The following is a 121,139-nucleotide window of genomic DNA, read 5'->3' on the forward strand; positions in this document are numbered from 1 at the left end:
CTGACTCCCAGGACGGTGCTCCATCTACTACGCCATGCGGCTCCTCTGCCCCAGGAATTCGGAACTGCCTATGCAAGATATGTGTATTCATTCATTCATTCATTCGATTGTATTTATCGAGCGCTTACCGTGTTCACAATGTGTTGCACCTTGGCCCACTCACTCAGTTGTCACGCTCCGGGCCCAGCAGGGAGAAAGAGTGCCAGTGGCCTGGTGCAAACCATTAACACTGGCGTCCTTCCTTCATAATAATAATGCCAGCTGTCGGGACTACAGCTCATCTGCTGAGGTCGACGAGAGACTCCGTGCAGCGTTCCGACTTCAAGGGCCTTCACGGGCTTGACCCGTGGGCGCATTTTCATTTCTCCTTTTCTCAATCAATGAACCTAAAAAGGGGAACCATAGCCTCAACTGCCTCAGCAGGCTGCTGGCTGTGCCGCCTCAGTTGGGTCCCCTCGTCCCACTCGGCGCAGCTGTGCTTGTGCCTCAGGTGGCTCGAGCCATGAACGGCCTCGTGGTCATCCTTCTCTGGGCAGCGGCGGCGGAGGCCGACAGGGCGGATGGAGCCTTAGAGCAGAAACCTGCTAGAGCTGGGCTGCAGGACTGCAAGAAAGCACTGAACCTCCCGGTCCTAGAAGTGTTGCCCGGGGGCGGCTGGGACAACCTAAGAAACGTGGACATGGGGAGGGTCCTGGACCTGGGCTACAGCACTTGCAGGACCACCGAGGACGGACGCTATATCATCCCAGACCAAGTCTTCACCATCCCCCTAAAGCGGAGCAACATGGAGATGAACTCGGAAATCATCGACTCCTGGAAGGATTACCAGAGCACCACCGCCTTCTCCATCAACACGGAGCTCTCCCTCTTCTCCGCCGCCAACGGCAAGTTCTCGGCCGAGTTCCAGCACGTGAAGACGTGCCAGGTGAAGGACCGTTCCGTGACCACCAGGGTCCAGGTGAGGAACGTGGTCTACACGGCCAAGATCAACCCCTCCTCGGTGTTGGACCGAGAATTTGCCAAACAGCTGATGGACATCTCCGACCGCCTAGAGAACAATCAGACCCGGATGGCCAACTTCCTGGCCGAGCTGCTGGTCCTCAACTACGGCACCCACGTGGTCACCGGCGTGGACGCCGGGGCCAGCCTCGTGCAGGAGGACCACCTCAAGTCCACGTTTGTCCAGAACAACTGGGCCCTCCGGAGCTCCATCACTACTTCGGCCGCGGTCTCCTTCCACAGCTTGATCGACGCCAAGTTTGGTGAGGCGCTTCACCTGGAGGGTGGCTTTAACCAGAATTATATCTCCAACAGAACCAGCTCCAGGGTTCAAAGCATCGGCGGGCTGGCCTTCTACCCCGGCATCACCCTGAAGGCCTGGCAGGAGGGCATAACCAACCACTTGGTGGCTATCGACCATTCCGGTCTGCCCTTGTATTTCTTCATCAACCCCGAGACGCTGCCCGAACTGCCCATCCCCCTGGTCAAGAAGCTGGCCAAGACGGTGGAAGTCGCGGTCCGCCGGTACTTCGGCCTCAACATCTATCCCGGCTGCACCGACACGGAGTCGCCCAACTTCAACTTTCACGCCAACGCGGACGACGGCTCTTGCGAGGGGAGGATGACGAACTTCACCTTCGGGGGAGTCTACCAGGAGTGTCAGCAACTGTCCAGCCAGGGAGAGTTCTTACTCTGCCAGAGCTTAGAGCAGAAGAATCCGCTCACGGGGGGGTTTTCCTGCCCGGAAGGTTTCTCTCCAGTCCTGCTGGGCTCCCAGACCACGGAGGAAGGGTACAGCCGCCTGGAATGCCACAGATCGTGCACCCTGTTCGTCTTCTGCAAGAAAATATGCGAGGATGTGTTCCGGGTGGCGAGGGCCGAGTTCCGAGCTTCCTGGTGTGTGGCCACCGGGCAGGTCTCCAGCCACTCGGGCTTCCTTTTTGGGGGGCTTTTCAGCGGCAAGAGCACCAACCCCGTGACTAACGCCCAGTCCTGTCCCTCGAGCTACTTCCCCCTGAGGCTCTTCGACAGCCTCCGGGTGTGCGTCAGCCAGGACTACGAGCTGGGCTACAAGTTCTCCGTGCCCTTCGGCGGGTTTTTCAGCTGCTCCACGGGGAACCCCCTGGCGAGCTCTGGTCAGCCCGGGGGGCATCCGGATGCCCCTTTCCTGAAAAGATGCCCCGGGGGCTTCAGTCAGCACCAAGCGCTCATCAGCGATGGCTGCCAGGTGTCATACTGTGTCAAAGCCGGGCTCTTCACCAGCCAGTCCCTGCCTCCAGTCAGACTCCCTCCGTTCTCCCGACCCCCTCTCATGAGTCAGGCCTCGACCAACACGGTCCTGGTGACCAACAGTGAGACGGAGAAGTCCTGGGTCCGGGACTCCTCCACCCACCTGTGGAAGCTGGGAGAGCCTTCTGAAGTGCGCCGGACCATAAAGCTCGTCCAAGGGAGCGAGAGGGGCTTGTCGGGGGGAGAGGCCGCTGGCCTCACGACAGGAATCACCACCCTCCTGGCAGCCCTGATTGCCCTGGTCATCTATGGCTCCAGAAGGTACAAGAAGAGGGACTATATACAGATGGAAGGGGAGAAGGAGGAGGAGGAGGAGGAACAGAGGTTGATTTCGGGCTCCGCTAACTACACCGCCGGCCCAACGCATCCGAACGAAACTTTTGACCCGGGGGAAGAGAACCCGGCCGTCTAAACTTCTCCCGTGGAATTTTGCTTCACTTCCTTCTCGGCTCACGACGTAAGCTTGCCTTTAACTCTCCTCGAATTTTTTTCTTGCCCTAACCGGAGAAGAGGCCGACGGCAAGTGTGTGGTTCTGATGCTTCTTCGAATCTCCATCTCCATCGTCTGGCCGACCGACGGAGCCGTTTGGAACTGTGCTCGGAATGTGAGTCGGGGGAGGTCGGCGGGGTGGAGGTTGGGAGGAGAGTTAGGGAGCCTCCCAGCCTACACTGGGAGGGGGTAACTGGGACAAATGAAAAAAGAATAAGCCAGCTGACCTGGAGAGCGATATACTGCTTTCCCAAGTCCCGATCCAGAGGAAAGAGCCTGGGCCTGGGAACAAGGAGACATGGGTTCTGATTCCAGCTGTGCCACTTGCCTGCTGTGCGACCCTGGGCAAGGCACTGAGCTTCTCTGTGCCTCAACTTTCTAATCAGTAAAAATGGGGTTGATACCCATTCTCCCTCCCCCTTAGACTTTGAGCCTCGTATGGGACAGACTATGTCCAATTTGCCTATACTGTATCTATGCCAGGGTTTGCGACAGTGTTTGACGCACAGTAAGCACTTGTTTCCGACTTGATTCACCCCAGAACTTAGTACAGTGATTGACCCATTGTAAGGACTTAACGAATACGACGATTATTATGATTTGGTTTACATATCACTATTATTATTATTCCAGTGGCTCCATTTTCCAAGTCCCAGGGGCCTGCAGAGGCAACCGTCTTCCTCTTACTGCTCCAGTTTCGGGAAACGTGGTCAAATATTCTTTTTCCGTGCTTATTCCTGATCCAAAAGGAGGCTGAAAGCTTAGGGGGCCCTTCCAAAAGAATTTTGGGCAAAGGGTACTCAGAATTGGGTTCAGAAAAGCAAGAGTTCAATCTCTCAGTCCTTGGTTTGGGGTGCTTCGGGTGGATCTTATTAACTCACCAACACCTATCGGGGGGGGGGGGGGGGTCTCCCATCTGGGCAGTGAGAAAAAATTAAAAACCACTTACTGAAATAACCCCCCAGCCCACCCAAAGACTATTCAGCCTCGGCCAGCTGGTTGATGAGAACTTCAGGGTGTTTCACCAGAGGAGCACGTGGCATTTCTGCTCTGGTGATATCAAGAAGGGTTCGGAGGGAGACAGTCACTTACACGTCATTGTCCCAAGGGAAACGTGAATTCAGTTTTCCCACAGCTGGGTCCTGTCTCTGGGCTAATTAGGAACAGAAAAACCCAAAACGGTCTTTTGTTTCAACGTGCTGCCCTTTCCAGGTCCGTGTTCTGCTTCCCGCCCTCCTCCCCGGCCACCCACTCTCTCAGGCACCCCCCAAACCCACACACCCACACACCCACACAGGAAATCTGCCCACTAGTGAATCACGGGACGGGAGGTAGGTGACACCAATGGGATGACAGAAGGCTTGGCGAGCGGCTGTTCCCCACCACGGGAGACCACCCTGGTAGGGATGGACTACAGCCGAGTGGAACGTCAATTCTATTTCCTGGTGGGGACGGAGAAACTATGTAAATCAGCTAAAGTCCCTAAAAATAATAGGGGAGGGGTGTGAAGACCATCATTATTACAACAAAATGCCTTGGATTTCTTCTGAGGAGCTCAAAACGTTTTATGTTTCCTACCTCTTTGTTCCTGTGACAAGGCTCACTGTTTATTGTTATACAGTACTGTCCCAAGCACTTAGTATAGTGTTTTGCTCCCAGGAGAAGCTTAATAAATACGAGTGAATGAACATAAGGCTAGGGGAGGTGGAAGAAGGTAACTACACAACTTGCCCAAGGTCTCGCAGCCAGAGGGTGGAAATGAAAGCCCAGTCACCTCCCAGGATATGGCCATTTGAGTGTTGGAACGGCTACCCCCTCGCTCAATTAATCGATCGATCCATCAGTCGTATTTATTGAACGCTTACCGCGTGCAGAGCACCGTACTAAGCATCTGGAAGAGAACGACGCGACAATATAAAAGTAACGTTCCCGGTCCACGATGAATTTACAGCCTTTCCCCTAACTTAATTTGTTGTCTAAATAATTTCTGGTCAACTGGATCTCTTGAGAACTCAAGGGAAAACCCAAGAGTCTTATTCTCTTGCTCCCAGGTGCCTCGTGGGCCCCTTTTCGGTTACGCTAAATTCTCCCGCTAAGACCGGCCCTTGCTTCAGTGTCTCGAGAGGGTACCGAGTCACCCAGAGGAGAATCCAACTCCATCTGACTTACTCCGGTGCCACTGCCGCTCTGCGAAATGTAAAGATTTTTATTCACTCTCAGGTTTTTATGTCTGCTAACAAAATGGCACACGAAACGTATTAAATGTATTAAAATTAAAATGTATTAAAATAGGAATGCATCAGCCTAGTTTGTTACCGGCAGGAACGTGAGTAAAGAGAAGATCCCACAAGACACGTTTCACCCACTGTTGCACAGTCATGAACCTTGAGGTAAACGTCCTTCATTCGTTCATTCAGCACAGGGTAAAGTCTTCTCCTGATTCAGTGCAGTGCGGTCTAGTGGATAGAGTATGAGCCTGGGAGTGAATCACAGGCCCTGGGTTCAAATCCCTGCTCTGCCACTTAACTGCTATGTGACCTTGGGTATGTAAACTTACTTCTCTGAGAAGCAGCGTGGCTCAGTGGAAAGCGCCCAGGCTTGGGAGTCAGAGATCATGGGTTCTAATCCCGACTCCGCCGCTTGACCTGGGGCAAGCCACTTCACTTCTCTGGGCCTCAGTTACCTCATCTGTAAAATGGGGATTAAGACTGTGAGCCCCACGCGGGACAACCTGATGACCCTGTATCTACCCCAGCGCTCAGAACAGTGCTCGGCACATAGTAAGCGCTTAACAGATACCAACGTTACTATTATTATTCTCTGTGCCTCAGTTCCCTGTCAAATGGGGGAATCATTCATTCGTTCAGTTGTATTTATTGAGCTTTTACTGTGTGCAGGGCACTGTACTAAGAGAGTACCATATAAAAATAAACAGATTCCCTGCACAGTCTAGAGGGAGAGACCGACACCAACATAAATAAATGACAGATATGTACGCAAGTACTGAAGGGCTGGATGAATAATGGGAGCAAGTCAGGGTGACGCGGAAGTGGGAGAAGAGGAAAGGGGGGCTTAATCAGGGGAGGCCTCACACGGGTTAAGACTGTTAAGGGGTCAAGGTTCACAGGGGTTAAGACCGTGAAGCCCTTGTGGGACATGGACTTTGTCCAACCTGATTAGTACAGTTCCTGGCGCATTGAAGCGCTTAACAAATACCATGAAAAAAAAGACGCCTTTCATCTCTTCTCAGCCCAGTCCTGAGGCTGTGGGAATATCAACCCGGGGACTCGCAGGCTACACATTCAAACGGAGGTCTGCTTGGGAGTCGGGCGGTTGGAGTGAGGAAGACAGGGCAGGCTCCTTTCGAGTGTGAATAGAGGCATGGAATGCTTTCACGGATGACAGTAGGCCGCCATTCCCTGAGAGCCGTTTGAAGTGAATTCCGCTAGAGAACAGTTCCTTTTTATTTTTTTTCTAAAGACTTGGCTAACATCCACTTGCTCTCCTGACCGTTGTTGCACAGTAGAAAGAGTATTTATTAAGTGCTTACTGTGTGCAGAGCCCCGTACTAAGCTCTGGGAGAGAAGAGTTTGGAATGCGATCCACATTTGTTTCCGGCCTCTGCTGGCGAGAGGGGAATTATTGGGAAAGTTTCCACAAGAGCCCCTTCAGGGTAGGAGAGGAAGAGGGTAGCCGGGAGAAGGGTTTTGGGATCGAAAGCTCCTCGATGACAGGGATCTTGTCTGCTAACTCCCAAACGTTCACTACAGTGCTCGCCCCCGCCCCCCAGTAAACATGCAGTAAATGCCATTGACGGATTGTGAGTAGCCCGGCTATTTCACATTTGGACACCGTCCTGAGGTCACCCTTCTTGTGGCCGAGTGGATGAGAGCACCCGCCTAGGAGTCAGAAGGAGCTGGGTTCTAATCCCGGCTCTGCCACGTCTGCCGTGTGTGGCCTTGGGCAAGTCACCTCACTTCTCTGGGCCTCAGTTAGCTCAACCGTAAAATGGGAATGAGTGTGAACCCCATGTGGGACAGGGACTGTGTCCGACCTGACTGCCTTGTATCTACCCCAGCTCTTAGAACAGTGCTTGGCACATAGTAAGCACTTAAGAAGTAATAATAATAATAATGATGATGTTGGTATTTGTTAAGCGCTTACTATGTGCCGAGCACTGTTCTAAGCGCTGGGGTAGATACGGGGTAATCAGGTTGTCCCACGTGAGGCTCACAGTTAATTCCCATTTTACAGATGAGGTAACTGAGGCACAGAGAAGTTAAGTGACTTGCCCACAGTCACACAGCTGACAAGTGGCAGAGCCGGGATTCAAACTCATGAGCTCTGACTCCCAAGCCCGGGCTCTTTCCACTGAGCCACGCTGTACCATTATTATAGGAAGCGCTCAATAAATACGATTGAGTGAATGATTATTATTATTACATTATCCTCCTTTCTGCCCTCCCCCTGAGTTCCTCCACCGCAGGGGACGAGTGTAAGCTCATTGTGGGCAGGGAATACGTTTATGTTAATAATAACAATGTTGGTATTTGTTAAGCGCTTACTATGTGCAGAGCACTGTTCTAAGCACTGGGGTAGACACGGGGTCATCAGGTTGTCCCACGTGAGGCTTACAGTTAATCCCCATTTTACAGATGAGGTCGCTGAGGCACAGAGAAGTGAAGTGACTTGCCCACAGTCACACAGCTGACAAGTGACAGAGCCGGGAGTCGAACTCATGACCTCTGACTCCCAAACCCGGACTCTTTCCACTGAGCCACGCTGTACCATTATTATAGTAAGCGCTCAATAAATACGATTGAGTGAATGATTATTATTATTACATTATCCTCCTTTCTGCCCTCCCCGTGAGTTCCTCCACCACAGGGGACGAGTGTAAGCTCACTGTGGGCAGGGAATGCGTCTGTTTATGTCCTGTGGTACTCTCCCACGCGCCGAGTGCTTTGCATACAGTAAGCGCTCATTAAATGTAACGGAATGCATGAAAGAATGAATGAACGAGTGATATGGGGCATTTGTCTGAGGTGGGAAAGGAGAGCGGAGTTCAGGGACTCCCCCGCCCCAAAGGGCTCGGGCGGCCCACCGACGGGCCTCCGAACGGATACACAGACACCTCCGAGGGACAGACGGAGAGGCACCGACGGACGCACAGACGACCCGCAGGCCCCCGGACTCGGAGGATATTTGTTCTCCATTTATTGTTCTGCACGTCCAAGCCCTCAGCACCAGATGGCATAGTCCTCTCCCAGATCAACACACCAGAGACTGCAAAATGCACCGTTTTACGAACAAAACAATATATACAACAGGACGTCGCCAATCCCCTTCCCCACCCCAAATCCAATGCAACCAAAACAGGGAAGATGTGGGGGGAAAGTACCCTCTCCTCTCCAGCCCCTCTCCAACGCCACGCTTCACAGACTCCCAAATCGCCTCACGCTCAGGTCGGTGTGATCTCAGGACAGCGTTCTTTATCGCCAAGTATCAAACCACAGACAACTCCAAATTATAGAAAAGGAGAAAAAAAAAAGGCCACCACACAGACAACCGTGCATATGTCCGCACGCACACTCACACCCTCACTCGCACACCAAATCAACCCCCTTAGGAGACGAACTTCAGATGAGGCGTGTAGGCAACCTCATTTTCTATCCTGGAGGCCGAGCCCTCACGTGGGCCCGGTGCCCGGGGGCTGAGGGGAAAGAGAGCAGGGGGCCTTGAGGTGGAGGAAGTGAGGATGCAGTTGGGTGGACGCGCGGTCGGCTCTCTAAGGCAGAACAGTTACTACGGTAACACAAGCAAGTCTCCGACGGGACGGGTCCCCCAACTTGGATCCTGTATCATCTCTAGCAGAACCTGAAAGAAATTGCTCCTCAGAGGGTGGTGGGGAGAGGGGCGGGTTTCGGTGTTCTGTGGGGAACAGCCAATAAGTCCTAAGTCCTGCCACCAAGAGACTGGTAAAGAAACAGAAGGATAGACAGACGAGACACACGCGGGAGAGTGGCTGGGCTCAAAAGCTAATTCCCGAAGTGGTACGGATCCTAGCGTATCGATCGACCCCGTGAATTCTCTGGGCTTCTCTCTTCGCTCCCTTTTTCCGACGCCCCAGCTTCCCCTCCACACAGACCACCCTCTCGGCCTCAGTCGAACGAAGGCCTCGCTCACACTCTTTCGCACCCCCCACCCCTCACTGCTCAATCCTCCCCAGGTTTCCCCTCTCATCTCCCGTCTACACCCCTCCTCCCAGCCACCTAGCCACCACGGCTGTTCTCCAACCTCGGCCAAGGAGAAGCCCAGAAGCTTCACGAGGAGACCGCGGGCGAGCCTGGCATTAGCCTGTGCCCTCCTCCTAGAGGAAAAGGCTCAAAAGCCCAAGGTCTAGGAATTTCCCACCTCAACTACTGCAGACGCTGCACGGGGAGAGGAATATAATAGCAACACCACAGTGACATGGCCTTGTCTGGACAATCGGGGGTCCTGACTTTCCTTTAGCATTAATTAGGGAAAAAGGATGAGGAAAAAAGGGGTTGGAGCAGGGGGAGTGTGGAGTCAGCGGGCTCCACATTAGTATTTACTGAGCGCTTAACTGTGGGCAGTGTCACCGCTGATGGGGGAGGATTTTCCTAGAGCCGAAATTGGCACGAGGCCTCCCCAGCAACACCTCTGGCAGAAGGGCCACGCTACTACTTCCGCTAGGCTGCCATTTTGAAATTCTTTGAAATTTTGAAATTCGGGTGTTTGCTAGAGCCGCCGCCGAGGGCAATGTCAAAGTGGCTGCCTCGTCCCCAGTAAATCGCCCTCGGGGCTGGGGCCGGGTAATCTCTCGACCTCCGCTCCTAAACCTAAGTACCGTTTTTGTGGTCGTGAATTTTTCTAGCCTTGAAAACCTTCCAAACAATATGAAATATATGTACATATATACGTCAAACCCCCAAAACATGAGGTATATAAATTCAAATCCAAATTTAGGGGAACTTCCCCCATACACATAGTTCAAAGAACCCACCATCAAGGAGGAACAGGGTTTCTTTCCCTTTTACTTTCCTCTAGACCCTAACTCCTCTCCCAGAAGGGGCAGATGGCAGGAGAGGAGGCTTGGCGGAGGCAATTCCCCAGGACATCATTCGGACGCAAACCGGACCAGACCGGACTCATTTAGGAATAGGTTTTAGTGAGACCAGGAGGGTCGGGCTTGGTCCTAAACCCACCCCAAGTGGATCAAGGAATTAGGGATTTCCCCCAGAACAATTTTGCTGTAGAACGGGACAAATTAAAGCCCAAGTTTGGACTGGGCAAACCTGGGTCTTGGTTCTTCCGGCCTAAAACATCCTTCCGGGGGGCCAGCAGACACCGAACACTTTCCGCTTTCAACAAGGACAGTGAAAGGGCTCGGGAGTGGGGCAGGGCACGGTACTCGCTTCTTTCTGATCCCACTTGGGCGAGGCTAAACAGGCAGTGGAATCTGGATTTGATTCTGAGGGTCAGATCCAAATGGAGCTGAAGTCCAAAGGATACCGTGCCCTTGCCCTTTGGTGAAGGTCATTTTCAGACACAAGAACCCCAGGGGCTGGTGGGACTCAACTCATACTGAATACACAGACTACGGCGAACTGCGACTGGTCTCTCCCTGGGGTGGAATGAATGAGAAAGCGGGTTGTTGGCCCCATTCTCTGGGCACAGACCCACCGATTCAGAAAAGGGTGGGGGGCTGCGGGCCAGGGACCGAGCAGACCCGGGGACAGCACCTTTCGGATGGAAATCTAGTTCCCGAGGCTTTTCCCGAAGCCAGTAAATGGAACCGGGAGTCAAATATCAAGGCGGAACCGATCACCCCGCTGGGTGGGCGGAGGGCGAGGGGATGAACGTTACAGGACAGAAAGCCGGACCCCTCAGTGCACCCACAAGAGGAGGGCTTCCACTCCGCCAGGGCCCTAGGGCCTGCAGTTTATATTTCACAGTAGTTTAGCGGTTGACCCTCCCCGACCCCACACAGTGAGAGCCCGTACCCCTCCCGTTCGAGAGAAGCGCAACTGAAACTCTGCACTTAAAGCAGAATGAACTCTAAGAGGAGGCGCTGAGGCGAAGGAGGCCTCAGGCCTCCCGAGGCCATCGCCCGGCCTGACGACGCTCTTCCCTCACCTCAGGTGCGTCGCCAGATGCCCAACCCAGCCCCGCCGGCCACCCGGGGCCAAGACACAGCGGCACCTTTTGACACTCCCCTCGTCTGAGGACATTTAAGAACGTCGTGGCCGCCGCTTGCAGCAGGAGAGGGGCTGGAGAGGACACGGTGGGGGGAGTCAAAGGACCCAGCTGGCCCCGGAGGCGGGGGGAGGTCCTTACCCCTCTTTCTCCTTCCTCCCACCTCTAAACTCCTCCTCCAGCCTCAGTCTTTCTCCTGAGCAACGCTGTCCTCAGCGATGCCCTGGGCCGCCAGCTCAGCCAGCACATTGTCCAGGTAATTGGTGTCCGGGTAGCCGTGGCCGGTGAGGTTGGAGCCGAACTCCGTCTTATGGTGGACCTCGTTCCAGATAACTGTGTCGGACTCGCCCGTGGTGCTGGAGGTGCCCACTGCGAAGATCAGACGGCGGTCCCAGGCCACCAGCAGCAGCTTCAACACCTGGGCGGAAGACAGAGAGCCGGACGCTGAGACCCGGGAGGGGCTTCCGTCGATTTCGGCCGAGAACCCCTCCGGGCAGCCAAACGTCATCGCCATCATAATAATAAGCGTGGTATTCGTTAAGCGCTAAGCACTATAACGATGACGGTATTCGTTAAGTGCTTACGACGTGCCAGGCGCTGTATCCATTCATTCAATAATATTTATTGAGAGCGTTCTGTGTGCCGAGCACTGTACTAGGCGATTGAAAAGAACAATTCAGCAACGAAGCCTGGGGTGGATACAAGCAAACTGAGTTGGACACAGTCCAACGTGGGGCTCACGGTCTCAAACCCCATTTTACAGATGAGGGAAGTGAGGCCCAGAGAAGTGAAGTGACTTGCCCAAGGTCACACGGCAGACGAGCGGTGGAGCCGGCGTTAGAACCCATGACCTTCTGACTCCCAGGCCTGTGCTCTATCCACCAGGCCACTATCCTAGGTATGGGGGTGGATTTCTTGTCAATTTCTGCCGGGAGCCCTTCTGGGCAGCAAATCATCATCATCATCATAATTGTGGTATTTGTTAAGCGCTTACTATGTGCTAAGCACTTTACTAAGTGCTGGAGTAGATATCAATTTTGGTCAAGAATCCCTCTGAGCAGCCAATCATCATTATAATAATAATAATAATAATAATAATGGTGGTGTTTAGCGTTTACTATGTGCTAAGTACTGTACTAGACACTGGGTTAGATACAAGATCATTAGAGAAGCAGCGTGGTGTAGTGGAAAGAGCCCGGGCTTGGGAGTCAGAGGTCGTGGGTTCTAATCCCGGATCTGCCACTTGTCAGCTGTGTGACTTTGGGCATGTCACTTCACTTCTCTGGGCCTCAGTGACCTCATCTGTAAAATGGGGATTAAGAGTGTGAGTCCCTCATGGGACAACCTGATTACCTTGTATCTACAGTGCTTGGCACAGAGTAAGCGCTTAACAAATGCCATTATTATTATTATCATTATGTCCCACGTGGGGATCACAGCCTAAGTAGGAGGGAGAACAGGGGCTGAATCCCCATTTTGCAGATGAGGAAACTGAGGCCCAGAGAAGCAAAGTGACTTACCCAAGGTCAAACAGCAGACAAGCGGCAGAGCTGGGATTAAAATCCAAGCCTTCTGACTCCGAGGTCCGGGCTCTTTCTACTAGACCACACTGCTTCTCTATCATCTGTCCCAGACCTCGATGTTGATCCCTTCCAGCCCTCCTTCAAATTTTAAAGCCAGCATTTCTTTATTTGCACCAAGCATTCCAAGTTGCTACTCCTTTCCCCTTTACCCCTCAAAACCCTCTGAAGGCTATCTCGTTGATTCTTCACCGAACCAGTGGACTGTAAATCCCTGGATGATAAGGATGGTGCCTCTCCCTTAAAACTGTAGCATTTGTTAAGCGCTTACTATTTGCCAACCGCTGGGGTAGAGTCAAGATGATCAGGTCCCACAGTCTAAGCAGGAGGGAGAATAGGGATTGAATCCTCATTTTGCAGATAAGGGATCTGAGACCCAAAGGAGATAACTGGCTTCTCCAAGGTCACAGAACAGATGAGTGGCAGAGCCAGAATTAGAACCCGGGTCCTCTGACTCCCAGGCCCACGCTCTATCCACCAGACCTCGCTTCTCCTCACACTTATTTCTCCTATTATACTTCCCCAAGTCCCAAGGGCAGCGCTCTGCACATAATAGACAGTATAAATGCTGTTCATGATGAGGATAATCGTGTCCTCTCCCACCCCAGATAAATCTTATCCTCAAGGCAGAGACCACGGAGAATTTGATCACTAAGGGAAATCCTGTCGCACAGCTCAGCCAATTCCATTTCTTGCTACCCCAAGGGGCAGAAGGGCTCGCCTAAGTGGTACATCCCAATCTGTGTCAGGAGCTTTCTACTGTTTTCGCTGAGGTTTGCGTCTTCTAGTTCTCTTCATCAATTCTGAATAAAAAGGACCCAAAATGGGAGTGGGGTGTTCTCAATTATTTATTTTGACCTCTCCAGTCGTAATTATTTTGAGATTTATCTCCTCCACTGGGGTGTAAAGTCCTTCTGGGCAGGGACCGGATCCCTTCGTTATTCTGCACTTCCTAAATACCTAGTACAGTGCACGGCACCAAGTGGGCACTCAATAAATGCTGCTATAGCAACCACTACTCTTAGATTATTTATTTTAACGCTCATCTCCCCCTCAAGACTGTAAACTCCTTGCGGGCAGGGACTGCATCTACCAACTGTGTTGTACGGTACTCTTCCAAGTGAAGGAGAAACAGTGTGTTTTAGTGAAAAGAACCTGGGCCTGGGAGTCAGAAGACCTGGGTTCTAATCCCAGCTCTGCCACTGTCTGCTGTGTGACCTTGGGGAAGTCACTTCACTTCTCTGGGCCTCAGCTACCTGGGATTAAGACCGGGGGCCTTATGTGGGACAAGGACTGTGTCTAATCTGTTTACTGTGGATCTACCCCAGCGCTTAATAATAATAATAATGTTGGTATTTGTTAAGCGCTTACTATGTGCAGAGCACTGTTCTAAGCACTGGGGTAGGTACAGGGTTATCAGATTGTCCCTCGTGAGGCTCGCAGTCTTAATCCCCATTTAACAGATGAGGTAACTGAGGCACAGAGAAGTAAAGTGACTTGCACACAGTCACCCAGCTGACAAGTGGCGGAGTCAGGATTTGAACCCATGACCTCTGACTCCCAAACCCATACTCCTTCAGTGTCTGGCACATAGTAAGCACTTAACGAGTACCACTGAAAAAGATGCTTAGTACAAAGCTCTTCACATAGTAAGCATTCAGTAAATAACACTGATGGATTGATTGATTACCTCTACTGTGGGATTTCCAGGTAAAGTTTCGAGTGCAGGGAACTCCACGGCCAACAACCCTTATCTGGGAGGTGTTGGGAGAGAAAACTCCACCCGCCCCAAAATGCAGCTTGTCCCACTCCCTTTCTCCCCGCATCCAGGCAAATGGCTCAGCCCTGACTCCCACCCAGTCTCCAAGAGATGCTATTAGATAGACTGCAATCTTGGTAAGAAGCTTTGCCCACGGACCCAAGTCAGCTATGAATTCCCTCGATCCTGACGGGCGCATCTCTCACCTTCCTCCCCTTCTCACTGTCCGGGAGGTAACAGTGGCGTGGAAATCCTCGAGCTGTAAAGCTTTTCCCAGGGTTTGGATGTTCTGGTCCCTGAGGACAAAAAAGAAAGGAAAAGAAAGAGAGAGAGATTTTCCCGTTAATGTTGATGACGCTGAGAAGGCACTCGGACTTCAGTTTTAGTCATGTCAAGATAAGATTCCGGGGACCATGACGAGACTGTAGGACCCTCGTGTCAAAGACATCAAACTGTGGCACTTGCATCATTTCTAGATCAGTCAAGACTGTAAACCCATTACTGGGCAGGGATTGTCTCTATCTGTCGCCGAATTGTACATTCCAAGCGCTCAGTTCAGTGCTCTGCACATAAACACTATTGAATGAATGAATCATTTCTAGATTTTGTATCCTCTAGACTGCTTCCTCGGGGAAGCAGCGTGGCTCAGTGGAAAGAGCCTGGGCTTCGGAGTCAGAGGTCATGGGTTCGACTCCCGGCTCTGCCCCTTGTCAGCTGTGTGACTGTGGGCAAGTCACTTCACTTCTCTGGGCCTCAGTTACCTCATCTGTAAAATGGGGATTAACTGTGAGCCTCACGTGGGACAACCTGATTCCCCTGTATCTACCCCAGCGCTTAGAACAGTACTCTGCACATAGTAAGCGCTTAACAAATACCAACATTATTAGACTGTAAGTTCACTGTGGGCAGGGAACGTATATTGTACTCTCCCAAGCACTTAGTACCAAGCTCTGTTTTAGACTGTTGGGTTGTTATGGGCGGGGAATACGTTTACCAACTTGGTTGTATTGTATTCTCCCAAGCACTTCGTAGAGGGCTCTGCACATGGTAAGTGCTCAAAAAATACCACTGTCTGACTGATTTCACCTGACCTCAAGGGTCAACTCAACTACATTAATTATCTAGACTGTAAGCTCGTTGTGAGCAAGGAATGTGTCTGGTATACTGTTGTGTTGCACTTTCCCAAGCGCTTGGTACAGTGCTCCGCACACAGTAAGCACTCAATAAATACCACTGATTGATTGATAAAAGTCCACGGGCCCTACGAGATAGGTGGAAGATCAGAATAGCCCCTTTTTACAGGTGGGGAAACTGAAGTCCAGAAAGGTTTAGTTCCCTGCACAAGGTCACACAGCTGATCGGAATTAAAATAATGGCTTCCTGACTCCTGGTCCAGTGTTTTCTCTCTCTGATGATACAGGGTCTCTTGAGAATGTCGGATGAGCCTCGGCCTTGACACATCAGGACCGGTAACCTGATTATCTGGGGGCTCATCAAGGACCCACTTAACTCTTCTCTCTCACTGCTGACTTCTGTCCCCAAAGGTGTCTGGATTTCCTCTTGAAGAACTCACTCAGAGGGTGTCGGGCAAAGCCATCTTGAAATAACCCTGTGAAACAGCAGCTTCTCTTCAGCAAAGCAGACGGGTGCAAGTCTCCCGCAACCCAGACTCTGAGATAAGACCATCGTAGTAGTTTTATATTTAGCGGTAGATGATCTGATCTCCCTTCTATTTACCTCCATCACAATCCCCAACATTGATTCCACAGGATGGGATTGGTGGAGGCCATTTCGAGGACATTAGTTTGAATTTCCCCCACTTCTAAAAGGAAGTCAACTAGTCTGGCCTGGATTGATAATAATAATAATAATGTCTTGATATTTGCTGTTTTCTCTTGCCAAGGGACAAGGAGTTCAGTGGGACAGGGGAGCCCTCTCACCTGGATTCCCGGGGGGATGTTGTAGATGATCCGTATGGTTTTACAGTCAGGATGCCCAGGCAAGGAGTGGGGGATGAGGTGGTACTCCATCTTCCCGGGAGGCTGGGTCCCCGTCTTCACCCCGTAAATGGTTTTACAGGTCGGACACTGCAGGCTCCCATCCTGAAAACGAGGCCCGGAAAAAAAAAGGTCACATTAGAAGGTGGCGATGAAAAATTCAAGGACAATGGAAGGAAGTCCTGCCAGAACAGACCGTTTCGACCTATCAAACATCGGAGTATGTACTGAGCGCTTCGTCGCTCAATCCACTCTCAAATACTCCAGCAGGAAAAGACCAAAGAGTATGTGAAGGGGAGTAACTGAGGTGAGCCCCTCTCAGGGTCGCACCTGGGGAGTGTCCAGTACTCTACCAGTCTTGGCTATGGGTGGGAGAGTCAAGCAGTGGCCTACCCATTCCATTCCTAGCTTGGGCAGTGGCTAGCGAGTGAAAGGCCATCTGCTACAAGTCAAAACTCACCTGTGTTGGGCGGCAGTGGCATAGAAAAGAGGGCGGACACTCGAGGTTACCGTGCGGTAGGAGGCAATGGTAAACCACTTCCATATCTGTACCAAGAAAACTATGGATCCACTACCAGAACGATCGCATATGGAGAGGGGGGCGTTCTGGGAGAGATGTGTCCGTGGTGTCGCCATGGGTCGCAAACGACTCGACGGCATAAGACAACTGAGGAGAGCAGGCAAGTCCAAGAGAGGACATTTTACAAATTGGACAAGGAGAGAAGACTGAACAGTTGCCCAACAGCTGCAACCAAGCAACCTGGTGCCATTTCCATTCAAGCTGTTTGTCGTGTTAAAAAACTACATTAAGTCAAAGGAGCAGATGTTTCTTCTAAACGATGAAGGGTCCGGCCTATGGGCTAGTTGGCTTTTTCTATGTGCAAGGGATTTAACAAAATGTGAAATAATGTGACTTTTTTGGCTGCATCGTCATTTCAATCGGTCAACTGTGTGCAGAGCACTGTACTAAGCGCTTGGGAGAGTACAATGAAACAGAGTTGATCGACACATCCCGGCCCACGGGGAGCATATGGTCTAGATTCACCATATTAAGTGACTCCACGGTGCATGGCCTAGTGGATAGAGCACGGGCCTGGGGGTCAGAAGGCCAAGGGTTCTAATCCTCTGATCCTTGGGCGAGTCACTTCATTTCTCTGTGCCTCGGTTACCTCATCTATAAAATGGGAATTGAGACTAATTATTGTGTCCAACTCAATTTGCTTGTATCCTCCCCAGTGCTTAGAACAGTGCCTGGCACATAGCAAGCACTTAAACACCACCATCGTCGTTATCATCATCCCTAGGATAAGACTACTAGAGAAGGGGTAATGGTATCGACAGAGCTTCCATTGGATGTCATGCACTGTGCTAAGCACGTGAGAAAGTATAACAGAAACATGAGGAACTGATTCTCTAACAGGAGGAAAAGTGACCTGCAAAACTTGTAGAATTCCAAAATCTTGGGGAGCTCATCAAACCATGTCCCAGGTGGTAAATACATCAGCGTGACATTAAAAACAAGTTTATCCTTCACTACTCACCCCTCTAGTGAGTCCATACCAATCTGTCACTTATTCATTCATTCATTCATTCAATAGTATTTATTGAGTGCTTACTATGTGCAGAGCACTGTACTGAGCGCTTGGAACGTACAAATCGGCAACAGATAGAGACAGTCCCTGCCCACTGACGGACTTATTTAAATGTCTATGTCTTCTCCTCTAGTCCGTACACTCTTAATGGACAGAGATCGTGTCCACCAACTTAATTCTTTTGTACTCACCCAAACAATCCATCCATCCATCCATCCATCGTATTTATTGAGCATTTACTGTTTGCAGAGCACTGGATTAAATATTTGGGAGAGTACAATATAATAGAGTTGGTAGATACGCTCCCTGCCCACAATGAGCTTACAGTCTAGAGGGGGAGACAGACATCGATACAAATAGATCGATTACGGATACGTACCTAAGTGCCGTGGGGCTGAGGGAGGGGTGAATAAAAAGTGCAAATCCAAGTGAAAAGGCAACACAGAAGGAAGTGGGAGAAGAAGAAATGAGGGCATAGTCGGGGAAGGTCTCTCGAAGGAGATGTGCTTTTAATAAGGCTAAGCACGAAGGCTGAGGACCCAAACGGTTGGCACGGTGCTCTGCCCAAGGTAAATGCTCAATAACCACTGAGTGACTGATATAAGATCGTTATGGACAAGGAATGTTCAATAACCACTGACAGATTGACCGATTGATATAAGATCGTTATGGGCAAGGAACATGTCTACCAACTCTGTTGTAGATCACTGGTTGACTGATTTATAAGGATCTTTTGAAGGCCTCTGAGATCTCAGACTGGAAGGGAAAAGGCTGGAAAAGACAGTCTCTAGGCCGTTTCCTGGACTGCGGATCACCTGAGGCTTCAAAGATCTGGGCAGGGAACGTGTCTACCACCTCTGTTGTACTGCACTCTCCCAAGCTGCTTAAAGAAGCAACGTGGCCTAGTGGAAAGAGCACGGGCCCGGGAGTCAGAGGACCTGGGTTCTCATCCCAGCTCTGCCATGTGTCTGCTGTGTGACCCCGGGCAAGTCACTTCCCTTCTCTGTGACTTGGTTTTCTCATCTGCACAACGGGGATTCAATCCTACTCCCTCCTACTTGGACTGGGAGCCCCATGTGCGACAGGGATTGGGTCCAGCCTGATTAAACATTTAGAATGGTGTTTGGCACATAGTCAGTGCTTAACTGACTTAGAGAAGCAACGTGGCTCAGTGGAAAGAGCACGGGCTTTGGAGTCAGAGGTCATGAGTTCCAATCCCAGCTCTGCCACTTGTCTGCTGTGTCACCTTGGGCAAGTCACTTCACTTCTCTGTGCCTCAGTGACCTCATCTGTAAAATGGGGATGAAGACGGTGAGCCCCACGTGGGACAACCTGATTCCCCTGTGTCTACCCCAGCGCTTAGAACGGTGCTCGGTACATAGTAAGTGCTTAACAAATACCAACATTATTATTATTAACAAGTACCATGATAATACCACTGAAACTATAACTACTACTAATAATAATAACGATAGTAATGCAGTACTTTGTTGACATAAGCACTCAATTCCCATAGGTCTACCTACCCCTAACCACTGTGACCGTGGAACTCAATCCTTCAAAGGCCTCTTAAGAAGTCACCTCCTCCTCCAGGAAGCGCTGCCTGACTTCCGTGGCCTAGCGGAAAGAGCACGGGCCTGGGAGTCAGAGGACCCGATTTCTAAACCCAGCTCGGTCATTTGAGACGCAGCGTGGCTTAGTGGAAAGAGCCTGGGCTTGGGAGTCAGAGGTTGTGGGTTCTAATCCCGGCTCCCCCACTTATCAGCTGTGTGACTTTGGGCAAGTCACTTCACTTCTCTGGGCCTCAGTTCCCTCCTCTGTAAAATGGGGATTAAGACTGTGAGCCTCATGTGGGACAACCTGATTACCCTGTATCAACCCCGGTGCTTTGTACATAGTAAGGGCTTAACAAATACCATAACAATAATAATAATAATAATTTGTCTGCTGGGTGAATTTGGGCAAATCACTTCATTTCTCTGCGCTCCAATTTCCTCATCTGTAAAATGGGGATCAAATACCTGTCCTCCCTCCTATTCAGAATGTCAGCCCCAAAAGGGACAGGGACAGTGACCCATCTGATTCCTTATATCTACCTTAGATTTGGCCTGTAGTTAAGTGCTTAAATACCACAATTATACTTATAATAATAACGTTGCTATTTGTTAAGCGCTTACTATGTGCAGAGCACTGTTCTAAGTGCTGGGGTAAATACAGGGTAATCAGATTGTCCCATGTGAGGCTCACAGTCTTCATTCCCATTTTACAGATGAGGGAACTGAGGCACAGAGAAGTGAAGTGACTTGCCCACAGTCACACAGCTGCCAAGTGGCAGAGGGGGGATTCGAACCCATGACTTCTGACTCCCAAGCCCGGGCTCTTTCCACTGAACCACGCTGCTTCCCGTACTTGCTTCCCGTGAATACTTATGATGTCATTCCACTGGCCACCCTTATGATTCATGCAGCCATGGACAGATTTACTGATTTAATGGTCTGCCTTTGTTCTGGCCCAATATATTATTTGATCCTACTCTTGTCCCTAATGTAACAGTAATCACTATAACCACAATACTAACTGTGGCATTGTTAAGCATTTAGCGCAGTACCTGACACATATAGTAAGGGCTGAGGTACATACAAGAGAATCAGAGCAGACACTGCCCCTGTTCCGGTCTCGCAGTTTTAGAGGGAGGGAGAACAGGCATTCAATCCCCATTTTACAGATGAGGAAACTAAAGCACAGAAACTAAGGCTCAGCCACTTGTCAGCTGTGTGACTTTGGGCAAGTCACTTCACTTCTCTGTGCCTCAGTTCCCTCATCTGTAAAATGGGGATGAAGACTGTGAGCCCCACGTGGGACAACCTGATTCCCCTGTGTCTACCCCAGCGCTTAGAACAGTGCTCGGCACATAGTAAGCGCTTAACAAATACCAACATTATTAACATTATTATTAAGTGACTTAACCAAGGTCACGCAGCAGGTATGTAGGGGGAGCTGAGACTGGAACCCACTTCACTTCTCTGTGCCTCAATTACCTCATCTATAAAATGGGGATTACGGCTGTGAGCCCCATTTGGGACACAGATTTTGTCCAACCTGATTATCTTGTATCTACACCAGCGCTTAGAACAGTGTCTGGTACGTAGTAAGCGCTTAACAAAAATTATTAAAAAAAAAGAAAGAGCAGCCCTGGTTTGCCCTGGCTACTTCCAAGTAAAGCACACCTCCTCTGAAATTAGAAATATCCCACCTTCCTTGCCCCAGATAAGCCACATTCTTCACCCACCCCAGGCCCTGCCAATCTCCCAACTACTGATAGGAGAGAACCAGCGTGGCCCAGTGGATAGAGCCTGGGAGTCAGAGGGTCCTGGGTTCTAATCCGGGCTCCGCCACATGTCTGCTGTGTGACCCTAGGCAAGTCACTTCACTTCTCTGTGCCTCACTTCCCTCATCTGTCAAATGGGAATTAAAACTGTGGGATACGGACCGTGTCCGACCTCGAATCCACCCCAGCGCTCAGTACGGTGCCCGGCACGTAGCGGTAAGCACTTAACAAATACCACAGATACTAGATACGATTGATGGATTGATTCCTGCAGGGGAGGCAATTCGGAAGAGGAGGCGGAGAGGTGGGCCCGGCTGGCCGGGACGGACCTTGTTGCCGTTGTTGTACATGGCGACCAGGCAGTGGAGGTGGTAGATGTGGCCACATCTGGACAGCTTCCCCACCAGGTCGGGCTTCACGTTAGGCTGGGGTCCCTTGTAGCCCGAGGGAGCTGCCAAACGCTCCATACAGATGGTACAGTCCTGAAGGGGACCAGAGGAACAGAACTCGTCAACCAGGTCACACTTATAACAAGAACAGCATCTTTTATTCACATGGAACTTTTCCTAAGAACTTCTTCCTCCCTCCCTCCCTCTTCCTTCCCTCCCTACTTCCCTCCCTCCTCCCCTCTTCCTCCTCCCTCACTCTCCCTTCCTCTCTCTTCTTCCCTCCCTCCTCCCCTCTTCCTCCTCCCTCCCTCTCCCTTCCTCTCTCTTCTTCCCTCCCTCCTCCCCCTTCCTCCTCCCTCTCTCTCCTCTCTCTTCTCCTCTAGACTGTAAGCTCCTTGTGGGCAGAGAACGTGTCTGTTTCTTGTTATACTGTATTCTCCACAGCCCTTAGTGACTCTTCCCTCCCTCTTCCTCCTCCCTCCTCCTACCACACCTTTTCGTCCCTCCCCTCTCCCATTCCATCCTCCCGTTTCCTCCCTCCCCTCTCTCCCATTCCACCTTCCCTTTTCCTCGCTCCTCCATTCTACCCTCCCTTTTCCTCCTTCCCTCCTCCATTCTACCCTCTCTTTCCCTCCCTCCCTCCTCCAGTCTATCCTCCCTTTCCCTCCCTCTTCCTCCCTCCTTTCCTTTTCCTCTCTTCCTCCCTCCCTCAAGGTAGTGAGGAAGCAGGGAGGCAGTCCACCAATACCTAAAGTTCGGGTAGGGTAAGTTGCCCAAGATCTCCCAGTCCTAATGACAAAAACTAGGAAGAATAATAGTTACGGTATCCGTTAGGCACTTACTATGAGCCAAGCACTGTATTTAGTGCTGGGGTATATACAACATAATGAGGTCCCGCATGGGGCTCACAGTCTAAGTAGGAGGAAGAACAGGATTAAATCCCCATTCTGCAGATGAGGGAACTGAGTCACCGAGAAGATAAGTGACTGCCCGGCATCACACGGCACCTAAGTGCCATAGCTGGGATTAGAACCTACGTCTTCTGACTCCTGCATCTATACTTTTTCAACTAGACCACTCTAGAGAAGCAGCGTGGCTCAGTGGAAAGAGCCTGGGCTTGGGAGTCAGAGGCCGTGGGTTCTAATCCCGGCTCCGCCACTTGTCAGCTGTGTGACCTTGGGCAAGTCACTTAACTTCTCTGTACCTCAGTGACCTCGTCTGTAAAATGGGGATTAACCGTGAGCCTCACGTGGGACAACCTGATTACCTTGTATCTACCCCAGCACTTAAACAGTGCTCTGCACATAGTAAACGCTTCACAAATACCAACATTATTATTATTACTTCCACTTCCTCTCTTGAGGTAGTAAGGGAGCAGGAAGGCAAACTACAAATGCTCTGAGATCCAAGCAGGTTAAGTAGATTGTCTACCACCTCCCTGCTTTAAAGCCCAAACTAGGAATGGAGTACAGTGCTTCGCACACAGTAAGTGCTCAATGAATACGATTGAATGAATGAGTTCAAGTCTCACGATTCCTAATCCTCAACCTCTGAAGATGCAATCTCTAATTTCTCCCTAGGCCCACTTAAAAAAAAAAAAAGTGAGGATGAACCAGGTTAAGTATGTCCTTGGGAAATACTGTATTTATCAATCTATGGCTGCACTGTCCCATAAAACACACCCAGATTAGGAAAGGAATAATTTTAGCTGCACTCTTTTTCTTCCATTTTTAAAAGCTTCTTATACACAGGCAGGTACAGCGACTCCTTTGGCAGAGCTCAAAAGTAAGGAAGTTTAATGTTTCAACTGCCTTTTTTTTCACGATATTTGTTAAACTCTTACTAAGTGCCAGGCACTGTACTAAATGCTGGGGTAGATACAAGCTGATCAGGTTGGATACCATCCATGTTCCACACTGGACTCCCAGTCTTAATCCCCATTTTACAGATGAAGTAACTGAGGCCCAGAGAAGTGATGTGACTTGCCCAAAGTCACACAGCAGACAAGTGATGGAGCTGCTTCCTTTTCTTTTGCATGATATTTGTTAAGCCCGAAGTGCCAGACACTGTATTAAACGCTGGGGTAGATACAAGCCAATCAGGTTGCCCACCGTCCATATAATAATAATAATAATAATGATGATGGTATTTGTTAAGCGCTTACTATGTGCAAAGCACTGTTCTAAGTGCTGGGGAGGATACAAAGTGATCAGGTTGTCCCACATGGGGCTCACAGTCTTAATCCCTATTTTACAGATGAGGTAACTGCGGCACAGAGAAGTTAGGTGACTTGCCCAAAGTCACCCAGCTGACAAGCGGCAGAAGTGGGATTAGAACCCATGACCTTTGACTCCCAAGTCCGTTCTCTTTCCACTGAGCCATGCTGCTTCTCCATCCCAACACTGGATTCCCAGTCTTAATCTCCATTTTACGCTGAGGTAAGTGAGGCCCGGAGAAGTGATATGGCTTGCCCAAGACCACGTAGCAGACAAGTGACAGAGCTGGGATTGGAACCCAGGTCCTCCTGACTCCCAGCCCCGGGTTCTACCCACTAGGCCACGCTGCTTCCCCTTCCAGAGTCTAGAAACCAGGACGACAGCTACGCCTCTTGTCCCCGGGCTTCTTTCAGCACGTGGTGCGGACCGGTGCTTAAGAAATACTTCCAGTGATGATGTGTGACCCCAAACCTCTCCCCATTTGCAACATCCCCGCCCGGCACTGCCTTCTCACCTCATCTGGGGGATGCCGCACTTTCTGCAGGTATTTCTTCATCACCTCCTCCGGCGTTTTACCTACAATTAGAGAGGCCAGGCTAGAGATCACCACCCCAGAGCCTCAGAGCCAGGCAAGCCAGGGCAAGGGAGGTAAAGAGGGGAAAAGGACGGGCCTGAGTCAGCGGGGACCGGGGCGAGTGCTGACAATGGCCGAGAAGCAGGTAGGAGGTGATGGTGGGGGTGGGGCTGAAGAGAGAGGAAGGGAGAAGGTTCCGGATGGTGATCGTGGCACGGCGGGGGACTGCAGTCCGAAAATACGCACAATGGTGCAATTTGTCAGGTGTTTAGTTTGTGCTAAGCACTGAGGTCGATAAAATGCAATTAGATTGGACACAGTCCATGTCCCAGATGGGGCTCCCAGTCTAAGAGGGAGGGACAACGGGAATTGGATCTCCATTTTTCAGATGAGGAAACTGAGGCACACAGTAGTTAGTTGGCTTGCCCACAGTCACACAGCAGACAAGTTGGAGTCAGTCCAACTGAGTCCAGGCCACACTCCCTTCCTTCCCTCATCCTCCCCTTGAACCTGAAGCCAAGTAATCAACGCTTTTTATAATAATAATAATTGTGCTTTTTATTAAGCGCTTACTATGTGCTTAGAACTGTACTAAGGTCTGGGGGAGATACAAGATCATCAGGTCCCATAAGGGGCTCACAGTCAAAGTGGGAGGGGGAACGGGTACTGAAATCCCATTTTGCAAATGAGGGAACTGAGGCATAGAGAAATTAAGTGACTTGCCCACGGTCACACAGCAGGTATATGGCGGAACCGGGATCAGAGCCCAGGTCCTCTGACTCCCAAGCCCGTGCTTTTATTGCTAAGCCGTGCTGCTTCCCATTAAGCCCTTACTGTCCGCTAAGGGCTTGAGACGGTGAAGTAAACAGAGTTGGTGGACACAATCCCTGCCCTCAAGGAGTTTATTGTCTAGCGGATTGTGAGCTATACTCTTCTATACTGGAAGCTCACATTAGGCAGGGGATGTATCTGTTTATCGTTACATCGTACTCTCCCAAGTGCTTAGTACAGCGCTCTGCATGTGGTAAGTGCTCAATAAATACGACTGACTGAGCCGGAAATGTTCTTGTTCTGGAGGAGGCAGGAGAGGGGGGCTTGGCGGGCTGCCCGTCCCCCAGACGAGGAGACCTCGCCAACGGTGGCCATGAACCACCGGGACCGGGAAAGTAACCCGAATCAGCAGCACGAGTGAGTCAGCCACTGGGTCAGCACGTGCCGTGCCACGCCTGGCGGTCCCGGAGCCAAACCGGCCTCTAAACGGGCCTCAGGGCCACCCGGGGTGGCGCAAGTCTGAACATCATGGGGGTGCTCGCGCCAGTTGACTGGCTCCCATTTGAAAAGCGGAGCATAAGATTATTTCTGGGTTTGACCACACCTCCCGGCAAGCATAGAGAAAACGCCCGGGCTGGTAGAGGAAGAGCCAAGGAGGCTTCGGGGAGGGGGCAAGAGCTGGAGACAACTGTTAATAATCTTCATTTTGGAGCACAGAGAGATCAAGGATAAAAATAGTCTTCCCGTACTATAGGGAGCAGATGGAAACAAGCTAAATGGGATTGGGGTCAGGGGTCAAGAGGAGAGATTCATGTGAGTCACTAGGATTAACTCTCTGACAGACAGTTCTGAGACACTCAAAGAAACATCTACAGAGAAAAGAAGGCAGACCAGCTGTATAGGTCTCTAAGCCCCTTCGTAATAATGGTATTTATCGAGTGCCTAGGCAGTGTAGTGTCCTCTATTAAGCTCCCGGGAGATGTAACAGAAGCACTCCCTGAGCATGAGGAGCTTACACTCTAATGGGGTTGAAATCGTGTGTTGGGAAAGCTTTTTATAACTCATTAGGCCTGGGCTTCTTCCTTCTATCCTTCCCAAGCGTCTAGTATAATGTGCTGCGCTGAGTAGGCGTTCAATAAATGCTACTCCTACTGCTCTTCGGGGTCCTCACTGTCCACCAATTCAGCATCGGCGTGTCCCTGCTTTTTTAATTCGTTATCATTATAAATGTTATTATAATTATCCCCAATCCTACACTGCCAGCAGTATGTCCCTCGCAGAGCTGCCCTCCATCTCCGCTCCCAAGCTTTGGAGAAATAAAAGCTCTCAACACATTCAAGGATTTACTAATAATACAAATCGATTCAGCTCTTTTATCCTGGCATTTTCATGCTCCTTGCTACCCCTTCTATTCTGGTTCTTCCCCTGTAGTCTGTAAACTCGAAGTGGGCAGGGATTATGCCTACCAACTCTGTTGCATTGTCAGTCAGTCGTATTTATTGAGTGCTTACTGTGAGCAGAGCACTGCGGTAAGCGCTTGGAAGGGTACGACACAATAACAGACACATTCGCTGCCTCTCCCAAGCGCTTAGGACAGTGCTCTGCACACAGCAGCAGTCAATAAATACCATTGAGTGATTCTTCTTCGGGTTCTCACTCTTTGTAAATGACTTTTGTCTGTCTGGCTCCCCTGTTGAATTGTTAGCTCTTTGAGGATAAGAAATATATATTTTTGCTTCTTTTCTACTCTCCCAAGGACTCTGTATTCAATGGGTGCTCAGATAACATTGATCGAGCAATTGAGTGAATAAACAAAATGGCGCCTGAAATTCTCAGAGTGCACTCCTAGAGTTCCAAAGTCACCCAAGAATGCGTGACACCCATGGGGAACCCTTATGCTAGATGATCTTTAGGATGCCTCCTGCCTTATAGTTCCATGAAGTTTAGATAGAGTGAGAATGGACGGCAGCGGTGGTGGTTTACGGGGGACTTCGAGAAAAGAGACGGTGTCCATCTTGGTTCTCTGACAGGGGAAGGGAAAGGTTGGGGTGGTTGGGCGAACTGGGTCAGGGGTGTTTGGGAATGTGAATAGACCAGAAGTGAAGAAAGAGGGATGGGGAAAGAGATATAAGGAAGTAGAATCCAGTAGAATCCAAAGGCCGGGAAGGGCAGTGGGAAGGGGGCAAGATGTCCCCTGGAGAGGTCAGAGGATGAATGAGGGAGCAAGTCACCTTTCTTGGCCTGCTTCTTGGTGGTCTTGCGGCTTGTATTGGAGACCCCAGGAATGGATTTTATCTCACTCTTGCTGACGGGAGGAGGGTGCAAGACCAGCTTTGGAGGACGGGTGAGACACACTGGTAGCCCCGCTGCGCTCATGAGGATTCCTGTAATTCCTGGAGAGGAGGAGGGAGAAGGGGAACAGGAAAAAAGAGAAATGAGCCTGATTGTTCCGACCCCCTCCTTTACAAAAGAGCGCCCAAATCCCAATCGATCTTCTCGCCGGGCCTGCTCTGTAAACTCATTGTGGGCAGGGAATGTGACTGTTTATTGCTGTACTGTACGCACCCAAGCATTGAGTACAATGTTCTGCACACAGTAGCGTTCAATAAATACAACTGACTGAATAGCCAGATGGTCAGCTCTTCGAGGTCTACGACCTCTTCTCTTGTGTCAATCTGTCGTATTTATTGAGCACTTTCTGTGTGCAGAGCACTGTACTAAACGCTTGGGAAAGTACAAAGTAACAGAGTTGGTAGACACATTCTCAGCCAATGACGAGCTTACAGTCTATAGGGGGATAAACTTTAAAATAAATAAATTACAGATGCGTACATATGGCTGTGGGGGAAGCGAAATGGAAAGACCCTCCACGTTCTTTCATCCTAATAATTCTTGAAATTGCCTCTGTGTTCCCCTCTTTTCCATAGGCATTTCCGAACATGCCTACCAACTCTGTACTCTCCCAAGCCCTCGGGATGGTGCTCTGCACCCAGTAAGTGCTCAATAAATATGACTGACTGAATACCGTGATTTAATGGTTGATGGTCTGAACAGATCTCTGCCCTTCCTTTCCTCCACCCCCCTTCTGGAGTCATTCATTCATTCATTCAATAGTATTTATTGAGCGCTTACTATGTGCAGAGCACTGTACTAAGCGCTTGGAATGAACAAGTCGGCAACAGATAGAGACAGTCCCTGCCGTTTGACGGGCTTAAGGTCTAATCGGGGGAGACGGACAGACAAGAACAATAGAGTCACACCTTGTTAAAACAGCTACTCGAACGCCAACCTTCTTATTGTACCCCGAACTCTTCTATCTCACTGCCAACTCTCCCACATCCTGCCTCTGGTCAGAGATGCCCTCCCTCTTCATATCCAACAGACAATTACTCTAACCCCCTTCAAAGCCTTACTGAAGGCACATCTCATGAGTTCGAATCCCGGCTCTGCCACTTGTCAGCTGTGTGACTGTGGGCAAGTCACTTAACTTCTCTGTGCCTCAGTTACCTCATCTGTAAAATGGGGATTAAGACTGTGAGCCCCACGTGGGACATCCTGATTCCCCTGTGTCTACCCCAGCGCTTAGAACAGTGCTCTGCACATAGTAAGCGCTTAACAGATACCAACATCTCCTCCAAGAAGCAGCGTAGCTCAGTGGAAAAAGCACGGGCTTGGGAGTCAGAGGTCACGGGCTCTAATCCCGGCTCCGCCGCTAGTCAGCTGTGTGACCTTGGGCACATCACTTAACTTCTCTGTGCCTCAGTTATCTCATCTGTCAAATGGGGATTAAAAAACTGTGAGCCCCACGTGGGACAACCTGATCACCTTGTATCCCCCAGCGCTTTGAACAGTGCTTTGCACATAGTAAGCGCTTAACAAATACCACAATTTATTTTATTTATTTAAGAAGCTTTCCCTAAGCCCTCCAATCCTCTTCTCTGTGTCGCCTGACTTGCTCCCTTTATCCTCCTCCGTCCCAGCCCCATAGCACTTATGTACATGTCTAATTTTATTTATTTATATTAATGTCGGTCTCCCCCTCTACACTGTGAATTCATTGTGGGCAGGGGATGTGTGTTATAGTGTATTTTCTCAAGCACTTAGTACAGTAAGAGCTCAGTAAATACAAATGACTAAATGAATATCTTCACGCTTCAGTTCCTCTAAGAGAAAAGCGTATTCTCCAGACCTTCTCTTACCTGCTAATGCGGGATTAACAGGACTGGACCCATTGAGATTCTTCACTGGGACTGTTGGGACCCTGGAAGTGAAACAAAGAACGCATGTCTTTGGAATCGTAAGACACTGAGCTGGAAGGATTCCAGATAGAATTCTCGTTTCCCTTCCCATCTTCTGCCCGCTGATATCACTATACTATGAAACAGTAGCACCAAAGGTCTTATGAAGCTATAGCCACCCTGATTTAGAGGACTTCTAAAAAAGTCCTCTTTCGTGACAGAGGATGATGATGATGGTATTTCTCAAGTGCTTACTATGTGCCAGGCACTGTATTAAGCGCTGGATGAACCAAATAGGCAAGAGAAAACGAACAGGAAAAGCAGAGTTGGAGCGTGTCTCTATCTTTCATTTGCTCCCTTGGCTCCGAAGGGGTCAAAAGCTTAAGACTGGTGCCTCCAGGGTCTGCAGACACCAAGGCCCCGTGATTGCTGGTGGTGGCCCCATCAGCCTGCCATACCAGTATCCATTTTTGTTCTTAGAAGCCAAACCGGAGAAGTTGGTGGGAAGACCTCTGAAGTCACTGAGAAATCTGTAGACTCAGCCAGAAAAAAATGTCCTCGGGGTGAATCGCGTAGGGGAAAAGAAAATCGACGCGGGACCGGCAAATATGTGCAACTTCAGGCCAAAGGGAGTGGATAGTTCGACTGCGTGCCTGAGGACTGAGACAGGGATGGAATCTGGTGTTGAAGATCATCTTGGGTTACTGAGACGCAAAGGGAAAGAGGTAGGGAGAGGCAGAGAGCCAGAACTAAAGGGAAATAATGGCTCAGTCGAAAGGGGCTGCTCTCCCATGGGCAGAGGGACAAAATAGGAAAACCAGGTACAATATCTTGGTTGCTTAAATGACCTCCACGATCAGTTCTTTGGCGACCCACCAGAGGTCAGGGTGTCCTAAGGAGAGTTGCATCTGTCACCTCCTCAGGACCGAGCCCTGTCCCCTGTCCTCCCCTCCGCCCCGGCTGATGACAAAAACCACCTTTGTTCCTACAAACTGGACCGGCAGGTTTCCACACCCTCCTGGCTGGCCAGAAAACACGGGGTCGGGTCAGGCAGATCACCCAGCAGGGCTGGCCAGATAGGTGGGAGGAGCGGGAGAGAGGGTGCGAACTAGTAAAAGCTCTCTTGGGCGTGGGAAGGGGGGTGCACGCGTGACTGGGAACACGGCGAAGTGCTCTAGGCCGGCGGGGACACGAGGCCGACGGGTGGCCGGCTGCTGGCTCCAATAGGACTGGAGAGAGAACTGCCATTTTCACTTCGCTTTGAAACCCTGTATGGAAGAATTTTTTTCCAAGTGGTTTTGGATGTTAACCCTACCCACTCCTACACACACTCTAAACCCTCAAAAGAGGGGCACCAAAAAAGAAAAAAATCACTAGATCAGCTCCTTTTCTTCTCATATGGGGAACCCAACTCTTACCTCACCAGGTTAAGGAACCATAAGTAGGAAGCCACCTCGAGGAGGACTCTGAACTCTAGATGGGGCCTTCAGTGGAAATCCCAACCTTCAGCCTCCCTTTTTTTTTTATGGTATCTGATAAGTACTAACCGTGTTCCAGGTACTGTACTAAGCACTGGGGTAGATACAGGATAAACAGGTTGGACACAGCCCCTGTGGGGCTTCCAGTCTTAATCCCCATGTTACGGATGAGGCAAGTAAGGCCCAGAGAAGTTCGGTGACTTGCCCAAGGTCACACAGCAGACAAGTAGCAGAGCAAGGATTAGAATCCAGGTCCTCTGATCCCCAGGCCCGTGCTCTTTCCACTAGGCCGTGCTGTTTCATTGACTGTACCAGGGGAATGGCCTAGTGGAAGAAGCACGGGCCTGGGAGTCAGAGGTTGTGGGTTCTAATCCCGGCTCTGCCACGTGTGTGCTCTGTGACCTTGGTCAAGTCACTTCACTTCCTCTGTGCCTCAGTTACCTCATCTATAAAATGGTGGATCAAGATTATGAGCTCCATGAGGGACAAAGACTGATTACCAACCTGATTACCTTATATGTACCCCAGAGCTTAGTACAGTACCTGGAACATAGTAAGCATTTAACAGATACCATAAAAAAAAAAAAGAGGTTGAAGGTTGGGATTGCCACCTAAGGCCCCAACTAGAGTTCAGAGTCCACCCAGATCTTAGAAAGTGCTTGATGCATGGTAAGCACTTAACAGATACTATTATTATTGTTACTATTAGGGGCCTCTGCAGGGATTACTGTGGTGTGGCAGCAAAATAGCCAATGATGTGCCATTTCTCACCAGGCCACACTTCCAGGCCCATCACCTTGTAGGCCAAGCAGAAAGCCCCATTTCCCATTTGGCCATTCCCCAATCCAGGGGGAGAGTGAAGTTTGATCTCACTCTAGCAGATCCAAAGCTAGATTCACAGGGAGGAGGAAAGGAGAGGGGCGGGAGGAGACAACCCCTCAGTAGAAATCACAGCAAGAGGTTGGAGGGGAAGAAGGGGAGCATTTCACGGAGACACCCACACCAACTCAGGAATCCTCAGAGCCGGACAATGGTCCGTCACTAGGGTAACCGAGGCCCGACTGGAGACAGAGATGCCGGCGCTCCATAGGGGAGAGACATGAGGGTGGATTCCTGTACCCCCTAACAGTCCCTCCCACTTCAGAAGCTCCCCCCATCCCGCTTATGTGTCTGAATTATTCACAGGGTCTTTTGTTCCCCCCCAAACCTTCCCTTCATCCCACTCCTCCCTCCCACCCTAGTTCCCTGGTTTCCATGGGAAAGTTGCCTGGAGAGGTCATGGGCGGTGGGGGGGAGAGGAGGGCCTCAACAGCGACAGAAGGCCGATGGCAAATCCAGACAAAGGGGGATAAACACGCTAATTAAATGGCCAAGAAAGAGCTGGGGAGAAGATCGTGAGGGTGGGGGGAAAGGGGTGAAAAGGGAAAGGGCTAGGAGATAGAGAGGAATAGGGAGGGGCCTCGCCTGTCAGGGCCACAGTGTGAAGGAAAAAAAAAAATCCACCTTCAATAGCCCTTTTGATTTACCCTGTCCCCAGTTCTATTGGTGTCTAAAGAGGAGGGGCAGAGATAAAGACTCATTGAAATTCAAAGGGGCTTGCACAGGGCCCTTCCCCCAGTTTAGGGTAAGAGTCCTCTGGCATTTGCTGGAGGGGGGTGGGGGAGGTAGAGGAGAAGTGGGGAACTTGGGAGCTGCAGCATGAATTGGCTTTGGACTTTATCAGAAGTTTGCACTGAGAGTGGTGTGGCGGAAATGGGTGGTGAGCAGAGGACTGACTAGCTCACTGTCCAGGCTCGGGGCCTACGGCCCTCGGGACAGTGCTTGGCACATAGTAGGCGCTTAGCAAATACCATAATTATTAACTATTATGACCGGTGTTTCTGCCTCAGCTCACACCAAATGAGAAGCAGCGTGGCTTAGTGGAAAGAGCTTGGGCTTGGGAGTCAGAGGTCACGGGTTCTAAACCAGGCTCCACCACTTGTCAGCTGTGTGACTTTGGGCGAGTCACTTCACTTCTCTGGGCCTCATCTGTAAAAGGGGGATTACGACTGTAAGCCCCATGAGGGATAACCTGACGACCCTTTTATCTACTCCAGTGCTTAGAACAGTGCTTGGCACACAGTAAGCGCTTAACAAATACCAACATTATTACCAAATCTCCAATTACTCTGGAAGCTCAGCTGTCCCCAGGGAAAGTGGCATTTGAAGGGGTGCCCGATCTTACCCTAAAACTATCCTGAATCGTGGGGCACCCCTGTCCCTCGGAAACAGCATGGCTCATTGGAAGGAGAAAGGGCTTGGGAGTCAGAGGTTGCGGGTTTTAATCCCAGCTCCACCACTTATCAGCTGTGGGATTTTAGGTAAGTCACTTCTTTGTGCCTCAGTTACCTCATCCGTAAAATGGGGATTAAGGCTGTGAGCCCCACGTGGGATAACCTGAATACCTTATATCTACCCCAGGGTTTAGTGAGCGCTTAACAAATACCATCATTATTATCAAATTCACAATCACGATTTCTGCGAGCAGGGCACGGGTATACGTGGAGAGAGGCATCTGTAACTGAGGGGATGGACATGGGTGTCAAGAGGCCCGAGTTCTAGTCCCAGCTTGGTCACCAGACCGCTCTGTGCCTGTGGGCAAATCACGATCTCTCTGGGCCTCAACTTCCTCTCCCGTAAAATGGGTACAATACCCATTTCTCCTCACTTCGGAGGGATGCTGGGAGAATTAAACATGATAGGTAACGTTAAGACATTTGGGAAAAATCAAAGCCCTTGGCAAATCTATTATTAAAGGACCTAGAGAAAGGAGGCCAAGGTGGATCTGGAAAAACATCGTCTAACGTGGCTCTCAAAGGAGAGGATCCAAACTCCAGTTACTCTTCCGGCTCATTGGGTGTGGCTGGGCTACTGACTACACGGATGGGGGTTAACTGCAAGGCCGGAACTCCCCCTTCTTCCCACCCCTTGGTGCCAGGGGCCACCATACTTCTTTCCTCCGCTCATCCTCAGTGGGGAGGTGCCCACCAATGACGGGGTGGATTGGGGAGGGTGCTTCTCCCTTAGTGACGCCCCCTCCCCGCAACCCGAAAGTCTCAGCTGGCCACACCGAAGAGAGGGCCCCGCCTGCCACGGCCGGGACCCCACGGCACCTACCCAGAAGCAATGAGGACTCTGGACTGGGCAATGGCGAGGCGCTGCAGGTTGGCACGGTTTAGCGTGCCCAGGGCCACCCTCCCGGTCTTGCCGTTGGCCCCCGAGGGGCTGGCCGGAGAGGCCGAGGACGTCAGGGCCGGCGTGCTGGCCGCTTGCCTCCGGCTCACCTGCGACGTCAACGACTTGGCGGGCGCCCGCACGTTGCCCGCCCCGTCGGACACCTTGGCCCCGCCGCCGGGCAGAGGGGGTGGCTTGGTACCGCCGGAGGGGGGAGCGGTCTTCCGGGCCGGCGGCGGCAGGCCCGGCCCGCCGGTGGGCCCGGCCGCCGTTGCGGCCTTGACGCTCATGACCAGCACGCACTGCGGGCAGGAGCAGGGGGGCGGGGGAGGGGGGCTGGCCAACCCGGGACTGGCTGGCCAGGACTGGGACTTGGGCAAGGTGCCGGCGACCAGCGGGTAGACGAGGTCGAGACGGCGGCGGATCCGGCGTTTGCGCTGGGTCTGCCGGTTGATCTGGCCCATGGTGCCGAAATCGATGACGTAGCAGAAGCCGATGGAGGTGAGGTCGATCCAGGGGTGCTGCTTCTCGTAGGCGTGCTGGATGGTGATGCCCACCTCCATGTCGTAGGGGGTCCACGAGCCGCTGTCGTTCTCCCACTCCCACACAACCCCCTTCCCTGGGGCCGAAGCCGGATCGTAGTAGCTGCGACGGACCGGGCGGAGGGTGCCTGTGGGGGCAAAAGGGAAGAACGTCGGGGGTTACCCCGGGACCGAAACATCCGGACCTCCTCCTGTCCACGCATCTGCCCGAGAAGCAGCATGGCGCAGTGGATAGAGCACAGGCCTGCGGGGCTGAAGGTCAAAGGTTCTAATCGCGGCTCCGCCACGTGTCTGTCACTTCACTGGGCCTCGGTTCCCTCCTCTGTAAAATGGGGACTGAGACAGGGACTCGTCCAACTCGATTTGTTTGAATCCACCCCAGCGTTTAGTACAGTGCCTGGCACAGGGTAAGCGTTTAACAAATACCATTACTATTATTCTTATCATCATCTGGACAGAGAACAGAGGTTCGGAGGAATCAGGGCAGAGACCCGGGTTTGGAGAATCCTCCAGAGACGCTCCTATTATACCACACCCCTTCATATAAACCACTCGCCGTGTCATTACTAACCACGATAACCATAATTTAGATTTACCTTGGTGTCTTTATACCGAGGAGCTCAAAGCCCATCGTGGATCCAATCTCCTTCATGTTCCCAGCCCCCGCTGGGAGGGAGGAGGGAGGGGCAGATTATTATCATTATTTTTCAAAGAGGTAAACTCAGGGGTAAAGTAGGTGAGTGATTCACTCCAGGACCTGCACAAAGGCAAGTGGCATGGCCCACTGGGCATAATGTACTAAGGGCTGGACAAGTCAGTCCATCGTATTTACTGAGCACTTACTGTGTGCAGAGCACTGTACTAAACACTCGGGAGAGTAGAGAAGCAACGTGGCTTAGCGGAAAGAGCACAGGCTTGGAAGTCAGAGATCGTGAGTTCTAATCCCGGCTCCACCACTTATCAGCTGGACAAGTCACTTAACTTCTCTGTGCCTCAGTTATCTTATCTGTAAAATGGGGATTAAGACTGTAAGCCCCACGTGGGACAACCTGATCACCTTGTTTCTACTCCCGTACGTAAAACAGTGCTTGGCACATAGTAAACGCTTTACAAATACCATCATTATTTATTATTATTACAATAGAGCAATAAACAGGCGCATTCCCTGCCCACAGCGAGCTCACACTCTAGAGGGAGAGACAGATATTAATATAAAGAGGTAAGTTCAAACAAGCAGGTGACACATTCCCTGACCACAAGGAGCTGACCCTCTAATGGACTCTGACCTCCACTTTCCCCTCAACCCAAACCCACTCTCTTCCAGTCTGAGATCATTCAATCGGGTGGGGAGGGATGGGGGGCCGGATAAGGGGGTGGTTCAGAATCAAGGCGACGGCTCTATGATCTCTGGATGCTGGGCCTCAAGGCTGCTGGAATTTCAGCATCTGTCCACCCTGGCTCTATCCATCAATCTGGAAAAGAAGGCCTCCCCTCCCCCCCCCCGACCTCCACTCTCCTCCCACTGCCCCTTCTCCCCACTTCTCCCAGAGAGGAGACACCAAAACAGGCCTCCTCACCCCACCCCCTGCCTCCTATTGAAGAGAGGAAGAAAAGAAACAATGGCTATTCAGGATCCTGCCAGGGTCATAACCCCCTCCATCTCAGAGTCCCTTAATGACCCAAAACAACAACATTCGGAGCCACTGGGCAAAAAGCCTAACAATCCCCCATTCATCAGTGGGTTCCTCGCAGGGGGGATGGAAGAAAGAGGAAGAAGAAGTGGGCCAGGAACTATTCCTTGCCACCTTCCTTCAAAAAAGAGTCCAGAGTAAGCCAGTCCCTGGCAGGGAAGACCAGAGGGTTCCCCCCCTTCCTCCACTTGGGGTCCATTGTGTCTGGCCAGGGCTGGGAAACGATGTTTTCTGGGGACACAGATGCACCCGTATCTATGTGTGTATGTAATATGAGTGTGTAAATGCATAAACACACACATATCCATACAGGAAGAAGGATTGGAGTTGGACGTTAGAACTTCCAGACCAGAAAGGCTGTACAGTGTTCCCTGGGAAAGATGAAGACCCTCCTTTATGGGTGTCATCTGGATGACCTCCAGCCCCACGATTCAGTGAACGGACTTCAGAAATCCTAGGAACTGGGCCCCATTAGGCCAAGAGCCACAAACCGAAGAATGGGAGGGGAAAGACAAACTTGCTTGAGGTGGTCAGAGAATATGTCCGTTTATTGTTATACTATACTCTCCCAAGCGCTTACTACAGTGCTCTACACACATTAAGCACTCAATAAATACGACTGAACAAATGAAACAGGCTGAGTGTCCTCGAGCCGGGGCAACTCGGCCTGGATCCCCATAGGCATTCACACACCCTGACGATTCCATGGCCACTCTCCTCCAGTCTCGGCCAAACTGGTAGCCCGGGTAAGGGGACCAGATCTCCTCCTGCTGATGCTGGCTCAACCCTTCTCCCCACGGGGCCTCTGGTCTCCTACATGGGGCAGCTGAACAGGCCGAGGCCGTTACAGGTTCTGAGCACGTGGTGCTCAACCGACCCGTCTGAAGGCCATTGGATAGCAGGCCCTCAGCCAGATTCAAGCAGGGGGCAGATGGTCTCTTGGGGCCTTCATTTTGAGTCTCCGGGGATCGGGGTGGAGGTGGGAAGTGCGGGAGTCACACGTGGCAGTTTGGGCACCACGACGTATGTGCGAATACACTGAGCACGTGCAGCACCCCGTTTCTCCCTCACCCTTGAGCCCTGAGAACTTTCCCAGAGTCTCTGGGACAAAGGAATCAAAACTAGGATGACCCTAGTTAAAAAGCCACAACCTCCACATCAGTCTGTAAAATAGAGACTTCTCAGGTCTCTGTGCCTCCCTTCAACAGGGGCCCCAAGCACGAATTGGGCAAGGGTGGGAGTAGAATTAACTAGTGCCCCCCTCACTGGCTAAATGGACATAGGTGTGTAAACTAGGATCTGTAAGTGGAGGCTTGGAAATTAAAGTGGACTTGGTAGAGGGAGATTGGAGATGGGTAAGGGGGAAGGAGGCCTAAGAAAAATGTAGTCCTGCCTCAAACTCAGGAATAGCTAAACAGGAACAGAAATTACACTGCTCCTGCCTCTTTTCTATCCACTGGGTTTCCTATGGTTAGACTAATGATAATAATAAAAAATAATAATTGTGGTACTTGTTAAGAGCTTACTACTCATTCAATCATATTTACTGAGTGCTTACTGTGTGCAGAGCACTGTACTAAGTGCTTGGAAAGTACCACACAGCAGTAGAGACAGTCCTTGCCCACAATGAACTCACAGTCTGGGGGGTGGAGAAAGACCAGGCACTTTTCTAAGCGCTGGGGTGGGTACATGTAAATTGCGTTACACAGAGTCCCTGTCCCACATGGGGTTTACAGTCTTAATCCCAATTTTACTCACGCGGTAACTGAGGCACAGAAGTTATGTGACTTACCCCCCTGTCACACAGCAGACAAGTGGCAGGGGCAGGATTAGAACCTGTGTCCTGACTCCCAGGCCTGTGGTCTGTCCACTACACACGCTGCTTCTCAGACTAGCCTTCCGAACATCACTATTCCCCTCTGGAGCAGGATTCCAAACTCTTCCTCGTCAGGGGAAATCCCTTTGGGTTTGCAGACAGCAATCTGGGGATTTCTTCTGCATCACCCTTGCACCCTTTATTCACCCCTCCTTTAGCCCCACAGCACTTATGTACATATCTGTCATTTATTTATATTAACGTCTATCTCCCCCTCTAGGCTGGAATCTCCTTGTGGGCAGGGGACGTATCTACCAACTCTGTTATACTGTACTATCTCAAGTGCTTAGTAATAATAACAATAATGCTGGTATTTGTTAAGCACTTACTATGTGCAGAGCACTGTTCTAAGCGCTGGGGGATACAAGGTGATCAGGTTGTCCCACGTGGGGCTCACAGTCTTCATCCCCATTTTACAGATGAGGGAACTGAGGCACAGAGAAGTGAAGTGACTTGCCCAAAGTCACACAGCTGACAAGTGGCGGAGCCGGGATTCAAACCCATGACCTCTGACTCCCAAGCCCGGGATCATTCCATTGAGCCAAGCTGCTTCTCTAATGCTCTGCACACAGTAAGAGCTCAATAAATATGATTCATTGAATAAGATGACCCCTACCTTTCCTCTGGACACCTGTACACTCCCCTATTTCTCAACCTCAGCCATAGGTGAAAGATCATTTGATGGCAAAGATGGTGAAAAAGGAGCTGGCAGAGGATGTTGGAAAAGATTAAAAAAACTAAAAATCAAAGGCCAGCCATCATCCTCCCTCTTTAACGTTCCCTTGCCTTCTTTCTAATTCTCTTGCCCAAAATGCCAAAGAAGGACAAGTTTAGAATCTGAAATGAGCTCAGACCCGAGGCGGTCTCACAAGAGGGGCAAACAGAGAGGCAGACAGTGTCTGCGACATCACAGCCATCACCGTGGTGATGGTGTGCAATGGGAAGGCCGGGGCAGGATGCCGGGGTGGGGTGGGGGTGGGGGGGAAATCTTCTAAGCAGACGAAGCTCCCCCCTGCAGGAAAACGTCCCCGTATTGATGAAGAACAAAAGGGTGCGAGAGAAAAGGGAGAGGGGAGAGCAAACTACTTCCACATCTCCAAGAGTTTTTGTTTTGGGTCTCAAGTCCCTGCTTGGGTCAGGATAGTGGGGAGAGGAAAGTGGGAAATGAAATGATAAAACCGGGCCACGATTTGGCCTTCGACTTCCAGAGTCCAGGTTGGGGTGGTTGAGCTAAGTGCTAAAGGGGGTACCTCCCCTTTAATGAGTGACCCCTAATGCGGAGAAGGGAGACTCTTCTCCAATTCCAGTTTTCTTCTGTGAGGTTCCTTGTTTTTTGAAGCCAAATCCCATCTTTGGAAAATGAAACCAGACCAGGCATTCTTTACCTCAAATCAGGGTGAGGGGAGGAGAGGGGAGGGGGCAGGGGGACCTTTTCACGTCATGTGTCTGCTTAGGAGACTGATCATTTATTTTGATATATAAATCCTCCTCGTTATTTGGAGCAAGACTGGAATTCCCTGTCAGACGGTTTCCATGTCTGCAGGTCTCCTTGGCGTCAGCTCCTCCTTTTGGATTCTTTCCCCAAATTTGTGCGTGCAAGCACACACAGAAATACACACAAACACACACACACTCTCTCTCTCTCTCAGTCTTTCATCTTCCTATTCCAGCGGCTCTCCAAATTGCAAAATTCCTTCCTTTCTCTCCCTCTCAGCCAGATTTCACCCTTTCCCCTCAGCCTCCACATTCCTTCTAGAGATCCCCTCCCTCTTCCAGTCCCTCTCCCTCCTTCCCCTATTGTCTGTCCCCTCCTGAGAGTTGTCTGAATCCTTAGGATTCTTGGATCCTGGACCCAGAAACTCCAGTCAACAACAGTGAAACAGTGTTTCCATGTCTGCAAGGCACTTGGGGTAACATGGGGCTGTTGGACTAAATCCCCCTTTCCAGACACTTCTAATTAGCAAAAAGGATCTGGGGGCTTTCAGTGTGAGCGGCTTTTATGCTGTCAGCCAACAGCTGTTTTTCCTCTCTCATCCGGACTCTTGCCTCCTCCCCCTCCCTTCCCCCAGCCCCCACCACAGCTGGTCTGCCCACTTCTACTCGGGCCAAAGCCTCAGCCCAAATTCCCCCACAGAAAAGATCGCTCGGGAGTCCTGGGACGGCTCCCTCCGCCCAGAGATCCAGTTCGAACCTCTGAGTGTCCGGCTTTTGAAAGACACTGACCAGCACTGGAACCCCGAGATCAAGCTGACAGCCACCCACAGCCCCAGCAATGGACCCCCTCTTTTCTTCCGCCCCTTCAAGATTACCAGCTGCCCTCTCCGAAGCCCTTCCCCTTGCGCAGTTCCGTGCCCATCCTCTTCCCTCTAAACCTGTAGCCCGTTCCGAATCAATCAATCCGTGTTACTTATTGAGCGCTTCCTGTGGGCAGACCACTGTACTGAGTGCTTGGCAGCAGAATCGGAAGACACCTTCCCTGCTCTCCAAGAGGTTACGGACAGGAGGGGAAGGACTAAAGAGGGCTAGAAATAAGCGGCAGCTTATTCTGCAGCTTATGCTCGGCTGCAAATCCCATTTTCACGCTAAAATGGGAATATTGCTCTCTCGAGGTCAAAGGACATAAGGCTCTCCCCTTGGGGGCTTGTGTAGGAAAGGGGGGCGGGGGGGGGACGTTGGGGAAGAAGGCTGCTTTGTGATGTTTTCCTCCTGGGGGATCTGCCGCCTCTTGGGTCCTGTCATGCCAGGGCTACGGGCAGCCTGAAGGTGATTCCCTGGTCTGCCATTCCTCAGCATTTCCCCCCATCCCACTCACCCCTCCCTCCCTCCCTTTCTCTCTCCTTCCATCTGGTGCGGCCTGTTGCTTCAGCACTCTCTCTCCCTGGCTCTGCCCAGGCAGGGAATCCCACGGCAGACATAGTATTTCATCTGCCCGTCATCCTGTCTAATTTAGCAAACTCCCCCGCACCCTCCGGATGGTGCCCGGTCCTCCCGTACGGCAGGAGACGGCTGTGGGGAAGCCCTCCTTCTCCTCTCCTGGCTTTCGCCCCCCTGCCCCACCCCCGGCTCCCGCAACCTGCCCGGCCTGTAGTGTCTCAATAGTAACAATAGCTGGACTACTGGCTGGGCGCTGATTAGTACCAAGCAGTGCGCTGAGCGCTGGAGTAGATACGAGATGAGTCGGTGGGGCCCAACCCCCGTCTCACGTGGGGTGAGAAGCCAATGGGGGAAGGGGCAGGCAATTTTTCCAAGTGCTCAGTATAGTGCTCCGCACACAGTAAGCGCACAATACGAATGAATGAAAGGCAGGTATTCATAACCATTTTACAAATGAGGAAAATGAGGAAAAGGGGTGGGAAGGCAGCTTTCCCAAGCACTGAGTACAGTGCTCTGAACACGGTAAGCGCTTGATAAATATGACTGAATGAAGGCAGGTATTCATACCCATTTTACAGATGAGGAAAATGAGAAAAGGTGGGGGGGGGGTCGGGACAAGGTCACCAGGGTGGGGGAGGAAAGGAGAGAGTCCAGGGTGGAAAGTGGGGCAGGGCACGGGGTTTAGGGTGCCCGGAGGGTAAGGGGAGGGTTGAAATCTGAGCCTGGTGGAGCCAGGGACAGGGCTGTGTATATATGGATTGATCTAGAATTGTATTGATGGCTGTTTACTTGTTTCGATGCCTGTCTTGCCGGTTACGAGCCGGGATTGTCTGTGTTATTGCTGCATTATACTTTCCAAGTGCTTAGCACAGTGCTCCGCCCACAACATTCATTCATTCAATCGTATTTATTAAGCGCTAACTATGTGCGGAGCCCTATACTAAGCACTTGGAAGTGCAATTCGGCAACAGAGACAATCCCTACCCAACAACGGGCTCACCGGCTAGAAGGGGGAGACAAACAACAAAACAAGTAGACAAACATCAGTAACATCAAAATAGATAAACAGAATTAGAGATATGTACACATCATTAATAAAATAAATAGAATTATAGATGTGTACATAGATACACCAGGGCCGTGCGGTGGGGAAGGGGGTAGAGGAGAGGGAGGGAGTGGGGGCGATGGGGAGGGGAGGAGGAGCAGAGGAAAAGGAGGATTTAGTCTGGGAAGGCCTCCTGGAGGAGGTGAGCTTTCAGTAGGGCTGGTGGGAGAGGGTGTGATTGTCTGGCGGCTGTGAGGAGGGCAGCAGGGGCGGAACGTGGGTCAGAGGTCGACGGCGGGCCAGGCGAGAGGGAGGCCCGGTTGGATTACGTGAATGAGCCAATGAGCCTGGATTATCTTTCTACAGAAATGCTTTGGGCATGTCACTCCCCTCCTCAAAAATCGCCAGTGGTTGCCTGTCAACCTTCACATGAAACAAAAACTCCTCACTCCGGGCTTCAAAGCTGTCCATCACCCGGCCCCCTCCCACCTCACCTCCCTTCTCTCTTCTCCAGCCCAGCCCGCACACTCCGCTCCTCTCCTCACTGGGCCTCGCCCTCACCTGTCCCACGGTCGACCCCTGGCCCACGTCCTCCCTCTGGCCCGGAACGCCCTCCCTCCTCACCTCCGCCCAACTCTCTTCCCCCTCTTCAGAGCCCTCCTGAGAGCTCCTCTCCTCCTGGAGGCCTTCCCAGACTGAGCCCTCCCTTTCCCTCTGCCCCTCCTCCCCATTCCCCCTCCTCGCTCCCCACTGCACCTGTGCCTATCTGTATATATTTACTACTCTATTAATGACGTGTCTATATCTACGATTCTCTTTATCTCGACGGCATCGATGCCCGCCTACATATCAGACCGCGAGCCCGTCGTTGGGCGGGGGTTGCCTCTCTCTGCGGCCCAACTGTCCATTCCAAGCGCTGGGTCCAGCGCTCCGCACAGTAAGCGCTCGCTAAATACGACCGACGAGGGTATCTGTTGAGCGCTTACGATGGGCCGAGCACCGTTCTAAGCCCAGGGACGGACAGGAGCATCGAAGCCATGCGTGGCCGGTCCTGGCTCACCCGTGTCCTGGCGAAACTGGTGCATGGAGTGGAGGTCGACGATGTAGGGGGCGAGGCGGCTGTCCACGTGTCCGAGGACGACGCTGCCCCCGGCCCGGGGTCCGGCTCGGAGGACGGCCTCGATGCGGTGGCTGACGGCGGGGCTGTAAGGCCTCCAGCGGCCGTGCTCGTTGAGCCACTCCCACACCACGACGGCCGAGGCCAGCAGCATGGCGCCGCCGGACCCCGGCCTCCTCCTCCTCCTCCCGACCCCTCCGGAGCCCACCCGAGGGCCGCTAGCCGGACCCGTCCACCGGGCCCACCGCTACACCAGTTGCTCCTCCTCTTCGGCCGCTGCGAGGGGCGTCTTCCCCAACAGTCCCCCCTGGAATGGCATGCTCCGATTCAGTGGCCGTCGCCGCTCCAAATGCAGGGACGGTGGAGGGGGCAGGACCTGCAGCAGACCCAGGACCTGCAGCAGCGGGATCGGCCGGACCAGGTGGCCCCGCAGCAGCAACAGGACCGGCTGCGCTCGTCCCAGGACCTGCAGCGGCCGCGGCGGAGGGAGGGTCGGCCGGACCGGCCGGACCTGCAGCAGCAGCAGCAGCAGCGGCCACAGGACCTGCAGCGGCAGCAGGACCGGCCGCAGCCCCGGGACCTGCAGCGGCGGCAGCAGCAGGATGGGCCGGACCGGCTGCAGTCCCGGGACCTGCAGCGGCGGGAGGATCGGCCGGACCGGCAGGACCTGCAGCAGCAGCGGCGGCGGCAGGACCGGCTGCAGTCCCAGGACCTGCAGCAGCAGGACCGGCTGCAGCCCCAGGACCTGCGGCGTCAGCAGCAGCGGCCCGGCGAGTTTTGGACTCCCGTTGCAGGTCGGGGGTCCGAGCCCCCGGGAGGGAAGCGAGCCCCCATGGCCCACCCGGGTGCAACTTTGCAGGCTCCTCCGGCGCCGGCACACGGCCTTTTTAGCTTCCTGCAGCGGGTCGGGGCGGGCCGGGACGCGGCGGCCGCGCACACATGCAGGCACACATGCACACACACATGCACACGCGTCCACACACACACACACACACACACGCCCCCTCCCCTCCCCTCCCTCCGGCTCGTATGACCTCATGCTCCGCCCCTCCCCCCGAGCGCCCCCTGCCGGCCCCAACGACCACGCCTCAGGCCCCAACCGCATTAATAGTAAGAAGGAGCAGGCTCATGATGGGACTTCTGCAGCGCTTACGCTCCGCCAAGCACTGTGCTAAGCGCTGGGGGAGATGCTAGGTCATCGGGTTGGCCCACGTAACAATAAGAAAGGTATCTGTTAAAGCGCTTACTCTCTGCCGAGCACTGTTCCAGGCGCTGGGGGAGATACAAGGCAATCAGGTTGGCCCACTTAATAATAGTATTTGCTAAGTGCTTACGCTCTGCCAAGCACTGTGCTAAGCGCCGGGGGAGATGCTAAGTCATCAGGTTGGCCCACATAACAATAATAATGGTATCTGTTAAGCGCTTACTCTCTGCCGAGCATTGTCCCAAGCGCTGGGAGTGATACAGTGCTCTGCACGTAGTAAGCGCTTAACAAATACCAACGTTATTATTATTACCAGGCAATCAGATTGGCCCACATAATATTGTTATCTGTTAAGCGCTTACTCTCCGCCAAGCACTGTGCTAAGTGCCGGAGGAGATACAAGATCATCAGGTTGGCCCACATAACAATAATAATGGTATCTGCTGAGCGCCTACTCTCTGCCGAGCACTGTCCCAAGCGGTGGAGATGATACCGGGCAATCAGATTGTCCCACATGATAATGTTATTTGTTAAGCGCTTACTCTCTGCCATGCACTGTGCTAAGCGCCGGGGGAGATACTAGGTCATCAGGTTGGCCCACATAACAATAATAAAGGTATCTGTTAAGCGCTTACTCTCTGCCGAGCACTGTTCCAGGCGCTGGGGGAGATACAGGGCAATCAGGTTGGCCCACATAATAATAGTATTTGCTAAGCGCTTACTCTCTGCCAAGCACTGTGCTAAGCGCTGGGGGAGATACTAGGTCATCAGGTTGACCCACATAATAATAATAATAATGGTATTTGTTAAGCGCTTACTCTCTGCCAATCACTGTTGTAAGCGCTGGGGGAGATAGAAGGTCATCAGGTTGTCTCACATGGGGCTCACAGTCTTAATCCCCCTTTTAATGATAATAATAATAATAATAACAATGATGATGGTATTTGTTAAGCACCTACTCTCTGCCGAGCACTGTCCCAAGCACTGGGGATGATACCGGGCAATCAGATTGTCCCACATGATATTGTAAGGTCATCAGGTTGTCTCACATGGGGCTCACAGTCTTAATCCCCCTTTTAATAATAATAATAATAATAACAATGATGATGGTATTTGTTAAGCACTTACTATGTTCCAAGCACTGTTCTAAGTGCTGGGGATGATTCAGGGTAATCACAATGTCCCACGTGGGGCTCAGAGTCTTCATCTCTTCCCCCTTTTAATAACAATAATAATAATGATGATGGTATTTGTTAAGCGCTTACTATGTGCCAAGCATTGTTCTAAGCGCTGGGGGAGATATAAGGTAATCCGGTTGTCCCACGTGGGGCTCACAGTCTTCATCCCCCTTTATTAATAATAATAATAATAATGATGGTATTTGCCCAAGTGACTTGCCCAAGGTCATCCAGCAGACAAGAGGTAGAGCCAGGATTAGAACCCAAGTCCCCAGACTCCCAGTTCTGTGTTCTTTCCAGAAGGTGGTGAGAGACAGCTTCCAAACTCTCCCTCTTCTTGATTTGGCTACTTCCCTCTCTGGCCCTCGGTTTAGAAGGAGGAGAAAAGTGGAGATGGAGAAGGGAAGAAGGAAGGGAAGGAAAAAGGAGGAAAAAATGAAGAGAGAAAGAGAGGGAGAAAGAGAAGACTAAGAAGGGGAGGGAGGTATCAATCAAGCAAGCAATCAATCAATCAACCAGCCATATTTATCGAGCAAATGGAAGAGAAACACCAGAAAAGAGAATAAGGGAGAGGCAGAAGAAGAGAAGGATGATGGGGGAGAGGGAGGGAGAAGAAAAATAAGAGAAAGAGGAAAGGGAAGAGCAGGAGTAAGAAAAGGAATGAGTTGGGATCTGATGGGAAAGGAGAAGCAAAGAGCAAGGCAAAACCCAGGCTAAAAGGGGAGAAAGGAGAGAAGACTCTGGTCCTTCCAACATATCCAAACCCAAATCTACAGCCCTTCCTACCTCAATAAGTGAAACATGCTTGGGTTTGAAATGTGCTACGGCTCCAGAACGGCTTATGTGCAGTGTCTGGCACATAGTAAGCATTAAACAAATACCACAGTTATTATTATTCATGTACAGACAAGTCCCTGGATGGTCAGGTGAGAGGGAACTTTGGCTGAGTTTAGGGTTATGGTGGGATGGGGCCGGGCTTGGGAGTGGAGGGAGAAGCAGAGCAAGAGGATGGGGAGAAAAGGAGATGATGCCAAAACAAACTATGAATAGATATAGATCAGCTAGTAAGGATGACCTAAATTGGGGCAGAGTTGGAAAAAAGGGTGCACGGAGGAGGGGTTTCATGGGCGGATAGGCAGAGGAATTTAGGATTTAAAAGCTCTGAGGAAATGGTCTCAGTTACTATATGCAGAGCTCTGTACTAAACCCTTGGCGCACGTTCCCTGCCCCTAACGAGTTTACATAGAAAGCATTCCCGATACCACTGATGGACACTGCGCCCAAGGAGTCGGTCGTCTCTGAGCCCAAGAAGGCTAACCACGGAATTACAAGCTGGGCTTCCAGCCTGGCGTCAGCCATTAGAGTAAGTTTCTCTCTACTTAAAAAATATGGGTATACCTGCCCGCGAAATTCTGGTGGAACTGGAAATTAGGGGCGGGGCAAGGATAACAACTGGGCCCCAAGCCTAGATCCAGTCAGGGCTTCGCCAGAACCTCTGGGGGAACTGCAAGTTTGGTGTGGGTGAGGCCAGCTTTAGGTATTTGGCTGCCCTGAGGCAGGGAGAAAAACACCAGCCTCTCCCTTTCCATACAGTGTCATTATGTTTCATGGTGTTCAGGCAGTATTCTGGGTGTGTGTGTGTGTGTGTTTTTAATAGTATTTGTTAAATGCTTACTTTACCAGGCTCTGTACTATGTGCTGGGGTGGATAATCGGGTTGGACTCAGTCCATGACCCCACATGAGGCTCACAGTCTTAATTCCCCTTTTACAAATGAGGTAACTGAGGCACAGAGGAGTGACTTGCCAAAGGTCACACAGCAGACACGGGGTGGAGCTGGGATTAGAGCCCAGGTCCTTCTGACTCCTAGGCCCGCGCTCTATCCTCTAGGTCATGCTGCTTCTATACGACATCTAGCTGGAACCCCTGAACCCACAGTGACCCACCTGCTGAATCCAGGGCAAGTCACTGAATTTTTTTGTGCCTCAGTTTCTTCATCTGTAAAATGGGGGTGAAACACATGCTTTTCCTCCCCTTTAAATGGTAAGCCCCATGTGGCACAGGGACTGTCTTATAATAATGGTATTTGTTAAGCGCTTACTAGGTGCCAAGCACTGTTCTAAGCACTGGGGTAGATGCACGGTAATCAGGTTGTGGCTCACAGTCTTAATCCGCATTTTACGGATGAGGTAACTGAGGCACAGAGAATAATAATAATGATATTTGTTAAGCACTTACTATGTGCCAAGCACTGTTCTAAGCACTAGGGGAGATACAAGATAATCAGGTTGTCCCATGTGGGGCTGACAGTCTTAATCCCCATTTTCCAGATGAGGTAACCGAGGCCCAGAGAAGTTAAGTGGCTTGCCCAAGGTCACACAGCAGACAAGTGGCGGAGCCGGGATTAGAACCCACATCCACTGACTCCCAAGCTCGTGCTCTTTCCACTTTAGCCATGCTGCTTTCTAGATCTCTCTCTACTTAATGGTCCCCCGGCTTCAACTACCACCCCTGAATCCCAAACCTACCTCTCCAGCCCTGACCTCTGTCCTCTGCAGGACATCTCTTCTTGGGCGTCCCCTCTAACTTAAAATGTCTTTAACAGAACTGCTCATCTTCCCACCAAAACCTTGTCTTCTCCCTGATTTTCTTATCACTGTAGAAAATCAATCACTCGATGGTATTTACCGAGCACCTACTATGTGCAGAACACCGTACTAGGTGCTTGGGAGAGGACAAGAGAGCTTACAGTCTAGAGGACCGTACTAAGTGTTCGGTATAAAAGGATACACAAAAGGATCGGTAGACATAATCCCTGCTTGCAAAGAGCTTACAGTCTAAAGAGGGCAGACAGACATTAAAATGAGTTACAGAGAATGGGAAATGGCAGAGATAAAGAATAGGAAAGTAAGTGCTAGGGCATATTCAACTACTTAAGGGGTGCTGATCCAAGTGTGATGCAGAAGGGAGGGCTAGTCAGAAAAGGCCTCTTGAAGGAGATGTGATTTTGAGAGAGCTTTGAAGATGGGGAGACCGGTGGACTGTCAGACATGCAGGGGTAGAAATGAAGGTGAGTAGTCTGGCAGTAGAGGAGAGAAACGTGTGGGCTGGGACAAAGGAGGAGAGTAGCAAAGTAAAGTTGGAGGGACAGAGCTGATCGAGCACCTTAAAGCCAATGGTAAGTTTTGGTTTGATGTGGAAATGGTTGGGTGACAATTGGAGGTTTCCGAGGAGTAGCGAGATGTGGCCTAAATATCTATATTTTTTTTAGAAAAATGATCCAGGAAACTGGAGAAGGGAGAGACAGGAGGCAAGGAGGTCAGTGAGGAGGCTGATACAGTAGTTGAGGCAGGATAAGGTAAGCGGTTTGGAAGGAGAAGAAAGGCCAGACTCTAGAGATGTTGTGAAGGTATGGGTACAGATTGAATTGGTGGGTTGGAGGAGAGAGATGAATCGAAGACAATGCCAAAGTTATAGGCTTATGAGACAGGGAGGATGGTGGTGTGGCCTCCGGTACCCGCTCTGGCTTAACCACGGTCTCCTTGACCTGGCACGTTCATATTGAAAAGATGAGTCAGACGAGTTATAGTTCGATAGTTTGATAAGTCTTCCTAAGACCGAAGTCAAACCAAAGATGCTTTCACAGCAGAGCGAGAGGCTCTTAGCTAAAACTTTCCAAAGTCTTCCAGGATCATTCATTCAATCGTATTTATTTAATCGTATTTATTAAGCGGTTATTGTGTGCAGAGCACTGTACTAAGCGCTTGGGAAAGTACGATACAACAATAAACGGTGACATTCCCTGCCCACAATGAGCTCACAGTCTAAAGGGGATCACCTTCTAAATCCCTGAGTTGATCTTCAAGGGGTACGCTACAGCGGGGGTTTCGAGACACAACCAGTGGGCACGAGACGTGGGGAGTCTAAGTTATAAAAATGAAAGAAAAAGCCACAAACATTCGATCAAATACTTGGCACCCTATTCATCGACTGCTGACTCCTAATTACTACTAGTATGTGAAGCAAGGAGAGTGGAGAATCATTGAAATCCAAGAAGCCAGGGACTTAGATAATCCACCAAACTCATCAGCCGGCCCACAAAGAAGCGGGAGTTGGCTACAGTCCAAAGTGCTGGCTGGTTGTGGCTAATTCCTGAAGTTTCTGTGGGGAAAGCAAAAACCTGAATACATCTAAGGCAGTGTGGTGTAGTGGGCAGAGCAGAGAACTGGGAGTTAGAAGACCTGTTTCTCCTCTCAGCTCTGCCACTGACCTGCTGGCTGACTTTGGGCAAAAGTCACTTAATCTCTTTGGGCCTCAGTTTCCTCATCTGAAAAATGGGGAGAGAGATTGTAAGAGCCCTGTAGATCAGGGACTGTGTCCAATTTGATAACTCTGTAACCTGCCCAAGAGCTTGCCACACTTTAAGCGCTAAATAAATGCCAATATTATCATTATCGAAGATCCAAACGGTATTTGAAGAGCGTGAAAAAAGTGCAGAAATGACTTCTGATCCTCAGCACCAGGCACAAAAATATTTTAAGGTTTGAATCGTGATGGCATAAAAGGTCCAAATGCTTACAAAATGATTTTTTCTCTTTTGCCCAAGTTTCTAAAAAATCTAACACTTGGATTACCATTTCAAAAGGTATCAGAGTCCCTGAGGCACCAGGATGGAAAAAAAAATAAAAATGGAGCAGACAACCTCTGCAACAAATCTGAAGCGCTTAAAGGGCTCAGGAGGCTCGGGAAATCAATCCACCAAGGGTATTTATTGAGCGCCTACTATGTGCAAAGCACTGTACCAAGGACTTGGCAGTAGACAATTCATGATAGGTACGTTCCCTGCCCACGTGAAGCATCCAGTCCAGAGGACTGATAGGAAAGCGAGGGCCTACCTGCTTTCTCGTTGCTCGGTCTTGTCATCAACAGAATTTACAGGGCGCTGCCTCTGCCCGTAGCATCCCTCATTTTGGGAACAGCTGGAAATAAAGGCTGCGATCCATGCCCCACAGGATCTTACAATCTAATATTTCTAAAAGTGCTTAATAAAACGAATCCTTACTGGTCAGCCAACTGAAAAGTTCACCCCCCACATCGGCCATGCCGCCAGCTTACACTGGCTTTGAAAGCCTGCTCGCCTGGGCCGAAGCTGGAGCGATAATCCTGGCCTCGAGTCCCCCTGGATGGCTCGTGCGGGAGGCTCAGAGACCTCCCGGATAGTTCGTGCGGGAGGCTCAGACTTCAACAGGCAATCGGGCATCTCGGCTTCAAAGCTTCCTCCACCGACGGGAATAGCAGAAGCTTGCAGAGAGGCAGGGCTACGTGACTTGTTGGCCAGGCTACGTAGTCTCATGTCTCAGCCCTCCTGCCCTCTCTTTCCCCTTCTCAGAGGGGTTGGTGGGAAATGGGAAGAGAGACGCTGGCCACCAGGCTCCCCTATCCTCCCCAGACCCCGAGAGCCACAGACTGGGGTGTAGAAGTTCACCGAGCCTTGGGGTTCTTAATTGTCATTTCCTGGACTTGGGAAAGGATTTCCAGTCGATCCAATTGATCCATCAATCCAATTGATGGATTGAGTTGGTATTTGTTCAGCGTTTACTGTGTGCCAGGCACTGAACTGAAGAGCTAAACCCTCTTCTCCCCCCTTTCCCTCTTCTCCTCCCCGTCTCCCATCCCATCCCCTCAGCACTGTACTCGTCCGCTCAACTGTATATATCTTCATTTCCCTATTTATTTTGTCAATGAGATGTACATCACCCTGATTCTATTTATCTGCTGTTGTTTTAATGAGATGCTCTTCCCCTCGATTCTATTTATTGCCATTGTTCTTGTCTGTCCGTCTCCCCCGATTAGATGTAAGCCCGTCAGAGGGCAGGGACTGTCTCTATCTGTTACCGATTTGTCCATTCCAAGCGCTCAGTCCAGTGCTCTGCCCATAGTAAGCGCTCAATAAATACTATTGAATGAATGAATGAACCTTCTAATTCCAGCTCCACCACTCGTCTGCTGTGTGACCTTGGGCAAGTCGCTTCACTCCTCCTCACTGGTTACCTTCTGTAAAATGGGGATTAAGACTGAGCCCCATATGGGACATGGACTCTGTCCAACCTGATCATCTTGAATCTACCCCAGTGCTTAGTTCAGTGCCTGGCACATAGTAAACACTGAACAAATACCATTTTTTAAAAAAAAATTGGCATCTGGGGAAGGGACCTGAATAAATGTAAACTGGAATTGCCTGTGGGCATTTCTGTAAGGGGGCACCCGGGGGAGAGGTGGAGGGAGAAAAGGGAAAAGGGGAGCAGTCCCCCTAGAACAAGTGACTGGCAATTGGTCGGATAGAAAGTACCAGGACTGAGAGCCAGGAGAGCTGGGTGGCAAATCCCAGCTTTGCCCCTCACCTGCTGGGTGACCTTGGGCCAAAGTAACTTAACCTTGCTGGGCCTCAGTTTCCCCATCTGTAAAATGGGGATAGAACACCTGCTCTCCCCTCGTCTTAGACTGTAAGCTCAGCAGGGGCTTGGGACTGTGTCCCATCTGGTCATCTTATCGCTATTCCAATGCTTAGCCCGGTGCTTTAACCAGGATCAAAAGAAAACGAGAGAGAGAGAGAGAGAGAGAAAGAGAGAGAGAGTCCTCTCTATACATAACACAGGATCCATAGTTAACAGCATCCGGAGAGAATCGGATCCACCGAGCCTCTGAACGTGGGCTGGGGGGAGGTATGATGCTCGGATGATTCTCCAAGTTGGCAGTGAAGAGGCACAATTCAAAGCTTCACAAATCTCTAAGAGATCTGCCAGGCGCCGGTCTCTTTTCAATTCCGATTCATTGTAGCTCAGCGTTTCTACATCCTGAGATCTTAAAACCTCAGAGTGCCACCCGCTGGGGTGCTTCTTCTTGATATCCGAGATGATGGAGTCCATAGAATAACCAATCTCGATGATGCTGCGGACCCGCCTGCGGTAGGTGTGCAGGTAGCCGGCCGTGTGCACGGCAACCAGCCGCCCTTGGGCATCGAACACCGGTGAGCCCGAAGACGGTCGTATCATAGGTGCACACGTCAGGATTGTCGTGGCTCAGTGGAAAGAGCCCGGGCTTGGGAGTCAGAGGTCATGGGTTCGAATCCCGGATCTGCCACTTGTCAGCTGTGTGACTGTAGACGAGTCACCTCACTTCTCTGTGCTTCAGTTACCTCATCTGTAAAATGGAGATTAACCGTGAGCCTCACGTGGGACGACCTGATTACCCCGTATCTACCCCAGCGCTTAGAACAGTGCTCTGCACATAGTAAGCGCTTAACAAATATCAACATTATTATTATTATTATTATTATTAATTGTGAACCACTTCCTCGGAAAAACCTCTCCAGCTGAAGGTGTGGAGGCAATTGGCTTGGTCAGAGTCACCAGAGCAGTTCTGGAAACTGGGGTCTTCGCTGGTGCAGACCCGTTGGTGTATCTCCCTCTCCCGGTGATTTTTAGGGACGTTGGTACATCCGTCGGTTGACTTGGTCATCCCCTTTGGGTGACCGATGATATTTACTGCTATTGTTTTTGTCTGTCTGTCTCCCTCGATTAGACTGTAAGCCCATCGGTGGACAGGGACTGTCTCTACCTGTGGCCGATTTCTACATTCCAAGCACTTAGTACAGTGCTCTGCGCATAGTAAGCGCTCAATAAATACTATTGAATGAATGAATAAGTCAAACCATTAAGTGGTTGGGGAGATGATGGAGTCCACAGAATAACCAATCTCGATGATGCTGCAGACCCGCCTGCGGTAGGTGTACAGGTAGCCGGCCGTGTGCACGGTCAAGCAGGCCGGGAGGAAAGGTCCTCTCGTTGTCCTTCAGTTTCAGGACGGCATAATCAAGGTCTACGCTGGAGACCTCAAACCAAGGTTCAACCCAGAGCAGATCCTCTTTCTTCATGCGGGACTCTTCGTAAGTGAAGGTCACCACAGTGCAAGCGCTGATTACCTCTGCCCACTGATCCTGCTCCACCCCGGGGCCCGCGATACCATCGACCACATGCCGACAGGTGAGGATGTACCCGTCCCTTAAGACGAAGCAGGTGGCAAAGCCCTCGTTTCCACTGTTACTCCAGGACACGTACCCCACGGAAGAACTACGCTTAGCAAGAAGCTTATGAACTCTACCTTCGGTGGAGTTCTGGATCGCTTTGTCCAAGTTCTTCTTATGCAAATTAAATTTCTCTTCGGCCTTCCTTCCTTCTCCCTTCAGCTCCTGCTCAAGGTACTTACTGATTCCCTGACTTTCGTTCTGCACCTTGGGATACAGTTCCAAGATGGCCTTTTTCAGGTGGACCGGCCTTCTTCCCTTGCTGGTTTGTGGAGGATCTGGTGCCTTGCAAACTCTGGCCCTTTCCAACCCAAGCTCAAAATGCCGGTCCCTTAATTGGTCGACCAGAAGCGTGTTTTCCACAATTAACTTGCTATTCTCTACTAACTTCCATTTTCTCTCCTTCGGATGTGAACGAAGTCGGCCGTCTTTGCACAGGGCATCTCTGATGATCTCTCCTTTCAAGGCGTAAACGCACAACTGGCCCCCTTCTTGGTCAAGTTCTTGTCGGTAAACAATCCTCCGCTGCTTACGCCCAGTGGCGTGAATGTGAAATAGGATACATTCGGTGGTTGGGGTATCATATGGGCGGTAGCTCTGGCCGTCCATTTCCTGACTCTCCTTAGGTTGGAGAAATGTCACTTCCAAGAGATTTTTAGGCAGGCATTTGAGGGGCATGCCCAAATTAACAGAGCCTTCGATCCCGGTCACCCCACGCACCAGGATAACCATGTCCGGCCGCTTCTCTACCTCCTCCTTGACTGCCTGGAGGCCCGTCAGGGCAGAATAGATGGTCTCCTCAGCATCACTTTCCACCTCATGCTTCCTCAGGCTCAACTTCCGAGAACCGACTTTCAAACTAATGGTAAATCTTTGCTTCTTGGGGATTTTTTTCAGATGAACTGCCTTCCTGGGTCCGGGTGTTGCCCAGATCCTGAACAGTTCGATCGCTGGAACCGCTTAGCACCTGGGCAGATCGAAAAATCCGGCTGGGACTCTCTGAAGTGCCCTCGTTCTTGGCAACCAGCTACAGATTTTAATCGCATGAAAAACAAGAACACTATTAATGGAACATCACCTTTCTGTCTCGCGTGAAGGTAGAGAAGCCCGCTTAGAGAAGGAGTGTGGCCTAGTGGAAAGAGCGTGGGTCCGGGACCTATTTGTTGCTGAACTGTACTTTCCCAGAGCTTAGTACAGTGCTCTGCACACAGTAAGTGCTCAATAAATATGATTGAATGAATGACTGACCTTGAGCAATTCACTTCACTCGGTCTCAGTTTCCTGACCCGTAAAATGGGGATGAAATACCTCCCTTTTCCCCTTAAACTGTGAGCCCCTTGTGGAGCATGGACTGTGTCTGCCCTCATATCTACCCCAGCACTTAGTATATCATCTGGCACGTAGAAAGCGCTCAACAAATACCACGATTCTTCTTGTTATCATTATCACTATTACTAACAATAATGACAAATTTGCATTAAACCTCATAGCATGATGAATATGATCGGATCTGAGTTCACCTCCACCACACCAGAGAAACTGTGGATAATGTTCCATTTGTGAATGAATTTCAAAGGAATCGAGGGCTAACTTAATGATATAATTCCTGGTTTCACCATAATATCAGGGCCTCTTCTTTTGGAATCATTTTGTATTAAAAATGAGTGCACTACAGAGCAAATAAGTCTTCCACTGCTTGGTCAACACAAAATTTCACCGTTTTGTGAAAGACACCATTGTCACTTGAAGAACGTTATGGGTTTCTCTCTAGCGATGCCTTTCACAGTAATTCTTCGATCTAAAATTAACAACTTAGTTCTTAGACTATATTTCAGTACCAGGGGTCCTTGTGACGCACTGAGTCACGATGGCCAACCCATAGGTTTCAAATTTGTCCCCATTTCAGCTTGACCAAATTTGAATTTCAACTTTCTGACATCAATCGTATTTATTGAGTGCTTACTGTATGCAGAGCACTGTACTAAGCGCTTGGGAGAGTTCAACACAACAATATAAGACATCTTCCCCACCCCCAACGAGCTTACAGTCTAGCGACATTAACATAAATAAATACATTGCGGATATGCGTAAGTCCCAGTGAGGCTGGGTGGAGGTGTGAATAGAGGGAGCAAATGAGGGCGACACAGAAGGGAGTGGGAGAAAAGGAAGCGACGGCTTCGTCAGGGAAGGCCTCTTGGAGGAGATGGCGTTTGCTCCGTTTATCGTCTACAGTTCACGACTTCTTTGGAGGTAAGATCGCTGTGTCTACCCTCTCGGGTGACTCGCCTTGAAGGCCAGCACTTCGTACACGGTGCTCGACCCAGAAAGCACTCAATAAATATCACTCAGAAGGAGTGTGTGGCGTGACAGAACACAGCACTGTGATTAAGAAGACCTGAGTTTCTAATCCCGGGTCCCCCACTCGTCTGCTGTGTGACCTCGGGCTCATCACTTAACTTCTCTGGGCCTCGGTTACCTCGTCCGTAAAACGAGGATTAAGACTGTGATCCCCAAGTGGGACGGGGGCTGCGTCCAATCTGATCACCTTGTATCTACTCCAGCACTCAGTACAGAGCCTAGCACGTGGTAAGCGTTTTACAATTACCCTTACAATTACTGCTTCCCTTTAACGTTTCCCTCCTCCTTCCTCTCAATTTGTTTCTCCAGGGTTCCCACGGGCGCCCCTCGCCCACTCCAAGTGTTGCCAAATCTGTCCCTACCCGCCACCGCCCCGGGTTCTCTATTCTGTTCTCCGGTGCTACTTTTTGAATTTTGAAAGAAATAGCCCAGCAAACACTTGTTGGACAGCTGTTAGCTCCCCGGCCGTCGTCTCCTCTCTCTGCCTGCACTGGGCCAGGCCTGACTAACCAGGACAGAGGTCGCCACTGCCCTCCTCGCCTTCCTCCCCTGCAGCCCTGGGATTGCCGCATTTCAGAGATCGAGCCCTGCGAACGGAAGATCAAGTCGCCAGGGAGGGTCGCCCTGTCTGTTTTATTTCTGAATAAATAAAAGGAGTCAGCTATCCCATTGAATCAGACAGCTGACTCGGTGTAGCTCATCTGTAATTAGTTACGTGACCCCCTGAACCTCTGGCCCGCATCCTGCCTCTGGCCTGGAATGCCCTCCCTCTTCATTTCCAAAAGACAATTACTCCCCCCACCCGTAATGCCTTATTGAAGGCACATCTCTGCCAAGAGGCCTTCCCTGACTAAGCCCTCATTTCTTTTACTCCCACTCCCTTCTGCGTCACGCTGGTTTGCTCCCTTCCGGCGTGGTTTAGAAGGAAGCAGCGCGGCTTAGTGGAAGGAGCACGGGTTTGGGAGTCAGAGGTCGGGGGTTCCAATCCCGGCCCCGCTACTTATCAGCTGTGTGACTTTGGGCGTGTGACTTCACTCCTCTGGGCCTCTGTCACCTCATCTGTAAAATGGGGACCAAGACTGTGAGCCCCACGTGGGACAACCTGATTGCCTTGGTATCTATCCGGTGTTTAGAACACCGCTTGGCACATAGTAAGCACTTAAGAAATACTATCATCATCATCATCATCATTATTATTATTATTATTATTATCATTTATTCACCTCCAAACCCCTCAGTCCCCACAGCACCTATGTACCTATCCCTAATTTATTTATATTAATGTCTGTCTCCCCCTTTAGACTCGTTATGGGCAGGGAACGTGTCCGTTATGTTGTTACACTGAATCTCCCTAAGTGCTTAGTAGTGTGCTCCGCACACTTGCTATTAAGCATGATTGATTAATAATTTAGTAAACAAATCTGAGAAAAAGGGGATACCGAGCTTGGTAGAGGAAACAATCCTACGCCTATCACACTGTCCCACTGAGAAAATTTGTTCTGATTTATAACTTCTAACGTTTTGGCTTAAGACATGGTGTTCAAATGTATTGGGATTTCAAGGACTGTCTGTAAGGACAAGAGGCCAGGATGGTGCACGATCAAGCGCTTGCAAATTCTCCAAGAGCTTTAAAAACTTTTATTAGAGAACACGCAGCTGGTAACGCAAGCACAGCTCCTCAATTTATGGATAAAGAACTGAGAAACGAATCACACAAACCAAATGGAAGAAACCGAAAAGGAATCCGAAGGATTAGAGTCCCAAACTCATGATTTAATTCGGACATATTTTCTGGTTAAGCATCTCATAACTGACATGCGCTAGCTTCACTGGGAGGACGAGACCAGCGCTGAAGAAAAACATCAATGGGATGAGAAAATTTAGGGTGAAATCCCAATACAATGAAATTCACAAGGTTGGTGAAATTATTTTGTCATAATGGAGCCCATTCCTCCCCATCTGAGAGACCTCTGGGGCACAGAAACGCGTAGAGTAAAATGCATCTCATAGTCTCCAGGAATGCTTAAGGTGGCAGAGGTTTTTTTTGGCTCAGCCGAAGCTTGAAAAATGAGTTCAGATTGGGTCTCCCTCCCCAGTTCCATCTTGTAGTGTCGGCAGGGATGAGTAGTAGGTTGGGGGTCTCTCTAGTTCCTGGGGGTGCCTTTGAGTTGCTTTGGAGGAAGACCTGGCAAATAGCATTTCAGAGCCCCTATTTGAACATACTAGTAAGAGGCATTTTTACTCTGGAAAAAACTGATCTTGTGTATTAACAAATACCTCTTGGTAACATCCTAATGACAAAAAAGTGCTTAATAAATACCATAATAATAATAATAATAATAATAATCTTTTTTTGTTAGTACTGCCAGGGTCATGGCTTAGTACTACTGGCCTCATTCCTCTTCTGCAAAATGGGAATTCAAATGCCTGTTCTCCCTCCTACTGGGACTGTGAGCCTCATGGGGGACAGGGACCGTATCTAACCTAATTAACTTGTATCTACCTAAGTGCTTAGAACAGTGCTTGCTATATAGGAAGTGCTTAACAGATAAAATGGTGATAATAACAATAATAATAATAATAATAATAGATCAGAGTAGGCCAGCACTATACCCATCTCACAACAGAGCTTATGGTGGGATTCCAGTTGGCATGTCCTTTTGGCCAGACCAGAGGGACTTCTGAGGTTGGATGCTCAATAAACAAAAAGCCAGTGACAATAAAGACAGGTAGGTGCCAGGGGTGTTGTAGGAGAAGGCTTGGCAATTAGGAATGTTAGTGGAGACTCTTGACTTTTCAATTACTCGTTACTACTGTGGGTGAAGCACTGTATTAAGTGCTTGGAATTGCTCAACCGAGTTAGAAAGCACAATCCTTAACCTCAAGGAGCTTACAAACCACAGATTTAGATGGAAAAAGTCAGTAAAGGGCTTCTAAGTACTAAACTGCAAGGAACTGTAATTTGGAATTCCGCCCCAGATATTGGCGATATCGGCGATATGGTCTCGTCTTTCATCTGATAACCGAATGTAACTCTAAGGCAAGGCGTGAGTACCCATCTGAACGTAATGCAAAAAAGGATTCAAACAAGTCAACCTCCACTACAGAACCTCAGAAGACACCAGAATTCACGTACCGGAGAGAATTCTTCCGTTTTTAGGTTCATAGTTTCTTGGCGAGATATTTTCTTGGATTCCATCATCATCGTCGTCGTCGTCGTCGTCCTCATTTCTCCTGGGGCTCGTGATGGTTTCGGGGTGTGCTGGGTGGATTGTCATCTTGATGAAAGACTGATTTCAAAGAGCTTATTGCTAAGAACACCTTCCTTTGCACAGGCAAAGGGACTCTGGGGAGCGCCTGTTGCCTTCAACTTTAGTCCAGAAGCAAGATTACCTAAAAGACAAAAAAGCCAAGAGAATTTTACCTCTAGAAGAAACCACAGTCCACTCACACCTGAATATTACGAGCAGTCTGGGTTACTTGCCTTTTAGAAAGGACTCAATCTCTAAGAAAATGGAAAAGTTTCACCCCCTTCATCAGCCACCCCTCATTTCCAGTTCCCCTACTCCTTCCTCCTGCCATCCAGAGAAATTGCCCCACAAACAATGCCAGCATTAAAATGGCCCCCAGACAATGCTACAGACTATTATAGTGCTGATGTCTAAAGAAAACAGAGGTAACGTATCAGCCTACCTCAGGGGAACCCGACACATAAGCAAATACTGGCCACCCGAAGCTAATCACGGTCACGGAATTTTGTTACCTCGGCAGCACACTCCCCAGTGATGCGGCGACGGTCGAAGAAGTATAAAATCCAATCAAGAGGGCCGGCATATCCTCTGGGAGACTGCCAGAGTACGGCGGCAATGTGGTATCCGTTTTCAGTCCAAACTGAAGGTTTAAAGAGCCGTGCTGTTGCCCGGGTTTTTCTACGGCTGTGAGAACCGGGCTCTTTACAGACACCACCACTAACCCCTCAAACGGTTCTGTCGGCATCAACGGTGGGCCGCACTCAACGTGGAACGGCCGGAAGGGATCGCAAGCAGTGGAGTGCTAGAACCAATTCAATTTCCCGACCTGAAAGCTGTGCTCCATTCAAGATGGCTGCCCCGGGTGGGGTCCATACGGAAAAGGGACAACAGCGGGATCCCCACAAGCACGGCCCAGTGGCGACAGCACGGGCTCGTGAGTCAAAGAGCATGGGTTCTTAGTAGTTCGATCCTTAGGGGCCGGGGGCAGCGGTGGTGACCGGGCCCCGCCGGAGGGAGTCGAAGGTCTGGAAAAGTGGGTGGAGGTCTCGTGGAGATCTCCCAACCCCTTTCAGAATCCACCCCCTCCATCTGCACCCCTGATCCCATCCCTTCGCACCTTATCGAAACACTTGCCCCGTCCTTTCTTCCCTCTCTGACTACCATCTGCAGCTGTTCACTCCCCAGTGACTTCTTCCCCACTGCCTTCAAACATGCTCATGTCTCCCCCAGCCTAGAAAAATCCTCCCTTGACCCTAAGACTCCCTCCCATCATCACCATTATCACATTTACTGAAAACTTATTCTCTCTCCTACCTCTCCCCCCTCCTCTCTATCTCCCCCTCCCCTCTCCCCTCTCATCTCCCCTCTCCTCTCCCCCTCTCTCCCCTCTCTCCCCCTCTCCTCTATCTCCCCCCTCCTCCCCTCCTCCTCCATCTCCCCCTCCTCTTCCCCCTCGCCTCCATCTCCCCCTCCTCTTCCCCCTCTCCTCTCCCCCATCTCCCCCTTCTCCTCTTTCCATCTCCCCCCTCCTCTCCTCTCTATCTCCCCCTCCTCTCTATCTCCCCCTCCTCTCTATCTCCCCCTCCTCTCCCCTATCTCCCCCCTCCTCTCCCCCATCCCCCCCTCCTTCTCCCCCTCCCCTCTCCATCTCCCCCCATCTCCCCTCCCCCTCTCCCCCTCCTCTTCCCCCGTCTCCTATCTCCCCCTCCTCTTCCCCCCTCCTCTCCCCCATCTCCTCCCTCCTCTCTCCATCTCCCCCCTCCTTTCCCCCATCTCCCCCCTCCTCTTCCCCCATCTCCCCCTCCTCTCTCCATCTCCCCCCTCCTTTCCCCCATCTCCCCCCTCGTCTTCCCCCATCTCCCCCTCCTCTTCCCCCCTCCTCTCCCCATCTCCCTCTTCCCCCTCCTCTCCCCATCTCCCCCTCCCCTCTCCCCCATCTCCCCTCCTCTCCCCATCCCCATCTCCCCCCCACCCCTCTGCCCTCTCCTCTCCCCCACCTCCCCCTGCCCTTGCAGGGCGGTGCCGGGGTTCATTCATTCATTCAGCGGGATAGATTGAGCGCTTACTATGTGCCGAGCACCGTCCTAAGCGCTTGGAGCGGAGAACTGGGCAAAGGAGAGAGGGAGAGAGGGAGGAGGGCGTGGGAACGGCGCGTTGGGGGGGGGGGAGGGGGGCGCCTTGGGCTGGGCGCCCCGCCGGCCTTGTGGAGTTCCTCAGTTGGCCGTGGGAGGGCGCTCGCGTCCCGCCGGGGGGATGACGTCACGGCCGCCCACCTCTCCCCCGCCCGGAGCCCTGCGCGCCCCGCTGTCAATCAATCGGTCATTCATTCATTCGATCGTATTGATTGAGCGCTTACTCTGTGCAGAGCGCTGGACTGAGCGCCTGGAATGGACGATTCGGCCCCAGAGAGAGAGACCCACCCTGCCCCATGACGGGCTCACGGTCTAAAAGGGGGAGACGGACAGCAGAGCGGAACAGAACAAAACAAAAGACAACAGCATCACGATATGTAAAATCAAGGGGATGGACACCTCATTCAGAAAATAAGTAGGGCAATAAATCATCTATACAAATGAGCACAGTGCTGAGGGGAGGGGAAGGGGGAAGAGCAGAGGGTGGGAGGGAGCGGAGGGAAAGGAGGGGCTCAGTGTGGGAAGGCCTCCTGGAGGAGGTGAGCGCTCAGGAGGGCATGGAAGAGGGGAAGAGAGTTAGTTTGGCGGAGGTGAGGAGGGAGGGCGTTCCGGGACAGCGGGAGGACGGGGGCCGGGGGTCGACGGCGGGACAGGTGTGAACGGGGGACGGTGAGGAGGTGAGCGGCAGAGGAGCGGAGCGTAGGGGGTGGGCAGTACTTATGGAGCGCCGACGGTGCGATGGGCACCGTACTGAGCGCTGGGGAGGGTCCGATAGAACGGACACGTTCCCTGCCCCCAACGAGCTTACGGTCTAGAAGGGGAGGCGGGCATTAATACGAGGAAGTAAATTACAGATTTGTACATAGGTGTGCATGCGAACGTAAGGGAGGGCCCCTCTCTCCACAGCTCCCCCACCCCCAACATCCCGGGAGAAAAAGAGGCACGTTTTAGACCCCTCCTACGCTCAGCGCACGGTGCTCGGCACCTCTAGACACCTCTTGGCACCTCTGGCGGGTTGCAGGCAGGGAATGTGGCCGCTAATTCCGTTGTACTGTACTCTTCCGGTCGCTTAGTACAGCGCTGTGCACAAAGTAGGACTCGATAAGTACCATCAGTGAAAGTAAGCACTTAGGAAATGCTATCCTCATTCTCACCGCCATCATTATCGTTGATGTGGGCGTTTCGCTGGCCGGAGGAGGATCAGGCTTCATTTCCTACTACAGCCTAGCCCCCACGCTCAGCTCCTCTAAGGGCCAAACTACCCTCTGTACCTCCATCTCATTTAGCTCGCCGCCGACCCTGCAGCCTTGTCCTGCTTCTGGCCCGGAACTCCTTCCCTCTTCATAGCCAGCAGACCACCACGCTGCCCACCTTCGAAGCTTTAATGAAGGCACATCTCCTCCAAGGGACCTTTCCCTGACTAAGCCTTCATTTCCTCGTTCTCCCACTCCCTCCCGCATCCCTTCCGCATTTGGATTTTTACCCTTATTCAGCCTTCCTCCCGCCCCACGGCATTTATGTTATCTGTAATTTGTTTATATGAATATATGTCTGCCCTTCAAAACTGTAAGCTCATGGGCAGGGAAAGTATCCCCCAACTCCTGCTGTAGTGTGTTCTCCCGAACGCTCGGTGCAGTGTTCTGCACACTAAGTGCTCGATAAAAACATTTGATTGACCGATATTGATTGAGGAGGAGAAAGTGATGGAAAGGAAAGGGGCCTTCTCAACCCTGGTGACCCTCTAGCCTGCAAGATTGTTATGGGCAGGGACTGCATCTGCTAATATTGTTGGATTGTACTCGCCCAAGTGCTTAGAACGGTGCTATGCGCGTAAGTACTCAATAAATGCCATCGATTGATTGACTGCTCCGCACGCAATCTCAGTACTCAATAAATATGACTGATAGATGGACTCCTTTTTCACTTCTTTCTTTTTCCATGCCACTTTGATCTTCGGAGACTTCAACATCCACATGGATGTACCCGGTGACTCTTCTGCCGCCCACCTTCTATCACTCCTTGAGTCCGCCAACCTCCTGCTCCACCTCACTTCGTCCACTCACCAACCTGGTCACACCCTCCATCTTGTCATCTCTTACCGTCCCACTGTCTCCACCCTCACCAACCCTGAAATCCCTCTCTCTGACCATAACCTTCTCATCTGCCTCCTTCCCTGTACATCTGTATTACTCCCCAACAGAGACCCCCGCTCTCTCGACCCCGTCCATCTCTCTCCGCTCATCTCACCCCACCTTGCCTCCCTACCCACTGTTGATGACCAAATCGTTGCTCTCAACTCCACCCTCTCTACTTAACTCAACTCACTCACTCCTCTAGCCCTTTGTCGCTCTCGCGCCACTAACCCACAGCCCTGGATCACCTCCACCGTCCTCCTCCTTGGCTCTTGTGCTCGAGCTGCTGAACGCTGCTGGCGGAACAACATCAGGCCACCCTTGTTCACTTGAAATTTATCCTTTCTTGCCTTAACTCGGCCCTCTCCTCGGCCAGGCAAAACCATTTCTCTTCCTTTATTGACACCCATGCCCGTCACCCCCATCAGCTGTTCCGGACATTTAGCTCACTCCTCAGGCCCCCTGTTCCTCTCCCTCCCCCATCCCTCACCCCCAAAGATCTGGCCGCCTACTTCAACAGGAAAACGAACACCATCAGGTCTGAGCTCCCCAAAGCCACCCCTCCACTTTCTCCATCCCCCCTGCTCTCCACCCCCTCCTCTACTTTCCCATCCTTCCCAGCTCTATCTTCGGAGGAGATCTCCTCCCTCCTCTCAAGTGCCACCCCCACCACCTGTGCCTCCCACCCCATTCCCGCTCACCTTCTAAAAACCATCACCCCTGCCCTCCTCCCCTCCTTAACTGCTACCTTTGACCACTCACTCTCCGGTGGCTTCCTCCCCTCCGCCTTCAAACATGCCCAAGTCTCCCCCATCCTAAAAAAACCCTCTCTTGGCCCCACTGCCCCCTCCAGTTATCACCCCATCTCCCTCCTACCCTTCCTTTCCAAACTCCTGGAGCGAGTCATCTACACTCCCTGCCTCGAATTCCTCACCTCCAGCTCTCTCCTGGACCCCCTCCGATCTCCCATCCCTCCACTCCACCCAAATCACCCATCTCCAAGGTCACGAGTCACCTACCTCTTGCCAAATCCAATGGCTCCTCCTCTAGCCCAATCCTCCTCGACCTCTCAGCTGCCTTTGATATTGTCGACCATCTCCTTCTCCTCAACACGTTATCCAACCTTGGCTTCAAGGACTCTGTCCTCTCGTGGTTCTCCTCCTATCTCTCTGGCAGTTCATTCTCTGTCTCCTTCGTGGGCTTCTCCTCCCCATCCCATCCCCTAACTGTAGGGGTTCCTCAAGGGTCAGTTCTTGGTCCCCTTCTGTTCTCCATCTATACTCACTCCCTCGGTGAACTCATTCGCTCCCACGGCTTCAACTCTCATTTCTACGCAGATGACGCCCAAATCTACGTCTCCTCCCCTATGCTCTCTCTCTCCCTCCAGGCTCGCATCTCCTCCTGCCTTCAGGACATCTCCACCTGGATGTCCTCCTGCCACCTAAAACTCAACATGTACAAGACTGAGCTCCTTATCTTCCCTTCCAAACTCTGTCCTCTCCCTGACTCTCCCATCACTGTGGACGGCACTGCCACCCTTCCCGTCTCACGGGCCCACGACCTTGGTGTCATCCTTGACTCTGCTCTCTCATTCACCCCACATATCCAATCCGTCACCAAAGCCTGCCAGGCTCACCTTCACAACATCGCCAAGATCTGCCCTTTCCTCCCCATCCGAACCGCTACTTTGTTAGTACGGTCACTTGTCCTATCTCGACGGGATTACCGCATCAACCTCCTTTCTGATCTCCCAACCTCCTGTCTCTCCCCACTTCACTCCCGATGTGTCTATCTCCAGTCCCCTCTCCGCGACTTCACTCCTTAGGTTGTCAGCCCCTCGAAGGCCAAGGGCCGTGGTTAATTACCAAACAGTATTCTTTCCTAGTGCTTAGTACAGAGCTGTGCTCCTAGTAAGCGCTCACTGATTACCGCTCTGATGATAACTCTTACTTCTTAGGGCCCGGTGGGCACTGCCTGGTCGGCCCTGCTGGGCTGGGGGATGCCCAACCCGCCGTCGACCCCCGGCCCACATCCTCCCGCTGTCCCGGAACGCCCTCCCTCCTCACCTCCCCCAAACTATCTCTCTTCCCCTCTTCAAAGCTTTACTGAGAGCTCACCTCCTCCAAGAGGCCTTCCCAGACTGAGCTTCCCCATTTCCCTCTGCTCCCTCTCTGCCCCCCCCTTCACCGCCCCTCAGCTAAGCCCCCCTTCCCCCCCTTTCCCTCTGCTCCTCCCCCTCTCCCTTCCCCTCCCCTCAGCACCGTACTCATCTGTGTATATTTTTATTACCTATTCATTTTATCAGTGAGGTGTACATCCCCTTGATTCTACTTATCGTGATTACGTTGTCTTGTTTTTGTCCACCTGTCTTCCCCAGTTAGACTGCAAGCCTGTCAGTGGGCAGGGATTGTCTCTATCTGTTGCTGAATTGTCCATTCCAAGCGCTCAGTACAGTGCTCTGCACATAGTAAGCGCTCGATACTATTGAATGAATGACCGAATAATAATAATGATGATGATCGATATATTTGTTAGGCACTTATTACGTGTCAGACGCTGGGGAAGGTATAAGAAAATCGGGTCCCACATGCGACTCACAGTCTAAGTAGGAGGGAGTGGAGGTACTGAATCCCCATTTTGCAGATGAGGGAACTGAGGCATGGAGAAGTGAAGAGACTTGCCCAAAGCCACGCAGCAGGCATGGGCTAGCTGGAATTAGAACCCAAGTAATAATAATAATAATGCTGGTATTTGTTAAGCGCTTACTATATGCAGAGCACTGTTCTAAGCGCTGGGGTAGGCACAGGGGAATCAGGCGGTCCCACGTGGGGCTCACAGTCTTAATCCCCATTTTCCAGATGAGGTAACCGAGGCACAGAGAAGTTAAGTGACTCGCCCACAGTCACCCAGCTTACAAGTGGCCGAGCTGGGATTCGAACTCATGACCTCTGACTCCAAAGCCCGTGTTCTTTCCACTGAGCCATGCTGCTCTTCACTGTGACCTTCTGCTTTGACTCATTCAGGCATAGCTCTCTTCCTCAGACTTCCTAGCCAAGTCGCGTGCAAGCCCCAGTGGATTGCAGAATAGCCTCTGGGAGGAGATGGCTAGGAAACCATATGTCCAGCTGTCCTTCCTCCTCGAAGATGATGCTACTGATGGGGAGAGTCTAGCCAAGCTAGTGCGTCAAGCTGACGAGCCCTCTGTGGGAGCCACAAGCCCTTCTGCGTTGTTTACGTGGAAGGATGAAAGGATCGGCGCTTGCTGGGCTCTTGACTTTGCCCCTGTATTTCTTGGCGTAATTCTTGGAGAAGCAGCGTGGCTTAGTAGATAGACTAGGGACCTGGGAGTCAGAAGTCTTAACTCCCGAGCTCCTCCACAAGTCTGTTGTGTGACCTTGTGGGCGAGTCGATTCACTTCTCGGTGTCCCCGTTACCTCGTCTGTAAAAAATGGGGATTAAGAGCGTGAGCCCAATGTAGGACAGGGACTGTGTCCAACCTGATTAACTGGTATCTACCCCGGCATTTAGAACGGTGCTTGGCACACAATAAGTGCTTAACAAGTACTACCATTATCATTATCATCTTGCCCTGTGCAAAGATTCTGTTTGAAGGGCGACCTATCACCCCAACTCCTGCCAGTTAGACTGGTCCATCAGCTGTTAAGGGGTGCACTGGCTACAGATATGGAAGGTAGGGAGGCTAAAGGTGGCTTTTCGCCTTGAGGGACAAAGCAAGATAATAATAATAATAATGAAAAATACTAATGATCCTATTTGTTAAGTGTTTACTAAGGGCCTAGCACTGTACTAAGTGCAAGGTAAGATCCAGGATAAAAAGACAGACACACTCTCTGCCCCTCAAGGGGCTCTCAGTGTAAGGAGGAGGGAGACCAAGGATCTGATCCCTATCCTACAGATGAGGAAACCGAGGCACAGGAAAATCAAGTGCCTTGCCCAAGATCGGGCAAGCGGCAGAGCGGGAATCAGAACTCAGGTCTCCATCCTGTACTCTGTACTAGACTGGGCTGCTTTTCTGGGTCATGGTTCATAGTTCAGCCCTCTGCCTCCTTTTGAAATGATCCACTTTGGCAGCTAGTTAAGAGTTCTTACACAACGAACCATCTCCTCCTCCTCCTCCTCCTCCTCAGATTCCAGGCAGTCAGTCAACCAGGGTGGGCAGAGAGTCCTGTACTGAGGACTCTCCCGGGGGGTTTGCAGCCGCCGGGCCGTGGTCTCGCCTCCGGGGTGCCGAGCCCCTTGCATCCATCATTATTACGCTGGCAGCCGGGGGAGGGGGATAGTTAGGAAAGATAATAATAAAAAGTGTTGACGTTAGTAGTCCCGTAGTCCTGGCTCCGCTACCTGTCAGCTGTGTGATTCTGGGCAAATCACTTAGGTTCCCTGTGCCTCAGTTACCTCATCTGGAAAATGGAGATTAAGACCGTGAGCCCCACGTGGGACAACCTGCTTACCTTGTATCTACCCCAGAGCTTAGAACAGCGCTTGTCACATAGTAAGCGCTTAACAATCACTATTATTACATTTTTTTGCAAGCACCGCCCACTCCCGGGGAGGTGATGTAAGCCACTTTTTCACACAGGAATGGCGTATTTCTAATGGTCCGTTTGTGGTGACTCTGATTCTCCTGGGTTATTTCTGATGCATTGAGTCTTCCTCTCTTTGTGGTGGTGTTACATACCAGTAGAGTAAATTAGGAACAAGGAGGTTCGTGACTCAGTTTTACCGATGGAATAAACCACGAGATTCAGTATCGAGGTAAGAAAACATTAGCCTGCAGAAAAACATGAATATTAAAAGATCCAGCTTCTGTTAGGCCCTTAACCCGGGGACGATGAGATTTCTGATACTATTTGAGCCCTTAACCCAGGGGCGATGAGATTTCTGACACTATTCAAGCCCTCAACCCAGGGGCGGGGCATCGAGAATTTCCTACCTTGGGAAGATGAGGCCCATTTGGTGTTCGGGTCCTTAATGTGTCCCCCGGTCAAGACGCTTTCTGCCCAGGCTGTCTCAGTTGTCCTTTCCCATAACAGCGAGCGGCCGAGATCTCTTCCCTTGACCCGACTTCTAAGCTTGTTGACCGTTCCATCTAGCTTCTTCCCTGTATGGCCCTAATCTACCAATTACAGTCCCACTGACTTCTGCTCTTCAAAGACATCCCACCTGGCCCCCTTTGGGTGTGTCATTATTCAGGTTTTCGCTGGGAGCCAATCAGTCTGGCTCACTTGCCATCGCAGGAAGTGATATGCTAAAGGGCATTAAATTTAACCCGGTGTTTAGAGAAGTGCAAACTTCATGCTGCGGGTGTCTTGATGAGAATTCTTTTTAATCGGGATGGGTAACAGTGTTTGAAGTCTGAAGTGTCTGAAGTGTTTCTTTCGGTGCGAATCAAATCTGTATGTTGACCGACTTAGATTTGGCGGATTGATCGGGGTAGAGAGGGGCGTCCTGAAGATTGGACTTGGAGGAAAAGACCAAAAGAGATTAAACAGAGGTAAGAAGAGATGAAAGGAGACAAAGAGTGAGTAGAGTGTAATCAATCGATGAATCAATCATATTTACTGAACGCTTACTGTGGGCAGAACGCTGTGCTAAGTGCTGGGAAGAGTAGGATATAACCGAGTTGGTAGGTACATCCCCTGCCTACAGTGAGCTTACAGTCTAGAAGGGGAGACATTAGAGGAGCAAAGTATGGGGGCTTCAGACACAACTCACTAACAATAATGATAATAATCATGTGGGTATTCGTTAAGCACTTACTATGTGCCGAGCATAATAATGTTAATAATAATGTTGGTATTTGTTAAGCGCTTACTATGTGCCGAGCACCGTTGTAAGCGCTGGGGTAGACATAGGGGAATCAGGTTGTCCCACATGGGGCTCACAGTCTTAATCCCCATTTTACAGATGAGGGAACGGAGGCACAGAGAAGTGAAGTGACTCGCCCACAGTCACACAGCCGACAAGTGGCAGAGCTGGGATTCGAACTCATGAGCCCTGACTCCAAAGCCCGTGCTCTTTCCACTGAGCCACGCTGCTTCTCCACCGTTCTAAGCGCTGGGGTAGACGCAAGGGAATCAGGTAGTCCCACGTGGGTCTCACAGTTTTAATCCCCATTTTACAGACGAGGTAACCGAGGCACCGAGAAGTTAAGTGACTTGCCCAAAGTCACACAGCTGACGGTTGGCAGAGCCGGGATTAGAACCCATGACCTCTGACTCCTAAGTCCGTGCCCTCTCCACTGAGCCGTGCTAACAGCCCCTGAACCTCCTCGTCATGATGATGATGTTGGAGACTAAAAATAATGGTATTTATTCATGCAGACCTTCAGCCATGGCCCAAGGTCACCAAGATCTCTCCACCAAGGGGCCACAAACCGGCGTAGACCATCACCCCGGATGAAGACCTGTCCGAGGACACTGAGATCTCTCCGCCGAGGGGCCCCAAACCAGCACGGGCCATCAGTCGGTCAGTTTGTCCTCTCTGCTGAGCGCTTACTGTGTGCAGAGCACTGTACTAAGTGCTTGGGAAAGTTCAATACAACAATAAACGGGTATATTCCCTTAATGGTATCTGTTATGTGCTTACTACGTCCGTCCCATAACTTTCCCGTCACTGTAAATGGCACCCCCCTCCCTTTCGGTCGCACAAGCCCGTAACCTGGGCATTACCCTTGAATCCTCTCTCTCATTCAACCCACGTAGTCATTCCGTCTCTAAATCCTGTCGCTTCCACCTTTCCCACCTCTCCTCTCCAAGCTCCTGGAGCGAGTTGTCTACATCCGCTGTCTCAAATTCCTCCTTCGACAGTCTGAGGAGAGGCCTTTGAAAACTTGGATTCATTGTGGAAAAGTACTTATCGTACTTTATCGATCAATTAATGGTATTTTAGGGGTTGCAGAGGTTGAAAAGCGGCATGGCCTAGTGGCTAGAGCACGGGCCTGGGCGTCAGAAAGACCTGGGTTCTCATCCCAGGTCTGCCACTTGTCTGCTGTGTGACCTCGGGCAAGTCGCTTCACTTCTCTGTACCTCATCTGTAAAATGGGGATCAAGACTGAGAGCCCCATGTGGGACAGGGACTATGATCAACCAGAACTGCTTGTATCCACCCCAGTGCTTAGTACAGTGCCTGGCACACAGTAAGCGCTTAACAAATGCCATCATCATCATCATTAATGTTTTACTTAAGACGAAGGAGAAATTGGCTGACACAGAATGAGCAAAGACAGGCCTGGAATTCCTTCAGTTACTGTTTGGATGCCCATCTTCTTCCTTCTCTCTTTCCTCCCCCAACGTAGAACAGTGCCAGTGCTTAGAACAGTGCTTGGCACACAGTAAGCGCTCAACAGATACCATCATTAGTATTATTCTATTTAGCACCCAACTCTCCACTCACTTTGCCGTCCCCACTGCTAACAGAACCTCAGCCCTCTCCTGGGGGCTAACGATCAGGAATGTGGACAACCCCTCTCCCATCCCTCCGGCACCTTTCTGCCCCACGTGCCCCCCCGGGGGGTAACTGGGGCTCGACCCCTCGGGTCAGCTGGGATGGGATTAATGGAGCCTGTGCTGCTGAGCTGGGGAAATGTTAATTGATTCTCTTGATGACATTCAGCTCAGGGAGAGCTTTAGAATTAACTGGACGTTCTGTTTAAGTGTTCCTTGCATGAAGGAGCAAAGGAAGGGCCAAGTTCTGCTTTTACATAGTTGTCTGGAATTTGCTCATCCCTGGACTTTTCTGCCACCGTTTGCTAGTTTGGGGCACCGGAGGGCCTCTCCCAGGACCAACTAATTACTGGTTAGAAACGCTGAGGGACTGGGGGGGAGGCGATGAAGAGCTTGATCTGGGGTGAAGTGGGGAAGGGAGCAGGGAGAACAAGACGGGGTCTGCTGTCGCAAAGCAGGGAAGCCAGAAGGCAGGAGAATCAAGACGGGAGCCACTCGAGAAACACCGGGGACTAGCTGACAGAGCCGCGGCCTGGGAGTCAGAAGGACATGAGTTCTAATGCCGATCCCCCCACTCATCTGCTGGGTGATCTTGGGCAAGTTAGTTCACTTCTCTGGGCCTCAGTTCCCTCATCTGTAAAATGTGGATTAGGACCGTGTGCCCCATGGGGGACGGGGACTCTGTCCAACCCAATTTACTGGAATACACCCTAGTAATAAGAATAATGCTGGTATTTGTTAAGCGCTTACTATGGGCAGAGCAGTGTTCTAAGCGCTGGGGTAGACACAGGGGAATCAGGATGTCCCACGTGGGGCTCACAGTCTTCGTCCCCATTTTACAGATGAGGTAACTGAGGCCCAGAGAAGTGAAGTGACTCGCCCACAGTCACCCAGCTGACAAGTGGCAGAGCTGGGATTCAAACTCATGACCTCTGACTCCAAAGCCCAGGTTCTTTCCACTGAGCCACGCTGACTCTTCCCATAGTACATAGTATAGTGCCTAGCACATAGTAAGCACTTAACAAATAAGCACTTAACTGAACCTGCCGGATCAGCAAAACGAATCACACACTCACCCAGACGGACCTGCTTTGGACCCCCCACTTAGTGCACAAGGTAAGCGGTGACGTGCGCTACCCTTTTGTTCAAAGGCTATAAAGCCTCCTCAGAGAGAAGGGTAGAGTAACCAGAACCTCCTGGAAGATCTTATTCCTAGAGAGAATCTACCTTCCCCACCCGCAGGAGTTCCGCTTGCTCTGATCTCTCTCCCCTTCCTCCGTTCCCTGCGGGAACTGGGAGAGAGGCCGGCTCTTCCCCTGAGGAAGTGGGATTCTTTCCGAGGTGCGGGCTTCGTTCTCCCAGCGTCCAGCTCGCTCGCCCCTCTCCGAACGGTAGAGAGGGAAGAGGGTCGGCTTCGAGAGGTGAGTCGGAAGACCCCCTCATGGCACACGTCTGCGAGGGGAATGAAGGAGGTGACAGGGGCTGGTGGCAGTGGAGGTATCTGAGTTCATTCATTCATTCATTCATTAAATCGTATTTATTGAGCGCTTACCGGGTGCAGAGCAGTGTACTAAGCGCTTGGAAAGTGCAGTTCAGCAACAGAGACAATCCCTACCCAACAATGGGCTCAGTCTAGAAGAGGGGAGAGAGACAACAAAACCAAACAAGTAGACAAGCATCGATATAAATGAAAAGAATTTAGATATATACACATCATTAATAAAATCAATAGAATAATAAGTATGCACATATATACACAAGTTCTGTGGAGAGGGAGGGAGTAGGGGCGATGGGAAGGGGAGGAAGGGCAGAGAAAATGGGGGCTCAGTCTGGCAAGGCCTCCTGGAGGAGGGGAGCTTACGGTAGGGCTTTGAAGGGGGGAAGTGGGCTAGTTTGGGGGGTGTGAGGAGGGAGGGCGTTCCGGGCCAGAGGTAGGATGTGGGCCGGGGGTCGATGGTGGGACAGATGAGAACGAGGCTCGTTGAGGAGGTTAGCGGCGGCAGAGGAGCAGAGTGTAGAAGGAGAGAAGGGAGGTGAGGTAAGAGGGGGAGTGGCAGTGGGAACAGGCACCTGGAAGAGAAACCTAAAGATTCTGGAGCGAGGGAGAGGGCGGGCGATGGGGGTCCTGCCCGCCGCCCGAGAAGTACTGTGCGTTCAGTAGCTTGAGCGAACTCTGTGTGATGATCTTATTTTACACAGCACATGTGCAGATGCCATGACAGGAGGCGGTTCGAAGGAGCGCCACACAAGCACAGGGCCAGGACACTGAGCAAGGGGAACATCATTCACTCATTCATTCATTCGATCGTCTCTATTGAGCTCTTACTGTGTGCAGAGCACTGTACCAAGCACTTGGGAGAGTACAGTGCAACAATAAACAGCACATTCCCTGCCCACAGCGAGCTTACACTCTCAGGGGGAGACAGATATCAGTGCAGATGAATGAATTACAGACACGTACTCAAGTGCCGTGAGGCTGGGAGGAGGGGAAGAAAAGAGGGAGCAAGTCAGGGAAACCCAGAAAGGAGTGGGAGAAGAGGAAAGGGGAGCTCAGTCAGGGAAGGCTTCGAAGGGGGGAGAGTCATCGTCTGTCAGATCTGAGAAGGGATAGTGTACCAGGCCAGAGGCAGGACATGGATGACGGGTGGGTGGAATGATAGATGAGATCCAGGCACAGTGAGAAGGTTGGCCTTAGAGGAGCACAGCGTGCGGGCTGGGTTGGAGAAGGAGAGTAGCGAGGCAAGGTGGGAGGGGGCAAGATGACGGACTGCTTTAAAGCCAATGGTGAGGATCTTTTGTCCGATGCAGAGGTGGAAGGGCAACCACAGGAGTTTTTTTGAGGAGTGGGGTGACGTGTCCTGAACATTTTTGTAGAAGAGTGATCCGGGCAGCAGAGTGAAGTACGGACTGGAGCGGGGAGAGACAGGAGGCTGGGAGGTCAGCAAGGAGGCTGATGCAATAATCCAGGAGGGATAGGATGAGCGATTGTATTAACATAGTAGCGGTTTGTGTGGAGAGGGTAGCGTGGATTTTAGCGACGTTGTGAAGGTGGGACTGACAGGGTTTAGCGGCGGGGAGAACACGTGGGTTAAACGAGAGCGAGGATTCAAGGATAATGTCGAGGTCACCAGCTTGCGAGACGGGAAGGATGGGGGTGCATCTACAGTGACGAGAAAGTCACGGGGAGGACGAGGTTTGGGTGCGAAGATATGGACTTCTGTTTTGGGCACGTTAAACTTGAGGTGATGGGAGGACATCCGAGGAGAGATGTCTTGAAGGAAAGAGGAAATGCGAGACTGCAGGGAGGGAGAGAGAGATCAGGGTTGGAGATGTAGATTTGGGTATCATTCGCCTAAAGGTGATTAGTTGAAGCCACGGGGGTGGGTGTGGATGGAGAATAGAAGTCATTGACTAATTATGGTATTTGTTAAACTATCTGTTTATTATCCGCCAGGCACTGTACTAAGCAAGATGGGGGGAAAAGAGGGTTAAGCTGCAGAGAGGTGAAGGGGGGGGCGGTAGAGGGAGTAGAGGGAGAAGGGGAGCTCGGTCCGGGAAGGCCTCTCGGAGGAGGTGAGTTTTAAGTAGGGTTTTGAAGAGGGGAAGAGAATCAGTTTGGCGGAGGTGAGGAGGGAGGGCGTTCCGGGGCCGCGGGAGGACGCGACCCGGGGGTCGACGGCGGGACGGGCGGGCGAGACCGAGGGAACGGCGAGGAGGTGGGCGGCGGAGGAGCGGAGGGTGCGGGGTGGGCGGTGGAAAGAGAGAAGGGAGGAGAGGTCGAAAGAGAGAAGGGAAGTCTGGGAGAGGACCGGGCTCGGGAGAGAAGAGGAGGAGCTCGGTCTTGCTCATGTCGAGTTTTAGGTGGCGGGCCGACATCCAGGTGGAGACGTCCCGGAGGCGGGAGGAGATGCGAGCCCGAAGGGAGGGGGAGAGGACGGGGCGGAGATGTAGATCTGCGTGTCATCTGCGTAGAGATGGTAGTCGAAGCCGTGAGAGCGGATGAGTTCACCGAGGGAGTGAGTGTAGATGGACAACAGAAGAGGACCGAGAACCGACCCTTGAGGAACTCCGACAGTTAAAGGATGGGAGGGGGAGGAGGCGCCCGCGAAGGAGACCGAGAAGGACCGGCCAGAGAGATACGAGGAGAACCGGGAGAGGACGGAGTCCGTGAAGCCGAGGCGAGATAAGGTGTGGAGGAGGAGGGGACGGTCGACGGCGTCAAAGGCAGCAGAGAGGTCGAGGAGGATCGGAATGGAGTAGGAGCCGTTGGATTTGGCAAGGAGGAGGTCACGGGTGACCTTAGAGAGAGCAGTCTCGGTAGAGCGGAGGGGACGGAAGCCAGGTCGGAGGGGGTCCGGGAGAGAATGGGAGTTAAGGAATTCTAAGCAGAGATTTAGACGACCCGTTCTAGGATTTTGGAGAGGAAGGGTAGCAGGGAGATAGGGCGATAACTGGAAGGGGAAGTGGGGTCGAGAGCGGGTTTTTTTAGGATGGGGGAGACGGGGATCGAGACTGTGAGCCCCCTGTAGAATAGGGACTGTGTCCAACCTGATTTGTTTGTATCCACCCAGCGCTTAGTACAGTGCTTGGCACATAGGATCATTATTATTATCAAGTGCCATCGAGTCATTTCCAATTCATAGCGACACCATGGGTATACTTGCTCCAGAATGTCCTGCCTCAGAATGTCCTGTCCCCTGTCTTAATCCACAACCTTTCCAACAGCTCTTCCATTTTCGTTGTTATGGTCTCTATCCATCCAGCTGCCTCTTCCACGTTTTCCCTGGACTTTCTCTAGGATTATCGTCTTCTCCAGAGAATTAATCCTCCTGATTATACGTCCAAAATATGCTAATCTACATGGAGTCATTTGGCCTTCCAAAGACCACTTTGACTCAATTTGCTCCAAAATCCATTGGTCTGTTTTTCAGGCGGTCCACGGCATTCGCAGAAGCCTTCTCCAACACCACATATCCAAAGAATCGATGTTCTTCCTGACCTATTTTTTCACTGTCCAGCTTTCAGATCCAACCATTGTCACTGGAAACACCACAGAGTTGATAATTTGTATTTTTCTCTCAGAGCATTGCGGGTGTTTACGACGTGGCCGGAACAAAGGCTTCGGGACCTCCGGTCGCTGACGTTGCCATGTGAGAAATGAGTATCCGAAGCTGTAAAGATAACCTTATTATTAGAACGTGGCCCATAAGCTCTTAACAAATACCATAATCATTGTTATTATCAAAGGATCCAACAAGAATCACCTCCATGATTTGCCGGTTACCGTTCCATGTTTATCCTTCCGTCTTTGTCTCTGCCTTCCTCCGGCCTTCCGCCCTCTCCAGTTTCCAGGTGGTTTCCAGTGGAGAGGTTGGAGAGATCGAGTCACCCGGCCCTCAGAATGCTGCTGGTCCGCACCCCGCTGATGCTGCAGGCCCTGGAGAGATCTCTGGAGAAGGGCATCCCCGAATCCCTCAAGGTGAGAGCCCAATCTGAACAAGATCCCCAGCTTGGTTTGGATGTGAGCACTCTATATTTCATGAGAAACGTGTCTGCTAATTCTGTTTCCTTGCACTCTCCCAAGTGCTCAGTACACTGCTCCGCACTTAGGAAGGGCTCGATAAACACCACTGATCGATTGAGAAAGATGATGCTAATGAGAAGAAGAGCTGTGGCATTCGTTAAGTGCTTAGCATGGGATTAGAACTGTACTAAGCCCTGGGGTCGATAAAAGAAATGGAGATATGTACACACTTTTTTTTTTTAATGAACTTAACGTTCTGTGAAGAGTCCAGTATTTTCATTCAATAGTATTTATTGAGCGCTTACTATGTGCAGAGCACTGTACTAAGCGCTTGGATGAACAAGTCGGCAACAGATAGAGACGGTCCCCGCCGTCTGACGGGCTTACGGTCTGATCGGGGGAGACGGACAGATGAGAACGATGGCGATAAATAGAGTCGAGGGGAAGAACGTCTCATAAAAACGATGGCGACTAAATAGAATCGAGGCGATGTACATTACATTAACAAAATAAATAGGGTGATGAAAATATATACAGTCGAGCGGACGAGTACGGTGCTGAGTGGATGGCAAGGGAGAGGGGGAGGAGCAGAGGGTGATGCGGGGAAAAGAGGGTTAAGCTGCGGAGAGGTGAAGGGTGGGTGGTAGAGGGAGTAGAGGGAGAAGAGGAGCTCGGTCCGGGAAGGCCTCTCGGAGGAGGTGAGTTTTAAGTAGGGTTTTGAAGAGGGGAAGAGAATCAGTTTGGCGGAGGTGAGGAGGGAGGGCATTCCGGGACCGCGGGAGGACGCGGCCCGGGGGTCGACGGCGGGACGGGCGAGACCGAGGGACGGCGAGGAGGTGGGCGGCGGAGGAGCGGAGCGTGCGGGGTGGGCGGTGGAAAGAGAGAAGGGAGGAGAGGTAGGAAGGGGCGAGGTGACGTAGAGCCTCGAAGCCTAGAGTGAGGAGTTTTTGTTTGGAGCGGAGGTCGATAGGCAACCACCGGAGTTGTTTAAGAAGGGGAGTGACGTGCCCAGATCGTTTCTGCGGGAAGATGAGCCGGGCAGCGGAGTGAAGAATAGCCTGGAGCGGGGCGAGAGAGGAGGAAGGGAGGTCAGAGAGAAGGCCGACACGGTAGTCTAGCCGGGATATAACGAGAGCCCGTAGCGGTAAGGTAGCCGTTCGGGTGGAGAGGAAAGGGCGGATCTTGGCGATATCGTAAAGGTGAAACCGGCAGGTCTCGGTGACGGATAGGATGCGTGGGGCGAACGAGAGAGACGAGTCGAGGATGACACCGAGATCGCGGGCCCGAGAGACGGGAAGGATGGTCGTGCCATCGACGGTGATAGAGAAGTCTGGGAGAGGAACGGGTTCGGGAGGGAAGATGAGGAGCTCGGTCTCGCTCACGCTGAGTTTTAGGTGGCGGGCCGACATCCTGGTGGAGACATCCCGGAGGCAGGTGGAGATGCGAGCCCGAAGGGAGGGGGAGAGGACGGGGCGGAGATGTAGATCTGCGTGTCATCTGCGTAGAGATGGTAGTCATAGCCGTGAGAGCGAATGAGTTCACCGAGGGAGTGAGTGTAGATGGAGAACAGAAGAGGGCCGAGAACTGACCCTGGAGGAACTCCAACAGTTAAAGGATGGGAGGGGGAGGAGGCGCCGGCGAAGGAGACCGAGAATGACCGGCCAGAGAGGTGAGAGGACAACCGGGAGAGGACGGAGTCCGTGAAGCCAAGGTGAGATAAGGTATGGAGGAGGAGGGGACGGTCGACGGCGTCAAAGGCAGCAGAGAGGTCGAGGAGGATCGGAATGGAGTAGGAGCCGTTGGATTTGGCAAGAAGGAGGTCACGGGTGACCTTAGAGAGAGCGGTCTCGGTAGAGCGGTTGGGACGGAAGCCAGATTGGAGGGGGTCCAGGAGAGAATGGGAGTTAAGGAACTCTAAGTGGCGATTGTAGACGACTCGTTCTAGGATTTTGGAAAGGAAGGGTAGGCGGGAGATAGGGCGATAACCGGAGGGGGAAGTGGGGTCGAGAGCGGGTTTTTTTAGGATGGGGGAGACGCGGGCATGTTTGAAGGCAGAGGGGAAGGAGCCACTGGAGATTGAGTGGTTAAAAATAGAAGTTAAGGAAGGGAGGAGGGCAGGGGCGATGGTTTTAAGAAGGTGAGAGGGAATGGGTCCGAGGAGCAGGTGGAGGGGGTGGCACTTGAGAGGAAGGAGGAGATCTCCTCTGAGGATACTGCAGGGAAGGATGGGAAAGTAGGGGAGAGGGTCGGTGGAGGGGAGGGGAGAGGTGACTTTGGGGAGCTCAGACCTGATCGTGTTGATTTTCGTGAGGAAATAGGTGGCCAGATCATTGGGGGTGAGAGATGGGGGAGTGGGAGGAACAGGGGGCCTAAGGAGAGAGTTAAAGGTCCGGAACAGTCGGCGGCGGTGACGGGCATGGGTGTCGATGAGGGAGGAGAAGAAGCTTTGCCTGGCAGAGGAGAGGGCAGAGTTAAGGCAGGAAAGGATAAATGTGAAGCGTGTGAGGTCGGCTCGGTGCTTGGACTTTCGCCAGCGGCGCTCGGCAGCTCGAGCATAGGAGCGTAGGAGGCGGACGGAGGAGGCGATCCGGGGCCGTGGGTTAGTGGAGCGAGAGCGGCGGAGGGAAAGGGGGGCGAGAGAGTCGAGATGAGTAGAGAGGGTGGAGTTGAGAGCGGAGACCTGATCGTCGAGAGTGGGAAGTGAGGACAGGGCGGCGAGGTGAGGAGAGATGCTTTTGGAAAGACGGATGGCACCGAGAGAGCGGAGGTCTCTGTGGGGCAGTAGCGAAGATTTGCAGGGGGAGGGAGTGTGAGAGATGAGGCAGGTGAGAAGGTTGTGGTCAGAGAGAGGGATTTCAGAGTCGGCGAGGGAGGAGATAGTGCAGCGGTAGGAGATGACGAGATCGAGGGTGCGACCGAGTCGGTGAGCGGGCGCGGTACGGCGGAGGAGGAGGTCGGCAGAGTCGAGGAGGGATAGCAGGCGGGCGGCGGAGGAGTCGTCGGGTACGTCCACATGGATGTCGAAGTCTCCGAGGATCAGAGTGGGCAGAGAGAAGGAGAGAAGGAAGGTGAGAAAGGGGTCAAGGTGGTCGAAGAAGTCGGAGGCGGGACCGGTAGGGCGGTAGATGACGGCGACAGGTAACTGGAGGGGGTGGTGGAGGCGAATGATATGGGCTTCGAAGGAGGGGAAGGAGAGGGAGGGCGGAGGAGGGATAGTGCGGAAGCGGCAACGGGGCGAGAGGAGGAAGCCGACGCCTCCTCCCTTACCGGTGAGTCTGGGGGAGTGGGAGAAGGAGAGGCCTCCGCCGGAGAGAGCGGCGGCGGAGACCGTGTCTTCGGGAGAGAGCCACGTTTCCGAAAGGGCGAGGAGGAGGAGAGAGCGGGAGAGGAAAGGTCATGGACGAAAGGTAGCTTACCTGTAATAGAGCGGGGGTTCCAGAGGCCACACTTGAAAGTAGCTGTGGGTGCAGGGGGGGGGGGGAAGGGTGGGGGGAGGGGAGGGTTTGGATGGGAAGGAGGTGGCGGGGCCCTGGACGGGGAGAGGGGGATGAGGGGTAGCGGTGGGACAGGAGGACTGGGATGGGGCGTGGGTGGGGAAGAGAGAAGGGGGGAGGGGGTGAAGAGGGGGTTTGGTGGGGGGAAGAGTAGGGGGAGGGGGAAGAGGGGTAGCGCTGGTAAAGTGGGGTTCTAGGGCGGGAGAGGGGAGGGGGGGAGGAGACAGAGGAGAGAGCGGGAAAGAGCTGAGCGAGAGAGGGGAAGGGGAAGGGGAAGGGGAGGATAGGAAGGGGCGGGAGGGGGGAGGCGGGGAGGAGGGACATGGCGAGGCCAGAGAGGTGGGTGGCAGCACTGACAACAATAAACAGTAATAAACGAAATCGGTAATATAGCAACATGATACAGTATGATACAATACGGTGGTGCTAATATAGCAACATGATACAGTATGATACAATATAGTCGTGTTAATAAAAGGGGCGATGACCAGGGTCGGGGGTAGACTCGATTAAGGGGCGACCTGATCAAACTCAAAGTCTGACGACAATAAACAATAACAAGCGAGATCGCTAATATAGCAACATGCTACAGTAAGGCACACTACAATAGTGTTAATAAGCAGGCGATGACCAGGGTCGGGGGACGAGCCGACCCTACCCGATCAGACTCAAAGTCGAGCGGCCAGCGGCCGAGAGAGTCCCAGAGCTCATGGCCAAATAACCCTGTGGCGGCGGGGGTCCCTGAGGTTGTCCGGGGTGGGTGGCCAGCTTCCAGGTGGTTTCCAGTGGAGAGGTTGGAGAGATCGAGTCACCCGGCCCTCAGAATGCTGCCGGTCCGCACCCCGCTGATGCTGCAGGCCCTGCAGAGATCTCTGCAGAAGGGCATCCCCGAATCCCTCAAGGTGAGAGCCCAATCTGAACAAGATCCCCAGCTTGGTTTGGAGGTGAGCACTCTATATTTCATGAGAAACGTGTCTGCTAATTCTGTTTCCCTGCACTCTCCCAAGTGCTCAGTACACTGCTCCGCACTTTGGAAGGGCTCGATAAACACCACTGATCGATTGAGAAAGATGATGCTAATGAGAAGAGCTGTGGCATTCGTTAAGTGCTTAGCCTGGGATTAGAACTGTACTAAGCCCTGGGGTCGATAAAAGAAATGGAGATATGTACACACTTTTTTTTTTTTTTAATGAACTTAACGTTCTGTGAAGAGTCCAGTATTTTCTCAGGTACCTGATCCCCAAGGTCAGTTTTGGCTCATCGCTCATTGGGTGACTGTGAGCCTAATGTGGGCCCATAACTCTCCTAAGCCCTGGAGTTAATATGACAATTGGATACGGTCCCTGTCCTCCATGGGGCTCACAGTCACCAAAGCGATACGCCAAAACTGACCTCGGGGATCAGGTACCGGACAAAATGCTGGACTCTTTACAAAAGGTTCTTCTTATAAAAACGGGTGCCCGTGTCGTGTGTGCTAGAGGAAATCCATAATAAGCAGTGTGGCTCAGTGGAAAGAGCCCAGTCTTGGAGTCGGAGGTCATGGGTTCGAATGCCCGCTCTGCCACTTGTCACCCGTGTGACTGTGGGCAAGTCACTTCACTTCTCTGGGCCTCGGTTACCTCGTCTGGAAGATGGGGATTAAGATGGTAGGACAACATAATTACCCTGTATCCACCCCAGCGGTTAGAACAGTGCTCTGCACATAGTAAGCGCTTAACAAATACCAACATTATTCTTATTATAATGTTTGAAAATCAAATTCTGGGGGTTTGTTTACTTTAATGATAATATGAAAAACATGATTAAAATGGGTAAAATCCTTAAACTTCACATCCCACCTCGGGATAGCCACGGAATCAGCTGGATTACATCCGGGCTTGGAGATAGATGCCATCTCTCTGTTGTTGTTTTTTCCCTCTTCAAGCCTCTGCGGTCGCTGAGAAACTTCAACCCCACTCGGTGATATTTTTCTGCGGTTGGGAAATAGGGAGGTTATTCCCAGTAGTAGCATCTATTAAACATTTACCTTGTGCCAAGCACCGGGCCGTTTGATGGGATGTACGAGATAATCAGATCGGACACAATTCCCGGCTCACGTGGGACTCACCGTCTAGAGCAGGTATCCTCCGATTTTACAGTCGAGGAAACTGAGGTACAGAGAGGCGAAGCGAGCGGAACCTGGGTCTCTCGACACCAGGTCGTACGCTTTTTCCACCGGGCCTAAGGGAACCGGAAGACACCTGTTTGGCAGTGAATAATTATCAGTGATGTCTGGGCCGGTCCAGTGGAAAAATAACAATAACCATAATAATGATAGACGTGACTTTTATGGCACGTGTTAAGCACGTACGGTGTGCCGGACGCTGTACTAAGCGCTGGGGTATATACAGGCTGATCAGATTGAACACGGTCCATGTCCCACGGGGGGCTCGCGGTCGATCCCCACTTTACAGATGAGATCATTTAGGCCCAGAGAAGTGACGTGACTTGACCGAGGTCACACAGCAGACAAGCGGCGGAGCAGGGATCACAACCCACGGCCTCCGACTCCCAAGGCCGTGCTCTTTCCGCTAAGCCGCGCCGCTTCTCCGATGCCGTGCAGGTCTACGGCACCGTGTACCACGTGAATCGGGGCAACCCCTTTAAGCTGGAAGCTCTGGTGGACAGGTGGCCGGATTTCAACACCGTCATCGTTCGCCCCCCGGAGCAGGTAGGTTACCCGAGGTGCCCCCCCCAGTCCTCCTCACCTGCCCCGATCATCGAATTTCTCGGCCAAGGGATCGAAGAGGACTGACCGGTCCCGGGTCGGGCCGGGCTCAACTACCGACGCCGAACCGAACGAGAGAGGCCTCAGGGTGCCCCGGCTGGAGGAGGAGGAGGAGGAACGTGCCCAGCCTCCTTCCGCAGCAGGGCACGGCGGCGACGCCGCGGAGAGTGAGAACGGGGAAGGGTGATGCCATGGCTCTGGAGCAAAGAGGGGTCTGGGTGGGGGGGGGGGGTCTCCCCTCCCTCCTTACCCCCGGGAGCTATTCTAGACTGTAAGCTAGACTCCCCTCTAGACCGTAAACTTGCTGTGGGCAGGGAATGTGTCTGTTTATTGTTACATTGTACTCTCCCAAGCGCTTAGTACGGTGCTCGGCGCACAGTAAGCGCTCGGTAAATACGATCGAATGGAATCTGATCGAACGAATATTCTCTAGGTCTGGGGGGACTCGGATGGGCTTCTGGACACGTGCGCGCATAGAGAGCGCTCCATAAATACCGTTGATGGATGGATTGATTCTGCCGCGGGATTTCGCCTCCCCGGCCTGGCAACGACAGCGCCGGTCGCGGCCGGTGCTTAGTACAGTGCTCTGCACACAGTGAGCGCTCAATAAATAGGATTCGTTCATTCAATAGTATTTATGGAGCACTCACTATGTGCAGAGCACTGTAGTAAGCGCTTGGAATGGATTGAATGAATGAAAACTTTCGCCATTCTTCCCCCTTCCCCACCTAACCCAGGAGATGACCGACGACTTAGACCACTACACGAACACTTACCTAATCTACTCCAAGGACCTGGAGACTTGTCGAGAAGCCCTGGCGTCGCCAGGGACCATCAACTGGAAGCAGCATCTACAGATCCAAGGTAACCCGGGCTCTCAGAACGGAGTCGCCCATCGGGCTGGGGAGAACTCTCCGGAAGTCAGTTACCGACGTCATATTTCGACCTCCAGAAGCGGTTAGCCGGCCCGCCCGGCTTCAGGTCGGGAAGCTCCTCCGGTTCCGAACGACCGGCGAGGAGCTGTGGCTCTGCCTCTTGCCAGCTGTGTGACCTCGGGCACGTCCCTTCACTTCTCTGGGCCTCACCTGTTCTCCCTCCTTATTATTATTAATAATAATGAAATAATGGTCCTTGTTAAGCACCTACTATGTTCCGAGCGCTGGGGAGATACAAGTTAATCACGTTGGACACGGTCCCCGTCCTACATGGGGCTCACAGGTCTAAGGGGGAGGGAGAACAGATGGAGCGTAACCCCGTGTGGGACAGAGACTGGGTCACTTGGCTTCTCTGTGCTTCATTTACCTCATCTGTAAAATGGGGATAAGCGTGTGAGCCCCATGTGGGACGGGGACTCTGTCCAACCTGATTAGAGGAGTTAAAGAAGCAGCGTGGCTTCATGGAAAGAACATGGACTTGGGGGGGGCGGGTGTCAGAGAACATGAGTTCTAATCCCGCTTCTGCCACTTGTCTGCTGTGTGACCTTGGGCAAGTCCCCTAACTTCTCTGTGCCTCAGTTCCCTCGTCTGTAAAATGGGGATGAAGACTGTGAGCCCCACGTGGGACAACCTGACAACCTGATTACCTAACCCGGCGCTTAGAACAGTGCCTGGCACAGAGTAAGCACTTAACAAACACCGTCATTATTATTAACTTTGTCTCCACCCCAGCATTTAGAACCCAGAGTGAGCGCTTAACGAGTACCATAGTGTTAGTAATAGTGTTGAGTGTTGTGTTGAGAAGCAAAGTGTTGAGAAGCAGCGTGGCACAGTGGAAAGAGCACGGGCTTTGGAGTCAGGGCTCATGAGTTCGAATCCCAGCTCTGCCACTTGTCAGCTGTGTGACCTTGGGCAAGTCACTTAACTTCTCTGTGCCTCAGTTCCCTCATCTGTAAAATGGGGATTAAGACTGTGAGCCCCACGTGGGACAACCTGATTCCCCTGTGTTTACCCCAGCACTTAGACCAGTGCTCTGCACATAGTAAGCGCTTAACAAATACCAACATTATTATTATTATTATTAATAGTAATAAGAATAAGAATGTCATTGACCAGCTTCTCACTTGGAAGGGATTTTAGGGCCAAGCGTTGGATTAGGTCCTCTTCTCTTTCCCCACCAGGGTTACAGCCCGAACTGGAGAAGGTGATCAGAGAAGTTGCAGCCTCTAAGTCAGTCCAAGTGCAGACCACAGACGCCATCCTCTATATCAGCCCAGAGACCCTGCAGAGCCTGGCCCCTTCCTTGCTCCAAAGAGATCATGCCAACAAGTTACCGCTCAAAACCTCGAGACCCAAGAAGGAAATGTGAGTGTTGGAACGTCAAGCAGTGTGGCCTAGTGAAAAGCAGCGTGGCCTAGCGGAAAGAGCGAGGCCTGGGAGTCAGAGGACCTGGGTTCTAATCCTGGCTCTGCTGTGTGACCTTGGGCAATCGATTCACTTCTCTGGGCCTCAGTTTCCTCATCTGTAAAATGGCGGTTAGGTCTTACTCCCTCCTACCTCGGCCGTGAGCCCCATGCAGGGACAGGGACTGTGTCCCACCCCGATGACCTCGCATCGGTCTTGATGGTGTTGTCTTGTTTTCGTTTTGTTCCGTTTTGCTTTGCTGTCTGTCTCTCCCGTTTAGACTGTGGGCCCATCACCGGGCAGGGATGGTCTCTATCTGTTGCCAAATGGTACATTCCAAGCGCTTAGTACAGTGCTCTGCACAGCGTGGGTGCTCAATAAATACTAATGAATGAATGAATGAATGAGTCTGTCCCAGTGCTTAGAATAGTGCTTGACACATAGTAAACGTTTAATACTATTATTATTACCTTTATACTCTATCCATATGTATATATATATATATTTACATTCTACCACTGGTATATACTCTTTCTCCTCGGGCAGTCTGAGTACCGAGAATAATAATGTTGAATCTTAGGGTGAAGATATTCCCGAACTGCAGAGATTCCTAAATTCCTTTCACTTGGGTGGCTATAATAATAATAATAATAATGGCATTTGTTAAGCACTTACTTCGTGCCAGGCACTGTACTAAGCTAGGACAGATATGAGATAATCGGTTAGACACAGTCCCTGTCCCACGTAGGGCTCACAGTCTCAATTCCCATTTTACAGATGAGGTAACTGAGGCACAGAATAGCGAAGTGACTTGGCCAAGATTAGAACCCAGATCCTTCTGATGCCCCAGGTCCATGTTCTGTCCACTAGGCCACCCTGCTTCTCAGGGTTCTTCTCCTTCCAATAAGGCCCCAAGATTCCCGCAAGCCTTGGCAGACTCAGGGCAACCCCCTCCCCCCACCCGACTCGGCATCCCTCCCCGAGGGAGGGATCACCAGCCATCGGACACGGGCACGTCCGTGTCGCTCCGTCCGTCTGGGTCCACCCCCTTTCCCGCCGGGTCCGTGAACACGGTTTCCTCCTCTCCCCCGCAGCGACGATGAGAAGTTTAAGCTCTCGGCCGTGGAGGTCGACAACGCGGGACTGGTGAACGGGCTGTGGGTTTTCGGTGGGAACGAGAGGAGCCTGAGATTCATCCGGCGCTGCATCCGCCATTTCCCCAGCTTCTGCCTGCGCGGGCCCGAGGGGACCCCGGTCTCTTGGAGTCTTATGGATCAGACGGGAGAGATGCGGATGGGGGGCACCCTGGCCGAGTACCGCAACAAGGGGTTCGTCGCGCACATCATCTATCACCAGATTCAAGCGCTCGTTCCCCGAGGCTTCCCGGTCTACTCTAATGTGGCCCGAGCCAATCCTTACATGCACAGGCTGTGCCAGAGCCTTGGGATCTCATCCATTCCCTGTGGCTGGCACCAGTGGAACTGCGTGCCACTTGCAAGCTCCCGCTGAGGAGCAGTTCCTGTGGGTGTGTTGAGGACGGGGAGGGGAAAGAGTGCGAGGAACGAGGCTCGGGGCTGGCGGCGGGGTCTGGAGGTGTGGACGGACTGACCAACTTAACACTGCCTTTCTTGTACTTGACCATTCGGGAAAAGGCCGAATAAAGCTTGAGCACTGGGAATATTCAAAGATCTGGGCAGAGATGTTGAACTTTTATAACCCCGCCATCCACCAAGGGGTGGCGGTTGGAAGCAGGGAAGGCATCTCGCTCTTCTCTGTCGGGCGATCGTATTGACTGAGCGCTCACTGGGTGCAGAGCACTGTATCGAGCACTCGGGAGAGTACGATATAGCAGGCACGTTCCCTGCCCACAGCGAGCTTACAGTCTAGATGGGGAGATAGACATTAAAATGAATAAAATCACAGAGAAGGACAGAAGTGCCATTGGACTGGGAGGGGGGATGAATAAAGGGAGCAAATCAGGGCGGCACAGAAGGGAGGGGAGACGAGGAAAGGAAGGCTTAGTCAGGGAAGGCCTCTCGGAGGAGACGGGCCTTCAATAAGGCTCTGAAGTTCGGGGAGAGTAATCGCGGGAGGGCGTGGCAGGGCAGAGGTAGGATGTGGGCTAGAGGTCGGCGGTGAGATCCATGAGATCGAGGTACAGGGAGAAGGTTGGCATTAGAGGAGCTGCTGTAAGAGGGTGTGACTCCAGAGAGGGTTGGAGATCTATTCGCACCATCCATCCGTCAGTTGACGGTATTCAATCCATCGTACGTATTGGGCACTGCTGTGTGCAGAGCAGTGTACTAAGCACAATAAACAATAGACACAAGTTTACAGTCTAGAGGGGAAGATGGACATTAATATGAACAAATTAAAGAGATATATGTGAGTGCTGAGGGGTGAAAAAAGGGGGAAAATCCAAGTGCTTTTATCTAGCACGATCCGGGCACCGTACTATCTGGGAGAGATCAGTAGAGCTGGTAGATCTGCCCTCGGAGCAGGGCCCCTCTAAGGGAGGAGCTGCCGGGGAAACTTGCGGTCTTTTCTCTTCCTGAAAACACTCCTGAATCCCTGGCTGGCTCACAACCAGGTCTTCCAAAAGAAACGAGCGTGTGGGGCATCAACCCGAAGCAACTCCCGGTACACCACAAGCTGCGAAAGGTTCTCCTTACATTCCTAGGCCTCTGTCACCGTGAGCGACTCCGGAGATTTCAGGACGTTGGCATCCCACCTTTCCTGAAGGGAGACTCCGTCAGCACCGTCCCCTTTCCTGGAACTCCCTCCCCCGTAAATCCTCCAGGCCACGGTTCCCTCCATCTTGAAAGCCTTTCTGAACTCATTTCTTCTCTGAAAAGTCACCCCGGATTCATTTCTGTTTTCCCCAGCTACTACTTCGGCACTTCACCTGTGTATGAGGTACCATTCTAAGCGCTAAGGTAGATATGAGATAATCAGCACTTCACCTGATTATCTCATATCTACCTTAGCGCTTAGAATGGTACCTGATACACAGTAAGCACTCAAAGTTATTACTGTGATTATTCTTCTTCTCATCACCTGTTCTCCCTCCCCATCAGACTGTGAGCTCCATGAGGAATAGGGACTCTTATCCACCCCAAAGCTGAATACAGTGTCTGGCACATTGTAAGAGTGTAATGTCATCGTCAAGATCACCTGAACAACCTGCACTTGTAACCCGCCCAGAACACTTGAATATATGTCCTGCATCGCCTATCAATCAATCTTTTTGACTAAGCACTTATTCTGCGCGGAGCACTGTGCCAAGCACTTGGGAGAGTACGAGATAATAGACACATTCCCTGCCCACAAAGAGCTTACAGTTTAATTAGACTTAATTAATCATCCATTATCTTCTTACTCCTACTTGTAAAGACATGATTTTAGCATCTTTCTCCCCTACTAGATTGTAAGCTCCTTGAGGGCAGGCCTACTGACGCTGATAATAATAATAATAATGACGGTACTTGTTAAGCACTGTGTGCCAAGCACCGCTCTAAGCGCTGGGGAAGATACAAGTTAATCGGCTTGGACACGGTCCCTGCCCCACGTGGGGCTCCCGGTGTTAATCACCATTTTACAGATGAAGTAACTGAGGCACAGAGAAGTGAATTGACTTACCCAGGGTCACAGAAGAGAAGTGGCAGAGCAGGATTGGAACGCAGGCCCGTGCTCTACCCGCCAAACCGGGTTCCTTCTCGCTCTTCGGCACATTCCCAAGCGCTCCGGACCCAGTAGAGTGCTCTGCACCCAGTAGGCGCTCAATAAATGCTATCGATTGGCCGAATGCAGAAATAAAGCTATTTAGGATCTGAGAAGTGCCATTAAACTTGGGTAACAGGAGAGCCTTTTCTAGAAACAATTCACAGCTCTAAATTTACATTTACCTAGAGCTGGGCTTCCTGTTCCGAGATGACTCCGCCGAGGGGGAAACTGTAGATCTGGGGGTGTGGTATAGAAAGACGCTTTTCTGCGGTGGTGTCGGCGGAAATGGTCAGCCGACTTTTCCGGCCCCTTCCCACTTGGTGTGAGCACTGCATCCCGGGGAAGCGGCGTGGCTTCGTGGAAAGAGCCCGGGCTCGGGAGTCAGAGGGTGTGGGTTCTCATCCCGGCTCCGCCACCCGTCTGCCGTGTGACCTCGGGCGAGCCACATAACTTCTCTGTGCCTCAGTGACCTCATCTGTAAGATGGGGATGAAGACTGTGAGCCCCAGATGGGATAACCTGATTACCTTGAATCCACCCCGGCGCTTAGAACAGTGCTTGGCACATAGTAAGAGCTCTTACTATAGTGTAATGTAATCGTACACTTACTATAGTATGTGCAGAGCGCTGTTCTAAGCGCCGGGGTAGATACCGGGTAATCGGGGTGTCCCACGTGAGGCTCACAGTTAATCCCCATTTTACAGATGGGGTAACTGAGGCACAGAGGAGTTAGGTGATTTGCCCAAAGTCACACACCTGATAAGTGGCGGGACTGGGATTAAAACCCACAACCTCCGTCTGCCAAGCCCGTGCTCTTTCCACTGAGCCACACTGCTTCCCTCCTAAGCCCCACTGCTTAATTACGGGATTTACTAAGCACTACTATGTGTCGAGCACTATCTAAGCGCTCTGGCGCAGATGCAAGATAATCATGTCGGACACAGTCCCTGTCCCAGCTGGTGCTCACAGACTAATAGTAATGTTGGTATTTGTTAAGCGCTAACTAAGTGCAGAGCGCTGTCTTAAGCGCCGGGGGAGATACAGGATCATCAGGTTGTCCCAAGTGAGGCTCACAGTTAATCCCCATTTTACCGACGAGGGAACTGAGGCCCGGAGAAGTGAAGCGACTTGCCCGCGGTCACCCAGCTGCCAAGCGGCGGAGCCGGGATTCGAACCCTTGACCTCTGACTCCCATGCCCGGGCTCTTTCCACTGAGCCGCGCTGCTTCTCCGCGAGTGGGATTTAATTCCCATTTTACAGGCGAGGAAACGGAGGCACAGAGAAGTGACTTTCCCAAGGTCACGGAGCAGACAAGTCGCGGAGCTGGGAATAAAACTCAAGTCCCCTGCCCCGCGGGCCCGTGCTCTTTCCATCAGGCTGCACTGCTTCCCAGAGGCTTTTGGTTGGTATTTAGTGAACCAAGAGGGGATAAGAGTCAGAGAGAAGCTGGGGAACAAAGGAGGAGGAAGGCGGAATTGGGGCACTGGGGGGGGGGGGCGGGGCGGGCACCTATTCAAACCTACGCTCACCCCTCTACCCCTTCCCCGCTCACGCCATACACACATTCACTCGGTTCACAACAGCAGCTTAGAGAAGCAGCGTGGCTCAGTGGAAAGAGCGCGGGCTTGGGAGTCAGAGGTCACGGGTTCCAATCCCGGCTCCGCCTTTAGTCAGCTGTGTGACCTCGGACAAGTCGCTTGACTTCTCTGTGCCTCGGTCACCTCATCTGTCAAATGGGGATTAAAACCGTGAGTCCCACGTGGGACAACCTGTTCACCTTGTATCCCCCAGCGCTCACAACAGTGCTTTGCACATAGTAAGCGCTTAACAGATACCACAATTTATTTTTATTATCACTGCTGCCCACCATCATCCAACTGAGCACAAAAGCAGCGCTTCCCTCAGCGAGGCCTGGGCCACTGAGGTGCCCAGCGTACCCAGGAGGCTGCAGGCACGACACATCCCGGGTCCCAGGCTGGAAAGCGGAAAAGAGCCGGTCCGGCTATCACCACAGCGGCGGAAGGGAAAAGGAGCCCAAGGCCGCCCCGTCGCTCCACCACCGAGCTCCTGCGAGGCCACCGACACGGCTGCCCGGTCCCCTTCCGGCACCCGGTCCAAAGTCCCTCCGAGGATCTCGGGGCGGCGGGGCGGAATCTCAAAATCGGGGACCGCCCCCCTCAAAAGCGGGTTGTCCGGTCACTTGACTCCAATTTACACCTTCCCTCGCCCCGAGTGGAGAAAGAAAGCCACGAAGATCACCCCTTCGGGGCAGCCCCAGCCTCCCCGACCTCCTCATCACACCCACACACGATTCCTAGGCTCACACCGAAGGAGGTAAGCGCAGAGCCACAGGGGTGACGGGCTGACGAGCCGCCCTCCTCGCCTTGCTCACCCCAAGTCTCTGACGAGGCCTGAGAGTGGCCGGGAAGGGCCGAAGAGACTCAAAATGGCGGCTTTCAGATTGTTAGCTCTGAGAAAACGTCCCCCTTCTAGTTCCCTTCCTTCCACTCGAAACTCTATCTACCCTCTTTCCACCCTTGCCCTCAGATGGAAAAGTTGGCCTCTGACTCTGCCTTTTGGAAAAGATCCCACTCAAAACCAAAGGGCAACTAAATAGAATCGAGGCGATGTACATTTCATTAACCAAATAATTAGGATGATGAAAATATATACAGTCGAGCGGACGAGTACGGTGCCGAGGGGAAGGGAAGGGAGAGGGGGGAGGAGCAGAGGGAAAGGGGGGAAAAGAGGGTTAAGCTGCGGAGAGGTGAAGGGGGGGCGGTGGAGGGAGTAGAGGGAGAAGGGGAGCTCGGTCCGGGAAGGCCTCTTGGAGGAGGTGAGTTTTAAGTAGGGTTTTGAAGAGGGGAAGAGAATCGGTTTGGCGGAGGTGAGGAGGGAGGGCGTTCCAGAACGGCGGGAGGACGTGGCCCAGAGGTCGACGGCGGGAGGGGCGAGTCCGAGGGACGGCCAGGAGGTGGGCGGCGGAGGAGCGGAGCGGGCGGGGTGGGCGGTGGAAAGAGAGAAGGGAGGAGAGTTAGGAAGGGGCGAGGTGACGGACAGCCTCGAAGCCTAGAGTGAGGAGGTTCTGTTTGGAGCGGAGGTCGATAGGCAACCGCTGGAGGAGTTTAAGAAGGGGAGTGACAGGCCCGGATCGTTTCTGCGGGAAGATGAGCGTAGTCGGAACCTCTGACTCCCAGGCCCGTGCTCTATCCACCAGGCCATGCAGCTTCTTTACCGAGCAGAGCAATATGACTGGGCCCTTGAGATGATACAGAATCTCCGGGGAAATGGGAAATGGGACTTTGGCCACCGGAAGCACAACAGCTGCCCCCTAGAAAGACAGAATCGACCTTTAGCGCTCACCAGTTCTCTGCGGGAGTTCATATCACCTAAGGAACCGGTAAGACTCGAGCCCCTGCCCCGAAAACCTGCAGGATCAGCAAAGCGAATCACACACTCCCCCACACGGACGTGCTTTTGACCCCCACTTAGTGCGCAGGGTATGCAGTGACGTGCGCTACCCTTTTGTTCAAAGTCTATAAAGCCTCCTCAGAGAGAAGGCTAGAGTAACCAGAACCTCCTGGAAGATCTTATTCCCAGAGAGAATCTAGCTTCCCCACCCGGAGGAGTTCCGCTTGCTCTGATCTCTCTCCCCTTCCTCCGTTCCCTGCGGGAACTGGGAGAGAGGCCGGCTCTTCCCCTGAGGAATTGGGATTCTTTCCGAGGTGCGGGCTTCGTTCTCCCAGCGTCCAGCTCGCTCGCCCCTCTCCGAACGGTAGAGCGGGAAGAGGGTCGGCTTCGAGAGGTGAGTCGGAAGACCCCCTCATGGCACACGTCTGCGAGGGGAATGAAGGAGGTGACAGGGGCTGGTGGCAGTGGAGGTATCTGAGTTCATTCATTCATTCATTCATTAAATCGTATTTATTGAGCGCTTACCGGGTGCAGAGCAGTGTACTAAGCGCTTGGAAAGTGCAGTTCAGCAACAGAGACAATCCCTACCCAACAATGGGCTCAGTCTAGAAGAGGGGAGAGAGACAACAAAACCAAACAAGTAGACAAGCATCGATATAAATGAAAAGAATTTAGATATATACACATCATTAATAAAATCAATCGAATAATAAATATGCACATATATACACAGGTTCTGTGGGGAGGGAGGGAGTAGGGGCGATGGGAAGGGGAGGAAGGGCAGAGAAAAAAGGGGCTCAGTCTGGGAAGGCCTCCTGGAGGAGGGGAGCTTTCCGCAGGGCTTTGAAGGGGGGAAGTGGGCTAGTTTGGGGGGTGTGAGGAGGGAGGGCGTTCCGGGCCAGAGGTAGGATGTGGGCCGGGGGTCGATGGTGGGACAGATGAGAACGAGGCTCGTTGAGGAGGTTAGCGGCAGCAGAGGAGCAGAGTGTAGAAGGAGCGAAGGGAGGTGAGGTAAGAGGGGGAGTGGCAGTGGGAACAGGCACCTGGAAGAGAAACCTAAAGACTCTGGAGCGAGGGAGAGGGCGGGCGATGGGGGTCCTGCCCGCCGCCCGAGAAGTACTGTGCGTTCAGTAGCTTGAGCGAACTCTGTGTGATGATCTTATTTTACACAGCACATGTGCCATGACAGGAGGCGGTTCGAAGGAGCGCCACACAAGCACAGGGCCAGGACACTGAGCAAGGGGAACATCATTCACTCATTCATTCATTCGATCGTCTCTATTGAGCTCTTACTGTGTGCAGAGCACTGTACCAAGCACTTGGGAGAGTACAGTGCAAGAATAAACAGCACATTCCCTGCCCACAGCGAGCTTACACTCTCAGGGGGAGACAGATATCAGTGCAGATGAATAAATTACAGACACGTACTCAAGTGCCGTGAGGCTGGGAGGAGGGGAAGAAAAGAGGGAGCAAGTCAGGGCAACCCAGAAAGGAGTGGGAGAAGAGGAAAGGGGGGGCTCAGTCAGGGAAGGCTTCCTGGAGGAGATGTGCCTTCACTAAGGCTTCGAAGGGGGAAGAGTCATCGTCTGTCAGATCTGAGAAGGGATAGTGTACCAGGCCAGAGGCAGGACATGGATGACGGGTGGGTGGAATGATAGATGAGATCCAGGCACAGTGAGAAGGTTGGCCTTAGAGGAGCACAGCGTGCGGGCTGGGTTGGAGAAGGAGAGTAGCGAGGCAAGGTGGGAGGGGGCAAGATGACGGACTGCTTTAAAGCCAATGGTGAGGATCTTTTGTCCGATGCAGAGGTGGAAGGGCAACCACAGGAGTTTTTTTGAGGAGTGGGGTGACGTGTCCTGAACAATTTTGTAGAAGAGTGATCCGGGCAGCAGAGTGAAGTACGGACTGGAGCGGGGAGAGACAGGAGGCTGGGAGGTCAGCAAGGAGGCTGATGCAATAATCCAGGCGGGATAGGATGAGCGACTGTATTAACATAGTAGCGGTTTGTGTGGAGAGGGTAGCGTGGATTTTAGCGACGTTGTGAAGGTGGGACTGACAGGGTTTAGCGGCGGGGAGAACACGTGGGTTAAACGAGAGCGAGGATTCAAGGATAATGTCGAGGTCACCAGCTTGCGAGACGGGAAGGATGGGGGTGCATCTACAGTGACGAGAAAGTCACGGGGAGGACGAGGTTTGGGTGCGAAGATGAGGACTTCTGTTTTGGGCACGTTAAGCTTGAGGTGATGGGAGGACATCGCCCGATTAGACCGTAAGCCCTTCAAACGGCAGGGACCGTCTCTACCTGTTGCCGACTTGTTCATTCCAAGCGCTTAGTACAGTGCTCTGCACATAGTAGAACAGTGCCCAGCGCTTAGAACAGTGCTCGGCACATAGTAAGCGCTTAACAAATACCAACATTATTATAGTAAGCGCTCAATAAATACTATTGAATGAATGAATGAATGAAAGGACATCCGAGGAGAGATGTCTTGAAGGAAAGAGGAAATGCGAGGCTGCAGGGAGGGAGAGAGAGATCAGGGTTGGAGATGTAGATTTGGGTATCATTCGCCTAAAGGTGATTAGTTGAAGCCACGGGGGTGGGTGTGGATGGAGAATAGAAGTCATTGACTAATTATGGTATTTGTTAAACTATCTGTTTATTATCCGCCAGGCACTGTACTAAGCAAGATGCGGGGAAAAGAGGGTTAAGCTGCGGAGAGGTGAAGGGGGGGGGCGGTAGAGGGAGTAGAGGGAGAAGGGGAGCTCGGTCCGGGAAGGCCTCTCGGAGGAGGCGAGTTTTAAGTAGGGTTTTGAAGAGGGGAAGAGAATCAGTTTGGCGGAGGTGAGGAGGGAGGGCGTTCCGGAACCGCGGGAGGACTGGGCCCGGGGATCGAGGGCGGGACGGGCGAGACCGAGGGAGGGCGAGGAGGTGGGCGGCGGAGGAGCGGAGGGTGCGGGGTGGGCGGTGGAAAGAGAGAAGGGAGGAGAGGTAGGAAGGGGCGAGGTGATGGAGAGCCTCGAAGCCTAGAGTGAGGAGTTTTTGTTTGGAGCGGAGGTCGATTAGGCAACCACCGGAGTTGTTTAAGAAAGGGGAGTGACGTGCCCAGATCGTTTCTGGCGGGAAGATGAGCCGGGCAGCGGAGTGAAGAATAGCCTGGAAGAGGGGCGAGAGAGGAGGAAGGGAGGTCAGAGAAGGCCGACACGGTAGTCTAGCCGGAATATAACGAGAGCCCGTAGCGGTAAGGTAGCCGTTCGGGGTGGAGAGAAAAGGGCGGATCCTTGGGCGATATCGTAAAGGGTGGAAACCGGCAGGTCTCGGTGACGGATAGGATGCGTGGGGTGAACGAGAGAGAGGAGTCGAGGACGACATCGAGATCGCGGACCCGAGAGACGGGAAGGATGGCAGTGCCGTCCACGGTGATAGGGAAGTTTCATTCATTCATTCATTCATTCAATAGTATTTATTGAGCGCTTACTATGTGCAGAGCACTGTACTGAGCGCTTGGAATGAACAAGTCGGCAACACATAGAGACGGTCCCTGCCGTCTGACGGGCTTACGGTCTGATCGGGGGAGACGGACAGACGAGAACGATGGCAATAAATAGAGTCGAGGAGAAGAGCATCTCGTAAGAACGATGGCAACTAAATAGAATCGAGGCGATGTACAATTCATTAACAAAATAAGTAGGGTAAAGAAAATATATACAGTTGAGCAGACGGGTACAGGGCTGAGGGGATGGCAAGGGAGAGGGGGAGGAGCAGAGGAGATGGGGGGAAAAGAGGGTTCAGCTGCGGAGAGGTGAAGGGGGGGTGGTAGAGGAGTAGAGGGAGAAGGGGAGCTCGGTCCGGGAAGGCCTCTCGGAGGAGGTGAGTTTTAAGTAGGGTTTTGAAGAGGGGAAGAGAATCGGTTTGGCGGAGGTGAGGAGGGAGGGCGTTCCGGGGCCGCGGGAGGACGTGGCCCGGGGTCGACGGCGGGACGGCCGCGACCGAGGGACGGGCGAGAGGTGGGCGGCGGAGGAGCGGAGCGTGCGGGGGTGGGCGGTGGAAAGAGAGAAGGGAGGAGAGGTAGAAAGAGAGAAGGGAAGTCTGGGAGAGGACCGGGCTCGGGAGGGAAGAGGAGGAGCTCGGTCTTGCTCATGTCGAGTTTTAGGTGGCGGGCCGACATCCAGGTGGAGACGTCCCGGAGGCGGGAGGAGATGCGAGCCCGAAGGGAGGCGGAGAGGACAGGGGCGGAGATGTAGATCTGCGTGTCATCTGCGTAGAGATGGTAGTCGAAGCCGTGAGAGCGGATGAGTTCACCGAGGGAGTGAGTGTAGATGGACAACAGAAGAGGGCTGAGAACTGACCCTTGAGGAACTCCGACAGTTAAAGGATGGGAGGGGGAGGAGGCGCCCGCGAAGGAGACCGAGAAGGACGGCCAGAGAGATACGAGGAGAACCGGGAGAGGACGGAGTCCGTGAAGCCGAGGCGAGATAAGGTGTGGAGGAGGAGGGGACGGTCGACGGCGTCAAAGGCAGCAGAGAGGTCAAGGAGGATCTGAATGGAGTAGGAGCCGTTGGATTTGGCAAGGAGGAGGTCACGGGTGACCTTAGGGAGAGCAGTCTCGGTAGAGCGGAGGGGACGGAAGCCAGGTCGGAGGGGGTCCGGGAGAGAATGGGAGTTAAGGAATTCTAAGCAGAGATTTAGACGACCCGTTCTAGGATTTTGGAGAGGAAGGGTAGCAGGGAGATAGGGCGATAACTGGAAGGGGAAGTGGGGTCGAGAGCGGGTTTTTTTAGGATGGGGGAGACGGGGATCGAGACTGTGAGCCCCCTGTAGAATAGGGACTGTGTCCAACCTGATTTGTTTGTATCCACCCAGCGCTTAGTACAGTGCTTGGCACATAGGATCATTATTATTAACAAGTGCCATCGAGTCATTTCCAATTCATAGCGACACCATGGGTATACTTGCTCCAGAATGTCCTGTCTCAGAATGTCCTGTCCCCTGTCTTAATCCACAACCTTTCCAACAGCTCTTCCATTTTCGTTGTTATGGTCTCTATCCATCCAGCTGCCTCTTCCACGTTTTCCCTGGACTTTCTCTAGGATTATCGTCTTCTCCAGAGAATTAATCCTCCTGATTATACGTCCAAAATATGCTAATCTACATGGAGTCATTTGGCCTTCCAAAGACCACTTTGACTCAATTTGCTCCAAAATCCATTAGTCTGTTTTTCAGGCGGTCCACGGCATTCGCAGAAGCCTTCTCCAACACCACATATCCAAAGAATCGATGTTCTTCCTGACCTATGTTTTCACTGTCCGGCTTTCAGAACCAACCATTGTCACCGGAAACACCACAGAGTTGATCATTTGTATTTCTGTGGCAACTGTTACATCGGCACTTTCCACGACTCTATCCAGGCTCTGCATAGCAAGTCTCCCTAACATCAATCTTCGGCATATTTCTTGACTACTGGTTCCTTTATCGTTGATTATCGATCCCAAGAGAGAAAAATTGTATTTTACCAAAAAACTCTATGGATACACGTACCAGAAAGACTTCAGATACAGTGCTGGAAAATGAGCCCCTCAGGTCGGAAGGCACTCAAAGAGCTACTGGGGAAGAGCGGATGATGTCTCAGAGCACTGCGGGTGTTTACGACGTGGCCGGAACAAAGGCTTCGGGACCTCCGGTCGCTGACGTTGCCATATGAGAAATGAGTATCCGAAGCTGTAAAGATAACCTTATTATTAGAACGTGGCCCATAAGCTCTTAACAAATACCATAATCACTATTATTATTATCAAAGGATCCAACAAGAATCACCTCCAGGATTTGCCGGTTACCGTTCCATGTTTATCCTTCTGTCTTTGTCTCTGCCTCCCTCCGGCCTTCCGCCCTCTCCAGCTTCCAGGTGGTTTCCAGTGGAGAGGTTGGAGAGATCGAGTCACCCGGCGCTCAGAATGCTGCTGGTCCGCACCCCGCTGATGCTGCAGGCCCTGCAGAGATCTCTGCAGAAGGGCATCCCCGAATCCCTCAAGGTGAGAGCCCAATCTGAACAAGATCCCCAGCTTGGTTTGGAGGTGAGCACTCTATATTTCATGAGAAACGTGTCTGCTAATTCTGTTTCCCTGCACTCTCCCAAGTGCTCAGTACACTGCTCCGCACTTCGGAAGAGCTCGATGAATACCACTGATGGATTGAGAAAGATGACGCTAATGAGAAGAAGAGCTGTGGCATTCGTTAAGTGCTTAGCCTGGGATTAGAACTGTACTAAGCACTGGGGTCGATAAAAGAAATGGAGATATGTACACACTTTTTTTTTTTTTAATGAACTTAACGTTCTGTGAAGAGTCCAGTATTTTCTCAGGTACCTGATCCCCAAGGTCAGTTTTGGCTCATCGCTTATTGGGTGACTGTGAGCCTAATGTGGGCCCATAACTCTCCTAAGCCCTGGAGTTAATATGAGAATTGGATACAGTCCCTGTCCTACATGGGGCTCACAGTCACCAAAGCGATAAGCCAAAACTGACCTCGGGGATCAGGTACCAGACAAAATGCTGGACTCTTTACAAAAGGTTCTTCTTATAAAAACGGGTGCCCGCGTCGTTGTGCTAGAGGAAATCCATAATAAGCAGTGTGGCTCAGTGGAAAGAGCCCAGTCTTGGAGTCGGAGGTCATGGGTTCGAATGCCCGCTCTGCCACTTGTCACCCGTGTGACTGTGGGCAAGTCACTTCACTTCTCTGGGCCTCGGTTACCTCGTCTGGAAGATGGGGATTAAGATGGTAGGACAACATAATTACCCTGTATCCACCCCAGCGGTCAGAACAGTGCTCTGCACATAGTAAGCGCTTAACAAATACCAACATTATTCTTATTATAATGTTTGAAAATCAAATTCTGGGGGTTTGTTTACTTTAATGATAATATGAAAAACATGATTAAAATGGGTAAAATCCTTAAACTTCACATCCCACCTCGGGATAGCCACGGAATCAGCTGGATTACATCCGGGCTTGGAGATAGATGCCATCTCTCTGTTGTTGTTTTTTCCCTCTTCAAGCCTCTGCGGTCGCTGAGAAACTTCAACCCCACTCGGTGATATTTTTCTGCGGTTGGGAAATAGGGAGGTTATTCCCAGTAGTAGCATCTATTAAACATTTACCTTGTGCCAAGCACCGGGCCGTTTGATGGGATGTACGAGATAATCAGATCGGACACAATTCCCGGCTCACGTGGGACTCACCGTCTAGAGCAGGTATCTCCTCCGATTTTACAGTCGAGGAAACTGAGGTACAGAGAGGCGAAGCGAGCGGAACCTGGGTCTCCCGACACCAGGTCGTACGCTTTTTCCACCGGGCCTAAGGGAACCGGAAGACACCTGTTTGGCAGTGAATAATTATCAGTGATGTCTGTGCCGGTCCAGTGGAAAAATAACAATAACCATAATAATGATAGACGTGACTTTTATGGCACGTGTTAAGCACGTACGGTGTGCCGGACGCTGTACTAAGCGCTGGGTATATACAGGCTGATCAGATTGAACACGGTCCATGTCCCACGGGGGGGCTCGCGGTCGATCCCCACTTTACAGATGAGATCATTTAGGCCCAGAGAAGTGACGTGACTTGACCGAGGTCACACAGCAGACAAGCGGCGGAGCAGGGATCACAACCCACGGCCTCCGACTCCCAAGGCCGTGCTCTTTCCGCTAAGCCGCGCCGCTTCTCCGATGCCGTGCAGGTCTACGGCACCGTGTACCACGTGAATCGGGGGAACCCCTTTAAGCTGGAAGCTCTGGTGGACAGGTGGCCGGATTTCAACACCGTCATCGTTCGCCCCCCGGAGCAGGTAGGTTACCCGAGGTGCCCCCCCCCAGTCCTCCTCACCTGCCCCGATCATCCAATTTCTCGGCCAAGGGATCGAAGAGGACTGACCGGTCCCGGGTCGGGCCGGGCTCAACTACCGACGCCGAACCGAACGAGAGAGGCCTCAGGGTGCCCCGGCTGGAGGAGGAGGAGGAGGAACGTGCCCAGCCTCCTTCCGCAGCAGGGCACGGCGGCGACGCCGCGGAGAGTGAGAACGGGGAAGGGTGATGCCATGGCTCTGGAGCAAAGAGGGGTCTGGGGGGGGGGGGGTCTCCCCTCCCTCCTTACCCCCGGGAGCTATTCTAGACTGTAAGCTAGACTCCCCTCTAGACCGTAAACTTGTTGTGGGCAGGGAATGTGTCTGTTTATTGTTACATTGTACTCTCCCAAGCGCTTAGTACGGTGCTCGCCCCGCAGTAAGCGCTCGGTAAATACGATCGACTGGAATCTGATCGAATGAATATTCTCTAGGTCTGGGGGGACTCGGATGGGCTTCTGGACACGTGCGCGCATCGAGAGCGCTCCATAAATACCGTTGATGGATGGATTGATTCTGCCGCGGGATATCGCCTCCCCGGCCTGGCAACGACAGCGCCGGTCACGGCCGGTGCTTAGTACAGTGCTCTGCACCCAGTGAGCGCTCAATAAATAGGATTCGTTCATTCAATAGTATTTATGGAGCACTCACTATGTGCAGAGCACTGTACTAAGCGCTTGGAATGGATTGAATGAATGAAAACTTTCGCCATTCTTCCCCCTTCCCCACCTAACCCAGGAGATGACCGACGACTTAGACCACTACACGAACACTTACCTAATCTACTCCAAGGACCTGGAGACTTGTCGAGAAGCCCTGGCGTCGCCAGGGACCATCAACTGGAAGCAGCATCTACAGATCCAAGGTAACCCGGGCTCTCAGAACGGGCTGTGGGAGAACTCTCCGGAAGTCAGTTACCGACGTCATATTTCGACCTCCAGAAGCGGTTAGCCGGCCCGCCCGGCTTCAGGTGGGGAAGCTCCTCCGGTTCCGAACGACCGGCGAGGAGCTGTGGCTCTGCCTCTTGCCAGCTGTGTGACCTCGGGCACGTCCCTTCACTTCTCTGGGCCTCAGTTTCCTCCTCTGTAAAATGAGGATTCAACACCTGTTCTCCCTCCTTATTATTATTAATAATAATAAAATAATGGTCTTTGTTAAGCACCTACTATGTTCCGAGCGCTGGGGTAGATACAAGTTAATCACGTTGGACACGGTCCCCGTCCTACATGGGGCTCACAGGTCTAAGGGGGAGGGAGAACAGATGGAGCGTAACCCCGTGTGGGACAGAGACTGGGTCACTTGGCTTCTCTGTGCTTCATTTACCTCATCTGTAAAATGGGGATAAGCGTGTGAGCCCCATGTGGGACGGGGACTCTGTCCAACCTGATTAGAGGAGTTAAAGAAGCAGCGTGGCTTCATGGAAAGAACATGGACTTGGGGGGGGGGGGTGTGTGTGTCAGAGAACATGAGTTCTAATCCCGCTTCTGCCACTTGTCTGCTGTGTGACCTTGGGCAAGTCCCCTAACTTCTCTGTGCCTCAGTTCCCTCGTCTGTAAAATGGGGATGAAGACTGTGAGCCCCACGTGGGACAACCTGACAACCTGATTACCTAACCCGGCGCTTAGAACAGTGCCTGGCACAGAGTAAGCACTTAACAAACACCGTCATTATTATTAACTTTGTCTCCACCCCAGCATTTAGAACCCAGAGTGAGCGCTTAACGAGTACCATAGTGTTAGTAATAGTAATAAGAATAAGAATGTCATTGACCAGCTTCTCACTTGGAAGGGATTTTAGGGCCGAGCGTTGGATTAGGTCCTCTTCTCTTTCCCCACCAGGGTTACAGCCCGGACTGGAGAAGGTGATCAGAGAAGTTGCAGCCTCTAAGTCAGTCCAAGTGCAGACCACAGACACCATCCTCTATGTCAACCCAGAGACCCTGCAGAGGCTGGCCCCTTCCTTGCTCCAGAGGGATCATGCCAACAAGTTACCGCTCAAAACCTCGAGACCCAAGAAGGAAATGTGAGTGTTGGAACGTCAAGCAGTGTGACCTAGTGAAAAGCAGCGTGGCCTAGCGGCAAGAGCGGAGGCCTGGGAGTCAGAGGACCTGGGTTCTAATCCTGACTCTGCTGTGTGACCTTGGGCAATCGATTCACTTCTCTGGGCCTCAGTTTCCACATCTGTAAAATGGCGGTTCCGTCTTACTCCCTCCTACCTCGGCCGTGACCCCCATGCAGAGACAGGGACGGTGTCCAACCCGATGACCTCGCATCGGTCTTGATGATGTTGTCGTCTTGTTTTCGTTTTGTTCCGTTTTGCTTTGCTGTCTGTCTCTCCCGTTTAGACTGTGGGCCCATCACCGGGCAGGGATGGTCTCTATCTGTTGCCAAATGGTACATTCCAAGCGCTTAGTACAGTGCTCTGCACGGCATGAGTGCTCAATAAATACTATTGAATGAATGAATGAATCTGTCCCAGTGCTTAGAATAGTGCTTGACACATAGTAAGCGTTTAATGCTATTATTTCCTTTATACTCTATCCATAGGTATATATATATATTTATATTCTACCACTGGTATATACTCTTTCTCCTCGGGCAGTCTGAGTACCAAGAATCTTAGGGTGAAGATATTACCGAACTGCAGAGATTCCTAAGTTCCTTTCACTTGGGTGGCTATAATAATAATAATACTAATGATGGTATTTGTTAGGCACTGTACTAAGTGCTGGGATAGGTACGAGATAATCAGTCGCACACAGTCCCTGTCCCACGTAGGGCTCACAGTCTCAATTCCCATTTTACAAATGAGGTAACTGAGGCACAGAAAAGCGAAGTGACTTGCCCAAGAATAGAACCCAGATCCTTCTGATCCCCCAGGTCCATGCATTCATTCATTCAATAGTATTTATTGAGCGCTTACTACGTGCAGAGCACTGTACTAAGCGCTTGGAATGAACCAGTCGGCAACAGATGGAGACGGTCCCCCCCGTCTGACGGGCTCACGGTCTGATCGGGGGAGACGGACAGACGAGAACGATGGCAATAAATAGTCAAGGGGAAGAACATCTCTTAAAAATGACGGCAACTAAATAGAATCGAGGCGATGTACATTTCATTAACAAAATAAATAGGGTGATGAAAATATATACAGTCGAGCGGACGAGTACGGTGCCGAGGCGATGGGAAGGGAGAGGGAGAGGAGCGGAGGGAGATGGGGGGAGAAGAGGGTTAAGCTGCGGAGAGGTGAAGGGGGGGTGGTAGAGGGAGTAGAGGGAGAAGGGGAGCTCCGTCCGGGAAGGCCTCTCGGAGGAGGTGAGTTTTAAGTAGGGTTTTGAAGAGGGGAAGAGAATCCGTTTGGCGGAGGTGAGGAGGGAGGGCGTTCCGGGACCGCGGGAGGACGCGGCCCGGGGGTCGACGGCGGGACGGGCGAGACCGGGGGACGGCGAGGAGGTGGGCGGCGGAGGAGCGGAGCGTGCGGGGTGGGCGGTGGAAAGAGAGAAGGGAGGAGAGGTAGGAAGGGGCGAGGTGGTGTAGAGCCTCGAAGCCCAGAGTGAGGAGTTTCTGTTTGGAGCGGAGGTCGATAGGCAACCACTGGAGTTGTTTAAGAAGGGGAGTGACAGGCCCAGATCGTTTCTGCGGGAAGATGAGCCGGGCAGCGGAGTGAAGAATAGACTGGAGTGGGGCGAGAGAGGAGGAAGGTCCATGTTCTGTCCACTAGGCCACGCTGCTTCTCAGGGTTCTTCTCCTTCCAATACGGCCCCAAGATTCCCGCAAGCCTTGGCAGACTCAGGGCAACCCCCTCCCCCCACCTGACTCGGCATCCCTCCCCGAGGGAGGGATCACCAGCCATCGGACACGGGCTCGTCCGTGTCGCTCCGTCCGTCTGGGTCCACCCCCTTTCCCGCCGGGTCCGTGAACACGGTTTCCTCCTCTCCCCCGCAGCGACGATGAGACGTTTAAGCTCTCGGCCATGGAGGTCGACAACGCGGGACTGGTGAACGGGCTGTGGGGTTTCGGTGGGAACGAGAGGAGCCTGAGATTCATCCGGCGCTGCATCCGCCATTTCCCCAGCTTCTGCCTGCGCGGGCCCGAGGGGACCCCGGTCTCTTGGAGTCTTATGGATCAGACGGGAGAGTTGCGGATGGGGGGCACCCTGGCCGAGTACCGCAACAAGGGGTTCGTCGCGCACATCGTCTATCGCCAGACTCAAGCGCTCCTTCCCCGAGGCTTCCCGCTCTACTCTCATGTGGCCCGAGACAATCCCTACATGCACAGGCTGTGCCAGAGCCTTGGGAGCGTATCCATTCCCTGTGGCTGGCACCAGTGGAACTGCGTGCCACTTGCAAGCTCCCGCTGAGGAGCAGTTCCTGTGGGTGTGTTGAGGACGGGGAGGGGAAAGAGTGCGAGGAACGAGGCTCGGGGCTGGCGGCGGGGTCTGGAGGTGTGGACGGACTGACCAACTTAACACTGCCTTTCTTGTACTTGACCATTCGGGAAAAGGCCGAATAAAGCTTGAGCACTGGGAATATTCAAAGATCTGGGCAGAGATGTTGAACTTTTATAACCCCGCCATCCACCAAGGGGTGGCGGTTGGAAGCAGGGAAGGCATCTCGCTCTTCTCTGTCGGGCGATCGTATTGACTGAGCGCTCACTGGGTGCAGAGCACTGTATCGAGCACTCGGGCGAGTACGATATAGCAGGCGCGTTCCCTGCCCACAGCGAGCTTACAGTCTAGATGGGGAGATAGACATTAAAATGAATAAAATCACAGAGAAGGACAGAAGTGCCATTGGACTGGGAGGGGGGGATGAATAAAGGGAGCAAATCAGGGCGGCACAGAAGGGAGGGGAGACGAGGAAAGGAAGGCTTAGTCAGGGAAGGCCTCTCGGAGGAGACGGGCCTTCAATAAGGCTCTGAAGTTCGGGGAGAGTAATCGCGGGAGGGCGTGGCAGGGCAGAGGTAGGATGTGGGCTAGAGGTCGGCGGTGAGATCCATGAGATCGAGGTACAGGGAGAAGGTTGGCATTAGAGGAGCTGCTGTAAGAGGGTGTGACTCCAGAGAGGGTTGGAGATCTATTCGCACCATCCATCCGTCAGTTGACGGTATTCAATCCATCGTACGTATTGGGCACTGCTGTGTGCAGAGCACTGTACTAAGCACAATAAACAATAGACACAAGTTTACAGTCTAGAGGGGAAGATGGACATTAATATGAACAAATTAAAGAGATATATGTGAGTGCTGAGGGGTGAAAAAAGGGGGAAAATCCAAGTGCTTTTATCTAGCACGATCCGGGCACCGTACTATCTGGGAGAGATCAGTAGAGCTGGTAGATCTGCCCTCGGAGCAGGGCCCCTCTAAGGGAGGAGCTGCCGGGGAAACTTGCGGTCTTTTCTCTTCCTGAAAACACTCCTGAATCCCTGGCTGGCTCACAACCAGGTCTTCCAAAAGAAACGAGCGTGTGGGGCATCAACCCGAAGCAACTCCCCGGTACACCACAAGCTGCGAAAGGTTCTCCTTACATTCCTAGGCCTCTGTCACCGTGAGCGACTCCGGAGATTTCAGGACGTTGGCATCCCACCTTTCCTGAAGGGAGACTCCGTCAGCACCGTCCCCTTTCCTGGAACTCCCTCCCCCGTAAATCCTCCAGGCCACGGTTCCCTCCATCTTGAAAGCCTTTCTGAACTCATTTCTTCTCTGAAAAGTCACCCCGGATTCATTTCTGTTTTCCCCAGCTACTACTTCGGCACTTCACCTGTGTATGAGGTACCATTCTAAGCGCTAAGGTAGATATGAGATAATCAGCACTTCACCTGATTATCTCATATCTACCTCAGCGCTTAGAATGGTACCTGATACACAGTAAGCACTCAAAGTTATTACTGTGATTATTCTTCTTCTCATCACCTGTTCTCCCTCCCCATCAGACTGTGAGCTCCATGAGGAATAGGGACTCTTATCCACCCCAAAGCTGAATACAGTGTCTGGCACATTGTAAGAGTGTAATGTCATCGTCAAGATCACCTGAACAACATGCACTTGTAACCCGCCCAGAACACTTGAATATATGTCCTGCATCGCCTATCAATCAATCTTTTTGACTAAGCACTTATTCTGCGCGGAGCACTGTGCCAAGCACTTGGGAGAGTACGAGATAATAGACACATTCCCTGCCCACAAAGAGCTTACAGTTTAATTAGACTTAATTAATCATCCATTATCTTCTTACTCCTACTTGTAAAGACATGATTTTAGCATCTTTCTCCCCTACTAGATTGTAAGCTCCTTGAGGGCGGGCCTACTGACGCTGATAATAATAATAATAATGACGGTACTTGTTAAGCACTGTGTGCCAAGCACCGCTCTAAGCGCTGGGGAAGATACAAGTTAATCGGCTTGGACACGGTCCCTGCCCCACGTGGGGCTCCCGGTGTTAATCACCATTTTACAGATGAAGTAACTGAGGCACAGAGAAGTGAATTGACTTACCCAGGGTCACAGAAGAGAAGTGGCAGAGCAGGATTGGAACGCAGGCCCGTGCTCTACCCGCCAAACCGGGTTCCTTCTCGCTCTTCGGCACATTCCCAAGCGCTCCGGACCCAGTAGAGTGCTCTGCACCCAGTAGGCGCTCAATAAATGCTATCGATTGGCCGAATGCAGAAATAAAGCAAGCTATTTAGGATCTGAGAAGTGCCATTAAACTTGGGTAACAGGAGAGCCTTTTCTAGAAACAATTCACAGCTCTAAATTTACATTTACCTAGAGCTGGGCTTCCTGTTCCGAGATGACTCCGCCGAGGGGGAAACTGTAGATCTGGGGGTGTGGTATAGAAAGACGCTTTTCTGCGGTGGTGTCGGCGGAAATGGTCAGCCGACTTTTCCGGCCCCTTCCCACTTGGTGTGAGCACTGCATCCCGGGGAAGCGGCGTGGCTTCGTGGAAAGAGCCCGGGCTCGGGAGTCAGAGGGTGTGGGTTCTCATCCCGGCTCCGCCACCCGTCTGCCGTGTGACCTCGGGCGAGCCACATAACTTCTCTGTGCCTCAGTGACCTCATCTGTAAGATGGGGATGAAGACTGTGAGCCCCAGATGGGATAACCTGATTACCTTGAATCCACCCCGGCGCTTAGAACAGTGCTTGGCACATAGTAAGAGCTCTTACTATAGTGTAATGTAATGGTACACTTACTATAGTATGTGCAGAGCGCTGTTCTAAGCGCCGGGGTAGATACCGGGTAATCGGGGTGTCCCACGTGAGGCTCACAGTTAATCCCCATTTTACAGATGGGGTAACTGAGGCACAGAGGAGTTAGGTGATTTGCCCAAAGTCACACACCTGATAAGTGGCGGGACTGGGATTAAAACCCACAACCTCCGTCTGCCAAGCCCGTGCTCTTTCCACTGAGCCACACTGCTTCCCTCCTAAGCCGCACTGCTTAATTACGGGATTTACTAAGCACTACTATGTGTCGAGCACTATCTAAGCGCTCTGGCGCAGATGCAAGATAATCATGTCGGACACAGTCCCTGTCCCAGCTGGTGCTCACAGACTAATAGTAATGTTGGTATTTGTTAAGCGCTAACTAAGTGCAGAGCGCTGTCTTAAGCGCCGGGGGAGATACAGGATCATCAGGTTGTCCCAAGTGAGGCTCACAGTTAATCCCCATTTTACCGACGAGGGAACTGAGGCCCGGAGAAGTGAAGCGACTTGCCCGCGGTCACCCAGCTGCCAAGCGGCGGAGCCGGGATTCGAACCCTTGACCTCTGACTCCCATGCCCGGGCTCTTTCCACTGAGCCGCGCTGCTTCTCCGCGAGTGGGATTTAATTCCCATTTTACAGGCGAGGAAACGGAGGCACAGAGAAGTGACTTTCCCAAGGTCACGGAGCAGACAAGTCGCGGAGCTGGGAATAAAACTCAAGTCCCCTGCCCCGCAGGCCCGTGCTCTTTCCATCAGGCTGCACTGCTTCCCAGAGGCTTTTGGTTGGTATTTAGTGAACCAAGAGGGGATAAGAGTCAGAGAGAAGCTGGGGAACAAAGGAGGAGGAAGGCGGAATTGGGGCACTGGGGGGGGCGGGGCGGGCACCTATTCAAACCTACGCTCACCCCTCTACCCCTTCCCCGCTCACGCCTTACACACATTCACTCGGTTCACAACAGCAGCTTAGAGAAGTAGCGTGGCTCAGTGGAAAGAGCGCGGGCTTTGGAGTCGGAGGTCATGAGTTTGAATCCCAGCTCCGCCATTTGTCAGCTGTGTGACTGTGGGCAAGTCACTTCACTTCTCTGTGCCTCAGTTACCTCATCTGTAAAATGGGGATTCATTCAATAGTATTTATTGAGCGCTTACTATGTGCAGAGCGCTGTACTGGGAAGCAGCGTGGCGCAGTGGAAAGAGCACAGGCTTTGGAGTCAGGGTTCATGAGTTCGAATCCCAGCTCTGCCACTTGTCAGCTGTGTGACTGTGGGCAAGTCACTTAACTTCTCTGTGCCTCAGTTCCCTCATCTGTAAAATGGGGATGAAGAGTGTGAGCCCCACGCGGGACAACCTGATTCCCCTGTGTCCACCCCAGCACTTAGAACAGTGCTCTGCACATAGTAAGCGCTTAACAAATACCAACATTATTATTATTATTATTACCAAGCTCTTGGAATGAACAAGTCGGCAACAGATAGAGACGGTCCCTGCCGTTTGACGGGCTTACGGTCTGATCGGGGGAGACGGACAGACGAGAACGATGGCGATAAATAGAGTCAAGGGGAAGAACATCTCATAAGAACGATGGCAACTAAATAGAATCGAGGCGATGTACATTTCATTAACAAAATAAATAGGGTGATGAAAATATATACAGTTGAACGGACGAGTACGGTGCTGAGGGGATGGCAAGGGAGAGGGGGAGGAGCAGAGGGAAATGGGGGGAAAAGAGGGTTAAGCTGCGGAGAGGTGAAGGGGGGGTGGTAGAGGGAGTAGAGGGAGAAGAGGAGCTCGGTCTGGGAAGGCCTCTCGGAGGAGGTGAGTTTTAAGTAGGGTTTTGAAGAGGGGAAGAGAATCAGTTTGGCGGAGGTGAGGAGGGAGGGCGTTCCAGAACGGTGGGAGGACGTGGCCCGGGGTCGACGGCGGGACGGGCGAGACCGGGGGACGGCGAGGAGGTGGGCGGCGGAGGAGCGGAGCGTGCGGGGTGGGCGGTGGAAAGAGAGAAGGGTGGAGAGGTAGGAAGGGGCGAGGTGATGGAGAGCCTCGAAGCCTAGAGTGAGGAGTTTTTGTTTGGAGCGGAGGTCGATAGGCAACCACTGGAGTTGTTTAAGAAGTGGAGTGACAGGCCCAGATCATTTCTGCGGGAAGATGAGCCGGGCAGCGGAGTGAAGAATAGCCTGGAGCGGGGCGAGAGAGGAGGAAGGGAGGTCAGAGAGAAGGCCGACACGGTAGTCTAGCCGGGATGTAACGAGAGCCCGTAGCGGTAAGGTAGCCGTTTGGGTGGAGAGGAAAGGGCGGATCTTGGCGATATTGGGATGAAGACTGTGAGCCCCATGTGGGACATCCTGATTCCCCTGTGTCTACCCCAGCGCTTAGAACAGTGCTCGGCACATAGTAAGCGCTGAACAAATACCAACATTATTATTATTGACATTATTAGAACAGTGCTTTGCACGTAGTAAGCGCTTAACAGATACCACAATTTATTTTTATTATCACTGCTGTGCACCATCATCCAACTGAGCACAAAAGCAGCGCTTCCCTCAGCGAGGCCTGGGCCACTGAGGTGCCCAGCGTACCCAGGAGGCTGCAGGCACAACACATCCGGGGTCCCAGGCTGGAAAGCGGAAAAGAGCCGGTCCGGCTATCACCACAGCGGCGGAAGGGAAAAGGAGCCCAAGGCCGCCCCGTCGCTCCACCACCGAGCTCCTGCGAGGCCACCGTCACGGCTGCCCGGTCCCCTTGCGGCACCCGGTCCAAAGTCCCTCCGAGGATCTCGGGGCGGCGGGGCGGAATCTCAAAATCGGGGACCGCCCCCCTCAAAAGCGGGTTGTCCGGTCACTTGATTCCAATTTACACCTTCCCTCGCCCCGAGTGGAGAAAGAAAGCCACGAAGATCACCCCCTCGGGGCAGCCCCAGCCTCCCCGACCTCCTCATCACACCCACACACGATTCCTAGGCTCACACAGAAGGAGGTAAGCGCAGAGCCACAGGGGTGACGGGCTGACGAGCCGCCCTCCTCGCCTTGCTCACCCCAAGTCTCTGACGAGGTCTGAGAGTGGCCGGGAAGGGCCGAAGAGACTCAAAATGGCGGCTTTCAGATTGTTAGCTCTGAGAAAACTTCCCCCTTCTAGTTCCCTTCCCTCCACTCGAAACTCTATCTACCCTCTTTCCACCCTTGCCCTCAGATGGAAAAGTTGGCCTCTGACTCTGCCTTTTGGAAAAGATCCCACTCAAAACCAAAGGGCTTTCCTGGTGCCAGCCTCAGGTGAACCATGAAGTCTCCTGCCCAGGCCTGGTTCTCCCGTTTGGTGTGCGTCCCTGAGCTGTCTATGGGTCGTCCGCTGTCCGGGCCCAGAAATACGAGGCCTAGCCTGAGGTTCGAATACCTAGTGGGAGATCTCAGCTCTATCACTGCAGTACAGTGTTATCCTGGGGCGACTCTTTCAGACCCTCACTTCTCCCCACCCTGCAACCATCGAAAAGGGCCCCCGCTCCCTTTCTCTCCTCCCTCCAGCCCTCCCTCCCAGCTAAGAATCCGGGAGCTAAGCGAGATAGGTCCACGGTAAGGGTGTGAGATGCGAAAGAGGTGTTTGGTTGGCCGATAAATTGGTCTGGCCGGGCTGTCGATCCTACTCATCCCGCGGGCAAAGGGCTTGGACTAAGGTCCAACGTGGCACCCCCTCCCCGCCGCCCCAACCCCTCAGTCATATGATGCGATCTGAAGCATCATAGGAGAGCAGCATGACATAGTGGATACATCATGGGGTTGGGAGTCGTAAGGTTATGGGTCCCGATCCCGGCTCCACCGCCGGTCTGCTGTGTGAACTTAGGCGAGTCATTCAACTTCTCTGGGCCTCAGTTACCTCATCTTTAAAATGGGGATTGAGACTGTGAGCCCCACATGGGACAGGGACAGTGTCCAACCTGATTTGCTTGTATCCACCCCAGTGCTTGGTACAGAGCCTGGTACATAATAGGCGAATACCATAATAATAATTCTAGTTATTATTGATGCCAGTCTGGTCTCGCCTCCCAGGAGAGCAGGCAATGGCCACAGGGCTCCCCAGCCTGTGAAGGGTGGGCGGGGGGCTGGGAGTTGCCCTCGTGTCAGAATGCTGCTGGCCCGAGGAGATTTTTTTTTGTCATTTTTTAAATAAAAAGAAAACAGACACGAGACTTTCATTTCATCTCCACTGCCCTGTGGGGAGACGGCTGGCCAGGCCGAGGAAAATGTGTTTTCTCTATTCCCTCTCTGCAGCCGTTGCTCCAGAGTCAGTGAAAATGAGCTGGGACCAGGGAGGGAAACACACTCTCCTGCTTTCCCTGCTCCAGAGCCCAGGAAAATGAGCAGGGCTCAGGGAAGAAATTGTGATCTCCTGCTTTCCCCTCTCCAGAGCTCGGGAAAAGGAGCCGGGACAATAGCGGAAACCACACCTGTGCCTACGATCAACTTGGGCTCCTTTCTCCCCAGCTTCACAGAAAGGAAGTCCCGTCTCCCTCCTCATCCCAGAACTGCGCCCCGCTTGGAGGTTCTGGCGACTTGATAGCTTAAAGTTTAGGAAGCTAGCAGGTGACGCTTATAATGCACTGTTTTCTGGGATCGTCTTGAAAGATTTCACACGGTTAATATTTCACTGAGCAAAATTCACTAAACCATCTTGAAACCAGGGAAATAAAGGGCTCCGAACTCCTGACAGGGCAGGGCTGGCTGACTCACTGGAGCACGGTCTATTGGAAAGAGCATGGGCCTGCCAGTCAGAGGATGTGGGTTCTAATCCTGGCTCAGCCACGTGTCTCTTGTGTGACCTCGGTTTTGTCACTTCACTTCTCTGTGCCTCAGATACCTCATCTCTAAAATGGGGATTGAAACTGCGAACCTCACGTGGGGCAGGGACTCTGTCCAACCTAATTACCTTGAATCTACTCCAGTGCTTAGAACAGCGCTTGGCATATAATAAGCGCTTAACAAATACCACAATTATTATTATTATTATATTAGCCCTTGGGGTCAATCCAAAGAGCCAGTTACAAATGGCTCCCTTAGACCGTAAGCTCATCATGGACAGGGACTGTTTCTCCTAATTCTGTTGTATTGTAGTCTCACAAGTGCTTAGTCCAGTGCTCTGCACAAGTAAGCACTCAGTAAATACCAGTAACCGATCAATCGAGGGCTTGGGACCATCCGTGCGGTCTTTACACCCCAAGTTAAAGCTTAAAGCTCTCACGTTAAAACTTAACTTAGGCGGTACTGCTCGTATGCTGAAACTTAACTTTTTTTGGAGGGAGTTGAGGGGGCCTGCCCGGCGGGTTGATAATTTACCTCGCTGCCTCTTATCGTCCACGGTGAGGACAGCTGTGTCTCTGGGGCATATATTAGTCCAGCGGCCTGAGGTAGAGTCCTTTCCCTATAAAACCGCGGACGGTACATTTCTCACGAGAAGCGGCGTGGCTCAGTGGAAAGAACACGGGCTCGGGATCCGGGAGTCGTGGGTTCTAATTCCGGCTCAGCCACTTGTCAGCTGTGGGACCTTGGGCAAGCCAATTAACTTCTCTGGCCCTCAGTTATCTCATTTGTAAAATGGGGATGAAGACTGTGAGCCCCACGTGGGACGACCTGGATACCTTGTATCTACCCCAGCGGTTGGAACAGCGTTGGGCACACGATAAGAGCCGAACAAATACCATTATAACCATTATTGTTATAATTCTCTACAAACGCTCTGGGCATTGTCATTCCCCTCCTCACCTCCAGTGGTTGCCTATAAACCTTCACACGCAACAAAAACCCCTCACTCTGGACTTCAAGGCTCTCCATCACCTGGCCCCCTCCTCCCTCACCTCCCTTCTCTCTTTCTACTGCCCCCCCGGTACACTCCGCTCCTCGGCCGCTCGCCTCCTCACGGTCCCCCGTTTGCACCTGTTCCGCCATCGACCCCTGGCCCGCATCCTAGACCTGTCCTGGCGTGCCCTCCCTCCTCACCTCCTCCAAACTCTCTTCCCCTCTTCAAAGCCCTACTGAGAGCTCACCTCCTCCAGAAGGCCTTCCCAGAGCCCCCCTTTTCCCTCCGCTCCTCCTCCCCTCCCCTTCCCCCCCTCCCGCCCTCTGCTCTTCCCCCTTCCCCTCCCCTCAGCACTGTGCATATTTGTATGTACTATTTATTGCCCTATTTATTTTGTTAATGAGGTGTATCTGTCCTTGATGCTATTTATCTTGATGTTTTGCTTTGCTGTCTCCCCCATTTAGACTGTGAGCCCCTTATCGGGCAGGGATGGTCTCTGTTGCCGAATTGTCCATTCCAAGCGTTTAGTGCAGTGCTCTGCACATAGTAAGCGCTCAATCAGTACTATTGAATGAATGAATGATTTAATGAATGAATGAATGAATGAACAGAGCCCAGTTGGGGACTCAGTGAGCGCGCCTGTCCGGCTCCCCCTGCTGGACGTCCTGAGAGCTGCAAGCTCCTCTAGCAGCTCATAAATTCATTCATTCATTCAATAGTATTTATTGAGCGCTTACTATGTGCAGAGCACTGTACTGAGCGCTTGGAATGAACAAGTCGGCAACAGATAGAGACGGTCCCTGCCGTCTGACGGGCTTACGTTCTAATCGGGGGAGACGGACAGACGAGACCGATGGCAACGAATAGAGTCGAGGGGAAGAACATCTCGTAAAAACGATGGCAAGTAAATAGAATCGAGGCGATGTATATCTCATTTACAAAATAAATAGGGTGATGAAAATATATACAGTCGAGCGGACGAGTACGGTGCTGAGGGGATGGGAAGGGAGAGGGGGAGGAGCAGAGGGAGATGGGGGGAAAGAGGGTTAAGCTGCGGAGAGGTGAAGGGGGGCGGTGGAGGGAGTAGAGGGAGAAGGGGAGCTCGGTCTGGGAAGGCCTCTCGGAGGAGGTGAGTTTTAAGTAGGGTTTTGAAGAGGGGAAGAGAATCCGTTTGGCGGAGGTGAGGAGGGAGGGCGTTCCGGGGCCGCGGGAGGACGCGGCCCGGGGGTCGACGGTGGGATGGGCGAGACCGAGGGACGGTGAGGAGGTGGGTGGCAGAGGAGCGGAGAGTGCGGGTTGGGCAGTGGAAAGAGAGAAGGGAGGTGAGGTAAGAGGGGGCGAGGTGATGGACAGCCCCGAAGCCTAGAGTGAGGAGTTTTTGTTGGATTGAGGCCTGACTCCATGCTGAGCTCCAAGGCAAAATAGAAGGCGCAGGGGCAGAGAAAGGGAGGGGAGGATGTAGCAATCAGTCAATCGGTCAATCAATCGTATTCACTGAGCGCTTCCTAGGTGCAGAACACTGTACTAGAGAAGCCGCACGGCTCAGGGCAAGAGCAAGGGCTTGGAAGTCAGGCTGTGGGTTCTAATCCCGTCTGCTGTGTGACCTTCATTCAGTCATTCGATAGTATTTATTGAGCGCTTACTACGTGCAGAGCACTGTACTGAGCGCTTGGAACGTACAATTCGGCAACAGATAGAGACGATCCCTGCCCAATGTCGGGCTCACGGTCTAACACTTCACTTTTCTGGGCCTCAGTTACCTCATCCGGAAAATGGGGATGAAGACTGTGAGCCCCATGTGGGACAACGTGATTACCTTGTATCGACCCCAGAGCTTAGATCAGTGCTTGGCACATAGGAAGTGTTTAACAAATACCATCCTCATCATTATTATTATCGCTAAGCGCCTGGCAGAGTGTAACGGAATTAGCAAATGCGTTCCCCGTCTATAATGAGTTCATAATAATGATAATAATCGTGTCTATTAAGCACTTACTCTGTGCTAAACTTTGGGGTGGATACAAACTAATGAGGTTGGATACAGTCCCCGTCCCATGTGGGGCTCACAGTCGCAGTGCCCATTTTACAGATGAGGTAACTGAGGCATAGAGAAGTGAAGTGAGTTGCCCAAGGTCACACAGCAGACAAGTGGCAGAGCCGGGATTAGGATCCCTGACCTTCTGATTTCCAGGCCCGTGCTCTATCCCCTACGGCATGCTGCACTCTTCTATCAGTCGATCAAGCAATCGTATTTAATGAGCGCTTACTCTCTGCAGCACTGTACTAAACACTCGGGACAAGTTGGTAATAGATTCCCTGCCCACCACAATAACTGTGCTATTTGTTAAGCACTGGGTGAAAACAGCACTTTTAATACAGTGCTAGGCACAAAATAAGTGCTCGAATACCATTATTATTACACTGGACAGTGACCCTTATTGAGCACTCACTATGAGCAGAGCAGTGTACTAAGCGCTTGGGAGACTATAACAGCAGACAAGTTTCATGCCCACAACAAGCATGACAGACAGTAAAAAACGGAATAAATCAGGACAGAGAGTCCCTTACCCCCATCTACGTAGGAGAGAGAACAGGTATTGGACCCCCATTTTGCAGATGAGGAAACAGAGGCCCAAAGAAATGAACTCTCTTGCCCCAAATCACACAGCCAGGCAAGTGACGGAGCCGGGATTTAAATCCAGGTCCTCGGATTCCCAGGCCTGTGTTTTTCCTTTTTTTTCCAGGCACCGTTCTAAATGCCGGGAGAGATGCAAGGTAATCAGGCTGGACTCGGTCCCTGTCTCACATGGGGCTCCGGGTCTGAATGCCCATTTTACATGAAATATATACCTCATTTTACATATGAGGTAACTTAGGCAGAGAGAAGTGAAATGACTTGCTCAAGGTCATACAGCAGACCAGAGGCAGAGCCGGGATTAGAACCCTAGAAGTGAATGGAGCAGCTGGTTCCCTGGGAGTTAAAGATCCGAGGGAGAGGGTGACCAGGAAATAAAAATAATTTTGAAAACCGCCTGGGTGAATTGTGTGGTGGTTTCTGATATGACGCACGCTTGGCTTGGGGATGAAGCAACTCCCAAGCACCCGGGTTACTTGCGTGAGAGCCAAACGAAACTTCTTTCCAGCAGCTGTCCGTGAAAAGTCGTCGCCGGGGCAGGCACCAGTCCAAACGAATGTTTCACTTTGCCGGTAACCCTTTGTCCCTTCAGACTTTCTCCAAGGAAGTAAAAGGGCTTTAGGAACCAGACCTCAGGGTATCAAATATTAGCGGCTATCAGATCCTTTTTTTTTAAGGAAAATGAGACTTTGGGAGAGTTGCTGTGGACTGGTGAGGGTTGGTGTGGTGAGGGGGAGGAGGGGTGGAAAGACTGAGGGGTTAAAGGTGAGAGAGAGAAAGAAAAAGGAAAGAGACTCATCGGTGGGCCAAGAGGCAGAAATCTCACTTGATAAAAGCAGCTGCGTGGCCTAATGGAAACAGCACGTACCTGGGAGTCAGGAGGCCTGGGTTCCAATCCATTGCTGCGCCACTTGGCTCCTGTATGACCTCGGGCAAGTCGCTTCACTTCTTCGAACCTCAGTTTCCTCACCTGTAAAACGGGGATGAAATACCTATTCTATTCCCTATTTAGAATATGTGCCCCATGTGGGACAGGGACTGTGGCCGACCTGATTAGACTGTAAGCCCGTCAAACGGCAGGGACCGTCTCTATCTGTTGCCGACTTGTTCGTCCCAAGCGCTTAGTACAGTGCTCTGCACATAGTAAGCGCTCAATAAATACTATTGAATGATTAATCTGTATCTACCTCATCACTTAGTAAAGAGTAAGAACTTAACAGCAAGAAACAGCGTGGCTTGGTGGATAGAGCTGGGCGTCAGAAGGAAGTGAGTTCTAATCTCAGCTCCACCACTTGTCTGCTGTGTGACCTTGGGCAACTCATTTAACTTCTCTGTGTCTCAGTGACCTCATCTGTAAAATGGGGTTTAAGACCGTGAGCCCCATGTGGGACGTGGATTGGGTCCAACCTGACTAGCTTGTATTTACCCACTGCTTAGTAATAATAATGATAATAAGGGTATTTGTTAAGCACTTACTATGTGCTGTGTTCTAAGCTCTGGGGTGGACACAAGGATATCAGGTTGCCCCACGTGGGGCTCACAGTCTTTAATCCCCATTTTACAGATGAGGGGACTGAGGCACAGAGAAGTGAACTGACTTGCCCAAAGTCCCACAGGTGACGAACGGTGGAGCCAGGATTAGAACCCACAACCTCTGACTCCCAAGCCCGGTCTCTTTCCACTAAGCCACGTTAGTACAGTGCCTGGCACATAGTCAGTGCTTAACAAATACCATAGAAATATACATACATATTATCATCATTATCAAGAACTGAGGCACAGGGTTAACAAATACCATCAGAATACACTTTTAAAAAATTATCATTATCAAGAGCAGAGGCACAGGGTTAACAAATACCTTAAAAATAGGCTTTTCAAAGATTATTATTATTATCATTATCAAGAGCTGAGGTACAAGGAGGTTTTCAAGGAGAACAGGACAAACAAGTCGACCTCCGCTGCTTCGAGAGCCTGAGAGAGCGCATGCCTCAGTTGCCCTCACCTCAGACAGTCCCATCCCACCGGAGACGGTGATCAAAGAAGCAGCGTGGTCTGATGGATAGAGCACAGCCCTGGGAGTCAGAGGGACCCGGGTTCAAATCCCAGCTCCGCCCTTTACCTCCGGCGTGATCTTGGGCGAGTCACTTCACTTCTCTGGGCCTCACTGACCATATCTGTAAAATGGGGATTGAGACTGTGAGCCCCTTGTGGGACAGGGATTAGGGCCAACTCGATTCGCTTGTATCTACCCCCGGGCTTAGGACAGTGCCGGGCACATCGTGGGCGCTTAAAAATACGGCGATTATCATTACGGTTATCAGCCGAGGCCGGCAGGATTAGAATGCATGAGATTGGGTCCGCCCCCGGTAGTGAGGGCCCGCAAGACAATCTCGAGGAAACCGATCACCGGGAACCCTGACATCTCTATAGCAAGAGATGAGGCCAGCCAAAGCAGGCTGCTCCAATGTCATCGGGGATGTATTGCTCACGTCCAATGGGAAAGTGAACCCAGTCTTGGGAAAGTGATCTCTGAAATCCTCCCTGCAGAAGCAGCCCCCGGATTTAGACTGTGACCCCCATCTGGGACGGGAATCACGTCCCACCCCATTATCGGAGAAGCAGCGTGGCGTAGTGGCAAGAGCACGGGCTGGGGAGTCAGAGGGTCATGGGTTCTAATCCCGGCTCCGCCACTTGTCTGCCGTGTGACCTTGGGTAAGTCACCTCACTCCCCTGGTCCTCAGTTGCCTCATCTGTAAAATGGGGATTGAGACCGCGAGCCCCACATGGGAGAGGAACTGTGTCCAACCTGATTTGCTTGTATACACCCTAGCCTTTGGTACAGTTCTGCTTATCATATCATAAAATCATTAAATATCATTAAATATCATGATTATCATCTCCTATCTGCGCTAGGGCTTAATTCGGTGCCCGGCACATAGTAAGTGCTCGACAGATACCCTGATTACTCTCTAAATTGTAAGCTTGTTGTGGGCAGGGAACACGTCTACCAACTCTGTGGTATTGTACTATCCCAAGGGTCCAGGACAGTGGTCTGCGTTCAGTCAATGCTCGATAGATACCACCGACGATGGTGATGTTGAAGATTTTTCAGGCAAATGTCTCTTGTTTAATGCCTCTGAGTGTTTCCCTTCCTCAACCCAGTTTCTACCCCATCATCCAGACACCTCCACAATGTCCAGCGCGGGCTTGCCAGTTAATCAATTAATGGTATTTATTAGAACACCGTGCAAGTGCAGAGCACGGTACTAAGAGTTTGAGTGAGTGCAATAAAACAGAGTTGGTAGACACATTCCCTGCCCACAAGGAGCTTAAAAGGCTAGGGGCCTGTTAATGTTGATGTTTTAACGACGGTCGAGGGTTTGAAAGTCAATCCCGAGTAAAAGCCCACCTTCCCCTCTTTTCTTTGTCAGCCAGAGGGGTATTTATTCCGCCTTTTCTCATCAAGCAATGAGAAATGAGAACTCACGGGTGATTCCCCGCCCCACTCGGGATTGACCTCCAGGTGCCGAGTCTGTAGCTAAGCACATACAGATATTATTCTCTGGAACGGAAAAAACCAGCAGCAGTGTCGGCAATCAATCCTGTGGGAGCCGCTGAGTCTTTATTGACAATTTTAATCTCCAGGCACCGAACAAGTCAAAGCGATCGTCGTACAGGAAACAAAACCTCACACCCACATCCCTGGGTCCTTCACACACATTCATGATTTTCAAGAGCTCGTGCCCAAAGAGATTGCGATTTGGCCTGAAGTCACTTCATTTCTCTGTGTCTCAGTGATCTCATCTCTAAAATGGGGATTAAGACTGTGACCTCCATGTGGATGTGGACTGCATCCAATTTGATCAGTTTGTATCTAACCCAGCGCTTAGTACAGTGCCTGGCACACTAATTCTCTTCCCCTCTTCAAAACCCTACTCAAAGCTCACCTCCTCCAAGAGGCCTTCCCAGACTGAGCTCCCCTTTTCCCTCTGCTCCCTTTACCCCCCCTTCACCTCTCCGCAGCTAAACCCACTTGTCCCTCCTTTCCCTCTGCTCCTCCCCCTCTCCCTTTCCATCCCCTCAGCACTGTACTCGTCCGCTCAACTGCATATATTTTCATCACCCTATTTACTTTGTTGATGAGATGCACATCACCTTGATTCTATTTATTTGCTATTGTTTTAATGAGATGTTCATCCTCTTGATTCTATTTATTGCTATTGTTCTTGTCTGTCCGTCTCCCCCGATTAGACTGTAAGCCCGTCAAAGGGCAGGGACTGTATCTGTTACTGATTTGTACATTCCAAGCGCTTAGTACAGTGCTCTGCACATAGTAAGTGCTCAATAAATGCTATTGAATGAATGAATGAATGAATGAATGAATAAGAGCTTGGCAAATGTCATTTAAAAAAAAAACTGCCACAAGGCTGCGTAGAAGCTTTGGACCCCATTCACCTCCAAGGAGCAGAGTGAGGAAGCTCAGACAGACTCTTGGATGTCTGCCTGCGTCTTCACTGGGTCTTTATCTCCATCTCCCCTCTTTCACCTGAAAGAGAGCAAGGACCCAGAGTTTTCTCCTCGAGCCACCAGGACGTAGCATTTGAACATCTTTCTCCACCAGCCTTTCCAACTCACGCCGTCCAAAGGAAACGATCGGACTGCAAATTTACCTTTGCTAACCTTTCCCACCGTGGATTCTGATTCATCGACCTTAGACCGTAAGCTTCCCGTGAGCAGGGAACGTGACTACCAACTCTATCGTACTGTGCTCTCCCAAGCGCTTAGTACAGTGCTCGGCACACAACGCTCAAGAAACACCATCGATCGATCGATCGGTTGATGATGCGCCTGGTGGCTGAGAGCATCGAGAGTGTGAAGAGGAATAGCACTGACCAATTATCAGTCCCCGGATTCTTGGGAACCCTTCAACTGCCTCGGGCATTTGCGTCTTTGGCACCGTGCACTTGGGCACGTTCAATATTTCTCCCTGTTAGTGTGAGGGCAGTGTAGCTTAATGGAAAGAGCATGGCCCTGGGGGGTCAGAAGACCGGGGTATTAATCCCAACTCCACCATTTATATGCTAGGTGACCTTGGGCAAGTCATTTCACTTCTCTGGGTCTGCAGTTACCTCATCTGTGAATGGGGATTAAGACTGGAAGCTCTATATGGGACAGGGGCTGTGTCCAATCTGATTATCTCGTACAGTGTCCGACACACAATAAACATTTAAATACCATTAAAAAATTAATACAAGAACATGCCTTATATACAAGAATCCCCGAAGACATCTTCACCA

At 51.8% G+C, this 121,139-nt stretch overlaps 5 protein-coding genes and 1 non-coding gene across 25 annotated transcripts; 4 read left to right on the forward strand and 2 right to left on the reverse strand.

Annotated features, from left to right (window-relative positions):
* Positions 1-421: 421 nt before the first annotated feature.
* MPEG1 (macrophage expressed 1) lies at positions 422-11,030 on the forward strand. Its single transcript, XM_001506303.4, has 2 exons — positions 422-2,894; positions 10,945-11,030. The coding sequence occupies exon 1, from the start codon at positions 503-505 to the stop codon at positions 2,699-2,701; it is 2,199 nt and encodes a 732-aa protein (XP_001506353.2). The 5' UTR covers positions 422-502; the 3' UTR covers positions 2,702-2,894; positions 10,945-11,030.
* DTX4 (deltex E3 ubiquitin ligase 4) lies at positions 7,974-68,816 on the reverse strand. Of its 5 annotated transcripts, none has more exons than XM_029061613.2 (10): positions 68,571-68,816; positions 59,238-59,494; positions 34,078-34,804; positions 29,405-29,466; positions 27,437-27,598; positions 24,375-24,436; positions 21,585-21,737; positions 16,279-16,440; positions 14,545-14,634; positions 7,974-11,417 (listed from the first exon to the last, which is right to left on the reverse strand). In XM_029061613.2, the coding sequence occupies exons 2-10, from the start codon at positions 59,377-59,379 to the stop codon at positions 11,184-11,186; spliced, it is 1,794 nt and encodes a 597-aa protein (XP_028917446.1). In that variant the 5' UTR covers positions 59,380-59,494; positions 68,571-68,816; the 3' UTR covers positions 7,974-11,183. The 5 variants fall into 5 exon arrangements, with proteins under 5 accessions (XP_028917446.1, XP_028917445.1, XP_028917444.1 ...); XM_029061612.1 differs by lacking the exon at positions 68,571-68,816 and adding an exon at positions 59,865-60,594; XM_029061611.2 differs by lacking the exons at positions 59,238-59,494; positions 68,571-68,816 and adding an exon at positions 43,223-43,466.
* LOC114810865 lies at positions 16,648-16,785 on the forward strand. The gene has a single exon (XR_003758555.1). It is a non-coding gene; the product is annotated as a small nucleolar RNA SNORA7 (small nucleolar RNA).
* Positions 52,134-56,843, reverse strand: FAM111A (FAM111 trypsin like peptidase A). The gene is given in 5 exon segments (XM_029061415.1): positions 52,134-52,701; positions 52,703-52,727; positions 52,998-53,259; positions 53,372-54,702; positions 56,831-56,843. Coding segments are annotated over 5 exon segments (2,085 nt in total). The 3' UTR covers positions 52,134-52,247.
* A 3,452-nt stretch (positions 68,817-72,268) lies between the features above and the next one.
* LOC100081664 (glycine N-acyltransferase) lies at positions 72,269-86,896 on the forward strand. Of its 11 annotated transcripts, XM_029060061.2 has the most exons (7): positions 72,269-72,503; positions 76,165-76,232; positions 76,428-76,561; positions 82,703-82,810; positions 83,605-83,731; positions 84,984-85,167; positions 86,301-86,896. In XM_029060061.2, exons 3-7 carry the CDS (start codon positions 76,484-76,486, stop codon positions 86,713-86,715), a joined length of 912 nt encoding a protein of 303 aa, XP_028915894.1. In that variant the 5' UTR covers positions 72,269-72,503; positions 76,165-76,232; positions 76,428-76,483; the 3' UTR covers positions 86,716-86,896. The 11 variants fall into 11 exon arrangements, with proteins under 11 accessions (XP_028915894.1, XP_039767339.1, XP_028915892.1 ...); XM_039911405.1 differs by having other exon boundaries at positions 72,270-72,503; positions 76,165-76,561; XM_029060059.1 differs by lacking the exon at positions 76,165-76,232 and having other exon boundaries at positions 72,270-72,503.
* Positions 86,897-92,506: 5,610 nt separating this feature from the next.
* Positions 92,507-104,769, forward strand: LOC114810122 (glycine N-acyltransferase-like). Of its 6 annotated transcripts, none has more exons than XM_029060068.1 (6): positions 92,507-92,733; positions 98,233-98,408; positions 100,070-100,177; positions 100,970-101,096; positions 102,070-102,253; positions 104,176-104,769. In XM_029060068.1, the coding sequence occupies exons 2-6, from the start codon at positions 98,289-98,291 to the stop codon at positions 104,588-104,590; spliced, it is 954 nt and encodes a 317-aa protein (XP_028915901.1). In that variant the 5' UTR covers positions 92,507-92,733; positions 98,233-98,288; the 3' UTR covers positions 104,591-104,769. The 6 variants fall into 6 exon arrangements, with proteins under 6 accessions (XP_028915901.1, XP_028915902.1, XP_028915903.1 ...); XM_029060069.1 differs by lacking the exon at positions 92,507-92,733 and adding an exon at positions 94,200-94,237; XM_029060070.1 differs by lacking the exon at positions 92,507-92,733 and adding an exon at positions 94,240-94,274.
* Positions 104,770-121,139: the final 16,370 nt, after the last annotated feature.

The sequence above is a fragment of the Ornithorhynchus anatinus genome, chromosome 3 (genome assembly GCF_004115215.2).
Source record: "Ornithorhynchus anatinus isolate Pmale09 chromosome 3, mOrnAna1.pri.v4, whole genome shotgun sequence".
In the NCBI taxonomy this organism is placed as follows: Eukaryota; Metazoa; Chordata; class Mammalia; order Monotremata; family Ornithorhynchidae; genus Ornithorhynchus; species Ornithorhynchus anatinus.

Bases quoted from the DNA above. Each gene is read 5' to 3' on its own strand.
- MPEG1 (XM_001506303.4), top strand. From the start codon at position 503: ATGAACGGCCTCGTGGTCATCCTTCTCTGGGCAGCGGCGGCGGAGGCC.
- DTX4 (XM_029061611.2), bottom strand. From the start codon at position 43,433: ATGCTGCTGGCCTCGGCCGTCGTGGTGTGGGAGTGGCTCAACGAGCAC. The intron at 27,599-29,404 runs GTAAGAGAAGGT...CCTCCTCTCCAG, and splicing joins TGTTAATCCCGCATTAGCAG to GAATTACAGGAATCCTCATG. The intron at 11,418-14,544 runs GTGAGAGATGCG...TCTTCCGCCCAG, and splicing joins ACAGTGAGAAGGGGAGGAAG to GTGTTGAAGCTGCTGCTGGT.
- LOC100081664 (XM_039911405.1), top strand. From the start codon at position 76,373: ATGTTTATCCTTCCGTCTTTGTCTCTGCCTTCCTCCGGCCTTCCGCCC. The intron at 83,732-84,983 runs GTAACCCGGGCT...TTTCCCCACCAG, and splicing joins GCAGCATCTACAGATCCAAG to GGTTACAGCCCGAACTGGAG. The intron at 85,168-86,300 runs GTGAGTGTTGGA...TCTCCCCCGCAG, and splicing joins TCGAGACCCAAGAAGGAAAT to CGACGATGAGAAGTTTAAGC.
- LOC114810122 (XM_029060068.1), top strand. From the start codon at position 98,289: ATGCTGCTGGTCCGCACCCCGCTGATGCTGCAGGCCCTGCAGAGATCT. The intron at 98,409-100,069 runs GTGAGCACTCTA...GATGCCGTGCAG, and splicing joins ATCCCCAGCTTGGTTTGGAG to GTCTACGGCACCGTGTACCA. The intron at 102,254-104,175 runs GTGAGTGTTGGA...TCTCCCCCGCAG, and splicing joins TCGAGACCCAAGAAGGAAAT to CGACGATGAGACGTTTAAGC.